We start from the raw sequence: 144179 nt of genomic DNA, 5'->3' as shown, positions 1-144179 counted from the left end.
AAAGCTGAAGATAAAAAAATATATAGCTCCCAATTTTAGAAATCATCAGCAAAAAAAAAAAAAAAGTGAGCAATTCAGTGACATTTAGTACATTCACAGTGTGTGAAACCCACTTCTGTCTAGTTCCAAAACATTTCTGTCACTCCAAAGTAAAACCCCACACCCGTCAGTGGTCACTGCTTTCTTTCTGGGTGGATTTGCCTGTTCTGGACATTTCATACAAACAAACCCGCACACTATTTGTCCTTTTGTGCCTGGCTTCTTTCACTCAGCATCATGTGTCCAGGGTTCCCCCGCATCGCACAGCATGTCAGTGCCTCCTCCCTGCAGAGAGGAGTAATGTTCCATTGCACGGATGGGCCACATTCTGTCTGTCTCTTCACCCGTTGATGGACATTAGGTTGTTTTCACCTTTTGACTACAATGAACAGCCAGGCATCTTTGTGGCTGGAACTGTAGAGGCTGGGAAAGAGGCCGTGATTCAGGACCGGAAAGGGGAATTTGAGAACCAGAACTGGGTCGCGGCTACCGTTTCCAAGTTCTGACGATTTTACCTCCAACTCATGTCTTGAGTTTGTCACTTCTCTCTTTCCGCCGCTACTTCCCCATCCCAGGCCTCCGTCATATCTCACCAGGTCCGCTGCGGTAACCTTCTCTCAGACCGCCCTTCTGCCTCTCCAGTCCCTGAGCCCCCTGAGCCCATTCTCCACGGAGGGATCCTAGTGAAACTTAAATCAGCTTACGGCACTTTCTTGACCAAAACCGTTCCATGGCTCCCCACTGTGTCCGGAGCGAGTCCAGACTCCTTCCTGGGAGCGACAAGGCAGCACTCGTCCTGGCCTCTGCTCCCCTCCGGCCACTTCACACACGGTTTCCTATCCCCTGACTCCCTCAGCTTCGGCCTCCTGGCTTCCCTCCGTTCCCAGAATGCACAGTGCTCTGAACCTTTGCACCTGCTAGTCCCTTCCAGGACTCATCCTTCAAAACCGCACTTAGCCATCACCTCTTCCAGGAAGGCACATGCCCCCCAGCCCCACCCCGCTGAGTCGAGCGCCTTTGCTTCCTCCAAGCAGTCATTCTGGGAGCCAATTTTTAGTGAGCCAATATTTACTGTGTCCCAGACACCAGGACACAAGTGAAAAAGACAGACAACTGCATGCAGGTTCGGAGCAGCTCTGCTTACAATAGCCAAAAGGTGGAAACAACCCATATCTCCGTCAATGGATGAATGGGTAAATAAAACATGGTACATCCATGGTTCCTTTCCCTCAGCCACGAAAAGGAACGGAGCACTGACACATGCTGCAAGGTAGATGAACCTCGAAAACATGATGCTGAGTGAAGGAAGCCAGACGCAAAGGCCACATGCTGTGCTTCCATTTGTATGAAAGTCCAGAATACGTAAATCCATGGAGACCGAAAGCAGACCCGTGGTTGCCAGGCCGTAGGGGAGGGGGGACTAGGAAGTGGGTGCTTATGGGTGGGTGGGCGGGTTACTTTCAGGTGATGAAGATGTTTTGGTACTAGATAGAGGTGGGGGTTGCACAGCATCGTGAATTCACTTCAAAATGGTCAATTTTTATGTCATGTGAATTTCTCCTCAATCAATTATTATTTTTTAAATGACAGACAAATGATCCTGCCCTCCCTTGCCAGAGGGGAAAAGATGAGAAAGCAACATTCATACAGAACATTCGATGACGTTAGGCGCCAGGGGGGAAAATAAAGCAGGGGAGGAGCATATGAACTGTGAATGAGGACGGTGGCGCAGCCATGTTCAGTAGGAGGGGCCCAGAGAAGGTAGCCTTGGGGGAAAGACCTGAAGGGAACAAGGGCACCAGCCATGCAGATATCCAGAGGGAAAAGCATTCCTGGCGGAGGGAACAGCACATGTAAAGGCTCAGAAGCAAGAAACATGTCACGCAGTCAGTGTGGCTGGAGCAGAGTGAGCAAAAGGAGAAGAGAGGGGAGATCAGGGAGTTCTGTGGGCTCTTCTCAGAAGGTTGGGGGCATGAGGAGGAAGCCATGAAGGAATGAGAAGGCACAGACAGTGAAGTGGGAGAAAAACCGGCCAATTGTAGGTAGTGTGGCTGGGTTTGAAGACTGTGCCTCACCTGTGACACGTCCCCACCACCCCCAGTTACAAGGGCAGGGAGTTCTGTCTGCTTTGCTCACTGTTGTATCTCCAGTGCTGGCACAGTGCCTGCCAGATAGTAGGTCCTGGATGACAGGGACATGACTCAAGGCTGAGCCAGTTCCTCCCGGGAAGGTTCCCACAGGACCTGCCATCTCACACCCAGACCTCAGCCTCCCGACCGTCTCTACTGATCCCCACTCCGTTCAGCCCCCAGCAGGGAAACACAGTGGTCCAAGCTTGTGTCTGAGGGAGAGTTTCCTTCCACTGTGGCTGCCCCACCCCAGAAGTGGTTAGAACCAGCCAGCCCCAAGAAGGAACTGAAATTGTCCTCCACCACAAACACCTGGCCCAGGCCGCAGGCTGGGAGGGACATGGGGGAGGTGAAGTGATAGGAAGGGCCGGAGTCCCCGGACTTCAAGGGCCTCCCCTCCTCTGGTACATGTGGGGGGAAACGGGGACCTGTGCACTACCAGCCTGAGACCCAGGTCCTGTGTATGAGCAAGTTTTGCTGAAAGCATGGAGACCTGGAAGGTCTTGCCAGCTCTTTCCATAGCGTCAAATGGAGGATTTGAGAGGCCTGCCTTAAAGGATGGCACTGCCAGCTCTCCTCCTCATCCCTTCCCTCATTTATGGGTCCTCTCATCCCCCTCCCCAAACCCCTTCTTCTATCTTCTGCTACAGACCCCAAATTCCTAAATACTCTCTCCCAAGGAGCAATTTAACTTCCCCAGAGTTTCACCTGCTTCTTAGTAATAACCAATATGGCCCAGCCGGCGTGGCTCAGTGGTTGAGCATCAACCTATGATCCAGGAGGTCACGGTTAGATTCCCAGTCAGGGCATATGCCTGGGTTGCAGGCTTCAGCCCTGATGTAGGGTTTGTGGGAGGCAGCTGATTAATGATTCTTTGTCATTATTGATGTTTCTATCTCTCCCTCTCCCTTTCTCTCTGAAATCAATAAAAATACATTTTTTTAAAAATGTTCTCTGTATCTATGAGTCTGTTTCTGTTCTGCTTGTTTGTGTTTTTTTTTTTTTTTTTTTAAATATATTTTATTGATTTTTTACAGAGAGGAAGGGAGAGAGATAGAGAGCCAGAAACATCGATGAGAGAGAAACATCGATCAGCTGCCTCCTGCACATCTCCCACTGGAGATATGCCCGCAACCCAGGTACATGCCCTTGACCGGAATCGAACCTGGGACCTTTCAGTCCACAGGCCGGCGCTCTATCCACTGAGCCAAACCGGTTTCGGCAATGTTTTTTAAATCTAATTGTTGATAAATGTATATTTTATTTATTGCCATTTTATTGTTCATATTTCTTATCTTTTTCTTCTTCTTAAAGAAGACCCTTTACCATTTTATATAATACTGGTTTGGTGGTGATGACACCTTTAGCTCCAACTCAGAGCAACTAGTAACCATGCTTTGAGCTGGAAATTAATGGATTTAATGTGCATATTTGGGTTCCAATCCCCACTCTGCCATTTTCAAGCTGTGTGACCTCCTGCAAGTCACTTCACCTCTCTGTGCCTTGGTTTCCTCATCTATAAAACTGAAGAAATAACCGTCTCCATCACATAAGATTTTGTGAAGGATTTCAAAAATAACAGGTAACATTTACTGAACACTTACTGTGTGTTTTGCTTCTCATGACAATACTGAGAAATAGGACCAATTACCACCCCCATTTTTCAGGTAAAGAAACCAAGACGAAATGGCTTGCCTGAACTTATGCAACGAACAAGTGGATTTGAACCCAGGCAGTCTGGAGTGTGAGAATACACCTTGCTACTCCTTCAGGTAATAACGTCAAGTCCTCAGAACAGCACCAGCACACAGTAAGTACTCAACAACCGTTAGGTGTTATTACCTTCTCCTGCTTACAAGTTTGTTGTTTTGTTCTGTTTCTGCTTACAAGTTTTGGTTGGCAATTCAAACATCTTCGAGTAATAGAAAAGTTTAAAAACAACTAAGTCAGTATCTGCAGGTTCAGAACATCAAAATATAGGGCCCTTGGGAGAAATTTATAATTTAACCATTTTTAGTTTAAAATATGAATTAAAAACTAAAAAGTTTTGAGGGGTATAACACAGATAAAGTAATGAGTAACTTCACCATAAGGGACAAGCCCTCACCGAGCCCTTAGAGGCTTGACATAGAGGAGGCAACAGGGTAGACTTCGGGCAGAGGTCACATTTCAGGTGGTTTTAAAGGATGTAGAGCAGTGGTTCTCAACCTGTGGGTCGAGACCCCTTTGGGGGTCGAACGACCTTTCACACGGGTCGCCTAAATACATCCTACATATCAGATATTTACATTATGATTCATAACAGTAGCAACATTACAGTTATGAAGTAGCAACAAAAATAATCTTATGGTTGGGGGTCACCACAACATGAGGAACTGTATTAAAGGGTCGAGGCATTAGGAAGGTTGAGAACCACTGATGTAGAGGAATTTTCCAAGCAGAAGAAAGGGAAAGAGAATATCAGGCAATGAGAATAGTATGAGCAAAGGTCTGGAAACACAAAATGGGACAAAAAGAAGTCTGCTGTAGGGTATTTGGTGGATATTGTCATGAGATGAGGTCTTTGGGATTGAGTCTGTGAAGGGGCTTGGAATGTCAGGCTGAGGTGTCTGAAATTTATTTATAAGGTAATGGGGACCATGGAGAGCTGGGAAGAGACATGGCACATTAATTTCCAAGAGATTTGTGCCTGATACATTAATAATAATAATAATAATAGCATTTATTGAGCACTTACATGAATTATTTTACTTAAATTTCACTACAATTCTATTAGGTAAGTTCATCCCTTATTCCCATTTTTTTAAGTATATTTTATTGACTTTTTACAGAGAGGAAGGGAAAGGGATAGAGAGTTAGAAACATCGATCAGCTGCCTCCTGCACACTCCCTACTGGGTATGTGCCCGCAACCAAGGTACATGCCCTTGACCGGAATCGAACCTGGGACCCTTGAGTCTGCAGGCCAACGCTCTATCCACTGAGCCGAACCGGTAGGCCCTTATTCCCATTTTATGGATGTGGAAGTTGAGGCTCAAAGAGCCCAAGTCACTTGCCCTGGGTGACAGAGCCAGAGCTAAAGAAAGAAAGGCAGGCATTAAACCGTGCTCTTGGCCTCGATAGCTATTTGATGGTGAATTATAGGCATCAGACCTGGACCTGAGCGGCTTCCAGGAAGCGTGGGGGGGAATCCAGGAGCCAGAGGTTCCTGGCAGAGGATAGCTGCGAGGCTGGAAGCTAAGGCCGTCCAGGAAGCCACTCCCCAGGCCGCCACCATCCCGCGGCCACTAGGGGGCGCCCGAGCCCCGCGCAGGCCGGCTGCCGCCCGCAGGGCCCGCAGCCTGGGATCCTGGCCAAGCTTGAGCCCGAGGAGTTCGTGCGCCCCGTGCTGAACCCGAGCAGAGGCGGGGACCGCTGGGCTAACTAGGTTGTCCGTCCTCTGTGGAGCCATTAAGGCCTTTAATTACCGGGATTGGAAGTGAATAATTATCTGTGGGGCCTCAAGCCACTGAGTCACTTCCCCGCAGAAACCAGATTCCCCGGGCGGAAGAGGGGGTGGCTGGCAGCTGGGGGGGCGGGGGGGGGAGCGGGGGGGGGATGAGGGGGGGGCCTGTGGGGTGGGTGTGGTGAGCGCGGCCCCTGAGCCAAGGGCATAATTCTGGAGCCTGGGTGTCAATCTCTGCCGGGCCGCTTACCAGCCTTGTGACTTGGCAGGTCATGTCACCTCTCTGTGCCTCAGTTTCCTCTCCTGTCAAATGGAGAGAAATAACATCCTATCCTTCATACGGTTGTTGGGAAGATTAAATCATTGATCCGTGTAAAGCCCTCAAAATAGTGCCTGGCACAGAATGCTCTAATAATGATTATTCTGTTATTACCATCATTATTATTGTTATTTGGGCATAATAGGTAGTTAAGAGCTGGAGTTCTGCAATCAGATAGGCCTTGGGTCCAGACCAGCTGCTTCAGTTACTTAACCAGTTGCATGACTCTGGACACATCACTTCACTGTTCTTGTGTCTCAGATTCCTCATCTGAAAAATGGGGAAATCCATAGCAAAGCCCTCCCAGTGGGGGGGGGGGGGGGGGGAGATGGGGGGCAGCGGGAAGGGAAGGGAAGGTATAATATTGCCTGAGATGGTCTCAGCTTGGTGCACACTTCAGAAAACAGAGTCCAGATTATAAAAACTCTTCATCCTTTTCCGTGGCAAGAACTTGAAGCAGTAATATTTTGTTTTAAAATATATTTTTATTGATTTCAGAGAGGAAAGGAAAGGGAGGGGGAGAGGGAGAGATAGGAACATCAGTGATGAGAGAGAATCATTGGTCGGCTGCCTCCTGCACACCCCACACTGGGGGACGGAGCCTACAACCTGGGCATGTGCTCTGACCGGAAATCCAACCGTGATCTCCTGGTTCATAAGTTGATGCTGAACCACTGAGCCACGCCGGCCGCACCAGGCAATTTTAGAGTCAGAGGCACTGGAAGGACAGAAAAGGGAACCAAAGCTTCGGGAAGGAAGCAGGGGGCATAGATGGCCTCAGGCACTGAGCTCAGCAGATTCCGTAGCCCAGGAATCTGCCTGGAGAGCTCTGACTGCCAGGCGGGCGGAAGGAGGAAGGACCTGTTACAGAATTCCTTTCTGATGCCCTTTCCTGAACCTCCCAGCTCAGCTGGACTCTGATGGATGGGAAAGGGTTGGTTGGGCACCCCCAGAGTCGTCTGGAACTTTGTATTAGTTATGTGCAATGCAACAAATTACTCCCTAACTTAGTAGCTAAAAAAATCCAAAGTCTCGCCCTGGCCAGGTAGCTCAGTTGGTTAGAGCGTCGTCCCAATACGCCAAGGTTGCGGGAACCCCTGTCAGGGCACATACAAGAGGCAACCAATGAGTGCATAAATAGGTGGGACAACAAATCGATGTTTCTCTCACTTTCCTTTCCTCTCTATCTAAAAATCAATTTAAAGTTTTTAAATACAAAATCGCATCTAAATCAGTTATGAGACTCAAGGTACAACCGTTCATTCTGAGGTCAATTCCTCTGCTCCCGTGAAATCAAACTTGTTGTGTGCTTCCAGATACCATGGTGGGCCGTTATAGGATAGACATTCCAAAAGGGAGACATAGGAAGGAAGAAGGGAGGGGCAGGTCCTGCGAAGTCCAGATGCTTCAGGCTCTTTGGCTAGATCAGTGGTTCTCAACCTTCTGGCCCTTTAAATACAGTTCCTCGTGTTGTGACCCAACCATAAAATTATTTTCGTTGCTACTTCATCACTGTCATGTTGCTACTGTTATGAATCGTCATGTAAATATCTGATATGCAGGATGGTCTTAGGCGACCCCTGTGAAAGGGTCGTTCGACCTCCAAAGGGGTCGCGACCCACAGGTTGAGAACCGCTGGGCTAGATGCTCTGCCCTGCAGGCCTGCTGGGACTGCGGTCCCACCTTCTGGACCCACCGGGCTGGGGGAATCCTGCCTCTGGCCACCCCAGGATGGCATTTCTGCCCCCCCCCCCGAAGGCCCTGTGCCCACGCATGGCTTTATTAGGGGAAGCCCTGGCAGCAGGGCTCCAGGGCTGGACTTGTAAGCAGGTGGCTCGGCCAGCCTGGAGGCGCAGGGGCAGCCCCGCCCCCAGGACTCTGCTGGAGAGTGCTCTGATGAGGGCGCTCAGAGACGGCCCCACCCTTGAGGTGGCCCTCTGCCTGGGCTGTGTTGCTGGCATCTCTTCAGAAATCTAGGTGGAGACAGCCACACCCCCCACAGCTTTTCTGGGCAGAGCCCAGACCTGAGCAGAAGGGCAGGGGCAGCTTCTCCTTTAAAATCCTCCTGCCACAAAGGCCCTTAAATTTAAACTCTAGGCTTGTGATGGGAGGGAGCCCTGATGACCTGCAGCATGCCTCTGGGTCATTCTCCCATCTTCTTGGACGTCTTTTTCTGCAGCCCTCCTCTTTTCTTCCTGGGCCCTCACCAGAATTGCCAGTGGTCAGTTCATGGCAATGTAGGCTCTTCCCAGCATGTGCCCCTAAACCAGGGGTGGGCAAACTTTTTGACTCGAGGGCCACAATGGGTTCTTAAACTGGACCGGAGGGCTGGAACAAAAGCATGGATGGAGTGTTTGTGTGAACTAATATAAATTCAAAGTAAACATCATTACATAAAAGGGTACGGTCTTTTTTTTTTTTTTAGTTTTATTCATTTCAAACGGGCCGGATCCGGCCCGCGGGCCGTAGTTTGCCCACGGCTGCCCTAAACCCTTCCAGACCCTCCCCAGTTCCCGGTTCCAAAGCTGCCTCCACCGTTTTGGGTATTTGTTACAGCGGCACCCCCACTTCTCGATACCAATTTCTCTGACTTAGTCTGTTCGTACTGCGATAATGAAATACCAGAAACCGGGTGGCTTAGAAACAACAGACATTTATTTCTCACAGTTCCGGAGCCTGGAAGTCCGAAAGCGAGAGGTCAGCAGATTCGGGTCTGAGGAGAGCCAGCTCTCTGGTCACAGATGGGGCCTTTCAGCGGCAGCCTCACATGGCCATTTAAGTTTTAGTTCATCAACATCAAACCAAGTTATGAGAGTCAATCCCTCAGTGACAGTAGCCATGTTTGCAGTGGTTACAGCCTCTGACCGTATCAGGCAGCCCAGATAAAACATTTCCACCATCACAGAAAGTTCCATCTGTCAGCACCAGTATAGAGGAATGCCTGGCATTGAGCGAGCCTCCAAAACTGTTACTCGTAGGATTAACCATATATCTGTTAACTAGTATAATTATAGCGTTATATCTGTGACTGTTAATCCTGTGCTAGTTTATTGTTATTCTCATATTTATTATTAATCCTATAACTATTAATTGCTGTATTGTTAGTCCTAGAACTGTTAGCTATGATAATATTATTACATTGCTTATTAATCTTATTACTAACCTATTGTTATGTTTATTATTATTAATCCTGTAACCATTAGTTCCTATTATTACTATTAACCCCTGACCTATTAACTGTTATCCTATTTGTTATTGCTACTAATATCCTACTGTTATTTTATATTTGCTATTAAACCTGTCATAGTTAATAGTTACTATTATTATTAATTAGACCTGCTATTGTTACATTATATTTATTATGAACCCATTCATTATTAATCCTGTACATCTTAACCTCCATTTTGTTAATGTTAGTTATTAATATTACTATTAATGGTATTAATAAGTACTTATTAATATTGCCATCGACCATTGTTTTGTTATTGTTATTAATCCTGAGAGTCTCTGGCCCCTGGGAGTTGGCAGGCAGCAGGTGCTCTCACCCATTGGAAGGCAGGGCTGTGGGACCTGCTCCCTTCAGACCGCCTTGCTTGTTTGGGGAATTCAAATAAACCTCTTTCTCTTTTGGGCCCTAGCAACCTGTGGGATGGGAGGAGCCACCGTCAGCCAGCCTCAGGAGGAGAAGAAATCGCTGCTCTGAGCTAGATGCTTTCAAATCTAGGGCAAGGTAAGGCGATGGAAGGGCTATTCGTTGTAAACCACTTGCCTTTCTAAGGAAAATCACAAAATGAGAAGTCTCTATTGCTGAGAGCATTGAAACAAGAAGCTGGTTCTGAAGGGGACGCTGGTGAAAAGTTAAGCGAGAAAGAAAACCACGTAGGGCCTCAGAGAAATCTGGCGCGAGAGAAGGCTTGCACGGTGATTAAAAAGGGGAAGAACCACAAGTCTCCATTTAAGTCAGCAGAACTGCCGTCTGGGCAATGAGAGGGAAAGTGCTTGTGGCTGGCAGATTTCAGCAACCATTTGACAACTGCTGTGTACCTGGCAGCTCTGTGGGCATCACCTGGCAGCTGTTGGACTGCAGGCAAGTAACTGCTCTCTCTGGCCCTTGGTCTCCCCACGTGTGATAAAGCGATAATAATAACAGGGTGAATAATTTTGGCTTCCCTCATACCTGTCCCCCCACCCCCTTGGTGTGAAAATCACTGGGTTCCCTCCTAATGGGTTGCCAACTGTGGACTATGAAGCTCAAGTCCTAAGTTAAACAGATCCTTTGGCTCAAATCACGCCATGGCTCCCTATTGCCCTCAAGAGAAATCCCAAACTTGCCACCAGTGTCTTCCAGTCTCTAGGTAATGGACCTGCCTTTCCAGGTTCATCTTTCCCCATCTATCAGTCTAGGTATCACCACTGCCCTCTTGACTTTCCTCCAACACACCAAGCTTATTTCCACCCCAGGACCTTTGCACTTGCTGTTCCTTTGGTCTGGAATGTCCTTCCCTGGGACAGGATCCTACGTGCTTTGGGGTGGGGCAGAGATGTGCTCTCAGCTCCAATGTTAGCTCCTCAGAGAGGTCCTTCCTGAACCTCCAGTCTAAGACAGCGTCTTTCCCCTCTCCATCCTGTAATTGTATTGTCATCTTCATAATACATTACCCCATTTATTTATCTATGCGCTTCATCCCCCCACCAGCATGTTAGCTCCATGAGCCCAGGGGTATCTGTTTTGTTTACTGCTGTGTCCCCAGCACCTAGAATAGTGCCTGCCCGTCGGTAGATATTTAACACACACGTGTGGAAAGCACATGGTTGTGACCAGTTCCTTCAAAGTTATAAGAGTTTTTCAGCCCACCCGCCCCCTCCCCCCATCTGGGTGGCGTCTGGAAATCCCCTCTTTCCGGGGAACCCCTTGCTGTGGCAGCGGGAGTAGACCTGACTGTTTAGAAACACTGACGTAGTAGTGTTTTCCCTGGGGCAAAACTCCGCGCTAACTGCTGCACTGCATTAAACTCATTTAATCCTCCCAGGACCCCAATGGAGTGGGTACTCCCGTATAGTTTCCATTTCAGAGACGAGGAAATGGAGGTTTGGAGAAGTGTAGTCATCTGCCCAGGACTGCGAAGAGGGGGAGGCAGTGGAACGGAGCCCTGCGCTGTCTGGGAAGGGGCGGTGTGGCCCCGGCTGGCTGGAGGCCTGAGCGACTTGTTTCCGGTCGGGAGGGAGGGAAGACTAGGCATTCTTCTCCCTCCTCCCAAGGGTTGGAGGAAGGCTGGCTGAGCCTAGGCTCCACCTCAGACTAGGGGGGACCCCACCGTCAATCTCGCCCCACGTAAGGCCCGTACAGAAAATGAAAGTAGTCCGGGGGCGAGCAGAGAGGGAGGCCCGGAGGGCAGGGGAGCCAGCGGTCGGGGAGAGCTTCCTGGAAAAAGATGCACTCCTGGAGTCGGGCGAGGGGGGTCGGATGGAGGCACGGGCTGAGGCAAGAGCAGAGCTGGGGGCGCGGGGGCCGGGTGGGGTTGGGATCCTTCCCCAGGCGATGATGAAAGCTGCGGTAGCTATTGCACCGGCTGGACCCGCGCGTGCTGATAAGGCCCGGTCTGGGGGAGTCGGCTGGGGCGTGCCCCCTCCAGGCTGAGCGGCTCGGCCCCGCCCTAGGCCCCGCCTCTCCCCCACTCTGCCCCGCCCCCTCCGGCGGAGGCACTTGGTGGTAGGCAGGCGCTAGGTGGGCGGGGCCGGACTTGTCCGGCCCCTCGGGTCGTTCATTCCCTTCTTTAGGCTGCGCGAAGCGAACTCGGGTGGGCGAGAGAGGGGCGTGGCTTAGAAAGGCCCCGCCTCTCGTCCGGCCCGCGTTCGAGACTCTCGGACCTGGTCAGCCTCGGGAAGCAGGAATGGTGGGCGGGGCCATGATCAGCCCCGCCCCCTCTGGCGGAGTCTGGCTCGCGGTGGAACAGGGGCGGGCTCCGCGGTGGCCCCGCCCCGGACCGGCCCCGCCCCTGTCGTGGCCGCCCTCCCCCGCCGGGCTCCGCTAGCACAGCCGGTTCCTCTTTACATAACGGCGCGGGGCGGAATGGGCTCGGGCCACCGCCTCCGCCCGGCCGCCCGCCTGGACTATCGCGGCCCGCGGTGGCAGCGGTGGCGGCAGCAGCAAAGTTTCCCCGGCGGCGGCCCGGGGGCGCATCCTCCCGCAACTGTCAAGCACTGGCGGCGGAAATGATGAGACGCTGGCCATTTTCCGAGCCCGGGTTTCCTGCCTGAGCCCCGCTCGAGCGAGCCGCGAGCCAGGAGCCGGCGCGCGGGAGAGAACGTGCCCGGGGCGGGGGCCCGCCCGCCCCCTCGGGATTTCGAGGGGTCGGGGGCGCGCGACGCCATGGGCCGGCCGGTCCCGGACCCCCTCTCTCTCAGGTAAGCCCGCCCCTCCAGCTCTCGCCTTGGGGAAGGGAGGGCTTTCGTGGGGGAAGAGGAGGCCCATGTCCAGTCCGTCCAGTGTCTGCGCACTCACAGCAGCCTGAAATACTGTCCTGCCGCTAACTCGCTTCGAGGTGCTCGGGGTGACCCTTCTCCAGCTCCTGTGCCACCCTCCGGGCAACACCCCCACCCACCCACACACGTGTTGGGGATGTAATGGGGACAGCCGAGGCGGTGAGGGAGGTGCCGAGAGAGGGTATGGCTAACACCCCCAATCCACCTCTGAAGGCAGCCCAGCCCGTCGAGGGCAGCCTTCCCGCTCCACGTGTGCCTGGTGGGGAAGGGTCGGGGGTCACCGTTTGCGACCTTGAAAGTGAAAGTAGTCCAACTGAGGCCGTGAGAATGGAAGAGCCCTCCAGCCGCAGCTAGCCTCTCCTCTCTCCCAGGCCAGGCCATGTGGCTACCAGGGTAGCACCCCGATTTTGGAAGCCCCTCTTCCCCACTCCTTGCATTGTGGGGGTGAGCGGGGTCAGGTACCCCCATGCCACTGAATTTAGAGGTTCACAGGGTTAGAAAGTCCCAGACCCAGGTCTGTTTGGTCTAGGACCCTCACACCTGGGACCTGGGGCTCCTGAGGCTCCTGGGGAATCCTCCCACCAAAGAAATAGAAGGGGGTGTGGGGCTGCATTGGGCTGATTGATCAGCAGAGCTGGGAGGGTATCTCAGAGGCCTTTAATGCCCCGTGAAGAAATCCCCTTCCTCCCTTTGGCTACCGGGGCTTTTGGGATGATGGGGACTGCATTTGAGGAACTGTATTTGCCTGTCCGGCTTCTTTATTTCTTTAGTTTCCTCATTCTCCTGTTTCTCTTCCCCATTCCCGGGGCCACTGTGATGTAGGTGAGGAGGTCACTGCCTGCAGCTGGGGGCCTCCAGGGAGGGGCATGGCCAGGCCGGCCCTGGTGGGAGGAAGTGAAATTGGGGTGCGGGCAGGGGCTTCAGAGTAGAGGGCCTGGTAATGCAGTGTCTGCAGGGCCAAGGTCCAGCTTTGGGGGCAGGAGGGGCTGAGATTTGATCCGCACCCCCCTTGCTTGGGAAGTGAGCATCCCCTGACACCTACCAGCTGCCAGGCTCAGCTGGACCACCAGCCCATGCTGCATTCCCATTTAGAGTCCAGCCACAGGGCCCTGCCGGGGCAGTGGGCGCAGGAGTCTCCAGGGTTGTGGGTGCGAGTTGTGTCTGGATTTACCATCACTGACCTGGCTGCCAGAGCGGAAACAGCTCTGTAGGCTCCTGGGACCCGGCCCTAATGAGGGGAGAGCAGGCAGAGGCCGCCTGGGCAGCCTGGGGGTCAGCGGATGAGAGGCCAGAGCCTGTTGGGGAAATTGGAAGGTTTTTTTTTTTTTTTTTTATATATTTTATTGAGTTTTTACAGAGAGGAAAGGAGAGAGATAGAGAGTTAGAAACATCGATGAGAGAGAAACATCGACCAGCTGCCTCCTGCACACTCCCCACCGGGGATGTGCCCTCAACCAAGGTACATGCCCCTGACCGGAATCGAACCTGGGACCCTGCAGTCCGCAGGCCGACGCTCTATTCACAGAGCCAAACCAGTTTCGGCTGGAAGGGTTTTTAATACACGTTTTCTGAGCCTTTTCCCACAACCCCCCTCTGGGAGGGAAAATCCTTCTGAGCCAAAGGGTGAACATTCCTAGAACTTGTCGGAGTCCCTGCGGGCTCCAGAGGCCGAGGCGAGGCTGGGAAGGGGGTGGACTGAGGTATCAACTGCTGGGGTCCGAGGACCTCCAGGGGCTCAGCAGTGGCCAAGGAGCACCCTGGAGGCTTAGATTCAGTTCTCTCTCTGCCTCTTTCCAACTGAGGGTGGGGGCAGGTGACACTCGTGAGCCTCAGCTTCCCATTATGTTAAATGGGGTAATAACAGGTTTGTGGTAGAGACTTAATGAGCTAGTGTATGCGAAGCACCTGCTGCCTGGCAGAGACAGGGTTCAATTATAGGTGGAGGTGGTGATTTTATCACGGCCATCACTAGTGTTACTGGCTATGGAAGCTCCGAGGTTCCCTGACTCTCGGGGAGAAGAATTCTGAAGACCCGGGCAGGAGGGGCCAGATGGTGCTTCCTGACTAGGAGACCTCGCTTAACCACCCCAGCTTCAGTTTTCTCACCTGTCAAATGGGGACATACCTATTTCTTAGGGTCTTTGGAGCCATAAATGAGTGAATTCACCAGGTGTTTACGATGGTGTGATCAGGAGGAGGAGGAGTAACAGTGTGAGATTGTCCTTATACTGTTTGCCATGGGTGTTAGCTCTGCGTGTTTTCCTACCAGGTCCTCCCGATCCCCTCTCTTCTGAACCCTGGGCATGAGCCTTCCCTGATAGGACTTTCTAATACAAATCAGATTCTGGAGAGCCACTGCAGATATGGCAGTCGCCTGGGCCCAGCAGGTGCTGGGCAGGTAGCCCTGCAGTAGTTCAGTCTGTGGGGCCCTTTGGATGTCTGGGTCCCGCTGTGCCACCCCGGAACACCCTCCACCTCCTGCATGGAACTTCTCCTTGAGCAGAGGGGGGTGGGGCTGGAGGCACTTGGAGGCACTCCTGCTGCCAGTCCTAAACCCCCGCCCACTTTGAGTGGCAGACACAGGGCATATAAAGCACTTAGTGCTGGGCTTGGCACTCACTAGATATTATTGTTATTATTATTAACTGAGAGGCCTTTCCTGTTAAGTTCCCACCTCTCCCTGGTAGCAGCATGGGCTTTGGAGCTGAATATGGGCTCTGCTAGCTTGTAGCTGTGAGGCCTTGGGCAAGTTACCTAACTTCTCTGGGCTTCACTTGCCCATTGGGAGCCAAGAATCCCTGCCTCTCCAAGGTATATGAGCCTGTATGTGAGGTCATGTTCCAAGTGCATGAGCCTGGCATAGAGTGTTGGGTATAATTTCTATGGCTGTGTGACCTTGGGCATGTCCCTTAACCTCTCTGAGCCACAGGTTTCCTCATCTAGGACATGGGAGTACAAATGACTACACAATAAGAGACATGCATGTGCCTGGCATACAGTCAGTGCTCAATAAGTGGGAGCTACTGCTACTAATGCCCAAGAGGGGGTTGGCACTTAATTGCCAGGTTTCCAGGGAAAAGAATCCCTAGGGGGCCCTGGTTGTTCAGCATTTGGGACTGGGTGGGGCAGGAAGCTGCTTCCATCTGGCAGACAGGAGAAGCCCGCCTCGCAGAGTCCAAAGGTGTCATGCAAGTTGCTCGTTCCCAGCCAGACCCTGTTCCCAGCTGCCCGTCCTCCCTGAGGAAACTGAGGCGGGCAGGCTGCCCAGGGGAAGTGACTCAGCTGGGGTTACTAGCTGAGTCAGGCCTAATTGGACCCAGGAGCCCTGTGCCCCAGCTCCCTGGCTTCTGGGAGCCTGGGGTCCATTGGGGACTAGGCAGGTCCAAAGGCCACAGCCGGATACTGCTTGTTTAGGCCCTGAAGCCTGGGTGACCAGCTCTCCTTGGTCAGGGCTCCAGGGTCCCACTGGCCATTACTGGGCTGCTCAGCCCAGTGTCCTTCCTCCCGGCAGGGCAAGGGGCACTTCCCCGGGAGAGAGAGCAGGTCCTCCTGGCGTCCCTCGGCCCGCCCAGGCCGGAAACCCGGCAGCTGAGCAGATGGCTGGAAGATTTTTCCTCCCACGCCACCCTGTCAGGGGTCGGCCATGGGGGCTGGGCTGCAGGCTTCCTTGTGAGCCGGCCGGGAGCCTCTGGGGGCCTGCCCGGATGTGGGCCCCCACCCTGGCTGGCCAGGGGGAGCCTGCCACTGCCCCATTTGTCCCCAGGGAGGCCTGGGAGGGAGGAAGTTTGTGCCCTGCTCACCGGGAGCTGACTCACAGGGCGCCTGACGGTGGGGGGCGGGAGGGAGGGGGGAAAGAGACTGGCCTTGGGGGACCAGGGGACTGGAAATGCGATTGGGGGAGGTAGACATAGAGGACTGGTAAGGAATCTGGTTTGAGTGCCAGCTCACAGGAAGGCTCCAGAGAGGGTGATGAATGTGGGGAGAGGCACAGGAGTGGGTGGGTTTTGAGGGCACCACTGATTGGGGTGGGGAGCTTGTTGAGGTGCTTCCCCTTGTTAGGGTCCCACCTTTCTCCCCTTTAGCTGGGGCAGTTAACAGGCAGGAGTCACAATGCTGGGACTGGGAGGGGGTGGGGTTTGGAAAGGACTGCCCATTCTTGGGGGGATGGTCCCTGTCTTTCCCCACCTCCCCAAGCCTGGCTGGGGTCCGGAGTGTCAGACTGGGGGCGGAGGCAGAGGAAGCAGAGGACATTTCCTGTCTGGCAGACTGTACTGGGCTGATAAATGTCCCTGAGCACTAGGTGACCCAAGAGAGTGCATCAGGGCCCTGCTGACAGCCAAGGGCCTAGGGCAGACCCACCTCTCAGCCTCCCTGGGGCCCCAGAACCTTTGTTCCCTACTTCCAAGATACTTCGCCACAGCCTTGCCACCTTGAATGCTGTGAAAGGGCAGCGGGCCGCCTGCCAGGAAGTGTGTGGGAATCCCCCAACTCTATAGGACTCCTTGGGCAGAGGGTCTGGGCTCCTGGAGGAAGTGCTGTGGGTGGGAAGGACAGAAATGCTCCGTGTGGTCTGGAATCAACCTGGAGGCCCCTCTGGAGGAGGGGTCTCAGACGGTTTGAGACTTCCTGCCCAACCATCTGTGAGCTGGGGCCAGGAGTGCTGTGTACCTAGGGGACAGTAGAGGCTAAGACTGGCTCATTTTAACTTCATTTACCACAAGTTAAAATATCCTCCTCAAGCCTTGGCAGATGGAATTCCCACAGTGGGGAAGGGCCTTCTCTGCACCTGGGCCTGATAATTAAAAGGGAAGTGTTAGCTTGCCGAGATTACATTACCCAGGCTGATTGGATGGAGGGGAGTCTGAGAGCCCCGATCTCGGGGCTCATGGGCCCCACAACTCAGAGCCAGGATTCCCAGCTGTTTAAGAGCCTGATAACTCCCTGACTTGGTAGAGGCTTTAGGGTTCCTTAGCATGGATGTGCCTGAACAGGGGACACAGACAACAGGCTAAGACTTCAGCCAGTGGACACGGTTGTTCTGAACTCTAGGTCCTGGAGGCAGACTCATCCCTATCCTGACCCCAGGATGGCCATGGACAAAGCTGTCATCATCTCTGTGTGTTGGCTGTGGGGATTTGGGGGAATCCTGGAGCCCTCCCCCACAACTGGGAACTCCCTGTCTCGAAGAGTAGGCCAAGCAGGTGTGTGGGGGGCCCCTGTGTGGAAACTGTTCATCCCTCTGGCTGCCCAGGCTCCCAGGTGCTCATGGGAACCCCCAGGTGATTAATAATTGCTTTTTGCCAAGACCTTTTTAGCCCCTGATCCCAAGGTTGGCATGATCTGATCAGTTGTTGTCCTCCATGCCTGGCACATAGTAAGTGCGCAATAAACGGCTACCACCTGGGCTGAGGCCTGGCTACCCACAGGGCCAGGAAACCTCCCCAGCACCGCCCCCTCCCTGGTTCGGGCCACAGCTGAGTGCTCCAGCTGGCCATTTCCTGACTGGAGCAGCCGCCTCTCCCCTGAAGAGCAGCCGCTTCTCCCCTGAGAAGGCCTTTTGTTCAGTTCCCGTGATGCCCCCTCCCAGCCCAGCCCAGCCCAGCCGGCCAGACTCTCCCTGTGGCTTCTCGTGGCAGGCAGGCCTGACCTTCTCTGGAACTGGCACCTTTATTTTCTAACAATAATACTAATAAAATGGTAACAGCCACTTGTTTCTTGAGCCCTGTGCCAAGCACCCCACAGACTTCAGTCCCTAGAATACTCCTAGCGAATGCCAAGAGAACAGCAGCCCATTTTACAGATGGGGACACCAAAGCTCAGAGAGGGAAGCCCCTCTTCTGCATCACCCGGCGAGGAGGTGACCTCAGATTTGAATGGTAGCTCCACAACGGAGAGGTCAGCTGGGGGGTGGGGGGGGGCAATCTCCATGGGTTTCCCACTGCCTTTTCTATCAGTCCTTCTGGGTCAGGAGCATGACTCTAAAGTGTGCGGTTTGGCACCCATCTCAACCGCAGGGGTTCATTAATTCATACAGCTGGTATTTCTAGAGTACCTCCTCTAGCCAGGCCCTGGGAGTGGGCAGGAATGGGAGGGCCTCTCAGTCCGCTGGCCACACAGCCCTGGGTTCTAATCCCAGCTCTGCCCCTCACTCCCTGTGACCCCGGCAAGCCACTCCTCTAACACCTCGTTTTCTCAGCTATAAAATGGGCATAATGTTGGGACTCCCCCTCCAAAGGGGAATAAACAAGTGATAAAAGCAAAGTGTTTGGAACAGAACAGGGCACATGGACAGCATGAACTAGTACCCTTTTAAAAATAAAAAATAGCCCTGACCGGTTTGGCTCAGTGGATAGAGCGTCGGCCTGCGGACTTGAAGGTTCCCGGGTTTGATTCCGGTCAAGGGCATGTACCTTGGTTGTGGGCACATCCCCAGTAGGGAGTGTGCGGGAAGCAGCTGAATTGATGTTTCTCTCTCATCGATGTTTCTAACTCTCTATCCCTCTTTTTCTCCCTTCCTCTCTGTAAAAAATTAATAAAATATATTTTTAAAAAAATAAAAAATAAAAAAATATATAGAGAGATAGATTTCAGAGAGGAAGGGAGAGGGAGAGAGAAACATTATTGATGAGAGAGTATCATTGATTGGCTGTCTCCTGCACGCCCCCTACTTGGGATTGAGCCCGCAACCTGGGCATGTGCCCTGACTGGGAATGGAACCTGTGACCTCCTGGTTCATAGGTCGATGCCCAACCACTGAGCCATGCTGGCCAGGCTAGTACCCTTTCTTATTTTATTTTTTTTAATTTTCACCTTATGGCTATTTTTCTGACCACCTGGTGGGTTGGAGACCTGGACAGGGGAACTGAATGAGACCTTTACTCATTCCTTCAGTAACATTCACTAGGAAGCGAGTCTTCTTCATGGTGTGCATTTGGGCACCCACAGGGCATTTCGGTGCAAGGGTTTCATCCTTAGCTGTGGGACCCCTCTGTGTGTTAAGTTTCTCCATCTATAAAATTGGAGCAGTTATTGGCCCTACCTCCAAGTACTGGCCCTACCTTCATTGTCATGAAGCTTGGGAGAGTTAATGTCTTGCAAGGGTAGTTAGAAAAATGTGTGAGGTATTGCAAGGGCTCAGTACACGTCACTCTTATGGAGAAATTGGAATGGGGGCCATGGCCTGCCATCGCCTGGGCAGGGACGGAGCTTGGAGTGGACACAACTGCAGGGTTTGGCCCTGCAGTTGGACTTTGAAACTGACATGCAGGGGTGGACAGGGACAGGTGTTCCAGGCAAAGGGACAGGCAGACAGGCCCAGTGTTCACGGGAGGGTTGGGCCATTGGTGGGTGCTGGCCGCCATGCGTCTACCAGAAGAGCCAGAGGTTGCCAATTCAGCTGAACTTTTGCATTCATTCATTCATCAACAGGTATTTATTGAGCTCCTGCCTATGCTAGGAACTGGGCATAGAACGGGGAGCTCCTGGCCTCGTTGAGCTCAGTTTGGTGAGCAATTAAATAATCATTACTGTTAAGTATGTGCCAGACAAGGTCAGGATGTGACTGGGGGGTGGGCTTAGGGAAGTCTTCTGTGAGATTGAAGGCAGACTGAGCAGGCAGGGCAGAGGCGGCATGAATGCATCACCCAGAGGCAGCTGGGGCAAGTGGGGAAGATTCCACAGGGTCCCGTAGGTGGGGCAGGAACTTGGGTCTGGCACCTGAGAGCTCTGGTTCCCCCAAACTATGAAGACAGTACCTGCCTCACATGTGTCAAGGCATGGATGTGGGGTACACCAGGGTCCACGTCACCCACATGTGCTGGTAAAACCCTCCCCCTTCAGCCACAGGGCTTGTATTCTTGGCAGTGTGGTGGCCAAGGGCACATGTGGCTCCTTTCCCCTCCCTCTGCCTGGCTGCTTCTACTGATTACCTACTATGTGCAAAGAGCTTAATGTGTGTAGGTGCCCAGGACACTGTGATGTGCAAAAACTTCAGCTTGTGCCCAGCACCCTCCCAGCCGGGGTGTCCTGCTTGATCAGCTCCAGGGTCACCACCGGGGCCTGGAGATGGTGGGGTGAAAGAAACCTGTTTTTGGGTTCCAATCTCCATGTGACATTTGAGTCCCGTTTTCAAGGACTCTTTAAAACCACCTTATGTGGTTGATACCACACTGCTCCCAGTGTGACAGACTCCAAAGAATCAGGTGTCAGAGGCCACACAACCAACACATACGTGTGTATGTATGTGCCTGTGTATGTGTGTGAGCACGGGTGTATAAAGTAGCCCCAGGAAAACAGGCATTTGTCTGGTTTACTGTTGTATCCCAAGGCCTACCACAGTGCCTGGCACATAGTAGGCCCTCAATAATACTTTTTTGGGAGGGGAATGAGCAGCCATGATTATGTGTCCCCAGTGGGCACCTGAGCCCAGCCTAGTTTAGTTGGAAGGAAGGCCAGTCCTAATGGTAACTAGAGAACTCCAGGGTTCAGCACCTTGGACAGCAGAGGGTTGGGGGGCTTCTGCCCTTTGATGGCGAGGTGCCTGGGGAAGGACCTAAGAGGTGAAATGGAAGGGAGCCCCAGCTGGGATGGGTGGGCAAGGGTTGGCTGTCTTGACATTCCTCCATCAGAGCAGGAAATATTTTTGCACCTCTTGTGAGTCTAGTCCAGCAGTTCTCAACCTGTGGGTCGCGACCCCTTTGGCAGTCGAATGACCCTTTCATAGGGGTCATCTAAGACCATCCTGCATATCAGATACTTACATTACGATTCATAACAGTAGCAACATTACAGTTATGAAGTAGCAATGCAAATAATTTTATGGTTGGGTCACACATGAGGAACTGTATTTAAAGCGCCAGAAGGTTGAGAACCACTGGACTCTAGTCCATTTATTCCTTTTTTTAATATTTGTTTTTATTGGCAATAATACACTCCGACTGTAACATTTAAATAACAATAAAAGCATCCAACCCTTAAGCTTTTCTTAGTTTCTGAGGCCTTTACATTAATTAACTCAATCCTCATAACACTCCTATGAGATAGGTATAATCATGGTCCCCATTTCACAGGTGAGGAAACTAAGGCAGAGAGAAATCAAAGAACTCACCCAAGGTCACACAAGTGTGGTGCTGGGATTTGAACCCAGGCTCTGTGTTCTCTCTCTTTTTTTTTTAAACAGGAGAAAATCAAAGGTTGAATTCATGCTCGTGGGGAATTCACATAAGCATGAAATTCCAAAGACAGTGAGGCAACATTGGATATATTGACTTTTAAAAAAATATATATTTTATTTTATTTTTTTTATATAAGTTAATATAGTATCTTTTTTAAAAATATATTTTATTGATTTTTTACAGAGAGGAAGGGAGAGGGATAGAGAGTTAGAAACATCGATGAGAGAGAAACATCGATCAGCTGCCTCCTGCACACCTCCTACTGGGGATGTGCCCGCAACCAAGGTACATGCCCTTGACCGGAATTGAACCTGGGACCCTTCAGTCCCCAGGCTGACGCTCTATCCACTGAGCCAAACTGGCCAGGGCTTAAGACATTTTTTGACAAAGGAAAAGGGAGGTGGGTATTGTATCTCATAAATGAGAAGGGGTGATTTACAGGTAGTTAGGAAAAGCCAGAAGTAACTGGCAGGAAAAGTCTTGCTAGGCAACTCAGAAACAACGGCATACAGGGTACCTAGTGAACAGTCTGTGTTCTGAACCATATTCCTAGCGACAAGTAGTAAGTCTTCCTCCGGTACTTTCCCCTGCTCCCCGGTTCTTGTTGCTCCCAGAGGTCACCACTGTTCCTGGGTGGGTTTGCTCCAGCCACACCTTTCTTGCCCAGCACCCACATTTATGTACCCACAGAAATGGGCAGTTGGGTTTTGTGTGTATGTAAACAGGATCGAAGTTTGTATTTTTCTGTGGTTTGCTTTGCTTGCTTCCTGGTGTACCTTGGAGACGTCTCCTAGGTGGTGGTGCGGATCTTCCACATCCTTTCCCACTGCTGCACAATATTCCAGCCTGCTGGGGTCACCCATTCTCTGACTGATGGGTGTATAGGTTGTGACAATTAAAAAAATCTGAGATGTTCTAAGTTAAAATTACAACAATCGGAGAGTGAAAGAGACAGAGCAGTTACAGCTGTGGGCCATTCATTCCTGTGTAACTGCTGAAATTTAGGATTAATTTCCAAGTGGCTCTTTCCGTGATTATTGAACCCCAGGCGCCTCTGCTTCTAATTTACACATGAAGTTTCTAATCTGCTCCCGCAGGAGCAAACCCTTCTCCCCGGTGGGGTGTGGGTGGGGGTGTTTGCATCAGTTTCCCCACGCCCTCTGGCTATAGCTAATGTAAATCCTTTCCGATGGACTTAACCCCCCCCACCCCCCGCCCCCACACTTGATGTATAAAAATTTGCAAAACTCGCCGAAACCGGTTTGGCCCAGTGGATAGAGCGTCGGCCTGCGGACTGAAAGGTCCCAGGTTCGATTCCGGTCAAGGGCATGTACCTGGGTTGCAGGCACATCCCCAGTGGGGGATGTGCAGGAGGCGGCTGGTCGATGTTTCTCTCTCATCGATGTTTCTGACTCTCTATCTCTCTCCCTTCCTCTCTGTAAAAAATCAATAAAATATATTTTAAAAAAAAATTTTGCAAAACTCGGGGCTCGGGACATTTGTCTTTCCTACCATCCGGCCTAATTAGCCCTTTCTTTTAAAAAGACTTTCAGCCGCCCTGGCTGGTTTGGCTCAGTGGATAGAGTGTCGGCCCGCGGACTCAAGGGTCCCAGGTTCGATTCCGGTCAAGGGCATGTACCTGGGTTGCGGGCACATCCCAAGTGGGGTGTGCAGGAAGTGGCTGATCTATGTTTCTAACTCTCTATCCCTCTCCCTTCCTCTCTGTAAAAAATCAATAAAACATATTTAAAAAAAAAAAAAAGACTTTCAGCCGCTGGAGCTAACATTTTGTGTGACTCTGGGCCGCGTGGCTCAGTGGTTGAGGGTGAACCTGTGAACCAGGAAGTCACAGGTTGATCCCGCGTGGGGCGCGATTTTTGACGTCGGTCCTGGTGAATGACGAGCCGCTGGTGGGGGCTTCCGTGGTGCGTTCTCACCTGTCTGCTCACTCCTTGTTGCCTCTCCCACTGTCTTTCAGCCTGGCCACTCCACCTCCGTCACCGCCATGAACGGGCCCACCCTGCAGCCCTCCTCCGCGCCCTCCGCCTCCTCGTCCGCACCCGCGGCCCCGGCCCCGCGGGGCTGGAGCGAGTTCTGCGAGCTGCACGCCGTGGCCACGGCCCGGGAGCTGGCCCGGCAGTACTGGCTCTTCGTCCGCGAGCACCCGCAGCACGCGCCGCTGCGCGCCGAGCTCGTGTCGCTGCAGTTCACCGACCTCTTCCAGCTCTACTTCTGCCGCGAGGTGCGCCAGGGCCGGGCGCCGGGGCCACCGGCTCGTGACTACCGGGAGGCGGGCCGCGGACCCCCGGCCAAGGCCGAGGCGCCTCCAGCCGAGCCCGACCCAGGCCCCGCCGCCCCTGCCCTGCCCAAGGCCCGCAGCTCGGAGGAACTGGCCCCGCCGCGGCCGCCGGCGCCCTGCGCCTTCCAGCACCTGCGCCATAGTCTTCGCCACATCATCCGCCGCCGCTCGGCTGGGGAGCTGCCGGCGGCCGGAGCCGCAGGGGAGACCCGGGCTAAGCCCAGCCTGGCCCGGAAGCTCCTGCCCTGGAGCCTGGCCCGGGAGCCGCCGCCTGAGGTCCTCAAGGAGGCCGTGCTGCGCTACAGCCTGGCCGACGAGGCCTCCATGGACAGCGGGGCACGCTGGCAGCGCGGACGGCTGGCTCTGCGCGCCCGAGGCCCCGGCGGCGCGGACCTAGTGCTGGAGCTCTTCGACCCGCCCAAGGTAGGCACCGCGCACGCGCGGCGGCTCCTGCGTCGTCGGGGCGCCAGGGGAGGGCGGGGCCTGTTTCCCGCCGGCGGCGCGGACCGCGTGCTGGAGCTCTTCGACCCGCCCAAGGTAGGCACTGCGCACGGGGTGGCGTCAGGGGGATGGCCGGGCCTGTTTCCCCGCCGGTGGCGCCATGCGAGGGAAGTTCCCTCAACCTTTTCAACACGGAGCCTTTTCTGAGAAGCACTCGGTGTGCCTTCGCCACAGCGAATTGTGAGAAATAAGGCGAGCCCCCAACGCAGGGGTCCTGGTAGGACACAAGGCGCACCGGAGCCAGGCAGCAAGGCAGCACCCTGACGTGTGCAGGAGGGTGCGGCCCGCAGAGCCTGGCGCCGCGGGGGGCTGGCCCTCGTTCTCCGGAAGAGAGGCTCGCAGACCTGCGCCACCGGCTAATTGGCGGGAGGGGTTGACATTTGCTGTTTCAAAATGGCGGCCCCCGGCTGAGCTGCGCAAATGGCCCGCGCCTAAACTCCCTTCTTTGGCAGAAAAGATGGTTTATTCTCCCATAAGGAACCCACAGTGGTCATTACTGTTAAGGAAGCTTTGAAGTGTCTTTGGATTTTGCTATTTTTCCCCTGATGTGCCATTTCCGCTCCCGCATCCTGTGCGAGTGTATTAGATCCGCCCGAGTGTATTAGATCCGCCCGTTAGGCCTCCTTGGGCCCTCCTGGCTGTGACGGTTTCTCTTGTTTTTGGATGACTTCGCGGGTTTTGAGGAGCACCAGGGAGGGGCTTTGTGGAATGTCCAGGGACACCATATGGGCACCTGGGCTGTGGCAGGTTAGTGCCGGGTCCTTGAAGACCCTGCCCCAGGGGGGCTCCTGGTTGAGCCTCGACCTTTGAACCAGGAGGTCACAGTTCAATTCCCGGTCAGGGCACAGGCCCGGGTTGCAGGCTCGATCCCCAGTGTGGGGCGTGCAGGAGGCAGCCAACCAGTGATTCTCTCATCACTGATGTTTCTCTCTCTTTCCCTCTTCCTTCCTCTCTGAAAGCAATAAAAATATTTTTAAAAAGACCCTGACACAAACTGACTATGACAAATAGGTTTTCTAGGGGTTCAAAACCATCATGGAATTCCTTTGCATCCCCATGCTTTGTGGATGTCTTGTTTTCTTTCAGGTTTTAACAGTTGTGCCTTTTCCCTTTGTAACCAACTGAATTCCACCTGTGCAGTACGGCTACGGTCCGGTCTCTGACTTAGGTGTATCAAGTTGATGGGATCCCACGGCTTTCACTAATTCCGTTCTCTCTGTGGTCCTATTTGGTGCTAGGAACTTGCTGAGGAAGCAGAGTAGACCTGATTCTCACCTCCAGCGTCACAGGTTAGGTCAGGAGACTGACTGTTACTCATTTGTTCAACAGACATTTATTTATTGAGCACCTCTATGTATCAGGCACATGTTAGGTACAGGGGGAACTGGAGGGTGGTGGGGGCTATTAAAGGGATAAACTGCAAGAGAACATGAATTATAAATACACTAGTGGCCCAGTGCATAAATGTGTGCACATTGAAAGGAAATTAATTAGAAGAAATATTTTAATATCGCTATTCACTCTTTCTGTATAATAGAAGTGTCAACCAAATTCACGATCGACAAGGACAGATGGAAACATACACGTGCAATTGGCCCCAGCGAGAGTTTTATATGTATCACTCATGTGCAAGTCAACTTAGCCTTTCTATATGATATATAGAATAAACTTGCTTAATTAGACCTGCTTTCTGATGTAGCTAAACTTTTTCCAGCCTAGTGAGGCACACCAACTCCCCTTTCAGGTAATTGTCAGCAACACAGCAATAAATATCAACACAAAGCAGATTATTATCGTAGGTCACGCAGGGAAAACAAAGGGTAAAACATTTAACTGCAGCAGTGTTTGACTCTATTCTGCGCAGTGAGAAAACCTGAAGTCATTTTCAAGGTCCACCATTTCTTCTTTTCAGTCAGGTCAAGTCTCTAAGCTTTCTAAATCTCCGTTTTCCGGCTAATGAAAAGAAAATAGGATTCCACCTAGTCTCCTATCTACCTACTCTAGGACTTCTGTGAGGATCAAATGAGATGAGGCATGGGAATACGCTTCACAGACATTTGGTTAAAATGTGAAATGTTTGCACCTGGCTATAAAGCAAGTCGTGTTCCTGGGCTGAAGAAACTGTAAGGAGGCTAGTCGCTAGGGAGAGGAAGCCGGGCATTGCTACGTGATGTCATTACCTGGCGCCCACAGCAACCATTTCCGGGCTGGGCTGTGGGCTGCATTTTGTGCCATGGGGTCTTGGCAGTGTTGGCTGTGATTTGTTGGGGTGTCTCACCGGGGTGGTAGCAGGGCCTGTGTCCCCCTTGGGGGAAGCTGAGTGTTGCTTTGTGGGCGCCAAGTCCACGGTGCTGTTTCTCTGTGTGCGTCATGGCAGCTCCTGCGTTGAGCGTCTGCCTCCTGGTGGTCATTGCGCATCATAGTGACCGGTCGGATGGTTAGATACTTAGCATGTTAGCTTTTTATATATATAGATACTGTGTCCTAGAGGCAGAGCAGTGGGGCCACTGTGAGGATAACAGAGGGGCCCTAATTTGGCGGTTGGGATGGGGTGTGGTCAAAGAATCCTGAAGTGTGGGATGTGCACCTGAAACTCTTAGTGTGTGAGTGTGTCTCCCTCAGTCAGTAACCCACCCACACAGACTCCTGCCCCATGGACTACATTTCTCTGTTCTTGAACTTCGTGTGAGTGGAATCACACGGCATGCTGCCTTTTATGTCTGACTTCGTTGCCCAGCATAATGTTTTAGAGATTGTCCATGTTCCCCACGGGTTATTTCTTTGCACCGCCGAGTGGCATTTCGTTGTGGGTGCACCCCATTAGTTACCCATTCACCCATTCATGGATATTTGGGACTTTTACGAAGAATGCTGTTGTAAAAGTTCAGGTAGCTCTTTGTGTGGACAAATGCTTCCATTTCTCTGATAGAGCCCTAGAAGGGGGCTTGCCAGGTCACACGGTAAGTGTGGGTTTAACTTGGTAAGAAAATTTTAAACTTTTCCAAAGTGGCTGCACGATTGTGAGTTTCATATCAGCCCTTCTAATGTACTGGCATCTCACTGCGGCTTTCATTTCCCTTTTCCTGATGACTCGGAGGTTAAGCACCTTTTCATGTTCAGTGGACATTGGATTGGACTCGTGAAGCACTTTTTTTTTGTTTGTTTTTTAAAAAACATATTTCTATTGATTTCAGAGAGAAATGGAGAGGGAGAGAGAGAGTTAGAAACATCAATGATGAGAGAATCATTGATCGGCTGCCTCCTGCACGCCCCCCACTGGGGTTTGAGCCCGCAACCCAGGCATGTGCCCTTGACCAGAATGGAACCTGGGACCCTTCAGTCCACAGGCGGATGCTCTATCCACTGAGCCAAACCGGCTAGGGCTCGTGAAGCACGTTTTTTTAAAAAAATATATTTTATTGATTTTTTTACAGAGAGGAAGGGAGAGGGAGAGAGAGTTAGAAACATCGATGAGAGAAACATCGATCAGCTGCCTCCTGCACACCCCCTACTGGGGATGTGCCCGTAACCAGGGTACATGCCCTTGACCGGAATCGAACCTGAGACCCTTCAGTCCGCAGGCTGATGCTCTATCCACTGAGCCAAACCGGTTAGGGCTTGTGAAGCACCTTTTGATTGAGTTGTCTGTCTTATTGATTTGTAAGAGTTTCTGTATATTCTGGATACACTTCCTTTGTATTGTAAATATCATCTCCATTCTGTGGGTTGGTTGCCTTTTTTTTCTTTATTGATTAAGGTATTACATATGTGTCCTTATCTCCCCATTTCCCGCTCCCCCCCCACCCCCCCGCCTGTCCCCGCTCATGCCCTCATCCCCCTGGTGTCTTTGTCCATTGGTTAGGCCTATATGCATGCATACAAGTCCTTTGGTTGATCTCTCCCCCTTACCCCCTCCCTCCCTTGCCTTCCCTCTGAGGTTTGATGGTCTGATCGATGCTTCTCTGTCTCTGGATCTGTTTTTGTTCATCAGTTTATGTTGTTCATTACATTCCACAAATGAGTGAGATCATGTAATATTTACCTTTCCCTGACTGACTTATTTTGCTTAGCATAATGCTCTCCAGGTCCATCCATGCTGTTGCAAATGGTAGGAGTTAGTTCTTTTTTACAGCAGTGTAGGATTCCATTGTGCAGACATACCACAGTTTTCTAATCCACTCATCTGCTGATGGGCACTTAGGCTGTTTCCAGATCTTAGCTATGGTGAATTGTGCTGCTATGAACATAGGGGTGCATATCCTTTCTGATTGGTGTTTCTGTTTTCTTGGGATACATTCCTAGAAGTGGGATCACCGAGTCAAATGGGAGTTCCATTTTTAGTTTTTTGAGGAAACTCCATACTGTTCTCCACAGTGGCTGCACCAGTCTGCATTCCCACCAGCAGTGCACGAGGGTTCCTTTTTCTCCACATCCTCTCCAGCACTTGTTGTTTGTTGATGATAGTCATTCTGACAGGTATGAGGTGATACCTCATTGTCGTTCTGATTTGCATCTCTCATGTCTCTTGGCTTTCTGAGTGTCCTCTTTCAAAAAGTATCTATTTAGGTCCTTTCCCCATTTTTTGATTGGGTTTTTATCTTCCCTTTGTTAAGTTGTATGAATGATTGTCTTTTTACTTCTTTAGTGAAACTGCCTCATGAATAGAAGTTTTTAATTTTAATGTAGTCCAGTTTATCAGTTGCTTTCTTTTATGGTTAATGACTTTTGTGTCCTGTTTATATTTTATTAAAAAATATTTTTATTGACTTCAGAGCGGAAGGGAGAGAGAGCGAGAGAGACATCAATAACGAGAGGGAATTATTGATTGGCTGCCTCCTGCACACCCCTAATGGGGATGAGCCCGCAACCTGGGCGTGTGGCCTTGACCAGAATCGAACCTGGGACCCTTCAGTCCATAGGCTGATGCTCTATCCACGGAGCCAAACCAGCCAGGACTTTGTGCCCTCTTTAAGAAACCTTTGCTACTCAGGTCATGACGCTCTTTCTTGTTTTGTCTTCTAGAAGCTTATGGTGTGGGCCTCCCTCCCCATTTTGTACCACGATCCATCGCACATTAGTTCGGTGTTAGGTGTGAGGTGGAGAGTCACAATTCTTCCCATTCCAGCGCTATTTGCTGAAGTGCTGCTTTCATCCTAAGCCCACTGTCCCTCTGTGGACTCTTCTGTCCATCAGCCAGCGTGTCTGCCCTCATGCCAACACCACAGTCTAATTACCAAAGTTTCACGGTGCATCTTGAGAAGGTGACTTTGGACTGAGATGTTAATCCCGAGTTAAGAATCTCTGGGTGTTCCCGCAGAGAGAACAGCATGGGCAAAGCCCTGACATGGGAAAGTGTTTCACATGTTTTGAAGAAAGAATATAGACAAGGCCAGTGTGGGGGAGCAAAGAGGGAAGATGGGGCATGGGAGAGTGTGTGAGGGCAGAGGCAACCATGAGGAGTAAGCATTTTATTCCAAACATAGCCTGAAGCTGTTGGAAAAACACAAGTGCAGATAAAAAAAAACTTTGTTTTCTCATCACTTTTAAAGTCTCGAGGCTGTGACACCACGAAGGGCAAATAACGGCCAAACACATCTTATCTGCACGATGGCGTGGGCTTCCCTGTACAACTTCACTTTAAAAAACGGCTGCTTAAAACAAACCCCGTGGAAAGCCAGGTGTCAGGAGTCCAAAGGACCCGGGTTGGAAAAATGAATTAGCTCTTTCCCAGCTCGGAGGCCTCAGGCAAGTGACGTCACCTTCCTGAGCCTCAGTTTCCTCCTCTGTACAAGGGGCCTATTCATAGTTCCCGCATCGTGGGGCTCATGTGTTCGACTGGGAAGCGCATCTGCTGAGCGCCTGGCACAGGGAAACACTCAGTGTTACCCGCCCTTCGTGTTGTTGTTATGGTTGTCATGGTATTGACTCTCGGGCTGAGAACACAGATTTATCTCCAGTGCTGGTTTGGGTCCCTGTCAAGGCTCCTGTTCTTGGGAGCCCTGAGGTGGGGCCCCAGTCTGAGTCCTCAGGGCTCAACAGTGGTGGTGGAGAAGCTGGACCTGGGGGAGAGTAGCGAGGTCCCAGGCTGCCCTGGGCACAAAGGGAGCAGTCCTGATGGGGCCTCCCTGTCTTCCCTTCCCCCCACCCCCACCCCTGCAGAGAAGGCCCAGGAGGCTTCTGGCAGCTCATGGGAGTTGGGTCCCAGCTCCACCTCTGACCGGCTGTGTGACCCTGGGCCTTGTCACTTCCCCACTCAGAGCCTCAGTTTACTCCTCTGTAAAGTAGGGCCATTCTGAGTGCTGGGTGGGAGGGAGCTCCTTGTCACTGGGGTGTGTGAGGGGAGGCCATGGCCTGCAGGAGGTTGGAGGAGACATCTGTGGCTATTTCCCTAGGTCCAAAGAGGGCTCGAGAAGTCACTGTGTTCTCTGGCTTCAGTGGCAGCCTTGCAGATGGATGGGAGGTGGGGCAACCCTCTTTCCACTGTGCACTGGCCCTCGGGGAGCCCAGGGATTGCTTCCACTAGAAGGTGGTCATTGAAGGCCCCTCAGAGGAGGTGACCTCTGAGATGAAAGCAAGTGACAGTCTTGACAGGTCTGGGTAAGAGTCCAGGCTGAGGAAAGGGCGAGTGCAAAGGCCCTGGAGTGGGCAGGGCCCAGGAGTCTTTGAGGAACAACCAGGCAGCTAGGGCTGGAGTGGAGGGAGCAGGAGGGGTGAGGTTGGAAAAGTGATGGGGCTGGATTTTGTGGGGCATGGTGAGCATTTTAGGTTTTATACTAGCAGCAGTGGGAGCCTTGGAGGATTTTGGCCCAGAGGGGCTGAGACACTTGCTGGGGCTGCCTGGCAGGAGTGGGCCACGGAACCCTATGGGGCTGTCGGGGTCTTCTGGCGTCAGGCTGGCCGTGGGAGAATATGACATGATTCTGCCCCTAGAAGATCCTCCGGTCACCATGTCCACTCTTCCTGTGGCACCTTCCTCTCCTCTGATCCCCCTGATCCCAGGGGGTCCCCACTCCCAAGCCCCCTCCACACTATTGAACCAGCTCCCTCAAGTCAGAGGGTGCAGAGTGCCAGCTCCTGGCCAGGCCTGAGATGCACTACCCCACTCAGCAGTTGAAAGAAAAGTAAGAAAGTTGGATTGGTTGCCAATATTTAGAAACACAAAAGAGAGAGATCACATCAGAACCCAGATTCTTGGTTTCTCTTACAGAATCGGTGGGTCTGACCGTGCGAGGCCAGCATCACTGCGAGTGGATCCGAGCCTGGCCTCTGCCCAAGCTGAGCAGAGGGAGGCGGTGGGGGTGCCAGGGGAGAGAAGACAGAAGCAGCCACTGGCCAAGGGTGGCTGGCCTTGGGCAGAGACTCCCCGGGACCTAGGGTCCATTTTCAGATGGAACATAACCAGCTGGCCACAGCCTTTGAGGCAGCTCTTTGGGGCCTCAGTTTCCCCGTATGCCCAGGCCTCTAGGTTGGCTCAGTTGATCTCAGCATCTTGCCAGCCCTGCTGGGTCTGGGGCTGAGCCTCAGTTTCTCTCACCGGTACAGGCCCTGACGCTGGAGTTCTAGCTCCTGTTGAAAAACACCTTCAGCCAACATTGACTTGGCACTTACCAGGCGCCTACTGACCCTGCTCCATTTAGCCCTCACTGCAGCCCCGATATTTAGAACGCCGCTGTGATATTTAGGGAGCCTCTGTGATGCTCTGCTCCACAGAGGGGGCACCTGGTGCCCAGAGAGGGTAGGTGACTTGCCCAAGGTCACTCAGCTCTCCAGATGGGATTGGAACCCAGGCAGTTGGGCTGTACCTGGCGCCCAGCGTGTCTTCGGAGGAGTCACTGTTGGTGGTGGTCGCTACCCAGTGGCCCCATCTAGGAAAGGGCATCTGTTTTGTGTTCTGACCAGGAAAGGCTCCCCATGCCATCCTGTCCAGAGCCACTGTTTTATGGGGACACTGAGGCCCGGAGGGGGGCCAGTCCCCTCCTCACCCAGTGCATCCTGCCCTTGGCCTTCGCTGCCCAGCCCAGAGGAGCAGAAGAGGAAGGAGTTGGGGGCACCTCAAGGGACTCAGCTCACAGCCCTGAGTCCTCCACAAGGAAGCGGGCACGAGCGGGCCAGGCAGTGAGGTCAGAGCCCTTCCAGCTCTGCTCTTTCTGAGCTGGGTGCCTTTGGACAAGTGACTTGGCCTTGCTGGCTTCAGTTTGCCTCCTCTGTAAAACGGGAATGGCCACAGTGCCTGCCTTCGGGGTTGTGGTCGTGTGGGGGAGGCTGCAGACACACTAAGTGCTGCCTGGGTGAGTGAGGAACACAGCCTGGGGCCCTGTACTGGCGCTGAACACTCCTGGGGCACCTGGCCCTACCTTCACAGAGCACATGGTTCAGCCAGGAGATAGCCTGGGGGACTGGGTTTGTGGCAAGAGGTGACCCTGGACCCCTCAGCTCCCTGCCTGTGCTTGTGGTCGGCCCAGGAGCGGGGGTGGGGGTGGGGCGGCCATGCGGGCAGTAGGTGCTTATGAAAGAAAGCCTGGGTGGTGCATGGGCTGCCATCTCCCAAGCACCCAGCACTCCGCAGGGTGAGGGCCGTACTGAGTCAGCCGCCTCGTGCCCTTGTGCCTTTCAGGCTGGCACTGCCATCGCACCTACTTCACCGGCAAGGAATTGAGGCAGAGGCCCCGAGGTGTGGACCCTGGGCCGAGCCTGAGCCCAGTCCCCGAGTGTGGGAAAGAGGAAGCAGAAAGAAAGGGACGTCAGTCCGGGGCCTGGCGGTTTCCTCGAGGCAGGAGTGCGAAGAGGAAGGGGGGCGGGCAGGAAGCCACCACCGCGGGAGGGGCAGCTGCCTGGGCCCCCGCAGGCCTGGCTCCTGCTCTGCCCGGGTGGGAAAGCTGCGCCCTCGCTCTCCGTGCCCCACATCGCACTGAGGGTCGCCGGGCCGCGTCCTCACCTGGTGCCGTGCCCAGCACACGCCGCGCAGCCACGCTCAGCTGCGCTCCTTGTCGTTATTTTTGACGCGACAGGCACCACATTGACAGCCATGGAATCACCACAAACCCTGTGAGATGGGGAATCTGACGGATCAGGAAGCTGAGGCCCAGAGAAGTAGAGACTTGTCCACGGCCACAGAGCAGGGGAGCGGCAGAGCCCAGCAAGGCCAGGGGGGTGTGTTTAGGCCCCGAAGCAGGCAGAGAGCCACCCACGTGCCAGCTGCAGTCCCCTGGCTCTTCGTGTTTCAGAGACCAGAGGGGAGACGCCCAGTGGGGAGACAGGAGCTCTAGAGCCAGTGGTCCCCAGCCCCACCTCTCCTGGGAGGCCCCGGGGCAGAAGGCTCCCAGGGTGACAATGAGGGCCTTGCTCTGCCCTGGGACCCACGTGGGCCACTGCCCCTCTCGAAATTGTGAAATGGACGACTACGGGGCTTAACCTGGGCCTCCTTGGGGGAGGGAAGAAGGGGTGCTGGTGGGCAGGACTCCCGTGGGCTCCCCAACCGCATACACAGCCGCCCCACCTGCCCCTTATTGGGGTTCCGTGTAAGAAAACTGCTTTGCTGCTTAGAAGAAACCCTGACCACGCTGAAACCGCGGACAGATGGTATCGCATGCTTCCTTTCAGCTCAAATTCTATGAATCCAGAGACTAGAAAGGGCCCTGCTTCCACAGGGGAGGGCAGGGGACAGTCTTCATTTGTCATCATCCCGGGCTCCTCTGGGGCTGTGCCCCGTCCCTCTTGCTCATGGGCCTGCTGCTGCCGCCACGTTCTTGGAGGTTGATCTGTTTTTGTTTGTTTGGAGACTGGGTGTTGGGACGAGACCATCACTGTGGCGTCTGGGCGGCCAGGGAGAGGTTTAGCTGACACCTTGGCCTCTCTGAGTCTCAGTTTCCCAATCTGGAAAGTGGGATGTCAGTGCTTGTGTTGCTGGGTGATGGAGTCCAGAACAGGCTCAGGGAGGCCTGGCACGGTGTGTGTCCCCCTATTTAGGAAGAGTCCAGACCAGAGCTGGGTCCCGGCCACCCTCCCCGGGCTGGGCAGCCACCTGGCTGGCCTCACAGTAGCCTGGCCTGGGCACCCGCTGGAAATCCCCCACCCACTTCTTTGTGAATGGAAAGGAAACCAGAATGCAAAGAGAGATCTCTGCCTTCCGAGCGGCCAGCCCTCACCGGTGGGGGGAGCTTCCTCCCCCAGGGCAGGAGGGGCCGCCTCAGCTTCCTTTTTGGGGCCCCACACCCCTTTTTCCTGTGTCCCTCAGAGCCTGAGGAGGCCACTGTGCTCCTCGGGCGTGGACCTCAGCCTCCGGAACCAGTGGTGACGGTGCACACGGGGCGACTCTGGGTCCCCCTCACTGTGGCTGGTGCCTGGATCCTCCCATCACAGGCTGAACCTGAATCCGCCTGTGACGAGGAGGGGTGTCCTAGCAGCGGCAAAGGGAGGAACCTTCTGGAACTAGGGGCCCTACTTTGTCTCATCTCAGATCTCCATGTAATCTTGGAATCTAACATGCCCAGGCTTCCAAGTTTGAGTTCCTAATATTTTTGGTTTTGTTTTTTCAATTAATAAAGCTCATGGAAGAAATTATAGAAAAGTAACTGAAACACCACCCACAACCCTGCTACCCAGAGAGAAGCGCGTTTCCCTTTGGGTAGATGTCTTCATAATCTTTTTTTCCTTCTGTTTCGTTAACTTGCCCCCCACACTGCAGTTCCTTCGGCCTCTGTGTGCCAGGCCCTGTGTGGGCGCTGGAAGTGCTGGCGGGAACTTCTGGACAGAAACCCCAGTCCTGGGGGGGCTGACATTTATCTGCCTGCTTTTTCTCACTCACGTTTTGATAATTTTTCTGTTTTCTCAAATATTTTTCAAGACTGTCTTTTTAAAAATGCTGGTTGCAGAGTATTTCATTTATACAGTTAGGCCATGATACACTTATCTGTTATTATCTGGACTCCTATTTCAATCATTTCTAACTTTTTTGATCAAATAGATAACCCGTGATGAACATCTTGTACTTAAATCGTGGGGTCCATCTCTGATTGTTTCCTTAGGCTGAGTTCCTAGAAGGGGAAGTGCTGGCTGGGAGGCCTCAGGAGGCCTCTGTTGCTGGCATACTCGCTCGCTCGCTCTCTAAGTTTCACTGAGATACTATTTACATACCATAGACTTAACTGGTTCAGAGTGTGCAGCGGTTTTTAGTATATCTGCAGAGTTGTGCAACTATCACTGTGTTCTAATTTTAGAACATTTTCATCATCTCAAAAAGAACCGTGTACCCTACCCGTTAGCCGTCACCCCCAGCCCCAGGCACCCACTAACCTTTCTGTCTCTCGGTTTGCCTAGTCTGTTCTTTCCACGTAAAGGGGATCGGACAATAAGTGATCTTCTGTGAATGCCTTCTTTGTAATGTTTCCAAAGCTCACATTTCATTTATCCATTTGTCCCTGGATAGATGTTAGGTGGACACATGACTGTTATGAGGAGCGCTGCCATGGATGTGTGCACAGGCAGAGCTTGGGGTTCTGCAGGTTCCCTTCTGGACCAAGCGAGCCGGGCTACAGGCTTTTTTTTTTAACCTTGAAAATTTAGTTTTTGGATTTTTTTCTCTCTTTATTGATTGAGGTATTACATATGTGTCCTTCTCCCTCCATTGCCACCCCCACCACCCCCTTGCCCTCACCCCCCTGGTGTCTGTGTCCATTGGTTAGGCCTATATGCATGCATACAAGTCCTTTGGTTGATTTCTCCCCCTTACTCCCACCCTCCCTTGCCTTCCCTCTGAGGTTTGAGCATTGATCGATGCTTCTGTCTCTGGATCTGTTTTTGTTCATCAGTTTATGTTGTTCATTACATTCCACAAATAAGTGAGATCATGTGATATTTACCTTTCTCTGACTTATTTTGCTTAGCATAAGGCTCTCTAGGTCCATCCATGCTGTTGCAAATGGTAAGAATTCCTTCTTTTTCACAGAGCATAGTATTCCATTGTGCAGATGTACCACGGTTTTTTGATCTACTCATCTGCTGCCACCGGCTTTTTGCTGGAGGAGGGTCTCCTTGCTTTGGGGTGTAAGAACACGCAACATCTGTGCAGTTCAATGAAATGAGGCCTGTGTAAGTTTCTGTGTGGCCATGGGCTTTGTTTCTCTGGGGTACGTATCTCCAGAATGGAGTTGCTGGTTATATGCGAACTCTGGAGAACTAACCAAACTGGTTTTCAAAGCGCTGAGCCGTGTAGTCCTCCTGCCAGCATGGAGTGAGGGCTCCCATTTCTCCATCTTCTCACCAACACTTATTGTCCATCTTTTCCTTCCCCCATCCCAGCAGTTGTCGCTTTCTGGTGGCTGATGATGTGGAGCATCTCTTCATGTGCCTGCTGGCCATCTCGAATGCTCGCCACATCTCTTCAAACAGCTTTCCAGAAAGCTTATACCCACATACCTTCTCATCACCAGCGGGGCCAGCACTGGGCGTCCATCCTGTTGAAAACCTTTGCCAACTTCCAGGTGAAAAGTGGTTATCTTGTCCTTTCTGATTACGAGTGGAATGAGAGATGAGATGTAACTCACATAACGTAAAACCTACTATGGCAAAGTGCAGCTCATGGGCTTTTAGTACGTGGACAACGTTTCCATCCCCCAGAGAAACCTGTACCTGTTAGCAGTCATTCCTGCTTCCCGCCCCCACCCCCAGCCCCTGGCAACCACTACTCCACTTGCTGTCCCTGCAGATATTTTTGTCCCTACAGATTTTGACTGTTTTTCTTCTGTTTCTTGGTTGTATGCATTTTTGTGTGGTTTGCAGGCCATTTACTCTGCTGCCTTTCTCTGGTTGGCTGGCAAGAACTCTTACGTGACATTAGTCTGTCGTGTAGCACATCTCCCCAGTTTGCCATCTGACATTTCAGTTTTGATCCTGAGTTTCTTGGCTTATGGAGGCTCTGAAGTCTGACAGTTATATACAATGATCTTTTCCTTGATGGTTTCCTTCTTTGCTTTTTCTGCTTAGAAAGGCCTGGGATCTGATAATTACTTAGGTTTTATTTTTCACTTTTAATTATTTAAACCAACTGGTTTTCCTTCTTTGGGCTGGTGTGATTTCCTGTTTGTTTTTTTATGTCAATGAGAGGCTGTGTGTCAAGGCATGTCACATAGTAAGTGCTCACTAAATGCAGGCTTTGGATGGCAACAGGCCATGCCAGGCTGACCTTGGCAAGGTGCCGTGTCGGTGTGGTGGCCGCAACACTGACCTGGTCAGCTTCTGGGCTCCTGGCTCTCGCCCTCCTCGCTTGTCAGCTCAGCCCCAGGCTCTGCCAGCTCAGCCTTCCTGGCATCCGTCACACAGCCCCTCAGGCCCGAGGCCCTCACTGTCACCTCTTCTTCTGAATCATCATTCTTCGAAGGCAGGCGGTGGCCACCATCCAGGGCTGTAGGGGATCTTGGTGGTGACGAGCCCCACTCCCCTCCAGCACCGCCCCCACCACCACCACTGAGGCCAGTGACGGGTTATTTGTTGTTTTTTAACCACAACATTTTCCATCCTCGCAGACGAGCAGACTGGGGCCCAGCCAGGCTGCAGTCTGGCCTGGCTATGTAGCAGGGCTGGGAGGTGGGTACCCGTTCAGGTCCAACCTCACAGCTCTGGGACTCCTGGCCCTATGACACCCACCGTGATCCCCACAGACTCCTGAGGGCCCATCTGCTTTCCTGGGTGTGGGATCCACAGAGCCTGGGGAGAGCAGGTTTGATGCTGGGTGCTTCCCTCCCTGCTCAGGGGCCTGGGCCCATGGCGTGGCCTCTCAGAGTCAGGCTTCCCCTTCTGTCTGGAGGGCTGACCTCAGCCCAGCCCTCATGGCTGCAGTGTCCCTGCAACTGAGGTGGCCACGGTGGCAGCAGGAGAGGAAGGCATAGCCTGGGTAAAGGTGTGGATGGGGACAGTGCACTGGCCTTGGGGCTCTGGCCACATGGGAATGGGGCTGGGGGAGGACTCCTGGCACGGATGATGGGAGCAGGATGTGGTCACTCAAGGTGTGGGCTGGTGGCAGCTGGTTTGCAGCGGACAGTGGGATGGGTCTGGCTGTGCCCCTGACCCGCCTCTGGACTCCCAGTCGTCCGGGGCCTGTTGGGTGCTGGCTGGATATTTCCAGAGAGGCCACTGTGGCCGGCCCAGGCCTGGGGGGCAGCACGGATCATCGAGGCTGCTGGCTGAGCACCCATGACACCCACTCTTCACGGCCGCTCAGCTCCAGGTCCCGACAGTTGTTTATCCTAATGACACCTAAGAGCCAAAGGTCTGGCAAGAATGGTGGCCTGTGTGGAGGGCACAGCATGAGCACAGGTGTGGGGGGAGGAAGGCAGAGATGTGGGCATGCGGCCTGGCTCAGAAGGGCGGGAACCGGCTCCGTCCAGCCTGGCCCTGCAGGGCCTGTCCTAGGACGCCCACCTGGTGTTGCCAGGATTCGGCCTGGACTTCTGCCACCGAGGGGGACGAGATGAGCTGGTGACAGTTGGTGGGGGATTAGTTCCTTGGTTCCCCGATTCAGTCACAGTCCCTCTTAAGCTACAGTCACCCCCACCTTGGGTGTGGCCCCCATGGGCAGGCTCAGACCGGAAGACCGGCTGGTCCCCACAGCTGGGTCATCCATTCGGGCGCCACCGCATCTCAGGAGGGGGCGAGGCTGTGGCTCCCAGCCTGGCTCTGTGTGGTGTTGTGGGGGCTGTCTCTCTCTCTCTGTTTGTCTGGGGGGGGGGGGGTGCTCTGGCATCTGAGAGGGCTTTGTGTCCCCGTCACTGATTCTGTGTGGGGTGGTCTCCGTGTCTCTGAGAAGGGGCTTTGTGACTGTGTCACTGTGAGTCTGTCTGGTATGGGGGGACCCTCTGGGCCTGAGGGGAGACTCCCTGCAGGTGGGGCTTCAGAGGAGGCTCTGCCTGACTGTCCCAGCGTCCCTGGCAAATGACCACCATGCAGCCTCTTTGGGGCCCAGAGGGTCCAACACTCGGTCCCTCAGGGTGTGAACTGGGGTACCACCTGCCCAGGGGAGGGAGGTGAGATGATGGCGCCCTGTCTCTGCACAGGTGGTTATGTTTGGGGATCTGTACCCCCCTTTTCCTTGGCTCTGGGGAGTTCTGTTTCTGGCACTTGCTGAGGAAGGGGGGAAGCCGACTTGCTTTTCTGGAAGCTTCTCTCATCCCTCTCCTGTTCCTCAGTGGAGACAGGGGCACAAGGCAACAGGGGGCAGACCAAGGGGCAGATGTAGCCCGAAGGGACTGGGGGAGTCTGGGCGCCCTGCGAGTGCCAGAGACAGGCCAGCAGCAGGCAGCGTCGCTTACCTGGAGGTTGCATTCTGTTCTCACCTCCATTTTACCGACCAGGAAACAGCACAGAGAAGGGAAGTGATTTGCTCAGGGGTCACACAGGAAACGCGGCCGAGGCAGGCACTGGAAGGAGGGGGGCTGGTGGCCCTGGTTGGGGCAGGGTTGAAGTGACCAGTGGCCTGTGGTTCCGACATTCGTTCAGTCCCTGGAACTGGCTCCCTCCCTTCAGTTTGCCCCCAAAGGCGCCTGAGAACAAGGGGTGAGATATTACCACACCCCACGTCTGCCTCCGCTCCCCAGATATCTGAGGGCTGAGGTCCCAGCAGCCACCTAGCTACTCCCCATCCACCTGACAAACTCTCTCTGAGGACCTGCTCTGGACACCAGCCTCTGGTACGCTCTTGCCTGGACCTCATCCAGTGCCGGGAGCAGGCTGCTGTCCTGTCCCCACCCCCAGAGGAACTCCCAGTCAGACGGCGGGGGTGGGGGTGGGGGAGCAGCTGCCTCATCAGGAAATTATGGCCAGGCCTGATAAGCCGGAGGCGAGGGAGAGGCACAGGAATCGCACTCACCACGATGCGATGCGCCTGAGAAGGCTCCCTGGAGGAGGGAGGTTTTCTCCGCCAAGACCTGGCCTGGGAGAGCACAGGCCCTGGGCCTGGGCAGACGAGGGTCTGCGCCCCGGCTCTACTCAGCCCCACCTTCTGGTCCTCTGTGGCCAGGACAAATGATTTTTGTCTCTCAGGGCCTCCATTTCTCCATCTGTAACATGGTAACCATGCTGGTGTGGGCTGTTCTTCTCCCCTGGCCAGCCGGAGCCCTGGGGGGCCCAGCCATGCCCCCTCCTTGAGGTGTCCCTATCACTCCTCCTTAGCCCTCATTGGATGGGGTGTCTGCAGTGGGCTGTACTGTGCCCCACTGATCCCCAGCACCCGTGACACTTGGCACCAAAAGGCCTGTGATGAGCACGGACAGCCTAGCAGGTACTATGCTCGGGGCTGGGGATGCCACATGAACAAGACGAAGTCCCCACCGAGCCCGTTTTACAGGTAGATAAATGCAGTGAAGGAACTGAAGGGTGATGGCATGGTGACTGCTCTTCAGACACTGTGGTCAGTGACGGCCTTCCTGAGAAGAGCCAGAGTTGTGCAGCTGTGGCGGCACTGTCTTGCCTGTCAGCGGAGCAGCGGGTGCAAAGGCCCTGAGGTGGCGTGTGCTTGGTACATTGAACAGTGGAGGCCGGTGTGGCTGGAGCAGAATGAGAGGGAGGCAGCGGTCAAGGTGCTAATCAGGCCTAGGCTGTGCAGGGTCTGTGGGCCACGGCAAGGACTTGGGCTTCCTCACTTAGCTCAGTGGGGCCCACAAGTGAGTTTTGAGCAGAGCGGGGGTGGGAAGCAACTTGATCTGGATATTTCTGGGTGTAGCTGTCCAGGGGTGGCAGCTGTTTTGATGCTGCCCACCTTGGGGTTCAGGATACCGTTTTCCGACTCCTCACCCTAGTGTGTGTGTCTATGTGGGGGCGGTCCCTGTGAGCACCACCGTTCTTCTTGTGCCCTCCCTCCTTCAGCTCTCCCAGGGCTCCCTGGTGCCTGGGAAGGGCAGCGGCTGTGGCCTCCCTGCCCAGCTCTCCCCTTGGTGCCTGTGGGTTTCAGTGGTAATGGGCTCGCTTGCAGAGGCTCCAGGCCAGCTGGTTGTGATGGCTGTCTGTGCCGTCTTCACAGGTTTCCTCAGCCTTGTCTCGAACTTGTGAAGTGGGATGAAACACCAGCCTCAGGGGCTGCGGGGAGGTCATGGGAGCCCCACCTATCTTCAGGCAGACAGATGGCCCAGAGCAGTGGTGAAGGTTCTCACCTAGTGTCCCAGACTTAACACCAAGGACTGTCTTCCTCTGGAACAAGGACCTTCCCACTTCTTTGGTCCCAGCACCTCCATCCCTTGATAGGTTCTTTTCTGTGAAAACTTTTTAATAGCGATGGCCTGTGGATTCAACAGTCCAGAAGCCACTGGTAGACAGCCCAGGCACACAGTAGGTGCTCACTAAAGGGTAGGGAGAGGCTGTCAGCGTCATGTCTAGCCACAGCAGATCTCTAGCCATCTTGTGGATTCAGCTGTACTTTTGACCTCTGGGCATTACTTCTTGGTGTTCCCTTAATCTCCAATGCCTTCCCCTCTACCTTCTCACTCTGGAGTGTTCAGCAAACGCTTAGGCCCTTACTCTGTGCCGTGCTGAAGACACAAAGGGAACAGGGAGGCCTCTGGAGCACATGGTCGAGTGGAGACAACCTGAGAGATGCCTGCGGGGCAGGGACAGTGGACAGCGTGAGGGTGGGGGGTGCTTGGCTCCGGAGCTGACCGCAGCCTCTCTGGGTTCCGAAGGCTCATCCCCACCTGGTGCTGCTCTCGGGACCTTCCCATACCCACCGTGAGCGCCTTTGTACAGGCTATGTTGCTGCTCTCTCATGGGAGGGGCGGAGGCACTGTTACTCCTCTTTACGAAAGTGGGGACTTGGGCTGGGAGAGGCGAGCTGCTTGTCCATGGAGGATGAGGCAGAGTTGTGACTTAAGGCCAGAGCTACTTCCCAAACCCCAGGATGGGGAGGTTGCTGGGCAGCAGTTGTGCAGGCTCCAAGGTTTCTGAGCAGGACACTGGGTGGCCCAAGTCAGGAACACATGGGTTCAACAGGTTTCTCTGCTCCAGTTCTTCTGAGCCTTTAATGGATTGCTGTGCACAAGGGCTGCCCTCTCTTGGAAATTCCTTTCCATTGGCTGCCAGGAAACAGACAAACTTGTGGCGAGTGGGATTCCCTGAGTGTCCCTGTAACCTGACTAAAATCCTTGTGGAACAAGGCAGGGTATTTCTCTCGCGTGGTATTTTTTATTGATTTTTTTTTTTTTTTTACAGAGTGGAAGGGAGAGAGATATAGAGAGTTAGAAACATCGATGAGAGAGAAACATCGATCAGCTGCCTCCTGCACATCTACTGGGGATGTGCCCGCAACCCAGGTACATGCCCTTGACCGGAATCGAACCTGGGACCTTTCGGTCCGCAGGCCGACGCTCTATCCACTGAGCCAAACCGGTTTTGGCTTGCGTGGTATTTTTAAAGGCTGCTTTGATACCCATCAGTAAGACTTGAATAAGCGTTTTCCGTAACGATGTTGCATGTTGCTCATCCATCCAGGCAGCATCCATTCTGGTGCTGGGCTGGCGGGGCCAAGCTTCCTATGACTGGGATCTGGAATTTGCCGTGTCTGTGTTTTCAGTCCCCCATCCAAGACCTACCTTCCTCCCCTACTCCTGGGAGGCGAGCAGGCTCTGCCTATGGTCGCCATGTGAACTGAAGCTGCAGTTAGTAAATGGTGGAGCTAGGGCTCATTACCCACCTTCAGAGCCAGGCTCCAGGCCACAAGATGCGCTCAAGGGAACCTATATTTCCAGCTTCCTGTCCTGCCACTGCTATTTGTAGGAGAGGAGGGAGGGCCCCAAAGCCCTTGGAGAGACAAGACTGCCAGGGACTGGTCTCTCCTCAAAGATTTCACTCAAGGTTAAAGGCCCCTTTAGTGGCCAGGCAGGTCACAGTGGATGGGACAAGGCCATTGTGAGGGTTCGGCATGAGCTCCACTTCCCTGTTCCACCTTAGAATAAACCCAAACCATGGGGACTTCTGGGCCTACTGTGACCACCTCACTGGGGGACACAGTCTTGTTCCTGTGGGGCACCGGTGCCTGGAGCTCAGTGAGGACTTGGCCAGTCTCTCTGCCAGGGTCTCAAGGTGGTTGTGAGGACAAGGTAGACTAGGGTACATCCCAGTCCCTGGAAAGCTGAAGGGGCTGTCGCTTCAGCACTCGGGGAGCAGTGACGGGTGCAGGTGAGGGACAGCAAGGCCTGCAGGAGGAAGGTCTGCTTCACCCTCGCTTTCCTCCCTTCCAGGAAGAGTCACAGGGCCCGGGGGTGGAGGCACAGCAGTTCCCACCACCCTCCAAAAGTACCCGACGACAAACCTAGAGCCAGACTTGTGCTGTCTTACGTAGATGTACATGGAAGTTTCTGCCCAGTTTTAATGGCCACTGAACCAACCAATTGTCCTTCCAAAGCTCACCCTGCCCTCTGGCTCCTCCATGTTCTTGACCTTTTCAAACAAACTCAAGCACAGTCACAGGGAAATACATTTTACTTTAATGTAGATTGTCTCAGGCATGTAGGTAAGAGGAGGTGTGAATTTCACTGCAGGGTGGAAAGGAGCATGGTACCACACTCTGGCAGGTGGAGAGGGAGCTGCATGCTGAGGGTGGTCTGTAACCTAGTCCTCTGCCGCTGTAGTGGACCCACCTGGCTGGCCTCAGGCCCCAGCCGGCCACCACACTAACCCTGTGAAGAAAGGGGCTATTAAAGACGAAGACACACAGGCAGGAGGGCTGAGCCCTTCTCTAGGGCTATACAAGCAGAGGGTCAGGACTGACCTTAGAGCCTGGAGGGATTATAAAGCAAGGGTGGCTGTAGAGGGCAGGCCCTACTGTGAGAGTGGTGGCAGAACTGGTTTGCATCTTCGCTTCCTAGCAGCCAGAGCACAGAAAAAATGGGTTATTCCCACGGGCATCCCAATGGCCATAACAAAGAAGCCAGCGTTTTGGATACTGGGAACTGAGACTTGCTCCCAGGAGTGGACGCTGCAGGAGGTGGTGGGTGAGGCGACTGCTTATAGCACAAATACCTGGAGTGGCTTTGCCGTTTTGACCACCTAAGCATAGCTGTGACTCAGGTGGGTCCAGAGAGCAGCTGCTTGCTGGCCCAGCTTGATCAGTAAGACAGGTGGGCTAGAGGGCATGAGAGCAGGGGACCTGATGCCCCCAGATGTCCCTGTGGTGCTGTTTGGGTTCGCTTCTCACCATCACAGTTCTGTGCCCTCACAGCGCTCAACCAGAAAGGCACCTGGTGCTCCCGAGTCCTGTCTAGCCCAGTCCAGGTGGGGCTGTCCTGTCCTCATGCTCTCCCGCCTCCAATCTGGGCAGAGCCTCTGGCATTGCCCACGCTCAGGCAGCATGTAGTTAGTGCCCCTGCTTCAGAGCCCAGTTCTTACCGGGGAGACGGGAGGAAGCCATCATGCTCAGCCTCAGGAAGGTAAGTGGCCAGGACGAGTTCCACATCACTTGTGGGCCAGGGCCCTCAGGTGCCGAGGGGGAATCCTCTTCCCACCGCAGCCGCCAGGTCAGCAGTTCCTCAGCTGCGGGGGTGGAGCTGGCACGGAGGCCCCACACTCAGAGTGAAACCAGTGGCTTTGCTGCTTAATCTCTACACTCCCTGGGCTGGGACTGGGGCCAGGCCTGGATGGAACTGAAAGGGAGACTCGGCCTGTTCCCCTCTTGGCCTGGCCTACTTCCTCTCAGGGATCCTGAGGCTGGAGCCAGCGGAGGGGGTGGGGGGTAGGCAGGACCAACTGCAGAAGCAGAAGGAACGAACGAGCCCTCCGTCCCTTACTCTTCTGTAGACAGGAAACAGGCTCCGAGACTGGCTGGCTGTGAACGCTGCCAGGGGTGCACAGGCCTCTAACCTGACTCCCAGGCTGAGAAACTGGGTTACAAGGGAGGGATGGGGGAGAGAGACTGGAAAGGTGAAAACGCTGGGGCTGGGATTTACTAGCTGTGCCACCCCTCCGGGCTCTGTTCCCTCAACTTGTGATGTTAGACAAAGTGGGTCCTAGAGCTGCTGTTACTGTCCCCAGATGCTGTGTCGAGCAGCCAGGGCAGGACTGGGACCTGCTGGGAGGGGCCTGGACTGGGAAGAGCCTCTGTTTGGCCAACCCTCACTTGCCAGTCTGCCCGCTCGCCTCCGTGTGGGAGGGGATTGCAGGCAGGCAGCGGCCCTGGGTCAGAGGTGCCCCGCTCCTGCGTGCCTACGGCATGGGGGGAAGCGCAGGGCTTTGGGGGGTCAGCTCTGGAAAGAAGGCAGCCTCTGGGCAGAGGTAGAGGTCGGATCCCCCAAAGCCCACCCTGTGCAATGTGTTAGGGGCTGTGCTGTTCCCCAGGTGCACCTGGCTTTCCTCCTGGCCCAGGGAAAAGAGCTGCTGGAGGCAGGGGGGCTTCCCCAACCCATCTCGGGCTCTTTCCGCCATCTTATCTACTTTGGTCTCTGCTGGAAGCAGCCAGCGACATCTCATGACCCTGAAGAAACAAGCTTATCGGGCTTGTCACCAGAGGAAATGGAGGCGATGGGGGGCAGTGTAGGGTTCAAGGGTGCCCCGGAGCCTCCTGCTCCAGCCAGGCTCACTCAGGACCTGGAAAGAAAGGGCTCTTGCTGGCATAGGGCTCTGAGACCGTTTCCACCTACTCTGAACCATGTGTGCTATGGGTGTCATGGAGACCCCCTGGCCCCACTGTTTTGTGAGGGTTTTGGCTGGCTGTAACAGAGCAGCTGTGCCAGGCTTTGCCCCTTCAGGCTCATTGGCAGAAGCCCCAAAAGCCTGAGGCTAAGCTACTCTGCCAACCTCCACCCTCCAGCCAAACCCACCCACCTTGTCCTAAGACTTGAGGGCAGGATAGATTAGTGAGGTTTGGGAAATTAGAGGTTCTGGTGTTCAAAGCCTGATCTTTTCCTTCCTCGGGCTTCACCTCCAAGATTTGCGCTTCTTCTGGACTATGTGGTAATATAGCATCCTCTTCCCAGGGTGGCTGCTAGCCCAGGAGACGCATGCTTGTGGGGAGCTGATGGAAGGGGCGGGCTGAAGGCATCACAATGACCTGGGGCCCTAGCAGCCAGGCAGCACCAGGAGAAAGGTGGATGGGGGTGGACACTGATGCCCCCTCTCTGGGCTTGTTCAGGGGTTTGGGCTGCATAAGCTCTTTGCTCCCCAGTGGGGAGAAGCAGATGGCAGCAGGCAGGCATGTGTTGTGCTGGAATGGCACACGTCCAGGTGAGGGGGGTTGGCTCTCAGCCCACACAGGTTTCTGGGGATCTCAGGATGTGGGGACAGTGCTTCAGAGGCTACAAGAGGACCCTCTGCGGGCTCCTGCAAGCCAGAACGCAAACTTCCTCCAGACTTGGGGTGCCTGCTCAGCAGAAAAACAAGAGGCCTGGGTGGGCAAGGGGCCATCAGGGACAAGCCTGAGTAACCTCTGGGTTTCCTAGAGTTCAAAGCCCAAGCTACAAGCAGCCTGCTCCAGCCTCCAGGAGGTCCGGCGATGCACACGCCTCGAGATGCCCGACAACCTCTACACCTTTGTGCTGAAGGTGAGTGACGGAGCTTCCACACCTGGGGGAACACATGCACACACGGCTCACGGACCCACACAGCTGCTCCCTTCCTCCCACCAGGTAAAGGACCGGACAGACATAATCTTTGAGGTGGGAGACGAGCAGCAGCTGAATTCGTGGATGGCTGAGCTCCGGAAGTGCACAGGCCAAGGGTGAGGCACCACACTCCCTTCCCATCTCAGCTTTAACACCAAACCTGCTCTTCCCAGACCCGTAACCCCGCCTTCTCTGCAGGCTGGAGAGCACAGATGCGGAGCTGCACGTTCCCTCCGCTCCGGAGCCTGGCACGACCAGCTCTCCCAGGGGAAGCACAGATTCCCTGAACCAAGGTGAGGTGTCTGGGCCTTGGTGCTCTGGGTGCGTCAGAACCTAGCCTCAGCCCAGGTCGTGAGGTGCCCCAGAGGGGGTCACCATTACACATCTCTCAACCAGGTGCTTCTCCTGGGGGGTTGCTAGACCCAGCCTGCCAGAAGACAGATCACTTCCTGTCCTGCTACCCCTGGTTCCACGGCCCTATCTCCCGAGTGAAGGCAGCTCAGCTGGTTCAGCTGCAGGGCCCTGACGCTCATGGAGTGTTCCTGGTACGGCAGAGCGAGACCCGGCGTGGGGAGTATGTGCTCACATTCAACTTCCAAGGCATAGCCAAGGTATAGCCAAGGCAGGTGGGGCTGCTCCCCCAAGTTCAAGGCCCTTAGGGGCCACTGCCTGAGCCTCCCCTTCCTCCCCATGCAGCACCTGCGTCTGTCGCTGACCGAGCGGGGCCAGTGCCGCGTGCAGCACCTTCACTTCCCCTCGGTCATGGACATGCTCCACCACTTCCAGCGTTCGCCCATCCCCCTCGAGTGTGGATCGGCCTGCGATGTCCGGCTGTCCAGCTACGTCGTGGTCGTCTCCCAGCCACCAGGTGTGAACCCAGTGCCCCTTGATAAAGGGGTGGAGGGCCCAGGGAACCACGTAGAGGGGAAAGCTTGCTGCCGCAAACCTTCCGACATGGCCTCTTTGTCACTTGTCCCCCAGGTTCCTCCAACACTGTCCTGTTCCCCTTCTCCCTCTCTCGCTGGGATTCAGAGCTGGGCCTTCCCCACCTTAGCTCCTCCGGCTGTCCACGGGGGCTGGGCCCGGAGGGTCTCCCAGGCCGCTCCTCCCCCCAAGAGCAGATCTTCCACCTGGTGCCTTCGCCTGAGGAACTGGCCAACAGCCTGCGGCACCTGGAGTCGGAGCCTGCCAACCGTGCCCGGGACTCAGACTACGAAATGGACTCCTCCTCCCGGAGCCACCTGCGGGCCATAGACAATCAGTACACGCCTCTCTGACGGGCAGTGGACTCCCAGGCCACAGGGCCCTGAAGGAGCAAGCAAGCGACAGGAACTGGTAGAATGTACTTTCTTTCCTTCCTTTCAGAGAGAGTGAAGGGACATTAACTGCTCCTTCCAATTTGGATGTGACCCTTCTATTAGGCCTGTTAAAGGGCCTCCTGTAATTTCCCACCTGGCTTTCTCCTTATTGTTTACAGATGTAGTTCTTGTCCGCAGATGCCCTAGCTCCTGTCAGGCCCCCAGGACCAGCCCTGGCACTTGGGGTGGGGGGGTAAAGACCAGGCTGGCAGTGGAAACTTTTTCTTACTGACACTGTCACTACTGATGACAGACTTTCTATGTGGGGGAGGGGGTCCATCAGGAAGCCCAAAACACTAACAAGCCCTGGATCCCTATGGCTTTCCCGCACAGCTTCCTCCACACGCAGCTCTGCGGCCCCCGCGCCAATCCGCTTTGACCCAGCCTTACAACAGAGCTCTGACAGGACAGGCTAAAGGTCAAAAATGATTTTAAACATTTTACCTCAGATAAATTTTTCAAATGATTCAGGTTTTAAAACTAAACCATTGCTTATTTCACTGCACTGTTTGAACTAATTAATACCCATTCGATTTTTGTAGTCAGACAGCTATGCAACCCTCCTGGACTAGGGCTAAGCCAGCACCTGCTGCCGAGGAGCCACTGTCCTTCCTAAATGTAAAGTGAAGCATGTGGCCATTTCAGAGAAATCCTGGCAGTTACTGAACTAGGAGGGTGGCAAATTCCAGTTCTACCTGGTGCCTTAGGAATAAACAACTGGATTCTGCTTCTGGCACTGCTATAGCAAGTTCTCCTTCCCAGCGGGCTCAGCCCCCAGCATCCAGTGGCTCATTCAATTTTCCCACAAGGTTTTAGGCTCAGCCTGGTGCCATGGCTGACAAGGAGCTGCTCTAACAGCTCAGCCAGTGCACTGTGCCAGCAGGTCCCGCTGCCTCTGAGGTGTGGGCATGCACACATACACCTCTTCACAAGTGACACCACTCACCTGGGGGCTGGCTCCTCCCAGAGAAGGCTCAGTGACGAGGGGCAGTGACAGTGTGAGGTCAGCTGCTCCTGGGACCAGCTCAGCTTTAACATGTATGATACACGTCAATTAGAGGCTAAACCAAACCTTGGCCTGAACTTAACTCCTGCCTGCCTTATCTGGCCAGGGTCAGGGTTTTGTCTGCTCCCTCCAGCCACTCTCAGTATTCTAAGAGGTCAGAGGTGAGACTTTTGCTTATAGTGCTTATAGAATTTTCTGGTGGTTTCTTTTTTTTGGGGGGGGGGGGGGGCGCGCGGGAAATCAACTAACCACCTCTTCACTTTTAAAACCAACACTCCTGGGTGTTTCCACAGGTTGTAAAGCAGATCCGACCCCGATCCAAATTTTCGGTCCATTTCTAAGGACACTTTTTTTCTATATACCAAGCAGGTTTCGCTAAGCAAAGCATGAACCAGAGGAGCACGCACTATTTTGAATGTCTCTTAAAAGATAAAGCTCATCACAAAGTCCATGCTGACAAGTCACTGGTGCAGAAAAAGGGCAAAATATACAATGAAACACACCTACCCCCTCCCTCCACATCTGGGCTATGACATCTTCAAGTCAGGGACACCCACTTCTAAGCAGTCTCAGCATAGACGTCTCAGGTAGTACCAAGAGGCAGCAAACTAGTGGCTCAGCTCTGGCCCACTGGCTGCCAAGTACCAGCTCAGATTCTAACAGAGAGCTGGAAGTCACCGCTCCAGTATAAATGTTCAAGGAAAGTATTTCCTTTCCAAATGTGTCTGAGTTACCAGGACACCTCAAATACATCCCGACAGAAAGCCCCGCCACGGCTGGGAAGGGGTGACCCTAAGCCAGGCCTCCTTCCTGCCAGAGCAGGCAGAGCTGGAGAAGAGGGAGCAGTGGGTCCTGGGCTGATCCCTCACAGTGACCCTGCTGGCCGCAGCCAGCCCACATGCCACCCTCCTTCCAGTCCCGATGTGACCAACGCTGGCCTCAAGGGGCCAAGCCAGCACCTCCACGGAAAGCCGGGCTGTGAGTGCCAAAGGGACAGTAAGTACTGCGACCGCTGCAGTTCTCTCCAACCAGACAACAGCCAGGGGACTGCTCTCAGCACCGTCACCTCCTGAATCTGACTTTAACGAACTTTTACAAACTAACAGTCACCAGCACCAAAGAATTAAGTCAACTAACCTGCCTTGAATTTTAGACCAGCAATCCATATGGCTTTATCTGGTATAAATCTTCTGCCTCTGATCATTTCTGGACCGTGTAGGAAAAAGGAATAGCAATCATTAAAATCTTAGACCACAAAACACTATTTTTATATATAAAATCAAGGCCTTGAACTCTTCCCTTCCCTAAGGGTTGCCTAAGATTCCTTCATGCTTTTATTCAGGGCTAACTCTCCTATTGCAAATGTCATGTGAGCTCTAACATCTCCCACAGGTTAGAGGAACTTGTATATTTCCACTGCCTCTAACAAGGACACATCTGTCACCCAGTGTTGGGCTGGAATAAGCCACATTGTAACAACACAGAAAATGGGTTCAATCTTGTATCATTACAGGCAGAAGAAGGTATTTGGCAAATTGTTATATATTGTTTATGTACTGTACAAGTAACTTATTCTTGAATAACAAATTTTGCTATAATGTATAAATTGCTATATGTGAATTAAAAAATGTTTTCAGAATATTGATTTGTTGCCAACAATATCTAAAAGCTCTGTGTATTATGACTATGGTCTCTGAAATTGCTGCCCTGCACAAACACTTGCTTTTCCCTTTGTTCTCCTCCCATAAATTGAGGACATTAACAAGTGCTTATGAGTCTATAGCTGTAAACTGCTTTGCACATCACTGCACCTCTTCTGCCCTCCGGATTATCAGTTTTAATTTTCTTTTTTTAAAAAATGAATTCTTATTTTTCAATTACAGTTGACATATATCAGTTTCAGGTGTATCTTATTCACAGCTTTTTAAAAAGTATCTCCTGCCCCCTACTGGTAAAACAGACAGATGTCTGAGTCAGGACCCCTGGCTAAGGACATTCATTTGGGTTCAGGAGGATTGAAAAGGAAGCTTACAGAATCAGCGTCAGGCTGAGGGTGTGGAGTTTCAATGCTGCCCAACTCTGGCCAGCCTTCCTCCTTCTGAAGCGGACCTCTATCCACCAAAGAGAATATCTCAGTCTTGTCTTTTCCTAGAGATACCTTGAACCAGAACTAAAGGTGAAGAAGAAAAATCATTTGACAACTAACCTTCCAGGATATTAAGAAAATACAGCCTTCCTGCCTTGGTATTAACTAGTAGCTTATACAAACACACACTAACTGGATATCAGTTTTTAAAACTTTTTTTATTTTTTAATTTTTTTTTAAGTTTTTATTTTATATTATCTACAAAGTAAAAGTTTTTCCCTTAACTTAAAAGTTGAACCACTGTAGACAGTGATCACTTCATCAAACTTGATTTATAAATAATAATCCGTCAGTTTGACGGTAAGAATTTACTGAAACTTTGTCAAGTTTAGTAAAAGGGTGTTCCAAGTCTTGATTTTTTTTTTTTTTTTAGCAGTAATAGCAGCAAGAATCACTCTTGTTACTTTTGCTAGCTGATGTATACATGACTTTCAAGGGTTATTAAAAAATAAATAACTTCCAGTTTGAGCAAGCAGAGCTGGGGTACTTGCGGGACTCGGAAACAGCATATGGAATTGGAACAGCCCACAAGTTCCTAAATGCCTCTACTCGGTCCAAATATCTTCCACTGCAAGTGAACTGTTAGCATTCCTATTGGATGTTACAAGAAATCAACATGTATTTTTAAAAAACAAAGTAAATGAAATCCTAGTTTTCTGTGCTTCCAGTTGGTAGAAGCAGTAGCAGGGAGGAGGGAATGTGGCCTTTCGGTTCCTCCAGGGCAGCCTTACAACTGCTGTTGGTGGTGGGCTTGTACTGTAAAAAAGAAAAGTGAATATTTAAACAGAAAACTGGCAACACCGCACATCAGCCTAGTGTCTCTGCAGCACGTGACTGTAAACTATCCTTGTGCTAGCTGAACAGGACTCAAAATTTAGTTCACTTCCCCCTCCCATCTGCACCAAAGGGGGAGGAGGGGAAAGAGGGGTAGAACAAACCAGTAAGACGTAAAACCACTTCAGATAAAACTCCCAGAAGACTTGTTGCTCATGGGGTAGAGAAACAGGCTGGAACATACCCCCTCCCCAGATATTAGCCAAGCACCAGTCCTGCTTTCAGAGGAACGCCATGGCAGTCTCAAGTGTTAGCACAATCACGGCCTCTCCCTGTCAGGGTGCAGGCTGGAGCGAATGCTACACAGAGCCGATCCACACACAGCACTGCTCATCAGCAGTATTCTCCAGAGCTACGATCAAACTATCATGGTGGTAACCCCCACGCAGACTGGGACTCAGGAAGGAAACCGCTGCCCTGCCCAGCCTGTCGTAACAAGGAAGGCCAACTGAGTCCTAGGCAGCATCAGCTCCACAGCTGCCGCTGCTCCTCAAGCCAAACCTGGACCATCAGAACACACACAGACTCGGCCCGGAGCCTCAGGCCCTGACACTGACTGATCGTCACAGTCCCTACTGTGCACACTGACGGGTCTTGCTAGTTCTCAAATGCAGGGTTTGAAGCGCTGGCTCTGCCTGCCATTCGACCTGTGCGAGCAGAATGCTTGGGGTGCCCGGCGGCCCCTGCACACACACGCCTCACCTGAAGGGTGCGTCATATAGGGGAAATGCGCTGTTGTCGAGACTGGAATGGGCTGTAGTGCACTGTGAGCGAGGGCGGCCTGGGGACCGCCGGGTGGCTGTGTCGTCATTAGCATCATTGGCGCATGGGCAGTTGGATGAGAAGGAACCATTCCTGACTGTACATGAGCCTGAAACAGAGAGCTCTTTTACGCATACAGGCAACATCTCCAGCTGAAACAACATGTTAACTGTGTTCCTTTCAGGGGCTGGGGCTCTCAGGAAAGGGCAACAGTGGGCCCTCAGGGCCCCTTCTTTTCTCTGGGGACACTCCCTAGTGGGACATCAATTGCCCTACAGACATGCTTCGCCCTTTAGCAGAGCGATCCTGCAAGGCTGAGGGGACAGACACCCACTGAGCACGGGGAGAATCAGGACTGTGGTGTCCTAGCCTTCATTTCTGATCACGTGATTCTCTACAAAGCTCAGACCCCAGGGCCACCTGTCCAACGTAACAGGCGAGAAGCAATCACGCTTGAGAATCTGGCTTCCATGAGGGGCCTGAAGTAGTTTTACAAAGGCTGTTCCTTTCAAACAGGAAAGCAGATTATCACTTTGTAAGTGGAGGCTTGTCAAATTCTGTTCCACGGATTACTCTTCTTGTTTGCCCCCCACCCAGCCCTTCTACTTCCTGCCTGCTCACCAGCACTCTCAGTGGGGAAGGAGCCAGGGCAGTGAGGAGAGAATCTGCTCTGCCGAAAGAGACGCTGATGGAGGAGGAGGAAGGGGAGGTTGCGGGGAATGGCGCCAGTGAGATGGGGAGAGGAAGAAACAGTCCGTCCAGCCCCGTGTCCCTGTACCGAGTGACAGTGAGTTCGACCTGGTCTCACTGTCAAGTTGGGAAGGTTTTGGCAGGGCCAGGAAGAGCCCTTTCGACACCGTGCACAATTCCAGACCCTGATAAGCCTGAAGGAAATGCTGTTTTCATTATCTTACATTTTCAAAAGGGCCCATGGCGTATCTGGCTTCCCTGTGTTAATCCATTTTGCTCTTTCAGCACAAAAACACAAAAGTGAGGTTTTAGGAACCCCGACCTATATTCACACACCTACTTAGCCACCAGCCTCTGCTCGACATCTACAGGACCCCGCTCTCATGAAGCTCCTGATCCAGCCAACCAACCACGCTGGCCCACACTGACCACAGCAATCCCGCCCACATCCAGAGCGAACCATCCGCTGCAGTGCCACACTGCGCCAACTCCCGGAGCTGGGGGTCTGTGACACGGCCACCCGAGAGCGCCAGAGTGTCCTCTCCAGCCCCACACCAGACTCAGGGGTGCACTTGGACATGAACTGGAGCTCAGTGAGGAGTCTAGTCAGACCCACCTAAGTGCTGTTATGAAAGCAGCAAAAAGAGACATCGAATACAGCCAATTCGCCTGCCACAGCTCCAGGGCGGGCCTCAAGGACAGTGTTAGAGCCCAACTTCAGTGCAGGTCCTCTGCCTCCTTACGACAACCCAACTTGGCCCTGGATAGCATCGGACTTCTGTCAGCAGCTGATGCAAACAGCAACCACTGAGACAGCAACCGCACCTTCCAACCTTTAAAGTGTACACTGGAGATGAGCTCCAAAGTGCTTCCAGAGCTGCTCTTTAAGAAAAATGCGAACACCTGGGTGCTCTCAGCCTCTCGTTACACGGCACCGATGTACAAGGGCAAGCCGCTTAAGCAGTTCAACACATGGTCAAGACGAATGTATGGACAGCCAGAGAAAACAGGAGAGATTTCTCTGGATCCATGTGACCAACATTCAAGCTGACAGGCCCAGGGTAGCCAGAGAGTTAAGAATTTGTGAAGGTCCATCTTCCCTGCCACACACCTCATATTGTGTGTGTGTGTGTGTGTGTGTGTGAGAGAGAGAGAGAGAGAGAGACACAGTGTATGTGTGTGAGAGAGAGAGAGTGTATGTATGGAGACATACATATATATCTCAATGAAGCTATTTAAACATAGAAAGCAGACACAGGAAGGGAAGGAGGACCGGGTTGCATTCCAGAGTCAAAGATATTTATATGGTCTCGGTCTCAGCTGGAAAACGTTAAAGGACTGACCAATCAGCAACTTCACTGACCCCATTACAAAACCACACAAACATCCATTTAGGGCCAGATCACGTGTATTTGAGCAGGAGAAGGGAGACAGGCAAATCACACAGGGTTTCCTAGCCTGGAGAGCATCCGGCTCTTGGCTGCTTATCTGATAACCTTCCTATTCTACTTGTCTTCACAGAAAGTTGGCTAAAGCTGATTTACCTGAGGTACGTGGGCCATGTGGGGCGGGTTGGTGTATGCCGGCTGGACGTGAGAAGGGTGGATTGTGAAGACGGTCTGCTGTGCTGCTGGGAAACTGTTCTGTGGCGACTGTGTGTTGGAAGCAGGTGTCATGGACGGCGGGGTTGGTGCGAGCCCCGCGTGGTAAATGGCTGACTGCTGCTGCGGACCCGCCAGGTGGAGAGCCTGGGCGGCTTGGTGCTGATGGTGCTGCAAAGTGACAGAAAGAATTAATTAAGCAAACCACCTTTTTTATGAAAAACAGCTAAGGGCCGCACAAAAGCTGAGCCTTGTGCATGAAAATGGGCTCCACCTGGCGCATCTAGGGGGCGGGAATAGCAAGCACAGGAGAATAGCAGGGAGCTAAGAGAGGGTGGGACCCATTCAGAGACCTCCTTTCTGGGATAAGCCCCAGTCTCAGCGAGGTGAAGCAAGACCTGCCCACGGAGCCGACAGATGTCAGAAATACTCAACCATCTTCGTTAACAAACGTGACTCAAGAAACAAAAAAACTCATCATATAAACAGTGGGAATTAAAAAAAAAGTCCCAAGCAAATTCCTTATCTACGTTAAATTAGATTTTTAAATGCTGTTTATTCTTATTATCTCTCTTAATGTGACTTAAAACCAGCCCCAGGGGCATCGTCTGCAGAATGCACGCTGGCAGCACTGGGCTGCTGGGTGTTCTGATCACGTAGTCCCAGGCCCCAATCCTGGCACGGAAGAAACACAGCACAGAAGAGGAAGCAATGCCATGGAGACCTCTGGGTCTCTCCTCACCTGGACGGGACTGGGTGCAGGGTGACTTCCACCATGTTGGCTTTGCTGCTGTCCAGTGGGGGTGGCTGAAGGCTGAGGATGTGGAGTATGTGGGTGCAGGGTAGCATTAGGGTGCGCATACTGCTGAGCAAGGGAGCCAGTGGAAACTGAGGTGAAAAAAAAAAGGAGTGTGTACAACTGACACAGGTGCAGATCCCAACTGCTCCTTATGCCGCGCCAAATGAGCTTTCTTGATGCTCAAGGCCTAACTTATGTTGTTACCAATCTCTACATTTGAAACAATATTCCCCACCCCGCCCTCACACACACGCACGCACGCACGCACGCACTTTAGCTCAAGGCCATCATCTGGCTAACCTCACCATGCTACTGCCCTGGAGCTGGGCAGTGTCCCATGGGCACAGACTGGGAATGAGGGGCTGGATAAGGAATGTAGCAAAGACAAGGCTCTATCTTTAGGGACAATGACCACAATTCTCAGTTGTTCACAGAAGCCACCTGGCCCCTCCCTGTTCAGCAATCTCTCACCTTGCTTTATAAGAATCCAGTATAGAACTACCTAAACTATGTAGAAAATGGAGTCTCTTCAAAGCACCTCCGCCTTTAGATAGAATGTTACTAGTTAGAGTAACTTCAGAGAAAACATGATGAGCCAACTTAAGTAAAAACATGTTCATTAAAGATAAGAACTCAAAGCCAGTTCTTTGTGAATCTTAGCATGAACCATATCTTGGTATAAAACAGGGAGATTAGGTATAGATGCATCTATTCACCTCTTTCTAAAAGAGCAATTTGAGAATCAAAAGCACAGTAAGATGGGTTAATTGCTTTGTGACTATCAACAGCAAACTGATACAAACACAAATCATGACGTGTCAATGAGCAGAGGACAGCGTTCTAGCAACCTGTGGCTTCCAGCCTTCTCTCAAATTCCTCCTCAGATCCCTGAGAAGCCAAGCCCAAACATACACAGACAGATGGGGGCTGAAGCAAGCACTGCTTTGGGATCAGGCACCCGGACTCCAGCATTCTAACAGGCAAGGCTGTGAGGTCACCAGGATAAATACCTCTGGGTGAGTCCCACGTCAATGTTATGCAGAGGATTAGACACACACAGCAATTCTGGAATGCTTGACCTTGTAGGCCCAGGGCCACCAACATTCCAGCCCAACTGGTCCTCTCTCCAACTGCATATGTATCTTTTAAAAGAGGCAAGGGCAAGGCAAAGAGCCAGTGCTAGGACCACCTGTGCATCCAACTGCCAACACCACGGGGGGCAGGGGGGTGTGCCAGAGAAGATTAAACAAAGAAAACACAGAAAACACTTTCGTTTATAGATTGGGAAAGTTCCCTAACTTGTAAGAGTTACCATACATTGAAACATATTAACAAGGAAAACAGTGGTAACATTCTCTGGGTGTATTTTGTTCCTCTTTTTAACAGACTTATTTTTTTTTTTTTAATTTAAGTATAGCTGACATACAATATCATATTTCTCTGGGTGTTTTCTTTAAGAAGACTCAGTGACTGTTTTCTGGGATCCAGGAAAAATAATGTGCTAACTGCTTTCCTACTTGGAAAGTCTATGAAAGTAGTCTTTCTCCTCATTTACGGGCTTATTACAGGCCATTCTTCACCAGCACACTCAGTAAGCTGACTTTCAGATCCCCTCAAATTATCTAGGCACGGACTTGGACTAAAAGATTTGACATAAATTTCTAATCTTTGTTCTTGTAAAAATATTACTTATTTTTCAAATGTATTCATTTTATTTTTAATTTCTATTTTATTGTTGAAAGTATTACAGATGTCCCTTTTCCTCCACACCCTCCAACCCGCCTGTCAAATTTATTTTTAAATGACTAAAACAGCCACATGCAGCAAGCGGCTGGTGAGACAGCACTAGGCCATCACCACAGGACGTCCTATTGGACAGCGATGTCTAGTCACTCACACTTCCTGCCTCCAAGCTTCTCAAATGTTTCATTTGCAGCAATACCAAGGCTGTCTAGGGAAAAGCAATCCCTAATCCCAAATTCTATTCATGAGATCTCATAGAGTACAGAATCTCAGAGTTCCTATTTTTATAAACTTTATTTGTTCAAGAAATTTTTGTACTAAAAAGTTTTAAATTTTACTTTTAATTATCTTATAACCAATGTATTAAGAAAATTAAAAGTAACAATAAAAACACAAACTCTAGCATGACCATTACAAAGAGACTGTGCCCATAAAGTCTGATAATTATAATTATTTTTAAAAAAATATATTTTATTGATTTTTTACAGAGAGGAAGAGAGAGAGATAGAGAGCCAGAAACATTGATGAGAGAGAAACATCAATCAGCTGCCTCCTGCACATCTCCCACTGGGGATGTGCCCGCAACCCAGGTACATGCCCTTGACCGGGATCGAACGTGGGACCCTTCAGTCCGCAGGCTGACGCTCCATCCACCGAGCCAAACCGGTTTCGGCAAGATAATTGTAATTATTATTCATCAATTAGAAAAATGTTAAAAACCTTGAAATTATTTGAAGAAAATTAAAGATAAAATACATTTTATTATACATTTTTAAAGGGCATCTCTGTGATAGTTTACCAATTATTTAAAGCCTATAAAGTAATCAAATCTATATCTCATCTGCCTTCATAGTACTATACTTCAACTAATCTGCGTACACCCACATAGGTTTTTGTTTTTAAAAAAAAAACAAACCCATCCTGTCTGGCCGGTGTGGCTCGGTGGTTGAGCATCAACCTGTGAACCAGAAAGTCACGGATCGAATTCACACGGTCAGGGCACATGCCTGGGGCAGGGGCTCAATCCTATGTGGGGCGTGAAGGAGGCAGCCAATCACTGATTCTCTCTCATTCTTGGTGTTTTTATCTCTCCCTCTCTGTTCCTCGCTGAAATCAATAAAAACATTTTAAAAAATAAAAAACCCCATCCTTTTCCTACCCTAAACACCGGTAAACTGCAATGTATACAAGAAAAATCAAGCAGATGTAATCTATAGTTCATAAGCTGCAAATAAAATTTAAAGTTTAATTAGAAATATTTTCATTTGGTTAGTTTCTTCTTGCTTAAAAGATATAAAGCAAGTACCTTATCCATGAACTCCTTTTCTTCCTCAAATACAAAAACTGAGTGGCCAGCTAATTAATTCAATACAAATAACAACAAAAATATATAGGGTGTCCCTCCCAAAAATGGATACACACTTTGAATAATTATAAATCAGTCCTTATTAAAATACATTTCGTTTTCAAAACTGAGCTATCAGCTGTTAAAGTGTGTGTACATTTTGGGGGGACAACCTGTAGTTTGGTTCCTTGAAAGGCCAGAAGAATGAGACCCAAAAAAGATGGACAGAAGGAAAATTAAAAGCCTGAGAGGGTGGCTCAGTTGGTTGGAGCATGGTTCCTTCCACCAAAATGTTGTGGGCTAGATCCCAGATCAGGCCACATGCCCTTGTTTTGGTTTTGATCCCTGGTCAAGGCATGTACTGGCGGCAACTAATTAATGTTTCTCTCTCACATCAATGTTTCTCCCTCCCTCTCTCTCTCAAATCAATTAAAAAATACATGAACATATCCTCAGATGAGGATTAAAAAAAAAAAGGCTGAGGGGGGAAATAATTGGAAAGAAAAGAGACAAGAGAGCCCTAACCAGTTTGGCTCAGTGGATAGAGCATCGACCTGCGGACTGAAGGGTCCCAGGTTCGATTCCGGTCAAGGGCATGTACCTTGGTTGCCGGCATATCTCCAGCAGGGGGTGTACAGGAGGCAGCTGATAGATGTTTCTCTCTCATTGATGTTTCTAACTCTCTATCCCTCTCCCTTCCTCTCTGTAAAAAAAATCAATAAAATATATATATTTTAAAAAGTATTAAAAAAAAAAGAGAGAGACAAGAGAAAGGGAACCAATGTAGAGTAAATGAGAAAAAAAATGTAACAGAATCTGAGAAAAAGAAGTGGAGAGCAAAGGGCAGTAAGTTCTGAGGGTTATTAAGTGTATCATTTAACTGCTTTTATTATACATGCTCATTAATTTAGCTAAAGATTTCAGACAGGTTAACAATAAAGTGAATTTTCTTCAACAGCTTGATTTAACTATTCATCAGTTAAACACTTCTATTTATAAAACTTAAGTTGCCTTCATGAAACCTGAATTAGGTCAAGCAAACCAAAGAAGTATCCCTTTTTTTGGCCAGACCTGGTCCAGAAGTTTCCTACTTGCTGTGTTCCTTGATACAAATGTTCAAAACTATAAAGACATGGTTTTTCAAATCCTCCTAGCACTAACCACATTCCCAAAATAGTTTCCTAAGCCATGATCTTACTGAAGCCAATTCAGTCCTGTGTGTGTAATTTGCAAGTAGGTGTTTTCATTTTGACCTTGGATGCACAAGTCATGAGAGATCACCAGCACTGCAAAACTTTAAAAACTAAACAAAGCAAAACAAAATCTTCCAACTTTTAAATTTGATGTTAAATTTAGAAAAAAAGGAAGTGAAGTTGAAAACTCTTTAAAAGGGGAGTAAAAGTCAACTAGACCAAAACCATGACAAAATGGCAGCAAATTAAATTACAAATAGCAGCCTCACCGTTAGTTTCTTTTAAAAAGACTGACACTCCTTTTTAAGAGAAGCTGTGCTGAGGCAGTTAATGCTTAGGTGTGATGATTAAGGACCTTTTAGCCACTTACCAGGAAATGGACTCCAAAACTAACAGAGACAGTAAGATGGTGAGGATAACTACATTTGAGACCTCAAACTGAGTACATAATAAAATTACTGACACTGTCTTTTACATAACTATATTACATACAGTTTCCCTTTAATAGTATATATACAGCAAGACTCCTTTTTAAAGAGCATCTATTAAAGGATTAAATTTGTTAACATTTCCTAGCACCACATAAATAATATTTATACACTTATTTTTGGATACCAAGTCATGGCACAATTAATAAAAATGTTAAGTCAAATGTTTTCTAAATGCTTTTTAAAATCTGGCATTTAGTAGATTCAGACATTGAGTCATTCTAAAATAATTCAAAATTTAGTCCCTAAAGTAAAATTTTAATGTTTCCTAGAATATATATTTCACATAAAGTGACACATTACTGGCATAAAATTTTAAAGGATTTCTGCAAGTTAGTGCCATTTTATTCAAAACCAAAAGTCCATGACTAGCTTTATTGAAAAATTGCCCTACAAATAGAGAAAACACACCTTCCAAGTTCATTTCCAAAAGAAAGCTCTGTCCAGACTTTCTCCCTTTAGGAGCAATCATTTACCTTTTCACTGGAGGTGAGAGGGGCTAGTGTTGCCAAAGATAATCTCTGCTAGGTCATGCTTTCCTGCTTAAGCTTAAGACATCCCGAGGTGTCTGCTACAAATACTTTAAACCTTCAGTCATGCAAAGATTAAAAAGACAGAAATGTTTCCCCCTAGTTTTTCCATCCTATTCAATTCAAAATCTTGTAAGAATAAGTTTCTTACCAGAATATTAGAAAAACTAACGTTTTAAAGTTGTGGTTGTTCTTGTTATTAATACTAAGTTTGTGGCTTGGTTAAAAAAAAAAAAAGTGATTCAGGAAAAGTTTTTCACACAAGGAAAATATTAGGCATTTCCAAAACAGTCACATGTTTGCTTGGTATGCAAAAATTAATTTCTGAAACAACTGAATTTTTTAACCCAGCTTTCTTGAGCTGGGTTGTATTTCTTTTTTAAAGCTCTGAATTATTTACAGGTACACATATCTTTAATATTTTGTCTGGCACAAGGAAAATATTGTTCAACAAGTCTACTCCCTTAACGTGTATTCTTTAAAAAGTGTTTTACTGTTTAATTAAAATTAGTATAAAAAACCCAACTCACTGGCAAAGTAGAAAGAAGGGCTTGTCTCCTTGTTGTATGGTAATTTGGGACATGCTGAATTTGGGAAATAGAAAGGTAAATTAGGCTTTTGAGGTCTACATTTTCCTAATTTTCTGGAAAGGTTGACATATTTAGTAATTTCTTATTTTATTCATGCATAATTCATTCTTATTTTACAAGAGATGACAAGCACTTTAAACATTGCTACAAAATTAAATAAGAGAAGGCTGAACAAAAAGACACTTTTCTTCTGTACTGGAATGTCAAATTCTGCAGGCTGACTTGCTTAAAGAAAAGGAATAACATTATTATCTAATAAACAGACCAACATGGCATTCCACTGAATAACCTTGATATCAAAAATGTACCAAAATAAAAATTACACAAGTTTAATTCAAAAGATAAACAATTCTGTAAGTCATTATTAACAGAAGATGTTTTTAGGCATCTGAAACTGGACCCAAATTTTAAAAACATAATAGCAATATTAAACATTGAGTATATCATTTCTTATTACAATGACTACATAAAGGGGTGTGTGTGTGTGTGTGTGTGTGTGCACGCGTTTAAATATGGCTGAAAGGATATGCACCAAAATGTTAACAGGTGTTGTCAGGTGGAAGGACAATAGATGCATTTTAAATCTTTTTGCCTACTATATTTTCCAATATATCTGCATTGAATTACCAAAAACAAACCAAAAAAAGGATTCTGGATCTAACTCTTCCTGTAGAGAAAGTCTCAGAACTATTTCTGAAAGGTAAATAAAACACTGCCATAAAACAAAAAAGATGAATTAGAAAACTAGATGTTAAGGAAACAAAAAGTAACTTCTTAGGAGGGAGGGGGCAGAGTCAAGGATAAAAGTTAGTTTAAGATCAAAGAGTTGAAGTTTGTGATCTAAGTCCTTTTTAAGATAGCTACAAAGAGAACAAGGTCAACAATTACTTAGAATATATACGTATACATATACATATATCCTAATAATTAACTATTCAGTAATTTGTTAGCATATTTATATTAAATACACCAAAAATTTAAAAACAATAATCAGTCTCTCATTCTATTCTCTAAGCCTTTGCCTATGACCAATTAATGATCAAAAGGTGACATAGCTGCCACTAACATCTGGGTACATATTCTTGTTTACATAAAAAGTTTTAAAAATCTAGGTAGGATGTTGCTTAAACACAAACCTCATACTCAAAATACTTGGTTCCTTTGGGAATACAATATATAAATATTGTACTCAAAGGAGATGAGTACACAATTATATTTCTATGTAAGAGTTTTGTCTTAGTTTAAAATAACACTTAAAATTTGTACTTGGCATAATTAGGATTTAGAATATCTAAATGACTGAAGAATTAATAAGAAACTTGTTTTAGCAGATTAAAATTATGGTTTATAACAGCAAAGAACAAAATAATTCCCTAGTGTTCTTTTTTAAGGTATGAAGTATCTAAGAAAACCTCAATTAACCAGTAACAATCATACCAAGTTCACAGCCTTGCCCCTAGCCAGCCCTCATCAACAGACATCAATGTAATACAACCTGGGTAAAATGCAGGAGAGCAGTTCAGATCTGGTTGAGCACTAAAGAACTGGCTCTGATGACTAGTACACTAGGTCTAGTGATTTGTTTTGTTTGCAATACTTCCTATTTACCCAAACTTGAATGGACTTCAGGGTCCAAGGTCAAGTGCTTTTCAAATGAAAATGTTCTGCGGAAGCATAAAAACCACGAGAGGCTGTTTTAAACCAATGAAGTTTTTTCCAACCAATGAATATCCATCCAAAAGTCAAAGCCAGATGTTGGGATTGAAGAGAAAGATCCTGCACAACATCACAGTATTGCTAAAGTCTCAAAATCATGGGTGCACAAACAGCTATTACCTAAAAGCAATGGAAATTTTAGCTCAAAAGTTTCAGATCTTATTCCACGAGGAGGATGCGAGAAAATGGAAGGAAAGAAATGTTTTTTCCACTTGTTAAATCCTGATGTATTCAGCAGAAACATAAAATAATCATAACAAACTTTTCACCTAAGCCTTTAACAAAGTGGAGAAGAGTTGAAATATATACAAATTGCATAAAAGCCAGTGTAGGAATCAATGGGGCCTTTCTGTACATACTTAGTCTGGTTAAGACAACTGAAGACAAGGCAACGACAGGAGATGATAACCAAAATCATAAGTGAAATCAGTCTGTCAGTTTATTTCTCAATTAAATTATGGGTGGGCTTCTTGAAGGAAATGTAGCAATTACATCGCTTTTACTTAAAGCTCTAAGTGATAATGTAGAAAAGTAAAATCGACTTCTCACTGGTAACAATAGTGCCTTTAACCACGTGGAGTCTCAACTGTGCGACAGGAGCCCCTCCAGGACAGAGGCACGGTGCCGAGTTCCGGGTGACAAGAAGGATGCCTATTAACCTCTAAATGTTATAAACTGTTACCTAAAGCTAGAAACATGAAAATCTTTACATTCCTAGTCATTCAAAGAGTTGAAAGAGGTTTAAAAAATGAAATGTCCATGTAGTTACATGTAATTGTAATTTCATTCTCAGTGGAATTCTTTTCAATTGTATGCAGAAACTTACATCTCTCTCCTCACACTCCAAAAAACAGAAATGCCAAAACCTCAGAAAAGTGCAAAAAACAAAACCTACTTCTTAATAAGGCTGGTACTTAAGATGCATTTTAAAAACATAAATATAGGAACACCCATTAATTTTATATTACACAAGATATAAGTGGAAATCTGTTTTAAATCTCAACACTGAAAACCATATTTTTTTAGAGCTTTAGATAGCTGCTAAATTAACCTGTACAAAGTTCTCTGGCAATAAAACTAAGACAGTAATTTTTGCTTATTATTAATTATTCTTTTTTTTAAAATATATTTTATTGACTTTTTACAGAGAGGAAGGGAGAGAGAGATAGAGAGTTAGAAACATCGATGGGAGAGAAACATCGATCAGCTGCCTCCTGCACATCTCCTACTGGGGATGTGCCCGCAACCCAGGTACATGCCCTTGACCGGAATCGAACCTGGGACCTTTCAGTCCGCAGGCCGACGCTCTATCCACTGAGCCAAACCGGTTTCGGCATTATTAATTATTCTTATATATATTTAATTTTTATAGAATATTTTCATTTTACCATTTTTAAAATTGATTACACTTGAAGTGTAAATGTCTAAAGCAGACCTAATACTACACAATTTCGACCACTTAACACATTGTATGTGGGAAACGTATTTATACGTTTTACGTTGACTGGAGGTAGTAGAGCACGGGACACTTATTAATACGTTTTTTATAGACTAGTGGTAGAATGCCGGTAACGTATAAATACGTAAACTACAGTTATCGTAATTTTACTGAACGTTGCCATTTGCGCAAAAAATTAGCAAAAATGGCCCGCGCCACCTGTTAGCGTGCAATAAAAACTACCCGCAAACAATGTGTTAAAATACAGCATGATGCAGAAACACAATTCTATATAATAAAAGGCTAGCATGCAAATCGACTGAACGGCTGAAAGACTGGTCGCTATGACATGCACTGACCACCAAGGGGCAGACACTCAATACAGGAGCTGTCCCCGGTGGTCAGTGCACTCCCCCAAGGGAAGTGCCACTCAGCCAGAAGCCGGGTTCACGCCTGGTGAGCGCAGCGGTGGTGGCGGGAGCCTATCCTGCCTCCGTGACAGCGCTAAGAATGTCCGACTATTGTTCCCCGTGGGGAGTGGGCCTGAGCCATCAGTCAGACATCCCCACAAGGGCTCCCGGACTGCGAGAGCGCACAGGTCAGGTGGGGCTGAAGGACCCCCCCCCCCATACACAAATTTTGTGTACCGGGCCTCTAGTAGCATTATAACAAAAAGCAATAGAAATATGTAAGCCAGTGACCCCGAGGAAGAGGTGAAGTGCTGGCCACGGCTTCCATTTTGGTAGAACTTCCTCGCATGCCTTGCGCAGGGCACGTCAAATGATAATACTGATGAGGAAGAGAAGAAAGATACCTCTCTCCACAAAAGATGCTTCTGTTACACACATCATTGCATTTAGTTAAAGGAGAGACACTTAAACAGAGGGATTTCAGGAACAGAAGTAGAAATAATTGGCCAAGGCTTAAAGCTGGTAAGAGATAAAAATGGGTCCATCTTTTCTTTAGATTCTTTATCCTCAATGTCATTAAAAGGCCAAGGTATTCTTAAACAGAGTAACTTTTCAAAGCTTTAAAACACATTAAGAATAGTCACACGTTGAAAAAGACAAAGTGCTTCCTACCATACATCGCATGCGTCTGCTCGTGAGCCCCGTACTGAGCGGCTGAGGAAGACACGAGGCCTGGCTGGGCGTGGGCCGCTGGGGCCATCATCCTGGCACTGCCCTGTATCACAGGGCTGTAGACATGAGGGTGCTGCGTTCACAGACAAATAAAGAGCACACGTTCAAACACCAAACAGACTCACTCAAGCAGATTTTAGTTACATGTCTCAACCCCACGGTGTCCAGGTTTCTGAAAACAACTCTGAAAAATCTAAAGCTTTTCTTGGCTATTTCTTTTGAAATATTTAAAATGACCAACAACCTTCTAATATATATTAAAAAGCACCCCCATCCTTAACTACCAACCACAGCATAACAAAAAGCACCAGATATAAAGGGAAACCCAAACCCCTCTACCACATTAAAAGTGAAATTGGAAGTTATATAAATGAACAAAAATTATGAGTCCCATCGGCCTTACCTGAGACTGATAATGGGGCACGTGCTGAACAAGAGGCTGATTTGGAAACTGCTGAGGACTATAGGCAACGTATTGTGTGGAATACGCTGGTGGGGTGGCCACAATCGGCGGGCCTGCTGCTGAGGCGGGGTGCATCATGGTGCTCTGATGATGCTGGTCTTGCCGCTGCTGGGGCATATTTGGTACTGCAGAAGAAACCAGTGTAAGAGAACAGCATCGCGTGGCACAAACACACGCACATGGTCCACAAGGCTCTGCAGGAACTAGCATCCGGCTTGCCTCCCCAATGCCGGTTGTATCACCCCACGCCCACGAAAGCTACTCTGGGTTGTCTGGCCATCATACGTGCTATTCCTCAACCTCAAACACCAACCACCCAGTTCCCAGCTTTGGTCATTTTGACTTGTCTCAGGTGTCAGCTTGAAAGCAACTTCCTTAGAGAGACCTTCTATGATGAGTCTCCAAACTTGACCGCACTATGAAGTGTTTCCTTCATACTACTTCTCAAATAACCCGTTTTATAACACCAAATTATGCCACTTGCTAGAGAAGGGCAATGGATTTATTCAAACAAAAACAGGCATACACCAAAAAGCCAAAATACACCCAACACTAATCTTAACTCCATCTTTCTTCATTTCCCACCACTGAATTCTCCCACAATTCCCTAATCTTTCCCAAACACAGAATCACACACTATCTTGTAGCAAGTTTCCAAATAATAGCTCTTTTTAAAAATTAATTTATGTCTTTTATTATTCCACACAGATATCTGCCTAGGGCCCTTCAGTTAAGAATTCTGCTCAAGCTCTAACCGGTTGGCTCAGTGGATAGAGCGTTAGCCTGCGGACTCAAGGGTCCCAGGTTTGATTCTGGTCAAGGGCATGTACCTTGGCTGCGGGCACATCCCCAGCAGGGAGTGTGCAGGAGGCAGCTGATTGATGTTTCTAACTCTCTATCCCTCTCCCTTCCTCTCTGTAAAAAACCAATGAAATATATTTTTAAAAAAGAATTCTGCTCAAATGCCATTTTCTCTATAATGTCCTTCCCAGCGCCCGCTAAAGGAATCAGCTGCAAGCTCTGTACCTCTCCCTCTCGTTCTGCTGCAGCACTGTTTTCTGTGATGGGTTTATGCTATGATGCTAAACAAGCCATTCGAGGGAAGGAATCATGAACCACTGCTTACAACAGGTATGAGGTACAAAAAGTATAACTTAGTATGTTCATAAGTCATCAGAACTATTAATGTAAGTAGCTGCTAGTTTAGAGATAAAATTTGGTTTTTATTTTAAATATTTGAATTTTTTGCTAAAAATACGATTGTTGCTGAAATTTAGGAGAACCAGTTATATACATTTTATCTACTTAGAAGAGCAAACTTGAAAACCAATATAGTAATATTTTCCTGAATTTAATTCTGAGATTTCCCATATCAAAAAAGCATCTTTCTAAAAAAAATCCTCACCAGGATATGTTTAGTTATTTGAGAGAGAGAGAGAGAGAGAGAGAGAGAGAGAGAGAGAGAGAGAGAGAAAGGGAGAAACATCAACAGGCTGCCTCCTGTGTTTGCCCCAATCGGAGACTGAACCCACAACCTAGGTATGTGCCCTGACTGGGAATCAAACCCACAACCTTTTGGTGTATGGGACGACATTCCAACCAACTGAGCCACCCACCAGTGCTCAAAAAAGCATCTTTTAGAATAGAAAAGCCACCCAAAAATCGAGTATCATTTTTATCAAGTCAAAGTTTGTCTAATTAAGCTTACTTATCACTCTTACTTTTGATACATATTATGACCCTTATATTTTAAAACAAATTTAAAAAGCTAGTCAAGTTTACCATCCTTTTTAAAATTAAAAATTAAACATTCAGACATCTTGTCTGAAGCTTCCCAAGACACTGAGAGGCAGAACCACCTGGCTATGCCACTCCTGGATTACTGACCCTCAGAAACTGTATGAAATAATATGTTTGTTGTTTTAGACAGCTAAGCTTTGCAGTAATTTGTTGAAAGATAATGGAGTTATTATTTTTACCAGTTTTTGGTGTAAGAGAATAAGATGCAAGCAAAGAGAGTAAAAACCTTGCAAAATTAACTTGAATTAGATATATCAATATGGGTTTCTGAATTTTTTAAAAGAAAAAAAAATGGTATTTCCCAGGTTTGTCCACTGAAAAGGCTCAGAAGCAATAATTCAATAGCAATAAGCATATCCAATGACCAGAAAATGGTTTCTACATACTATTTCCCAGCAAAATGAATCAGGGTTCCTTGGAGGAATACTGATTTGGGTTTAAGATTTGAAAATTAGCCTCAGATACTTTATTTGTAAAGAAGATAAGCACTATTTGTAAAGAAGATGAGCACTTGCCCTAACCGGTTTGGCTCAGTGGATAGAGCGTCGGCCTGTGGACTGAAAGGTCCCAGGTTCAATTCCGGTCAAGGGCATGTACCTTGGTTGCGAGCACATACCCAGCGGGGGGTGTGCAGGAGGCAGCTGATCGAAGTTTCTCTCTCATTGATGTTTCTGACTCTATCTCTCTCCCTTCCTTCTTGTAAAAAAATCAATAAAATATATTTAAAAAGAAGAAGAAGAAGAAGATGAGCACTAGCCCTAGCTGGTTTGGCTCAGTGGATAGAGCATCGGCCTGTGGACTGAAGGATCCTGGGTTCAATTCCAGTCAGGGGCACATGCCTGGGTTGCTGGCTTGATCCCCCGTGGGGGGTATGCAGGAGACAGCTGATCAATGAGTCTCTTTCATCACTGATGTTTCTATCTCCCTCTTCCTTTCTCTGAAATTAATAAAAAACATATTTAAAAAAAACAAAAAGAAAAAGAAAAAGATGAGCACTAAAAGGACCTGGGAGCCAATGTGAAGGGATTGCCATTTGTCAAAGGACAATCAATGGGAGCAGTAAGAAGGATACTCAACTGACTCAAACACGATGAATACACAAAGGTATATGAAAACCTATGCAGCATTCATAATTTTTTAAAAATAAGAATAAAACAGGGTTGGGGGATGAGAGCTCCATCCATCCTTAAGCAAACAAACAAACCCACCCCAAAAACATTTTCACTGGACACTATTGAAAGCAACAAGGGCACCAACTCACCACTGAAAACTGGCACTTAGGCCCATTTTCAGCACTTAATTGTAAGCATTTACCCTAACTTTTCTGTACAAACTCTTCAGGATAATCAAATAGCCTTTGTTGAAAAGAAGAGTCCCTCACAAAATGATTCTAGCTAATAAATGGAGAAGAAATGTAATAATACACCATTTTCAAACTCCTAATTACAGTGGTTTTCAGAGTATAGCAGTCCCAGATCAGCAGCCTCACCTGGAAAATGGTTTTATAAATTGCACGAGAAATGCAAATTCTCAGGCTATGACCCAAACAGACTAAACTGGAAACTCTGGGGAAAGGGCCAAGTAATTTGTGTTTTAAACTAATACTCCAGAGATTCTGATGCACAAGAAAATTTGAGATCCACACCCCTAATTTTTTTTTTAAATATATTTTATTGATTTTTTACAGAGAGGAAGGGAGAGAGATAGAGTCAGAAACATCGATGAGAGAGAAACATCGATCAGCTGCCTCCTGCACATCTCCCACTGGGGATGTGCCTGCAACCCAGGTACATGCCCTTGACCGGAATCGAACCTGGGACCTTTCAGTCCGCAGGCCGACGCTCTATCCACTGAGCCAAACCGGTTTCGGCCACACCCCTAATTTTTAAAAAATGATGTTAAGCGTCAATCATTAATGAATTGGATGAAAAATCAATAGAAAACTTTACAATTGGGGAGGAGAGAATCAGGCTATCACTACCTGACCCCTTAATCAGTTGAGCTATCTTAAAACATCTAAAAAAGATTTTCATACTTTAAGCAGACAGACACTAAGTATGAACGAAATGGCATGTCTGCGCTTTGTGTTAAATATGCAAAGATACAAAGCACAGCTCAAGTAAATATAACAAAATCTATTTTTTTAAAAAATATTTTTTGTATTGATTTCAGAGGAAGGAAGAGGGAGAGATAGATAGAAACACCCACGATGAGAGAGAATCATAGATCAGCTGCCTCCTGCAAGCCCCCCACTGGGGATCGAGCCCACAACCCGAGCATGTGCCCTTGACCGGAATCGAACCTGGGACCTTTCAGTTCGCAGGCCAACGCTCTATCCAGTGTGCCAAACCGACCAGGGCACAAAATCTTAATAGTAGAATCTGAATGATGGACAAAGCCGGTATCTAGTCATCCCCTATCTTCTTAGCACAGTACCTGTTTACCGCTGATGCTCCTTGCAGTGCCTGTTCTATCATATCAGTGCCCTCTGCAGATATCATTTCTCCTCTATTACAGGGCCTCCAGAATTAAGCGCACCTCTCCCACCAGAGAGCTGCACTGTAGTGCTGGCTTCCACTCCAATAATCCTTTATGTTTTAACATAAAAACATTCCCATTTCATTGCTTTAAGTAATCATTAAAATAGCAACACCAGGTGGCAATATATGAACATCTTAAAATTAACCTCATTCAAAATGGCACTAAAAAACACTTTTCTTCCCTAAAATTTTCAGGCCCTCAGCATAAGTTTAACCAATAACTAGGTAAAACTTCAATAGGATCCAGTATTTTGAAGCAAAGATAAAGGATATCATATGTGTAAAAACAAACAAAAACCATTAAAAATTTAAATTATCAGCATCCACAAAAGTACAATTACTTCAAATACTGAGGAAAGCTTATTAATGTAAGACATGAAATTTTTATGTCATGAGAGTTAAAACATGGTGGGAGAGGGCATTGAGATATGTCTCTTTTACACAAATCACTAAATTTTCTATTGTTTCTCAGTAAAATTATAGCTATTAATTATCCTCAATTACCTCCTCAAACAAGGAGGCCCTCTGGGCATTTTTCAACGTTAATAGATAAATGTTTTCTTCTATCAAGGCTCTTTAATCACACAAGCATATAATGCTAGATTATATAACATTTTAAATTTCATATTGAATTTATTGGGGTGACATTGGCTAATAAAATTATATAGATTTGGGGGGTACAGTTCTAAACACATCATCTGTATATTGTATTGTGTGTTCACCACCCCAAGTCAAGTCTCCATCCATCTCCATTTATCCCCCCTTTACCCTCTTCTACCTCCACCCACCACCCCCTTTGCCTCTGTCTATGAAGCAAAACACGCATTTTAAAAATGAGGAAACACCCTTCTAGCGGGATTTTGATGGTTTCTAAAATGAGCTGCCCAGTGCTTTAGAAGAAATTCTGGATTCTGGGGGGTAAATTATATGTTAGTATAAAATAAAAATGTCAGGAACCTTGGTAAATTAATTTAGCAAACACTCTTTTTAAATTTAACATTGAAAACTGCAAAAGTCAGTTATTTTTTTTGAAGAACCTGAATAATCACAACTGATAAATATTTCTCCTCCCATTTTGTTAGTAATAACGCATCTGAATACCTTATGCAATGCTGATCATCAAAAGTCAAAGCTGCCCTGACCGGTTTGGCTCAGTGGATAGAGTGTTGGCCTGCGGACTCAAGGGTCCCAGGTTCAATTCCGGTCAAGGGCATGTACCTTGGCTGCGGGCACATCCCCAGTAGGGAGTGTGCAGGAGGCAGCTGATCAATGTTTCTCTCTCATGGATGTTTCTAACTCTCTATCCCTCTGCCTTCCTCTCTGTAAAAAAGTCAATAAAATATATTAAAAAAAAAAAAAAAGTCAAAGCTGAACCACAAGTATTTCTTCATTATAAACTGAGTTACTTAATACATGCATCATGCAGACTACAAGCAAACACAGGCAGGAATATTCTCACCTTTACCTGCTCTATATGTCTTGGCTTGATTCACTGGCATGGGTGTCATAGGTATAGGGTATAATGGCTGAGGGATTAAAAAAAAAAAGGAAAATTAGGCTCTCAAGATAATAAGAACACATTTTACCATTCTCTCAGTTGTATATTGCTAGAGAGCTAGGTCTGAGGTTTCCTAATTCTGAGTCATTAAAAAAAAAAAAATTACACCCACAAACTCCAAACTACGGTAAATCTAAATCATCTTCCTCACCAGGAACATTCTCAGACTTAGCTCCTCACACTAACAACACATGACACCACTGCGCGTCTCCCCTTTTCAAATACTCCTGTTAGGCCACCGCTGCTTCAGGTCACCAGCTGTCAACTACAAATAACCAAGGAGAGTAAGTGAACATCAAGTTCTATGACTTACTTGCACGCCTGGGCTCACTGGGACTGGATACATCATATTTGGTGCAAAACAAACAGGCTGAGTATAAACTGGAGTTGGCTGCTGATGACCCACCATGGACGGGCTAGGTTGTGCTTGAGGACGAGGCGAAGTTGGGGTGGTAGAAGGCTTTGGCTGCAAAAAAACAAAAATCGACTCTCTTAAGATGAAAATCTCATTATTATTTCAACCCGAAAACTGATTTTCTCCATCTTTCTAAGTTTTACTCATTTTTAATTAGTCCCTTTTAATGAAAAAACTTATAAAAAATAAACTTCACACACTTCAAATAAAAGAAAAATACCTAGATAAGTTAAAGTAAAACTTCACCAATTATTTAATAATGCTATTAAAAAACAGTGGCAGTGACTTTTAAAAGAAACTGAAGTTTTACAACATTTAAAAAATAAATCTATTTTCTTTTAAAGTCAGTAGAATGATCACAACCGTGTAGCCAACCATCTCCAAATTCTGAGTCAAAAAGCCTGAAAGCTTTGCCCAGACAGTGTCTAACTGATGACGAAACAAGGATCTTTTTCCTCTGGCTCAAACATATACACAATGACCATAAGAAAAGGGAACATAAACCAAAGTTGTTTCAGCATTCTGTAACTGAATTTAGATGGCAGGTATGAAAAAATAAATATTACTAATAAGAAAAAATTTATTTTTTTTAAGGGATAGATGACGTTAAAGAGGAAATAAATTTACCTGAGAAAAAGAACGAGGGTTGAATTCCTTTGCGTTGGGATTCAAAGTTGATTTCCTCACTTGCCTAAACCAGAACAAATATGTAAATGCCAGTGAAATCTGCATGGAACTTGTGTCTCTGAAGTCTCTTATACCTGACAGGTTTTTTTTTAAATTGCTAAACACATATTACATATAAACAATTCTCACTAGAAGATCATCAATCCACTTCATTAAAACACACACACACACACACACACACAATTCCTGGCCGGCATGTCTCAGTGGATGAGTGTGGACCTCTGAACCAGGATGTCGATTCCCAGTCAGGGCACAGGCCCGGGTTGCAGGCTCAACCCCCCAGTGTGGGGCATGCAGGAGGCAGCCAATCAATGATTCTCTCTCATCTTTGCTGTTTCTCTCTCTCTCTTTCTCTGAAATAAAAATATATTAAACACACACACAAACACACACACAGCCCTGGCTGGGTTGCTCAGCTGGTTGGAGCATTGTTTTGTACACCAAAAGGCTGTGGGTACAGTTCCCGGTCAGGGCACATACCTAGGTTTGATCCCCAGCTGGGATGTGTACAGGAGGCAACCGATTGATGTTTCTCACATTGATGTTTCTGTCTCTCTCTAAAAATCAGTAGAAACATATACTCCGGTGAGGGTTAAAATAAAATTAAAATATAAAAAATGAAACACACACACATTTACCACTCCTTAATCTGGTAGAGACCGCCCAAAAAAGGACAAGTTTTTAAAAAAGTATAATAGCCCTAGCCGGTTTGGCTCACTGGATAGAGCGTCGGCCTGTGAACTGAAAGGTCCCAGGTTCGATTCCGGTCAAGGGCATGTACCTTGGTTGCAGGCACATCCCCAGTAGGAGATGTGCAGGAGGCAGCTGATCGATGTTTCTCTCTCATCGATGTTTCTAACTCTCTATCCCTCTCCCTTCCTCTCTGTAAAAAATCAATAAAATATATTTAAAAAATGAAAAAATAAAAAAGTATAATATATAATGTCTCTCTCAAAAGCAATCAATAAATACTTTAACTGAAAAGACAGTAGTAGCCCTTATAAAATATCCTGAAATTCAATCCTTCACATATCAATTCCCTAGCATGCACTATTTTTTTATGTGACAAAGTGTTTCCCACATGACAAACCTTGAGGAAAAGTATAAAAAATTTTCTGCCTCAAATCAAGAATAAGCCTTCCCCAATTTATCAACAGGCTGCATTCCAAAAGTTCAGCTGTAACTGGGTGATATGGAGCCCAGAACAATAAATCAATGGTGCTTAAGTTAGGCTCTGAGGCTAGCCTACAGAAGTCCATTTAATTGATAGTACACATACTGGATGTGCAAAATTAAGCCAACCTTAACAAATCTAACCATTCACTAAAACACTGTTTCTGATGGACAATGTGAACTGAGTAGGGGCACCAGACACTTCTCTCCCCCGCAGGCAAAGGCAGTTCTTACTCCAGGCAACACAGCCAGAAGGTGGCTATGAACTAGCATCAAGGGGATAAAGGTCCAAAAGCCAGTAGTTTTCAACTCCCTGTACATTTACAGAAAAGGCGTTCTGAATTTATGCTTAGGGTTTTTTGTTTTGTTTTGCCAAGAGATGCAAAAATGGGGAAGAAGAGTCCAGGATACAATGACCTAATTTACTTATGTAAGATGTCATTTGTTTGGACAAGTTGTTTGTAATCTGAGAGCTACGTATGAAATAGTCTAAAAGTCCAGATAAATTCTTGAGTTGGAAAGCTCTGAACACCTTAAGAAAAAGTTAAGTAACAGGACATGCTAATGCCAGGTTTACTTACTCAGCTGCGTCTTTTTTCTCCTCTTTATCATCTTTCTCTGGTTTACATCCGGGGCTGGACGTCTGCACTCCTTGGGAGGTGACCTCAGGACCCCTCCTGTGCTCCGTGTGACTGAGGATCGAGGGGGAAACGCTGGGGCTGCTCGGCTTGCTGCTGCCACTGGTGCAGTTGCTGCTGTTATTTTCAACGAAAGAATCCTTAGCATTTGGTTCAATTTTGTCTTTGATCAAATCTCTTGATTTTTCTCCCTCTCTATTTTTGTTTAGCAGTTGATCCACAGATTCAGAAGTAGAACTTGGCTGTAACTAAATAAAGGAAATAATTATACTTAAATATTTTAAGTAACTCTAGTAATCAATTTTCTCCATAACACAAATACACTAACATTATTTGTAAGCATGAAATAAATTGAATAAGGCTTTTTCATACTTTAAGAGTAATGTCTTTATTATAAGACAGTAACAAAATATCTATACACCACAACCACAGCCATCTACGCACTCAAATGTCCTAACCTCAAAAGTTAAATATTTACTGATTGCCTACCGTATGTCAGAAATTGTGCCTGGTGGGATAGAAAATATTAAATAGGTTTTCTTATCTGGGTGAGATCAGACACTTACAAAATGTGATAAATTCTATTGGATCCCACAGGTAAAAGCAACTTATGGAAAGAGAAGGCTTCTCAATAGAAGTGTCATCTAGTCCAGAGTGTGAAAAATGTTTGGGGAAGGAGGGAAGTTTATCGAAGAGAATGGTCTATGCAAAAGAAACAGCATGTTTGAAAAATCAGGGCATGAGAGAAGACGGCCCACTGTGAAACTGACAGCCCTGTGGCTGCAGCAAGAGTGGGTGCCTTTGCACAAGTGAGTCAAGAAATAACAATTTCACTCAAGAGGAAATGGAAGATAAAGGCACTTGAGAGCTATGCTAAGGACTCTAGCTTTTAATTTTTAGGGGGTTGAGAAGTTCCTAAATAATTTTTAGCAGGTTACAGTGTTGAACAGAATTTATGGTTCATAAAGATGAGCATAGCAGCTTTGTAGAAATGAACTGGAGGGAACAAGTGAGAATGGAGACCCCATTATGGAGGCTGCAATAAGATCAGGGCCTGGCCTTGGGAAGTAGTGGCTTGGAAAGTCAGATATAGGTGGATTGAGGGAGACCTGACTAGACATGTTGCTTAATATACTTTATTATATCTTCTAACCCGTCAGTAAAGAAGGAAACCACAAAACTCAAGTACCAACCAACAAAAAGAACAGAAGTGAAAAAGACATTAGTGAAATAAGTGATGGGGTTTTTGTTTGCCCAACAGAAGAAATCAAGGCTACTCCTTCCTGAAGACGATTGAAGATGCCATACTCTACAGAAGAAAATGGACAGCTGAAGGAAATAACAAGGAAAAAGAAGGAAACTGCAGTAAATAGCAGTCAAGGTGGAAATGAGCACAAATACAGGCAGCAGCCCCAAAGCACCTGCACGGCAGAAGGGCCGCAAGGATGGAAAGACACAAACTATATCCTCAGCCCCAGGATGGGCAAACCAGTGTCAAAGCCTCACTCCTGAGGCCCTGGGTGTCTGGTAAACGGCATTACATATCTCAGGACATCTCAAGCTTCACTGCATCACCATTGGAGTGGAGGGAAAAAGTGATAGCACATTTATTTGAACTCAGTAATAACTTAAGTCAAAATACAGACATTTAAGTTTTAAGCCAGCATTTGTTCATAAAAGCCTTTAATAGTGGTGACACAGACCAACTGTGTACTAGAGAAGACTTCTCTAGTGTTTATTACAAAGGTCTTTGAGTAAGGCAAAAGTAAGACTTCTGTTGTTTGTATGAAGGTAAACGTTATCTGTAGTTCTCACTATGGGCTGGACACTGTTCTGAACTATCTACAAACTCATTCAGTAGTTACAACAGCCTTATTTGATATAGATACTATTACTGACATCTTACAAATGGGAAAACTAAGGCGCAATTCATGCTTTTGGGCATTCTGACATATATACTATCTACAGTATAATAAACCTAAGGGAAAACAGATTCTCCCCCCTCCAAAATAGAACCACTTTTTAAAAACAGATATAATTGACATGTAGCATTGCATTTGTTTTAGATGTACAACATAATGATCTAATGCATTATGAAATAGTCACAGTATGTCTAGTTAATAGCTATCACCAGTTACCATTTTTTTCTTATGATGAAAACTTTTAAGGTCTTCTCTCCTAGCAATTTTCAAATATACAATACAACAGCACTGACTATGGTCACGATGCTGTACATTGCACCTCCATGATTTATTTATTTTATAACCAGAAGTTTGTACCTTTAGACCACTTTCACCAATTTGAAGGACCCCTGCCTTTGGCAACCACCAATCCCTATCTATGAGTTTGGGCTTTGTTATTTTAAAAATTCCACATATAAGTAAGATCAGATGGTATTTGTCTCTCTCTGTCTTACTTCACTTGTCCAATGCCCTCAAGGTCCATCCATCCTATATAATAAAAGCCTAATATGCTAAGTGTCCGGTAGTCTGTTCAACCAATCCAAGCATAATATGCTAATGATATGCTGACAGCTCAACCACTTGCAATGACGTGCACTGACCACCAGGGGGCAGATGCTGCTGGGGTCCAGCCGATTGGGACTTATTGTGGTTTTGATGGTGAGCACCTTTTCATGGATCTGTTAGCCACCTATCTGTATTTCTTCTTTGGAAAAATTTCTATTTTGGTCCTATGTCCATGTTTTAATTTTTAAAAAATTAATTTTTTTCTTTGATTTGCGGGAGTACTTTATATATTCTGGAAGTTAACTCCTTATCAGATTTACAAATATTTTCTCCATTCAGTAGGTTGCCTTTTCATTTTATTGATGGTTTCCTTTGCTGTGCAGAAAAGCTTTTTAGTTTAATGCAGTCCAACTTATTTATTTTTACTATAGGTGCCTTTGCTTTTGGCTCTCAAAGGAAAAAAAAAAAACCATCAATGAAAGACCAGATTTTTGTGAACCATCATAGTTCAGGACACGTGCATGTCATGAGGGTGGGTCTGATGATTCATTCGCTGAAAAACGCAGTACATTACTATGCATTAGCTACTGCCCAAAGCATTGATGGAATCTCAAACACACAGACAGCCAGGCCTATCTTTTACTAGCAATGAGAATCTGGGAAATTATTTAACTTGTCTTTGCCTCAGTTTCCTATGTATACATAGGGTAATAATAAGATGTACTTCAAAGGGATGACAGGACAATAAAAAGTTTATCATATAAACACTAGAGCAGTGTCTGATACATAAGAAATACTCAATAAAAAGGTAAAGCTAATAACATTTTATCTGAATAGAATTATTAATGAATTTGATTACTCAGGCCCCAAACAGTAATAGAACTAAAAATCCTAAAGAGATAGAGTTTTAATGCTATTATCTACCTGGGATTTAGGAGTCAAGTATTAAAAAAGATTTACAGAAAGTTGTGAATTGATAACAAAAGGTTTCCTATTAAATGAAGATATTACAGAGACAGTGTGGTACCGGCATAAAAGATAGACATAGCTCTATGGTGGAGAACTGAGTCCAGTAACAAACCTTCACAATTGCAGTCAATAGATTTTCAACAAGGGTACAATTCAATGAAATATCTTTTCAACAGAAGGTGCTGAGACAAGTCATATCAACATGCAAAAGAATGAATTTGGAGCCCTACTTCACACAACATAAAAAAAATTACTCAAGCCGAAACCGGTTTGGCTCAGTGGATAGAGCGTTGGCCTGTGGACTGAAGGGTCCCAGGTTCGATTCCGGTCAAGGGCATGTACCTGGGTTGCGGGCACATCCCCAGTGGGAGATGTGCAGGAGGCAGCTGATCGATGTTTCTCTCTCATCGATGTTTCTAACTCTCTCTCTCTCTCCCTTCCTCTCTGTAAAAAATCAATAAAATATATTTAAAAAAAAAAATTACTCAAGCCCTGGCTGGTTTGGCTCAGTGGTTGGATCATCGGCATGCGGACTGAAGGGTCTTGGGTGTGATTTGTACCTTGGTTATAGATCCCTGGTGGGGTGCGTGTGAGAGGCAACCAATTGGTGTGCCTCTCTCACATCAATGTTTCTCTCACTCTGTCTCTCCCCCTCCCTTCCACTCTCTCTGGAAATTAATGGAGAAAGTATCCTAGGGTGAGGATTAACAACAAGAAAATAATTTAAAAAATACAATAAAATATACTTTTAACAAAAAAATACCCAAACAAAAAAAAAATTTTACTTAAAATAATCACAGCTCTTAAGAGTAATGAGAGCAGCCCTAGCTGGTTTGGTTCAGTGGACAGAGTGTCAGCCTGGGGACTGAAGGGTCCCAGATTCAACTATGGTCAGGGCACATGCTGGGTTGCAGGCTCAATCCCCAATAGGGGGGCGTGCAGGAGGCAGCCGATCAATGATTCTCTCTTATCAATGATGTTTCTATCTTTCCTTCTCCATTCCTGTCTGAACTCAATAAAAATATATTTAAAAAAAATAAAAAGTAAGAGAGCAAATCTTTATGACTGTGACATATGCTGCTGGTGGAAATGTAAAATAGTACAGTTGCTTTGGCAAACAGCCTGAAGTTTTCCTCAAAAGGTTAAAAACAGAGTTACTGTATGACCCAGAAATTCCACTCCCAAGAGAAATAAAAATATATGTCCACCCAAAGACTGTACACTAATGTTCATAAAAGCATTACTCATAGTAAAAAAGTGGTAGCAACCCAAAGACACCTCAATTAATGAATGGATCAACAACATAGTCTATCCACACAATGGCATCTGTAAAAAGGAATGAAGTATTGATAGATACTCCAACATAAATGAACCTTGAAAACATTATGCTAGATGAAATAAGGCAGTCACAAAAGGCCACATACTGTATGATTCCATTCATATAAAATGTCCAGAATAGGGAAATCTATAGAGACAAAAAACAGATTAGTAGTTGTTTAAGACCTGTGGGGACAGCGGTATTTGATAGCAAATGAGGAGTGACTGCTAAGAGGTATGAGGCTTCTTTTTGGGATGACGAAACTTCTAAAATTGAATGTTATGATGGTTGTACAGCTCTGTGAATAAACTAAAAACCACTGAATTATACTCTTTAAAATGGCTAAACTGTATGTCAATTTTACCTCAATAAAACTATTACAAAAATATACCAACTTATATGCTTCAAAGCAAAAATAAATATTTCTTTCCTTCAAAGCCTAATAAACTCAAAGCAGTGTACTCTAGGAAGGAACTGAATGACTGACTGTAAAAAATAATGTGGAGGAAACAAAAGCAAATGGGCAAGAATATCTATTGCTAACAAAATGAAGATTATGAAAAATAGTATCTGTTGCTTAGAGATCTATTCATATGCAGTGAAAAGAAGTGTATAGGAGAACCTAACCTAGAAATCCTGTTTGGAGAACTCATACATAATGCAAAAGAAATAAAAAGTTATGGCATTAAATAAATAAAAAAGAAGAGTCCAGGAAAAATACTCTTCCCTCTGAGAGGAGAGTGCAGCTGAGGAATAGTTCACAGGAGGACTTTAGTGAGGGAAAGGCTGATGATCAGATTTTTTTCCCACTGAGAAGCTAAGTTTCAGGGTGATTTCTTGAGTTGGTCTCAAAATATACCTTGATATGCACAGTGTATTAGTAAATATTGAGCAAAAGAACGAAACAGTTATCCGGGTGAGATTACAGTATGTTCAGCAAGTCCATCAAAGATTGCTACCACAATGAATCTGTGCACAAAATGTAAATCTGTAACTACATCACCACCCCAGAGTGCAGGGTATCTGACACCACATCAGATAATGAACACCTTGGTCTTGCTCTGCTCTTCAGTGAATCAAGTAATCAAATGAACACCAAATAATAACTTATGGTAGCTTCGAATGTTAAAAATTATATTCCCTTTCATCTTATATCTATACTGTTCTTATAAAAATCTCATGATTTTAGCTACCCTAAAGCATAGGCAAAGACAACTTTAAGAATGTTTAGCTTTTTATGCACACAGTTCGATGTTTGTGGTTGTATATATAATCCATTTTTATAAACAGATAACATAAAAATTCTTAGTAATGTTTAATATTTATTTTTTAAGATTCTAATGCAACACTTACCCTAAAATCATTCTTAAATTTCTTTAAGTCATCAATCTGTTTTCTATGCTCAGAAACAACTGGTGATATACCTGTAAAATTAAGATTACAGATTTATTTCTAATCTTTAACTTAAATTCTTTTAGGATAGGATGATAGAAATTAAAATAAATTTGCCCGGTTGGTGTGGCTTAATGGTTGAGCGTGGACCTATGAACCAGGAGATCACGGTTTGATTCCTGGTCAGAGCACATGCCTGGGTTGTGGGCTGGATCCCCAGCGGGGGTGTGTAGGAGGCAGCTGGTCAGTTAATTCTCCATTGCTATTTCTATCACTCTCTCCCTCTCACTTCCTCTCTGAAATCAATAAATATATTTTTTAAATGAAAATAAGTTATTATCAAAATAATAAAAATTTTAATACATTAATTATAGGCTTTAGCATTTGTCACATTATACATTTAAATATGCACAATACTAGCCAAAACCGGTTTGGCTCAGTGGATAGAGCCTCGGCCTGCGGACTGAAAGGTCCCAGGTTCGATTCCAGTCAAGGGCATGTACCTGGGTTGCGGGCACATCCCCAGTGGGAGATGTGCAGGAGGCGGCTGATCGATGTTTCTCTCTCATCGATGTTTCTAACTCATTATCTCTCTCCCTTCCTCTCTGTAAAAAATCAATAAAATATATTTAAAAAATTTTTTTTTAAATATGCACAATACTAAGAAAAAGTGTTGAACAAAAATACTCTATATTGGGCATGAGATTAGACATACTCCTTTCTATTTCTACAGTTTCCTTAAAGACTTTTTAAAGCTCTCACCTTTATTTTCAACTTTTGAGAAGCTGGGTGATGTCTCATTGGGCTTCATGTTTTCCTTATTCCCTGCAGGAGAGTTCTGCCTCTGATCTTGAAGCCTGGAATCCTTAGCTAGAAAATAATTTTTAAAAAAATTCGAAGTTAGGTAAATGTTAGAAAAGTAAAATGGGAAAATATTCAAAAAATGTTGTCTCCTACTTTTTTGGAAAATAATATTTCCATTTAAAGAGGCTTTTCTCCTTTGCAGACATATGAAACATCAATAATTTTATGTTAATATTTACTACTCAAGAATGTTAACTCTCTTAACAAAAAACAGTCAATAACATAAAATTAGCAGTATTACTTAAACAGCTAATTTCATTCACATGAAACTTTAAATGTGCACACAAATACCTATCCTTGAATAAAGCATAGCATTTTTTGTATAATGTTCAACCTGTAAAGCTGCACTCTGCAGACAACAGGACAGATCGGAAGTCCTTTCTTACATACCCTCAATAGACGGGGTGACAGCTCTGTTAGATGCAGGACTGGCAGGCGTGGGAGATGCAGCTGGAACAGGCATAGCAACAGCTTCCGTGGGAATAATACCAGCTTGGGGAGAAGCAAGAACTGGTCCACTAGGAGTATTTCCAATACTGTTCTGTCTGGGAGACCTGGGTCTGTGAGTTTTGGGGGATAATCTTGGAACTAGAAGAAAAAGAAAACTTATCCATTACATTCTCAGCTCAAATGTCACTTCGTCAAAGAGCTTAAGATCTAGGTAAAAATAGTCCTACCTGACCCCCATTCCCAATTACCCTATCCCAGTGGTCGGCAAACTGCAGCTCGCGAGCCACATGCGGCCCTTTGGCCCCTTGAGTGTGACCACGAAGTTTCAATCGCGCTATACGTGCACGCCCGCACATGATATTTTGTGGAAGAGCCACACTCAAGGGGCCGCAGTTTGCCGACCACTGCCCTATCCCATCACCCTGTTTTTCTTTTCCAAAGTCTTAGTACAAATGGTAACGATTGAGAATATACTAATAACTAAGTACAACTGTAGTTTTTTCTTCTAACTAAATATATTAAGTCTAAAGGCAATATTTTAAATGAAGTTAGAAACTGGATTTCTAAGGTAAGATAAATGTCACTTTAAAAAAAATAAAGATAGCAATATTCTTTACTAAAAAGTGAGACAGTTTCTTTTTTTAAAAAAGTGTGTAGTCTGGCTGGTGTGGCTCAGTTGTGAGCATCGATCTACGAACCAGGAGGTCACAGTTCGATTCCCAGTCAGGGCACATGCCCTGGTTGCGGGCTCAGTCCCCATTATGGGGTGTGCAGGAGGCAGTCAATCGATGATTCTCTCTCACCCATGATGTTTTTCTCTCTCCCTCTCCCTTCCTCTCTGAAATCAATAGAAAAATTTTTTTAAAGGTGTGTGTGTGTGTGTGTGTGTGTGTATCCCTAAGAAGCAGGCTTATATATTTATCCTTCCAACAAACTCAAACACCTTTTAGCAGCTTGCAACCAATCCTATATGTTCTCTCTTGCCACATCAAGATCCATTCTGCAATAACTAAGGAAATCGGGGATTCAATTTAGCCAGGAGGGGAAGATAACCCAAGCAAGGGTTCATATGCACAGCCTCAAAATAAGTATCTAATTAGGTTTCATATTCCATTATAAACACATTTGTAGAGCTCAGATTCAAAGGTATACAGAAAATGGTTCAACTTGCTTCACATTAGAGGTTCATTAAGTCACAAGGGTCATGGAGGGAAATTATTATTCAACATTTGCAATTTTTTAAATTATTATAAAGAACAAACTTGTTATACTGTCCTATATGTATTTATAACAAATATGTTTTCACTCTTTCACTCCTATAATCATGCTTTACTCTCAAAATTCATTTCCAGATTATCTGAATATGTCACATGATTAATGGCAGAAATGGAGAAATACAGATTTTTAGAAATTCTATTTTGTTAATTGAATTGTTATTTACTTATAATTGGAAACCAAAGGAAAAAATAGAAACTGCAAAGGAATTTACAATACAATTACACATTCATGAAGCTGAGCAGTGTATATCAACTAAAGACATTTAACAGAGTTGGGTATATTTTTGTTTGTTAAGCTTAAAGGTATTTTTTCTTTTAAAGGTTCGATGCACTGATTAAAATAAGATTGTTACCAAAATACGCAATCACTGCCTGCCCTCTCTATAGTTATCATGAAAGCAAAACATAAGTAGAAAAAGCAGTCTTAGTTTAATTATATGATCGAGTCAAAGTGTGTGTACTTTTTATACATAGCTGCTGTCAGCACATTCCTTAGGCTAGTCACAGATAAATCTTGGGCCTCTCGTGTGTTTGATATTCCGTGTAAGGAAAGTATAGTCAGTAGTTAGTGCCATATACAGATGCCACAGAAACACATAGCACTGTGAGCCCAAAATAAATGTATGTGGAATGAATCAAGCTACTAAGAGGATAGGAAATATGGTCCCTCCAAACGGCATTACATTCTGCACTTAACTTATATTTCAGTACTTTATATATAAAAAGTATATTCATACTTATAAGCAGCATATGAATCTCATCAAAAGTCCATAAATAGAATAGGCAAAAATTTTACTCACTAAGACACTGAAATTCAGAATGATCACAGATTTGCTCTAACATATGATGAGAGTGAGTTGTAGAGCCCAGAATATATACATTTTCCAATTCCTGGTTACTTCATTTTTAATATATATACATATACTTCCTCAAACAGCTTGAGCTCAGCCCTTTTTACATTTAGAATTACAAAATGAACACTGTCATCATGCTCTAATCCACATGCTACCTACCCCCGCTGACCACAGATGACCACGTGCCCCCCGCTGGACTGGTCCTTGCTGTGGGAGGAGCTACTGCTTCACTTGGTGGAGTATGGGATACAAATTCTAGTCCACTGGAAATGGAACCCCTTCCAGCAGAAACTCTGTGATTTCGAGGGTGTCGCTGGGCCTTTGGGGACATCCTTGGAGGCCCTAAGAAAGGAAGAGCGAACATTACATAAATGCCACAATGTCCATCAGTACAACTTTTCTGCTAAATACATACAACACCCCATTCACACACATCTGATTCTCTCTTTTCCTTGGTTTAGGGGGGGGGGGGGATATATATATATTTTTGGCCATATTCTTTCAGGATTATTTTGTAGAATGCTATGAAGTTTTATAAATAAATTTTATTTTATTTCTATTTTTAAAGAAAGGGAGGGAGGGATGAGGTTGATGGTAAGAAATCACACAATAAGATGTCATAACTCTTCAAAAATTTTAGCAATTTAACCTATATCCTTTATTTATAAGCATTTAAATATACATATAAAATGCTAACAGAAGTTATGGCTACATGATGCTATAATTTTTATTTTACAATATATACTTTTAGCTTTTCCCTCAAATTTGCTATATTATTTCTAAAATTATAAAAATATTTTTTTAAAAACTAGTAATCCCTATATATCTTTGTATTATTAATATATATGTACATATCTCCTTAAATTTCTCTACCTCTTCTGCCATGGTAATCAATTTTACAACCCATGCCTTAATCAGTTCTCACCAGTAAGCAGTTCCTCACTCAACAGGCTATGAGCTGAAAATCCTACTGTTAAGGCATGACTTTTAGAACCAGAATAATTGACATTTGGGGAAGAAATTTGCACGATATGAATTATCAAAATTCTACATAATTAATTCTGTCACCCCCTTAACTTTATTTCTAAACAAGTCTACTGTACTTTCAAACAAAACAGGTAAAAACTGGACAGAACAGCTCTCATCAGAGAAGCCAGACAGTGCCAACACTTGGCAAAACTCCTTCATGTCAAAGTTCAGGCTCCTCACCTCACCTGCTGACAAACTTTGCATAATGTCAAATTAGTTTGTGTCCTCGGCAGGAATTTAATCCTGGATACAATCTTAAAAAGGATGTTAATCTTACATATTATAGTTTTCAACGGGAGACATAATTGACTTCTATCAAAGAATGATTTAAGAATTGGGTATTTGCATATTTTTACGTATTTTTTTAAATATCTCTTAGAAAGACTGCTAAAGTAGGTTGGCATACCTCAATGAAATCAAACTGCAACTTAAAAAAAAACTCATTCCCACCGTGACCAGTTTGGCTCAGTGGATAGAGCGTCGGCCTGCGGACTGAAGGGTCACAGGTTCGATTCCTGTCAAGGGCATGTACCTTGGTTGCGGGCACATCCCCAGTAGGGGAGTGTGCAGGAGGCAGCTGATTGATGTTTCTCTCTCATCGATGTTTCTGACTCTCTATCCCTCTCCCTTCCTCTCTATAAAAAATCAATAAAATATATTTAAAAAAACAAAAAAACTCATTCTTTTTGGTAATATATCAAATACTTACAGAAACAAAATATACTCCCCTCTATTAAGCACAGAAAACCACTATATTTAATAGCTTTAATTTTGAAGTTTACACTTAAAAATGCTTCACTGTCACCTACCTACATGATTAGAAAACATTTTTTAATTCCAATTAGTTAACAAGAAACCTCACATGCAGCATCCCCGAATATGCAGAAGGTGATTTCTGACCCAACAGTCGGTCCACAAGCAGCCCATGCACCTCACTAGACGTTCACACTCACTAAGGAGTCCTGTTTACCCAACATGAGTCATGACAACAACATCACTTAATTAAACAACGGCCTTTGACAATACTTTGACAGAATTTAACTTTTTGTTTAGTGGCCACCATTACAGGCACTTCAGAGTAAGGAAGTCACCTTGAAGATCAGCGCAACCTGCTGTTGAAGGTTAGCCACTGTAGTCAAGGTCACACGACCTCTCTGACTGGAGGGCAACAATTTATTAAAAAGCAGGCAGCATAGTGTTCTCCGGGGATGCACTTTACACCAGAAAACCATATCAGTCTCAACAGAAGCTAATAAAAGGCAATTTTAATGAACGAATCAGATAAAAAACATTTGATCAAAAGGACATTATCAGTCAAAAAACAGGTTTTTAATTTATGCACTGCATTTAAGTTAAAATGTGACCTTTCTACAACACATCCATATATTTGATGTGTAGCAATGGCCAATTAGCATCACATATTGACTGAAAATTATATTCTTTTTTCCTACAAGGGCAAAAATAAATAAAAAACAAAACCCTGAAGATTAAAATTCAGATATGGTTTTTATTAACAATTTTACTTTAGATCCAGAACTTCTTCCAGATTCAAGTACTTTCATTATTAAATATTGCAAAGCTCATTTTTTTTAATTCCCCAAACATAAAACCAAACACTATTGTAATCTAAGGGTTGACACAAAAAGGCAGCTATATGGAATGTCCCTCTCAAAAATTATCCCTAAATCACCACTCCTGCCTACGGCCAACAGGTAGGTTCACTAATACCTTGGCCAAGGAGCTATAAAATGATAGGTTCTACAGTAAGTCCAAGACTGGGTGAAGAGTTCATTGTTCGCCATTCATCATCGTATCGGGGAGGCCCTGGGCAGACCTGCTGGGGCTGTAAAGGAGCATCATTACCAGGCAGAGATAATCCCCCTTCTTACAATTCAGGATAGTTCATAGCTTCACACAGCATTTTATCAAATTTCTCTCTAATGAACAAAAGGTTAATAGAAATAGTTTTAATAAACTAAAGTTAAAACACGGAAATTATAGGTTATCAAATAATGAAGAGGAAACTTTTCTAATTATAAACTCACACAGGAGTTAAACAAAGACAAACAAAAACATGAACAAATTGTGGTATTGTACCTTCTGAAGACATGCGTTTAGGCATAGTAGAGACAGGAGCTGGAGAACCATGAGCAGAGGGGTGAGACGGGGGTCTGGATGGCCGCGAGGGGGGCCTGGAGGGCGGCCGTGTAGGGGTGGCTGCCCGAGGTGGAAGAGAGTTGGGACCTGACTGGTAGCGAGAAGGTGGGCGAGAGGAAGGAGATGGGCAAGGCGATGGCCAGGGAACACCTGACAGAACAAATGATATGAAGGAAAGTATAAAAACTAAAGAAAAAAATGAGGGAAAAAAGTAAACAGAAAAAAAAGTAAAATGACAAAAATGATTTCTTGTACATTTTAACCCTTTGAGGACAGTCATTTGATTTGTGATAAGTTTTAGCATAACTTAAACTGACATAATTCACATTTTACTTTAACCTCCTTAAAGTTAATCTGTTTAAATGAATACACGTTCCCAAAGGGTTAATTAGGATCTACACATACTACTGAAGAAGACAGTTAAGACTTTGCCTATTAATCCTACTTCTACAACTGTTTCTCAGTAAATAGATAAAAGAAGTGTAACATATAGATAATTTCACACAATAAATCACAAAACTCAGGAATAACATTTACATTAGTTTTAGCTTTTGAAACATAATGAAAATAAGCATCAACTATAAAATCCCATTAAAAATGCTGGTTTCTCATAACCATTTCTGATTTTCATCTAGTTTATACTTGAACATAAGCTTCAGTCTGAAATCTCATTAAGCAAGTTCATTCAAGTAGAAATAAAACATTACTTCCACTATTTTCTACAGTCATGGGAGTGACAAAGGTTAACATTTATTGCCTTCTCAAAAAACATTTTAATCTTATCAAATAAGGAAAAGGGGGACCTTCTGTATAATTATGCAGCTTTACGTATCTAAAGATAATTAACTCATCTAAGAAACTGCTTAATGAACAATACAACTACAGAGCAGTCATCACCAAATAACTGACACTGATGGATATGCACAGGTCAAAATACAGCTAACATGTAAACATAGCATATCACTTACCTTCATCTTAGCAAACAGTCCAGGTCTCCTCTCCACAGGCTGCCACACACTTGAGTATCATACATTTCCCAGCCCCTTCAGGTTTTTTACTTTGGAAATTCTGTTCATGAGCAACTGAAATTCTTTACTCGGTGAGCAAAGAAATTTCACCCCCAATACTAAGTATACAAAATACTCAAGAGTGTTCATTTGGAGAGGAATTCTGGAGAAAGGCTCAATAAAATGAAATTGGAAACTTAGTGTTCTCTATTTTTCCTCTTAACTTTCCAAACTTAGATACCTAAAATGGATCGCCCACTTTCCCCCTTAAGTATTATTAATTACTATATTTCCATACTGTCTACGGTACTGCTGTCTAGTATACCAGACTTATATTAAAGATCCATGACCTGTGAGCTATATTCAATCTAGACTTAGAGGTAGAGTAGAAGTATCTCTTCCTACTAAAGATGCAAGTTTCTTTTACTTAAGCTAAACTACAATAGCCACCTTTACACTAAGAGTTGTTTTGGTTGTTTTAAAGCACATTTCATTCGTCACCTTCTTCGCATGACTGTTGGTCATGTCTTGTCAAGTCACCTCAAATCTTTTCTTGAAATAAGCAGAATATAAATATATAAGCAAACAGTAAGTGAAAATAAATCTGTATTAACCACTGAATGTTTCACACAGAATAGGATTTTCCATTTAAATTTTGTGTAAATAACTTTATCATCCAGTGTTTTTAAAATTGAGAACCTACCCAAAGTTTCCAATTTCTTTATATGTGGAGTGTTTTTTATTTGTTTTTTGTTTTTGCCAAGTGAATGTCTTTGGTTAAATTTAGCACTTTATCTTAATACATGAGTATTTCTCATTACGCTAAATGTATTCCAATTACTTATACTAACTTTACTAATTTGATATCCACAAAGGTAAATTTAAATAATTTTTTAAAGTGAAAACAACTCCACAAAAATTAAGGTGTGCACATTCTTATCATTATGTAAACTTGTAATTATTTAGAAAGTGATATATTTGATCAATAACATTGACAAATTTGGTCAAAATACTTGCCTCCATTAACTACTCTTTGGTCTGAACCAGAATTCGGGTTGAAATCTGATGTGTGAGAAGTGGATCTTGATGCCATGGAGCCTGGCCCAGGCTGGCCCATACGCGGTGAATTCTGTCGTCCACTTCCCCAGGACATGACTTCTCTATTTCTTTGTCCAGGAGGAATATATTTATTTTCCCTGAAAATGAGAGATCCTCTAAATGACTTTATCCTAATAGGAACCAGGCCAATGAAACAAACCTAAAAGTAATTTAGGCAGAAGGGAATTCTTCTTATAAAAAGGTTAAACACTAAACCAAACTGCCCCACTCCCAGAAATCCTTTGCTTCCAATTTATTCTGAGTTCTAGCTCACGCCTTTCATTTCCCTCAGATTCTCCCTCCTCAGCAAAGTTTCTGTCAGACGTGTGTTCATTCTAATCTACTCTGCCTCTTCATGGCTGACTCTATTAAGCATAGTCTACCTTCCTGAAACTTTGTTCTTCCTTGGCTTTCTCTTTGTTTTCTGAGATCTCTTCTCTCTGTGCCTACTCACGATTTTTCATGACTTTAGTATCAACAATGCTGACGAATCCCAAGTTCCCCTGCCAGTCCCAGCCTCAACATCTCCCACTGTACACTTTCATTCAAATCACCAGACTCTCAGCTAGGAGTGTGGTGAAACGGGATGCATAGCTTACGCTGCCAAATATATAGCAGGTGCTTTTCAACACGTGTGAATAGATGAATGGAAGATCTGTGAAGCCCTCAAATGCAATAAACTGCAGATAGACTCATTATATCTCCCCTCAAACCTGCTCCATGTTTTCCGTCTCCATTACCAGTACAACCACCAGTCCACTTAGTTATCAAATAAACCTCAGTCACCCCTGGTTTTTCTAACCTTTCTATTGCTAGCCCTGGTCTAGTTGGTTACCAAGTTCTCACACTTGAACTACTGCAACACTAACTGGTCTCCATGGTTCAGTCAGTTCTCAACGTCCCAGAGTTTCCTTCACCTCATCCCCTGCCTGCAAGGTGTTCTTTTAATGTGACATGTGAAGCCCTTCACTACCTCAGTTCCTATCACCAGCGGCCACCCCTGCATCCTCAACACTCACCCTGTATCCTACACACATGAAACAGCTGGCCCTTCCTCAGATATGTGGTGGGGTTCTTCCACATATCTTTTCACCATGTGAGGAATTCTTCTATTTCTCTGAGTGGCCAACAGATCGACTATGCTATCACGAAATGTCACCCCCTCTGACCCTACAGGCTATGCTAGTTCCCCCTCACTCTGAACGTCCCTAGTACTTTGAACACACCGCTCATCTAAATGAGCTCTTCCACACCTTGGCTTACTCATCGCTGTATATCCAACACTTGACAACAGAAAGCTGATGCTCTAAAAATACTTTCTAAGATTTCTATAATCTTTTCTCTACTAGAACCTTAAAGCAATTCCATTTGCATTTCCTACCTAAGCTACATTAAAGGAAGATGAAATATAATAATAATAATACACCTTCTCACACAGACCTTGAATGGTGTATCCAAAATACTGCATCATGATTTCCTTTAAATACCTAGTGTTTATGCTGTGACTCTCACGTTCACTGGAATTTCTCTGAACTGCTGTGTATTTTTCTTCTTCGCTCCTATCATCATTTTCCAGGGCTACCCGGGCTTTGTACTGGGCACTTGATTCAATTTCTTCTGCTAATTGGTTTGCTCTTGCTTCTCGTTTTAAAAATTCTTCTGAATTATCCCTTTCTAAGGGCACCCTGAAACATGAGGAAAACAAAAAGCAAAGTGAGTAAAGTCATAATTTATATAACTGTCACAATCAACTATTAAGGGAGTTTAGAGTTTGAAATTCTGGTAAAACTGTTAAGAGAGTTACGGTGATATATTTATTGTAAATCAAAACTTGAATTATGTTATCTTTTCCCTAAAGGAATATAACATTTCCAAAACCATTAAATTGATTATTCCCCCATAACTACTAGACTTGCTAATTTAGTTTATAAAATGTTTATAGAGCATACATTTAGAGTATATGTAAACTATGTGTATTCCCTGTTTTAATGGGAATTTATCAGCTTAGGGAGTAATAGATAATGCTTTCACAGAATTGTTTAATTTAAAAGCAACAGAATTTATTCAACATCATAATTTAAATTGATGACCAAAGACAAATGCACTAAAGTAAAAGCAAACTTTTTAAACTTACGTATATGAAGATAAACTGCTATCATATGTAGACACTACACCATAATTTTCTTCATTATATCGAAACATATCATTGGGATCCCATCCATTAGACTAGAAGAAAATGAAGCTCATTTTTCAAAATGACAAAGTATTTGTCTTCTTTAGTTCAGTTACAATCAATATCTGCATTAACAATATATCCTACTATACTATACTAGCACAATCTAGAAAATTAATAGGCAAAATTTTCCTTTAGAAATGTTTTAAGGAAAAACTTTTCTTGTACATCAGCCCCTACAAGTTGGTAAGTAACTATATAAAACAATTATTTAACAGGTTATTAATAAAAATTTAGAACATTGCAGTTACTTCATAAAACATGAGCCCCCTTAGGTCAGGATTCTCTCCTTTCCCTACTTTCTAACAGCCATCTTTCTAAAGCAGCAGTCGCCAACCTTTCGGACCTCACGATCACCAGTGGGCCGCGGACCACTGATTGGCGACTGCTGTTCTAGAGGGTATTTACTGGAAATCTTGACTGATCATCAGGTCTGTGATATGAGTTGACTAATCATCAGGTCTGTGCGGGACAAGGGGTGTTTTTTGACAACCAAAAAGATTTTCAGTGTTTTGGAGGAAGAAAGGGAGAAGCCAAAGCTTTCCCTGCTGCATCACTACTTTTGGTGGCGCAGGGTACCAGTTCCCTGCCATCCTCCCCTCCCTTTGGGAGGGCAAAGGCTCAAAGGGAAAGAGCATGAGAGAATAAACAGGCAACCACTGGACAAAGTCACAAGAGCTAGGTTTTAGAACCAGCTTTGCCATTAGTAGCTATGGTCCTCAGCAATGAAATTCTAGGCCTTGGTGCCCTAACCTGTAACCTCAGTATAGACAACTCTACAATCCTATGAGAAAACTTCCATTCTCTAAAGCTAAACTACATACTTAAATTTTTTTTTTCTATTTATTGACTTTTAGAGACAGAGGAAGGGGGGAAAAGGAGGCAGGAAAGGGGGGGGAGGGAGAGAGAGAGGGAGAGAGAGAGGGAGAGGGAGAGGGAGAGGGAGAGGGAGAGGGAGAGAGAGAGAGAGAGAGAGAGAGAGAGAGAGAGAGAGAGAGAGGTGTCAATTTGTTGTTCCAATTACTTACACATTTATTTGGTTGATTCTTGTATGTGCCTTGACTGGGATAGAACTTGGCATATCGGGACAATGCTCTAACCAACTGAGCTACCTGGTCAGGGCTAAACTACATTTTTTAATCCATAAGAATTAATCCATCAGGGGCAGTGGCGGCAAGAATCTTCACTGGTAAATATTAATGTCTAGGTAATCAATCACTTCTCTATTGTTTCAACTCCTTTTAAAGGCCTGACTGGTGGAAAGACCAAAATACAGTCCAGAATCATTATCCATCTCAGAAGAGAGAACACAGAATCATCCAAGCAATGTCCATGGCAACCTCAACACTAAAGCTTGCCTCTAAGGTCACCCATCGACCTGGGTTCTCTGTGTTACTTCAGATGAAACTATAATGTAGCCCTGGCCGGTTTAGCTCAGTGGATAGAGTGTCGGCCTGAGGACTGAAGGGTCCCAGGTTTGATTCCAGCCAAGGGCACATGCCCAGGTTGCAGGCTTGATCCCCAGTAGGGGGCATGCAATAGGGAGACGATCCATGATTCTCTCTCATCATTGATATTTCTCTCTCTCTATCCTTCTCCCTTACTCTCTGAAATCAATAAAAATATATTTAAAAACAAAACTATAATGTAATTCCACCACTAAAGCAACTCCTTAGGCATAACATGGACAGAAAATCAGTTACTTGTGAAGGCTTTAAAGTTACTTAAGTAGTTTATGCTCCATGTAAAAAATCTAAACTGCAGAAAGACAGCCAATAAAAAGTAAATGTGTCCCTAACCACTACTAACAATGTCTTGGACATAATCCAGACAGTCCCTATGCACATATAATTGGCTCTCTCTTTATTTTAAAACCCAAATATGATCTTCTTGTTCTCCAACGTGCTTTTTCATTCATTAGTCTTGCATATCTTTCCATACCTAACTGCTATTCTTTTTTTATGGACATATAGTATTTCAAATGAATGAAGGTACACTACATCTACTTAACCCACACCCTGCTAATGGACAATGAGGCTGTATCCAATTTTTCACTAACAGAAACAGCTGCAAAAAAAATCCTAATACATAATTATTTTCACGTTTTACGGATCTATTATGGCAAAAATAAATTCCCAGGGGTAGAACTGCTAGACCAAAGTGTATGTTTATTTTAAATTCAGATAAGATATTGCCAGGCCCTAACTGGTTTGGCTCAGTGGATAGAGCGTCGGCCTGAGGACCGAAGGGTCCCAGGTTTGATTCCTGTCAAAGGTATGTACCTTGGTTGCGGGCACATCCCCAGTGGGGGGTGTGCAGGAGGCGGCTGATCGATGTTTCTCTTTCATCAATATTTCTAACTCTCTATCCCTCTCTGTAAAAAACCAATGAGATATATATTTTTTTAAAAAAGATCTTGCCAGAATGCTCTCTGGAAAGCATTGATCCACTTATCTGCCTCACTACCAATAAAAAAAGAGTGCCTGCTTCACTACACCCTCTAACGCAGGTGCTGTGCTGCAGAGACCTCAAAACCTTTGCATCAGGTTATATGTGATTCCTTAATGTTTGAAAATTAATAGTGATGTGTTACCTACGTATTTATAACTGAACAATGACTTAAAGATAAAGCACAGATTGGTTAAAAGACTTCTCTGTAATATTCAATGGAAGATTCTTCATAAGATTCTAATTTTGCTCCCTAAACACTCATTTTTGGCAAGAGACTTTGCTATCTCTGCAGTTTAGAAAATTTATTTACAGAATCCTAAAGACAGCCTTTATTAAGCATGTGATTTATAGATGACGTGTTATAGGAAAAGTAAAAATGTTTGCCAAGAGACTTTTATAAATAGGTTTTTGTGGCAAATGATCCTAATTTAGATTAAGAAATTTGTTGCTTTAATTATACAGTTACCTAACTATATACCTTAATAATTAGTACTTCTTTTTCAGACAAGCCTAAAAGATGTACTTTGACCTTACCTAAAGTCAACAGACAATTTAGACACCATACCACTTGCCTTGGGCTGCCTTATGGGGCAGAGCACTAAAAGCAAAATATTCTGGCATTTCCAGTTTCCCATGGTTTAGATTTGAAAGTTGCTTATTATAACTTACTTTAAAAACATAGGAATAATCCATAAGCATCCCAAAGAAACATTTTTTCTCTATTTACCACCCTGGGGTGGGGGGTGGGGGAAGGAGGAGAAATACAGACAACAATCTACATTTACACAATGAAACTGCTGCTTTAAATATAATTACAACAACAACAATATACTCAAATTGAATCCAAGTGACAGGATGTCATACCACATCACATGGCCAAAGTCGGTTAGTAATCCAAAGACTTTACTTACAACGTCGTTTTCCAAAGCTTCGAGCTCCTCACTGGCAGTGAGCTCCCCAGCATCCCAGGGCTCCAGGTCCTTCTCTTTGTGCTCACCGTTCACTTTAGCACTGATAGCTGAGTCAGTAAAAGCATCTGCAAAGGATGTTTTTGGTTGAAAGATCATACAACCACCCACACAATGGCCTAAACTATACACATAAATTACCAACAAAGATGTATACTAAAAAATAATTATGAAAAGGGAATTTCTAATACAGAAAGAATAACATTCATTAATAACATTCATTAACAGTATGCTTTCAGATATCTGATGCTTCTAACTTTAGAAAACTTAATTGGCATCATAATTATTAATGAAGATATGTTTTCAATATAATTTTAAACCATATAAAATGTTTTCATATATTCACGTCATTAAATTATATGAAAAATAATTACTTTGTGTTTTTTGAAGTAATCCAAAAAATTTCTATCCATCCACCTAAAACGATCTCTTTTGTTAAAAGAACCCAGTAACTAGACATACCCTCAGTGGTCCTGCAGCCAAACATGGGAAGATTTTTCCACTTTCTGAACCCATATCTATATGCAAGCATCAGTATCCTTACATACTTTTGCCATTAGTAACTGAAGCTATTCTAAGTGACCCATTCTCCACAGAACCCATTTTTCCCTACAGCTGCCCTGTTACAAAATTCAGGCCCTACAGTGTTTCCTGTTTCCAGAAAGTTCACATGGCAGGGCCATCTGAACTTTCGATCCATTCTTTCTCACTTGTGTCTGCTTCTCCTCTGCTAATATTACTGAGGAGCACTAGCTAGTGAAAGCAACATGGCATCAGTATGTTTGGCTGACGGGAACTATCTATCTATAGCAGCTATCCCAGCAAAGAAAAATTTTCTCTAGTTGGGAGTTAGGACTCAGTTAAATAAAGGTCCACTGGGGCAACGTTAGAAAATGCTTTGGAGATAAAGGCTTGCACTTAAGTGGCTGGACTCATATGGCATCATCTAGCACAGGGCTAGACAGTGATACTTCAGCTGATCTGGCTCCCAGTCATTAGGAGCTCACCCCTACTGCAAGCTACCACCATGGAAAAGAAGGGAAGAATCAACAGCTGTGTCTCCTCAAAAGAGCCAATTCCAGAGGGATTTTTTTTATTTGATACTGCTTTTGTGACTATTAACAGCTCTCCAGTGGGCAAGGTGATGACAAAGTAAGAAATTTGTGCCAGCAAATTTATGGATGGCACCACAAGCCTAACTAGCTTTTACCTCCCCTCATCCCAAACCAGGGGCGGATGAAGGAGTGGGATGGGATGGGGACAGCACACTCACTAGGAAATAAAGACATAACTGCACTAATGGGCTGAGCTGCCAGCTCTACCAGCAGCACAATTCTCATCGCTAGCAGTAATAAACGCCAAGAGTGTACGCCCAGAGATGCACACTACAGTTGAGAGTGGGAAGGAGTACTCACTAGAAGCGACTCTATTTTGGGAAAACTTTCTAAGAGAGTCTAACAGACTGATGCTGACCTCATGTCATCTCCAGCTGGAAGATGGTCCTAAAAACTTGGCTTTACATGACATTCACCTAAGTCAAGCCCCACTCTGTATTATGTTAAAGTTACACAAATTCTTGGTAAAAATTAATTTTGGCATGTGTGTTTTCAAGAATGTGAAATGCTCTAAAAAAAATCAAATAATAACTTACAGTAGGATGCTGAAATTCACTAGTTTAATTTTCACAAAACTAGAACAGAAAACTAGACTACAGAAAAATTCCAAACCAGTCATGTTATCTTCTGCAAGAAGCAACAGGATTATTAATTTATAGTTAAGATCCTGTTAATGTTTTAATCACACTAATTTTAGAAAAGCATATATTTAAGTAAATAAAGCACATACTTAGGTGGAAACCCATTATTAAAAGTAGCATTATTTTTATTCACAAAATTAAAGCTCAAAGCAGCGATTTTTTTTTACACAGCAACATAAATGGACTTTTTCTCGCTGCAGGAATGTGTGTGAATGTATGGCAAAGTATTTGGAAAGAATAGAGACCAAGCCAAGCTGTCCTGAAATTGAAAAATACAAAAAAAATAACTTAAATGTACTTTTACAATAATATTTTATTATTCTAAAAGAAAACAGCAGCCCTAACCGGTGTGGCTCGGTGGATCGAGCATCGGCCTGCGGACTGAAGGGTCCCGGGTTCGATTCCGATCAAGGGCATGTACCTGGGTTGCAGTCTCATCCCCAGTAGGGGGTGTGCAGGAGGCAGCTGATCGATGTTTCTCTCTCATCGATGTTTCTAACTCTCTATCCCTCTCCCTTCCTCTCTGTAAAAAAATCAATAAAATATATTTTAAAAAAGAAAACAGCAAGGCTCCCACTGAGGGTAACAAAAAGCAAACTTCACTGAACCAAGTTTTACTCTGCTGATCAGAGTTTAGGCTGTACAAAGAGGCCATTTATTAAATAACCTATTTTTCCAATTCTACATTATCTTAAATCTTCTGTTTACAACACCAACCTTATAAAAGGAATTAACTATTACCTGTTTTTACTTAGAGCATTATGGTTTTATTTCAAGGCAGAAATGGGGGAAGGGAAAATGTGGAAGTGTTTCTCTTAATAAGGAATGATGTTACTTTTAAAATTTCCCCCAAAGATCCCTAGCCAGTTTGGCTCAATGGATAGAGCATCTACTGCAGACTGAAGGGTCTCAGGTTCGATTCCCGTCAAGGGCACATGCCTGGGTTGTGGGCTTGATCCCCAGCAGGGGGTGTGCAGGAAGCAGCCAATCAATGATTCTCTCTCATCATTGATGTTTCTTCTCTCTCTTCCTCTCCCTTCCTCTGAAAACTAAAAATTAAATTAAAAAATAAAATCAGAATTTCCCCAAAGACAATCCCGTTTTAAAGATGAGTAAAAAGTTTAGGGAAAGATGCGCAGAAGTGGGGAGTCAGCACAAAATGAGGCTATAGTGTCAGGATGCTGGAGAATACCCTGGTCATAAATACTCTACTTCAGATCAGCACTGTATCATTAGCTAAAAGAAATCAAGACCTGGATATTCCATTCTACACTGTTACCAATAACCATTACTGTAAATTCTAAAAATGCTTTATTAACAGCCATGTTTGGATTTTTTAAAAACACTGTTGGTATTACATAGTACAATGTTGTATCCAGAATGCCAGCAAAGTTCAAAAAATCAACTGGCTATAATCAATTGCAATTGTGGGAATTTGCATGTAGATTTTTCTAATGTCATAAGTCAGAGTATATTAATTTTCCATTACCTACTATGGTAAGAAACAAAAGCATTTATAAAGGCAAGATGCAAGAATACAGAGTGACTGTTAGAAAAATATTACCTGTTTCTGAAGCAACTACAGGTACAGAAAGAAAAAAAACAAAACACAATAAAAATTATCAGATGAAATAATGGATATAAATTCATCATGTGCTTAATTCCCTGGTTTATAAACATCCAATTTACAAAAATCTCTAGACTATAAGGAAAAAGGAGTATAAAACTATCTGTCCCTCCCCCCCCCCCCCCCCCCGCCACCCCCTCCCAAACTCCCCTCTTCTACCCTTACAGCAGGTGGGCTCTCAAAGCCTTCCTTCTGATTCTGGACAGAAACCCAGTCATTCTGAGCCAGTGGTGCCACCTTGTGGTGATTGGAAAGAAATGCCTCAACCAATATGCTTCCCCCCCACCCCCCCATAGGCATTCCCTCAGCCCCATACCCAGGAAATAGGATAGTGCTCTCCTCAAGTTTTCCTCTTTTACTTCTCAGTCAATTATTACTGAAGAAGCAAAGTTGTAGGGGAATATTTTAAAGAGCCAGAATAGTGATGAAATGAGTTAAAGGCTAGTAGCATACCATAAAATATAAATTGAATTTATTAAAACTACAAAATGAGCCCTGGCTGGTTTGGCTCAGTGGCTAGCTAGAGCATCAGCCTGCAGACTGAAGGGTCCTGGGTTCGATTCTGATCAAAGGCACATACCCGGATTGTGGGCTCTTGTGGGCTCTATCCCCAGTGGGGGGCGTGCAGGAGGCAACCAATCAATGATTCTCTTTCATCATTGATGTTTCTAACTATCTCTCCTCCCTTCCTCTCTGAAATCAATTATATATATACACACAAATATATATATTTAAAAACTACAAAATGACATAAAACTGGAAGTTTAAAAATCATTATTAGACTTAACATCAGAAACCCTAAAATACTTCCAGAAAAGTCTTCACCAAAATCCTCAACTATCGCCGTAACCGGTTTGGCTCAGTGGATAGAGCGTTGGCCTGCAGACTGAAAGGTCCCAGGTTCGATTCCGGTCAAGGGCATGTACCTTGGTTGCGGGCACATCTCCAGTGGGAGGTGTGCAGGAGGCAGCTGATCAATGTTTCTCTCTCATCGATGTTTCTAGCTCTCTATCTCTCTCCCTTCCTCTCTGTAAAAAATCAATAAAATATGTATTAAAAAAAATCCTCAACTATCTAGTTCATCTTTCAATTAAATCTGTTTTGTCAAACATTGAAATTTTAAAAAATAGATATTTTTTTATTTCAGAGAGGAAGGGAGAGGGAGGGAGAGAAACATCGATGATTGGCTGCCTCCTGCACAGCCCCTAATGGAGATCCAGCCGGCAACCCAGCTTTTGTACCCTTGACTGGAATCAAACCTGGGACCCTTCAGTCCACAGGCCAACACTTTATCCACTGCGCAAACCAGCCAGGGCTCAAACACTGAAATCCTAGGTAAATGAAAAATTTCATTTCAATGATATCATTCTATTTTGACCATTATTAATAATATGACCTTTTCAACGACTTTAAAAAGTATTTTATCATGTACCATCAATTATACCCGGACCAATCTATACAGAATAGAGTCTACAGTTATAGTGGGTGCCAACCTCACAAATGAGACCATCTTTAATATTTACTGAGTATTAATGAGTTTGGATGAGCTGGGGATTCATATCTAAGATAGAACCCCTGACTTTTCCTGCAGGAGCTCCTAGGTATGGAAGAGTAGTTACAGATTGAAGCAAATCTTTAGTTCTGAGAACTAGAGGCTGTGGCCTTAAAAGCAACAGTTGATCAAGGCCTTCAAAAACACAAGCAAGAATTAAGTAGGAATGCTCAACAAGTGTGAGCATCAACCTATGAACCAAGAGGTCAGGGCACATGCCCAGGTTGCGGGCTCTATCCCTAGTAGGAGGCATGCAGAAGCAGCCGATCTCTCATCCTATCCGATATAATAAAAGGCTAATATGCAAATTATCCCTACAGGCAGGAGTTCGACCAACCCGGAGTCAGATGTGTGCTGACCAACAGGGGGCAGCGCAGAACATGGCAGGTGTTGGCAATGCAGCACTGGCAGCAGGAGGCAATGGAGGCGCTGCTGGCCCAATGGGCCCCGAGGAGAGCAGGACCGCAGCGGGACGGTGGAGCAGGTTAGCAGGCGGCACCAGGCCAAGGCGGGTGCGAAGGGAGGCCTCAGCCAGCAGCAGCTAGGGACCCTACCTGTGCACGAATGCACTGGGCCTCTAGTCATTAATGTCTCTCTCTCTCTCTCCCCCTTTCCCTTCCTTCCTGGGGAAGAAAAAATAATCATACATATATATAGGTATATATAAGAATTAAGTAGGGGGAAGAAAAGAGGTTATAATATAGACTAGAATAGCATTAAAAATAAAATTTCTGCCCAACCAGTGTGGCTCAGTGGCTGAGCATCAACCTATGAACCAGGAGGTCATGGTTAGATTCCCAGTAGGGGCATATGCCCAGGTTGCAAGCTCCATCCCCAGTGTAGGGTGTGGAGGGAGCTGATCAATGATTTTCTCTCATCATTGATGATTCTCTCTCGCTTGCTCGCGCTTCAATAAAAATAATGTATTTAATAAAAAATAAAATTTCTCCACTGTACACAAATCCATAGGTGAGATTACCTTTGTATTTTACTCATGTTTTTATGAATTTTCACACCATAAGTATATACTAAACCAGGCATTTTATTACATAGGAAATATTAAAGGGCATAAAGACTAGTGTGAAGAAACAAGATGGGGATAAAGAGCACAGTGAGGGCCCAGGTTGTGTGGGGAGGAACAACAGAACCAAGTAGACTAGTGAAGGCAAGGTCCTCAGGCAGGAGAGGAAAAATGGATAAGAGAGGGTTTCAGGGAGATGGGGCACAGGGAGCCTCTAGATTCGGGATTCTTAACCTTTTTTCTTTGATCCATGTACCCCTCTGGCATTTTAGGGAGCTTATGGGTTTAATTGCATGAAAGACATAGGAAATCAAATATAATGAAATGCCGTTATCAAAACCCAAAAAACCACATTTGTGCCATAGTGATATATGCTTCTTTATTAATTCAGTCAACAGTAAAATCTAACAGCAAGTTACTATTGCAATTTTAAAGAGACAACGAGCATTAAGTAATTTTTGAGATATCCACATCCATACAAGTGATATAAAATTAACTGAATGCTATCGGTGGTAGAGTCACAGATACTGCAAATACTAGTGATTTCTTGCCTACATTAATAACGAAGGGAAAAAAGCTAAATTTCAATTAAAAGGTAATGAAAATAAAAATGTAAATTTCTTCCCCCATCCAAGTTCAAAAATGCCCTGAGTCCACTCCACAAACCACTTGGAAATCCATGGATCCAGGTTAAAAATTATGCTTTAAAAAGTAGCAAGGAAGAACTTTCTGCTGTGGATAAAAATGACTGGAAAGAAGTGGTCGTTAAGGTTGTAGAAACAGGTTTAAAAGGTCTGCTGAGCCCTTCTAAAGCTCTAGCAAGAGCTGGAAACTAACCAGCACCGCAATGGGATGTCCCCAGCCACACCCTGCAGGCTGGCTATAGGAGTCTGCAGAGAGGAGTTTAAAAATGGAAGGCCACAGGAGGATCAAACAAATGAACCCAATTCTTTATTTAAACCAATGGACGGTCGGGGAAGGGTCAGAGAGCCCTCTGAGGGGCACAGAAGAAAGGGAGTAGAAGAGTCAAGGTTAAGTTGGCTGTGGTCAGAGTAGACCCTGGTCAGAGTAGATCTGGAAGGGCATTCTGGAACAGAAAACAGGTATAAGCCATGACAAAAGTCATGAAAGCAGGCTGCTAAAATGAAATGGAGATAAAAGACACATATGTAACAGAGCTCAGAAGGCTAAGTTTCTACAGGAATAGTGTTCAGTTCCAAATAACCAACTTGAAAATAAATTTTTGTAAAATCTACCATTTGCACCCTAACCTTGGAAGGTATCAGGGTCTTAGCCACAAAACTATAGGAAACCGGAAAGCCTCCCATCTAAATACTAAGAAATTATAGTTACATTACAAAATATACCAAACAAGCACTTGCCTATTAAAAAATGCAGGAGTGGCCCTAACCGGTTTGGCTCAGTGGATAGAGCATTGGCCTGAGGACTAAAGGGTCCCAGGTTCGATTCCAGTCAAGGGCATGTACCTTGGTTGCGGGCATATCCCCAGTAGGGGGTGTGCAGGAGGTAGCTGATCGATGTTTCTCTCTCATCGATGTTTCTAACTCTCTATCCCTCTCCCTTCCTCTGTAAAAAACCAGTAAAAAATATATTTTAAAAAATGCAGGAGTGGATACTGTTCATTTTGAATGACCACAACTATTTTCTAACTGTAATTCTGGGCTATCAAGCAGAACTATTTCATATTAGAAATAGTACCATGGAGATGACAGTTATACAATATTAATAAATTCAAGTCTTTTGAGGTTAGATCCATAAAAGTCAGTCCCAAAAATTTTCCTTCAAACGAAAATTTTTTTTAGGGAAGAATGAATCAGGAAGAGCTAGAATAAAGTAATAGATTATCCTGAATTCACACTTGGAAGGGTTGGAACAGGAAACCAGATCTGTCCTGCAGCGCACATACCCCAAAACAGGCAACAGAGCCTTTCCTGATTATACTCGCTTCTGGTCCCAGCAGCTGAGAGATTCCACAAAATGTTAGACTTTTTATTCCTGCATTACCTCCAAAAGATATCAGAAGACATTCTAACAGTGAGGCATCAGGAGGTGGGCATTCTGTTTCAGCTTCTCCAATGGGCTCTGGGTGCAAAGCCCCATTTTGAGGGGAAGGAGGAGCTTTTAGTCTGTGCTACTTGGAAGGGCAAAATGGCTCCAATCAGTGTTGGAGCATTTTTTAATAAAAGGAACAGTTTTCATCTCAAAAGTTAAAGAATGAGAAAGGAAATAATTTTGTACAAATTTAGGCCCCCCAAAAAATACATTCAGAAATATTCAGGAATCAAACTTAGTAACTGAACCACCAGTACTAGTAGCCAGCACAGTAGTCTTTTTTAAAAAACTTGAGAATTATAGCAAAAGTATCCAGAAATAGAGAAAGTAAATGAAATTCATTCCAATTCTTACAGTTATATGCATGCCTTTCGGTTTCCTTGGCAAATATAAAGAACAGTTTAAAGATTCAGACTGTTCTTTTCTAATATAAATTAGAGGAACAACTGTTCAAATGCACATGCTCACTTAAAATTCTGAGCCAGGACTGATCTGGGTAAAAAAAGCAATCATTTTTCTATTTAGTCAGATGGAATAGAAATTAAAATGGGGACAATTTACCCACATTCTCTCACTGCCCTACTTTTTTTTATTAGTTTTAATATATAAGTGATTGATAAAGACACCATTAAGACTCTGCAGACCAAGAGAAAATAAACTAAAACCAGATAGTAACTGGGTATAGCATCACATAATACAACCAAGTAAACTGTCTTCCTGAAAGTGTCCTGGACTCATTTTCAATGATCTACTGGAGAGTTCAAGAGTCCTACTTGTTTTTACTTAAACTGTCCCACTAGGAGAGTATAAGTCATTTCTTGAGTCCCTCACCATCACAAGGTTAATATTCATCTTTCTCACTTTTACCATTCAGCAAGCCTGAGAGATGAAAAATCACATTCCATGTCTTTGAAACTACACACCTTTGATTACTAGTGAGGTAGACTATCTTTCCACATGTTCACTAACCATTTGTAAAACTTATTTTATTCCATTTCCCCAGTGTGGAGCATGTCTTCTAAATTTTATGGCACTTCTGCATACATGTAAGTCTTTAATATTTTATAATCAAATATTTAAATCTTTTACTTTATGAATTTTTGCTTTGATGTTCATACTTATAAAGTCATCCTCTGTCTCAAAATGATATAAATTCATAGACTTTTTCTAGAATTCCTATATAGTTTTAATTAAAAGATGTTTTTTCTTTAACCATTTAAGGTTTTATTTTGGTGATAGGTATAAAGTAGGAATCTAATTCCTCCCAAATGTCCCAACAGCATTTACTGAATAACCCACCTTAACTCCATATTTAAGTATTATTATCTTTATTACATATTAATAAAATGCTCATATAAATTGTCTGTTTTGGATTCTCTATTCTTTTTTTTTTTTTTAATATATTTCATTAATTTTTTACAGAGAGGAAGGGAGAAGGATAGAGAGCCAGAAACATCGATGAGAGAAACATCGATCAGCTGCCTCCTGCACAGCCCCCACTGGGGATGTGCCCGCAACCAAGGTACATGCCCTTGACTGGAATCGAACCTGGGACCCTTTAGTCCTCAGGCCGACGCTCTATCCACTGAGCCAAACCAGTAATGGCAAGATTCTCTATTCTTTACCACAATGATCACTATGCTTTAATTCTAATGCATTTTACTGTATGGTAGGACAAGTCATCTTTTGTGACTCTGGTGGAAAAGAATTTCCAAAGTTCTTCTGTTAATACATAATATTTTATAAACTTTACAATCATTTTGTCAATTTCTACAATAGAGATAATATTATCTTTAGATATTACTTTCAGGAGAGTAGACAACTGTAAAGTATTAAATATTTCCAGTCAAAGTATGGAACATTTCTCCATTTAGTCAAATCTTATTATAACCTTCCGTAGGTCTTCATAGTCTTCAGCTTAACCAAATATGTTTATTTTTACACTTTAAACTCTGTTCCTATTGTAAATGTTTTTATTTTATACTGTCTAGCTGATTAATGCTATTAAATAGAGGAAATCAATAGTTCTCATACATATTGTGAATCAGATCACCTTCCTCTTATTAGTACTAAACAATATTTTCATTTTGTTTGTCTAAATAAAATTCTACTTTATGCTGTAGGTTTTTTTCCCTTTTTTTCTTTTGTTTTTAATAAATAAAGTTATTACTCTGACCTTAGCATACAAATGAATATAGCAGAGAATTTCTATTTGCTCTAAAAATGTATAAACAAAACTTAGTGGAAGGAGACCCTATTTTTTTAAAAAAATATTTTTATTGATCTCAGAGAGGAAGGGAGAGGGAGAGAGATAGAAACATCATGATGAGAATCATTGATCGGCTGCCTCCTGCACACCCCCTACCGGGGACCGAGCCTGCAACCCAGGCATGTGCCCCTGACCGCAATCAAACCCGGGACCCTTCAGTCCGCAGGCTGATGCTCTAGCCACTGAGCCAAACCGGTCAGGGCAAAGGAGACCTTATTTTAATAAGTATGCAGTACTTCCCTATGAATACCTCAAATTACTCCATTTAGTTTTCCCTCACCTGGGTCCATTATACCTGCTTCTTTTTTAAATCTCAATTTCTGTGCCACCTAAACACTGGCCTCAATAAATGCTAGTCTCCATTCACTACTTGCCCCCAGCACAGACACACATCCTTCTTTTACTAACCCACAGCAAAGCTAAGGTAGTAAACTTCCTAAGTGGTTCCGTTTAAGGAAAGAATATCAGATCATGGTGTTTCTTAGAGCTGGCTCACTAGAAAAGCTACAAGCCCAAGTCAACCTCCTTATAGGGCTTTCCTGCCCAGCTACCTGGGCAGCCCCCAGCCACAAGATATCCATCACCTCATCTGCCTGCCTACCACAGGGCCTCTCCTCCCTCTTGCCCAAAGGACAGGCTATTGATCCTGATCACTCGACTAGCTTTAAAGCTGACTGCCCGTCCAACTTTAGCATTTCCTGCCCTTCTACAGAGCCTACTTCACTCTTAGCTACAAGAATGTGTCTACTCAGCTCCAAGGCTGTGGCCTGCCTGCCCTACCAGAGCACCAACCATAAATGAATCTGAAACATGTTTGACCCCCTCAGAATCCAAGACTTCCTAGGCCATATCCTCCTCTATGATCTGTCTCTTCCTTCAATGACTGCCATGGCAGCCCAATGCATGCCCTTTAGAAGATAGCCCTCTCTCTGCTGCTCAGAGGGCCTTGTCCTATCAGATGTGCAGGGCAACCACAATGTTACAATATTAGAAAAAAATAATCCGTATGACATTCTCTCTCACTGCTCTCTAATCACACATTCACACCCCAACTTCCTCCAACTACTATAACTAATACAATTCTTCCTATCTCTGGACTCCATTTGGAAAACAATGCCACCTATTTCAACATTCCATTCTTCTTGATTTCTTTCACATGCCTTGGGCAGAGCTTCTTAACATGGAATATAGGAACTCCTTAGGGAAATGTGAATTAAATGTAGAAGCTTGTTTGTGTGTTTTTCTAGGATGAGGGTATGCAGCTTCACTAAGTTTTCAAAAGGGTCCCAAAGTAGATTAAGTCTTGAGTTTCTCTGTACTTCCCATAGTGACAAGCACAGCCATGGACACATTCCACAGTTCATTAAGTATTTGTTGGCAGGCTGTATACATAAGACACTTATAGCTTTCTCACTCTTTACATGAAGGCTCTAATTTCACTTGTTCAAAAGACATTTATATTACACCAGTACTATGTGCCAAAACACTATCCCAGGCTCTGAGGACAAAAAAAAAATACAGTACCCAAATACTAGTACAAGGAGCTCAAAGTATAATAATGAGGGAGACAGAAACATCTATTTATCCTATACAATAAAAGTGTAGTATGCAAATTGTCCCCTCGACCGGGAGTTCGACCAGGGGGCAGGGCTGGCTGGAGGAAGGAAGGGAGGCCCCAGCTGGCAGCGGCGGCAGGGGGAAGGGAGGCCCTGGTGGCGGCAGGCAGCCGGGGAAAGGGAGGGAGTACCCAGCAGGCAGCCGCTAGGGACCCTACCAGTGCACGAATTTTGTGCACTGGGCCTCTAGTATACATATAAAAGCCTAAGCAACCGGCCAGTAGCTATGATGCGCACTGACCGCCAGAGGGCAGACACTCAACATAGGAGCAGAAACCACAGGCATGAAAACATGGAGACTGATGAATCTCAGGGGAAAAACGGGGTGGGGGGGAGATGAGAAAAAATTAACCAAAGATCTTATATGCATACTAGAGGCCTGGTGAACGGATTTATGCATTGGTCGAGGCCTGGCCTGTGGGGATCGGGCCAAAACCAGCTCTCCGACATCCCCCAAAGGGTCCCGGATTGCGAGAAGGCGCAGGCCAGGCTGAGGGACCCCACCAGTGCACAAATCCGTGCACCAGGCCTTTAGTCTAATTATAATACAATATGTTATAAGGGCAATGATACGGCCATTACTGGCAGGGGCTTATACGTGCTAGCTGAAATTATGAGAGCATATAAGTGACTGGTATGTGGTAAGCAGAGGGCAAAGAAACAAACATTGGGAACAAAAGCACATAAGGGCAGTGCAGTGTGATAGAAACAAAGATAGAATAAAGCAGAAAAGGAATGATTAATAAGACACATGAAAAATAAAGAGCAGCTCTGAAGGAGGGTGAAATCAGCAGTGTAAAATGCAGCAGTAAAGACTTCAAAAGAGTCCAAAAACCTACCAATTAGAGGTTACTGGAAGCCTCAGAAGTTTCCAACATGTGAGCACAAAAGGCAGATTAGAATGGAGTGAGAAGTCGTGGAAAATAGTAGTTAAAATGTTTGGATAAGAAAGGAAGAAAGACAAGATAGTCACTAGAAGAACTCAGGATTAAAAGGGATACTTTTTAGGATAAGAGGGACTTGAATAGGTTTTCAGGCTAAAGGTCAAGAGTAAGCAGAGAGGAAGAGGTTGAGAGTTTGGAAACAGAGAGGTGACATAAAAGAGCAAGAACCAGGAATGGCAGAATGGACAGAGTCAAGGGCATGACTGGAGAAGTCGAGATTAAGCAGGAGGTGAGACATCCTCTTCACTAAAAAAGACAAAGCAGAGCCCTAACCGGTTTGGCTCAGTGGACAGAGCATCGGTCTGCGGACTCAAGGGTCCCAGGTTCAATTCTGGTCAAGAGCATGTACCTTGGTTGCGGGCAGATCCCCAGTGGGGAGGAGTGTGCAGGAGGCAGCTGATCGATGTTTCTCTCTCATCAATGTTTCTAACTCTCTATCCCTCTCCCTTCCTCTCTGTAAAAAATCAATAAAAAATAAAAATAAAATAAAAAACCCAAAGGAAAGAGAACGGTGATGGCAAAGGGCGAAGATGCCCTGGCCATGTAGCTCAGTGGGTCAGAGCATCGTCCCTATACACCAAGGTTGGGGGTTCAATCCCTGGTCAGGACACATACAGGAATCAACCAATGAATAAGTGGAACAACAAATCTCTTTCTCAAATCAATAAATAAAATTTTTAAAAAATGAAATTATACAGTATTAGATTACAGTCAAAGCATGAGTTTAGAGACAAAAAGTATGTTGTGTTATTTCACCAAACCCAGCATGGTATGTATTTTTGATCAGCCCTAACAGCCCATATGCAGAGGAAAAATGATATAGGACTAAAGTAGGCAAACTTTTTCTATAAAGTTTTCTATAAAGTAGGCAAATATTTTTTGGTTTTGCAAGCCATATAAGTCTCCATTACAACTACTCAACTCTATCACTGTAGCATGAAACACGGTCACTAACGATGCATAAAGGAATGGGCATAACTATGTTACAATAAAACTTTATTTACTGATGAGTGGATTTGGCCCACTTGACCCCTGTTCTCTAGACTGAGAATACTACAATGGAAATAAAGCAGTAGAAAGAAATATGAGGGAGAATGAAATAAGGAAATAGACAAGAGGGCACAGAACTGAAATATAGTTGAATTGGGATATTAAAGAGAGAAAATATAAATAAGGAGCAATAAGAAGAGCAGAAAGAGGGCAAGAGAAAAAAGCAGGTGAGAAAGGAACATTGGAAAGAGACAGTAAACGAAGTTAAAATAAAATGCCAATTTCAAGGTATGTATATGCCGGTCAAGGGCACGTACTTGGGTTGCAGGTTCGATTCCCCGTCCGGGTCATGTGGGAGGCAACCAATTGATGTGTTTTTCTCACACTGATGTTTCTCTCTCTCTCCCCCCATTCCTCCCTCCCTCCTTTTCACTCTCTCTAAAAGTCAATGGAAAAAATATCACTGAATGAGGATTAACAAAAAAAACAAATACAAGATAGACATTTGAGAAGATACAAGAACAGGACACAGTGCTTTTATCAACACTGTAATGCAGTTACAGAGCACCTAGCATGGCTAGCTTCTGAAAAAGCAAGCAAACTATAGGTGAGAACCTTGTTAAGAGGTCCAAGAAAAAAGCTTTAACTTTCTGGTGGCTTATAACTTCTAAATAACAGTGTAGAAAAATTAGCACAACAGAAACAGCTGTTGGCATAGACTGAATCATAAAAATTAAAACTTGCTGAGTTATAATTTTCAATAAAATTGACTATGAAATTTGACCAAGAGAAAAAATCAATTTAAGAATCAAGTTCAAAATTGCCCAGAAGAGTCGTACAATGTTATTGAACATTCAGCACTATAAAATATACTCTCTAAATGAATAACAGCAACTCTGACATTTTTCTCCTCAATGAACAGCTGAAACATACTAAATTTTAATATAAATACATCACCACTTTTATATTCTCAAAACGTAGTCCCATACCCTGAACTTTTTTTCAAATATGTATGGTTCTCCTTTACCATTTGTCTTCATTAATCATTTTCTATCCACAGCCTTTCTCCCTTAGCTCTGTGCCTTTGATTTCTTTCCAGAGCATTTATAAAATGGAAACTAAAGCATTTATAGAACTATAAGCTTAATAAAACTATAAGTGTTATTTATAAGCATTATAAAATGAAAAATTTATAAACTAAAGCATTGCAGAACAAATGGGAGAAGAAATTTTCTGATGAGTGTAACAGTAGCATGTTTAACCATGACACTGTAGAAAATCCTTTACAAACTATTTTTTAATAAGAACACAAACTCTCATTATTTATCCTACTAGAAGTACCAATGAATCTTCCACTAGTTTTTAACATTTTCCAACAAAAATGCATTATAATCCCCATTTATCTTAATCAGGTCATTTTTTAAAGCCCATATTTCTTTAAAAAAAATGTCTGTAGAGTCTGCTTGAACAAATTTTATAAACCATGAAGCATACTTAAGAAATCAAAACTCACCTCTTCTTGCATAACTGGAGTCCATATCTTTAAACTGTACCACAACGAAGTCTGAACACTTAAACAAAATACTCTCCATTATTTCTTCACGTTTTGGCCCTGAACTGGATTCTGTACTTTTCTCATGTGCAGCATCAAGGACCAAATCACACTAAAATGAAAAACGTGAGTAAATAACATTTATAAAATAAACTTGACATGACTTCTTCAGCACATCAAAGTACTATGCTAACTAACATGCCTTTGGCAAAAAATAATCTATCTCAAGAGAACTATAATTATACGTTTTCCTCAGAAATATGAACTGTTTCCCATTCCATCTTTTAAAAATCCTCTCACCTAAAAGTTGGTCCTTGCTACCATGGTATGCCTCGAGAACATTAATAGTAATAAAAAAGAAAACAAACAAACAACCCAATTTCTCCCTCTTCTGGTCCACAATACTTGAAAAGGCCAAAATATTTTTGTTGTTGTTAATGCTCACCAGAGGATAATTGATTTTTAGAAAGAGTGCAGGGGAGAGACAGAGAGAAACACTGATGTGAGAGAGACACATCGGTTGGTTGTCTCCCACATACGCCCCACCGGGGATAAGGATTGAGCCTACAATCGAGGTAGGTGCCCTTGACCAGAATCAAACCCGGGAGCCTTCAGTCCATACTCCATCCACTGAGCCAAACCAGCTAGGGCAAGGCCAAAATATTTTAATAAGCACACAGGACAAGAAATCCTTTTGATTATACATACCATCTATAAAATAATCAGTATTTGAAACTGAAGAGCAAAATCATTCAAAGTGGTTTTAAAAAGTGCTTTTAAGGTAAAGCACTGGGCATGAAAATGTGACAAACACACCCACCTCATAACTATAAACTGCTAAATCAAAAACCAACAGGCACTGTCAGGAAGCCACACAAGCACAGGGCAGTTAATGATTCATGGGGTTTCACATTTAACAAAAAGGAAAAGAGTAAAAATTACCTTAGGACTGTATGTTTTAAAAACTCCTTCATATATACCTCCATTTTTCACTTGTACTTCACATTTGGATCCCTAAAAACATATAATTAATTTATCAAAGAAACAGTGTGATACCCAGTCATGGTGGTAATTGTTTTCAATTTACGTTTTATAGTTCATCAGGCTTCATTCAACATATCAGGTGCTCACTGACAGAACAATAAAAGTTTTTAAAATATCAACAATACACAATTCTCACAGGATTCTGCTCAGAATTTACAGCATGAACTTAAATACTGAAGTTAAGTATTTCTGACGCCTGTCCTAATAAGGTGACAAAATAATGCATCATAAAAACTACTAATATTATGTACACAACAGAGTTAACAAGAATGCTTTTTATAATGAATTACAGTAACTTGGGTAGAATTCTAACCTCTGAAATTCTAGTCAGAATTCCTGATTAAACATGACCTAAGAAATGTTACACAGAGAATCATTCAGCCACATTTTAACTTCATGAAATTATCTTATTCCACCCCAAGGCAGTTTCTCCCCAATAATCTGATAACTTACAACAACTGATGTAAGTATATGAACCATCCTCATATTTGCATAGATTCCATCAAAAGAAATCTGGAATATTAAGAAAAAAATATTATCAGCAATCAATATTTATCCTTGCACATATATTAAACATTTATTTTGTTATAAAATATTTAGTTAGGTTTGTAATACCTTACATGCACTAAAGGAAGATTTGGTTTACTATAGTCTTTTGCTTCTTTAGAGAATAGAAACTTAGGTTTTCACACCAAATAACAATGTTTTGACTATGCCTGATATAAAAAGCAAAACTGAACTTACATGTATGAGGAAAAGACAAAGCCATAGGAATAGAAGAGACAGATCAATGATTGGGAGATTTCACTATAAAGTGACATGAGGGATTTTTAGAGGCAATGTAACTGTTCTACTATCTTGATTATGGTGGTGGTTACACAAGTGTATGCATCAAAATTCACAGATCTGTATACTAAACAGGGTTAAGAATACCTTAATACTAAATGGGATAGTTGTAGAAGACCTTGGATTATCTGCTCTCAGCACTTAATCAATGACAGCGCTCTAAGGATTAATCAGTCACACCACTCCTTATTACATAAGTGTATGTCCTCCTGATTCTAAAGAAGAAAAACTGCCCAATAAAGACAAAGTCTCAAAAATTAGTGAGTGGAAATTATACCTTCTTCTGTTTGTGCCCAATTTAAACCCAAAAGGCCCTTTCAAAGGAAGAAAAATGAAAAGAAATAAAAGATAGCACATTAACTCAAAATCTAAACCGAAAGAGCTCTGCAAACTCCAGTTCTAGTATTCCACTTACCTTTTAGGAGTTAGATTTGCCTTCAGTGATTTATAAAAGAAGAAATGACATTACTATGCATGATAAATATTTCTAGATAATATTACATTTTATACAGTCATCATCAAAATGACATAGAGCTAATAATTTTATACTAAACAGTACTGATCTGTAAAAAATATCGGAGATATAAAATTGAAGAGGTAATTTTTTGGCCTTGACTTTTGGTCTATGGTTTCAAAATCACATTTCAGTTACCAGTTTTTCCAAATAAATAATATTCAAATTACTCACCGTAGACTGAGGCAGTCCCTTGTTATTGTTTCGGCCTCTGAAAAGATTAAATATTATGTTTATTACATTCAATAGGCTAAACAAGCTAAAAATATTTTCAAATTTAAAATATCTTATGATTCCATTCATAAAGCACAAGTGAATAATCTGTGGACCGGAGTCATCTAATATTAAGGATAAAAGCTATCTAAGAACAGTACCCCCCTCTCTCTCTGCTTTGCTGGCTCTGAGGCCCAGAAACGGTATGGGTCATGGAAGGAAGGCAGTAGGAAAGAAACTGAACAATATCAAACTCAAAATTTAGTACTGGAATAACCAATACTAAATATAACAATCTTTACTCCAAAAGTAATCAATCGTTCTGTCATAAAAAGCTACTCAGGAGCAAAATATAGATTCTGTTCCTGATGTGACTGACATCAAGTCACTTCCTATATTTTTCCCTCACCTCTAAGAATAGGTACTGTGTTTACAACTGCAGAAAAACGTCTCAAAATAAGTAAAATTGGCCCTAGGAGATTTGGCTCAGTACATAGAGCGTCAACCTACGAACTGAAGAGTCCCGGGTTCAATTCTAGTCAAGGGAACGCACCTCCATTGCAGGCTCCTCCCTGGCCTGGGCCCTGGTCAGGGCGTGCAGGAGGCAACCCATCAGGAGGCAACCAATCAATGTGTTTCTCTCACACTGATATTCCTCTCTGCCTTTCCCTCTCTCTTCTACTCTCTCTGAAAATCAATGGAAAAATATCTTTGGATGAGGATTTTAAAAAGTTACATCCTTTTAAATAGTAAGCGCCTTCTTCAGAATCTAGGTAACAAGTGCCTTCTGAAACAATGTTCAATTTTATTATAGAACATAATACACCCTGAGGCTTGTTCCATTAGAAAAGATTAGAACCCTTAGGAAATTATAAAAACACTAATAAAGTGAAATGTTATATTCCTAAAAGCATGAGTTACTCTAGAATAACGGAACTGGGGTCTCGTTTTGATAAAACCACAACTCTCAAATTAAGACATAAACTTAAGGGAGAGATCAACCAAAGAACTTGTATGCGTGCATAGAAGCCTAACCAATGGACACAGACACCAGGGGGGTGAGGGCATGAGGCGGGGGGGGGGGGCCATCGGGGGATATGGACACATATGTAATACCTTAATCAATAAAGAAAAACAAAAAGATAGAAACTTAAACCATTCAAAGAGAAGTACAATTCAGGTCTAAAAAGTCTAGCAGAGCCCTAGCCGGTTTGGCTCAGTGGATAGAGCATCAGCCTGCGGACTGAAAGGTCCCAGGTTCGATTCCGTCAAGGGCATGTTCCTTGGTTGTGGGCACATCCCCAGTAGGGGGTGTGCAGGAGGCAGCTGATCGATGTTTCTCATCGATGTTTCTCACTCTCTATCCCTCTCCCTTCCTCTCTGTAAAAAATAAATAAAATATATTTTTTTTAAAAAACAAAAAACCTTGGGTGTGCCATAAAAACACCCTATTCTAAAAAAAAAGGTCTAGCAGTTTTGAATGGTGTAAATTCCCAGCAAAGTAGCACTGCCCTTAGCACTGAGGCCAGGGCCAATTTGGTCTCCAACTCTGTCACCTTCCCTCATCTAGAAGATAATGTCTTGAACCAAATCACCTCTGGGATTCCTTCCATTTCCAATATTCTAATTCTGTGACTGCCTCGCACACAGCACAGAGAACTTCCTAAAGTCTAAATATGACCAATAATTTACCATTTATAGAATTGACTAAAAAGCAGACACTATGGTAAGCACAATGTCAAATCTCTCATCCCTCCTTTAGAGGCTATGAAACCAAACCTTGGCAGTTAGTTACACATCTTGACCAAAATCATTCAGCTCATGAGCAGGAGGTGGTATGTGAACCAGGTGATCCGAAGTCCAGACTTTTCATTTCTAGGTTATGCTGTCTCTCTGAAATTGCATCACAAGAAATAAACTAGCCTCACAATTACGCCTAATCAAATTTGTACATTTTTTCATACATTATTTGAATAATTTAGATTTTTCTATTTATTTGTAGTCTGTAGCCAAAAGCTAAAAAATGGCTAAATCTTGTTTAGAAGGGTTATCTCATCTTAGTGGTTGCTGAGATGCGATCGTTAAAAGACTTAAGCCAATGCCTCTAATTAAGTGCTCTTAAACTCACAAAGCTACTTAAGAGTTTAAAACATAAAACTCTTTTATAGTAGTCACACTATTTTTATTGATTATTACATTTCTACCTTTGACTAATAAAGAGCAATTGTTTTGACAATCCAATTTACTCAGATCAAATAGTTCAACAGGGAAAATAATAAAAGACTCAAAGTTGTATAAAGTGGTACAAAGTGTAGAAACCACTGACTTCTCCTGATATACCAGGTGGTTGGGCACCCAAGGTGGAATGTTAGCATATCACAGCATTCTCTGAAACTGATAAAATGCCAAATGCATCCTTCTTTTTCTCTTTTTGGATCTACTCAGATTATGCTTTACTTTTATTTCTCTTTAGTATTCTGAAATAGGTATCCTAATATTTCATTTAGTTACAAAAAATTGAATCTCAAAGAAAAGCCAAGATCACATTCTAGTCCTAAATATATTTATGATTAGATTGATCAGATTTAACAAAACTATACCCTGGTTTCTAAGCTTTTAATAGTTATTAATTAGGTTAAAGTGTGATTCAATATGCCAAATTCACACAAAGAAAGTTATAAAAACAATAGTGTATACTGCTTCAAAATAATACAGGAGGTGCCCAGATGGTGTGGTTCAGTGGTTGAGTATCGACCCATGAACCAGGAAGTCTCAGTTCAATTCCCGGTAAGGGAACACGCCCAAGTTGTGGGCTTGATCCCCAGTGGGGGATGTCCAGGAGGCAGCCGATAGATGTTTCTCTCTTCTATCCCTTTCCTTCTTCAAAAAAACCAATAAAAACATATTTAAAAAAGAGGTACTTCAGATTCAAAGATACAAATATATTAAAAGCATAAGGATGGAAAAGGCTATTGTGCAAACAGCACATACAAGAAAGCTGGAATGACTGTACTATGAGACAAAACAGACTTTAAACCAAAAATGTTAATGAAGATAAAAAGGGGTATTTTACAATGATAAAAGGGTCAATCCATCTAGAAGAAAGGCTTTCTACTTGGACCTTCTGTACCTTTCACATAGCTCCCAGGCTATGGAAGGTGTACTCTGCTCATAATCGTGTGTGCCACCCCAGCCAGAGCCCTGCCCCTACACCTAGGGCAGCAGTCACCAACTGGTGATCTGTGAGATCCAAAGGGTTGGCAACCGCTGATCTAGAGAGATCATCTTAAGCTCCACCTCCTAATCATACTACCGGCCTGACAACTGAATTCCAACTAATAAATGTATTAGGAATGATGGAATTAGAGGGTTACCATTTGGTAACCACCATAATAAATTTTTCAGGCAAAAACCTCACCAATGGATGCTAAATCTGGTAAAGTAGTCACAAAATAACTCCTCACAAGACTCTGATTAATGACAAAGTGAAAAATCACTTCACAGTAAAGGAACCTAGCAGACACCACCCTCATCAAGTGATCCCAGTTAACAGCACCAGCAATGGGACAAACGGACCCCATGCACCTGATATCATACAATAAGAATACTCGGCCCTAGCCAGCTTGGCTCAGTGGATAGAGCATCAGCCTGTAGACTGAGGGGTCACAGGTTTGATTCAGGTCAAGGGCATATGCCTGGGTTGCGGGCTCAATCCCCACTGGGTGGTGTGCAGGAGGCAGCTGATCAATGATTTTCTCTCATCATTGATGTTTCTCTCTCTCTCTCCCTCTCCCTTCCTCTCTGAAATAAATTAAAAAATATATATTTTTGGAGTCCGATACCGATACTATTAGGTCCCCGAGACGTAGAGCAAGGGAAGGGTGTCTCCCCCTCCTTCCCTCAGCCCGAGCCAGGGCCGAGACGGCCGGGCTGAGTGAGACGGGCACTGTGACAACGGTTACCGTGACAACCGAGCCCAAGAACTGGAGCCTGACCATCAAACTGCGGAAACGGAAGCCAGAGAAAAAGGTGGAATGGACGAGTGACACTATGGACAACGAACACATGGGGCACCGCTCATCAAAATGCTGCTGTATTTATGAGAAACCTCGGGCCTTTGGTGAGAGCGCTGTGGTCACACACACTGTTTACGGGGCCACCGCAAAGGACGGTGCCGTGGAACCCCCGGACCAAGCCCCACCACCCTGTCCTAGACCCCTCCAGGGCCAATGCAGCACTAAATTACTCTCTCCCTCACCAAAAAAAAATATATATATATATATATATATATTTCAAAGAATACTCATCACTTCTGTACTATTCCTGTCAAAATGTATAATCTGAATCTAATCATGAGGGAACGTCAGACAAGCCCTAGTTTAGGGACATTCTACAAGATAACTAACATCTTCAAAAGTGTCAAGTCATGCCCTAACCGGTTTGGTTCAGTGGATGGAGTGTCAACCTGCAGACTGAAGGGTCCCAGGTTCGATTCTGGTCAAGGGCATGTACCTTGGTTATGGGCACATCCCCAGTAGGGAGTGCGCAGGAGGCAGCTGATAGATGTTTCTCATTGATGTTTCTAACTCTATATCCCTCTCCCTTCCACTGTAAAAAATATATATATATTTTTTAAATATATATATATATATATATATATATATATATATATATATATATATTTTAAAGTGTCAAGTCATGAAAGGTAAAGAAAAACTAAGGAACTACTTCAGATTAAAGGAAGCCACAAAGACATGACACCTGAATGAAACATGCAATCCTGGAATGGTTCTTGCAATCCTGGTATGGTTCTTGGACCACAGATTAAACAATTGGTAAAGTCTGAATAAGGCCCGTAGATAACAGTTTGACATAATATTAATTACCTGTGGTCTTGTAACAGAACGTCCTTGTTATTAGGAAATACTAGAGGCCTAGTGTACAAAATCTGTGCACTCAGTGGGTCCCTTCACCTGTCCTGTGCCCTCTTGCAGTCAGGGAGCCCTTGGGGGGATGTCTGACTGACTGCTTAGGCCCACTCCCTACAGGGAGTGCATGGGTAGGGTCCCTAGGCCTGGCCACAATCAGGGTTGATCGGGACCTTCCAGCTGCCAGCTGGGGCCTTCCTTCCCCAGCTGCTGGACGGGGCCTCCCTTCATTCCACACCGCTCCCTGGTGGTCAGTGCACGTGATAGGGAGCGATAGAACTCCAAGTCTCCCAGTAGAACTCCCGAGGGGACACTTTGCGTATTAGCCTTTTATATATATGTAGATACACTTACTAAGTATTTAATAAGTCAATGAGCCCAAAGAGAAAGAAAAAAATGGAAATGCAAACTTTCAAAGTAATCATTCTCTAAAACAAGAGTCAGCAAACTACAGCCAACAACCTGTTTTTGTCTGGCCTTTGCGGTTAAGCATGTTTTTTAAGTTCTTAAAAGGTTTTTTTAAAAAAAGAAAAGCCAGGAAGAATATGCAACAGAGAAGTTATATGGCCCAAAAAGCCTAAAATACTTACTGAGTCATTACAAGAAAAGCCTGTACTAAGAAAAATGGGGCTGCGATGTCAATAACTGCCATTTAACCCTTTGAGTGCCAACCAATATCCTAGGAACTATGCTAAAATTGCCAAGGCATTTTTGCTGATTTTACAGTGTAAGAAGAAAACTATGAATCGCAAGTTACATATTCAAAAACTTAAGGAAACATTTACTACATTTGTTTTCATCTTTGACATATATTGTTTGCTGATTGTATTATAAAATACTAGAAAAAAAATTTGAACAAAACATGTTAAAATAGAGGGACACCCTTCTCCAATATCTTCCACAAAATCGTCATCTTCACAGCAAGAATTGACATATTTAAAATATATATTTTATTGATTTTTTTACAGAGAGGAAGGGAGAGAGATAGAGAGTTAGAAACATCGATGAGAGAGAAACATCGATCAGCTGCCTCCTGCACACCCCCTACTGGGGATGTGCCCACAACCAAGGTACATGCCCTTAACTGGAATCGAACCTGGGACCCTTCAGTCCAAAGGCTGACGCTCTATCCACTGAGCCAAACTGGTTAGGGCAGAATTGACATATTTAGCAATATCATCATCACTAATAAAAGCAGACTTAGAACTGGACACCATTTCGAAGCTTTAGGGCTAAAAAATCTGAGTAAACTTCATAAAATCGTAGAACCTGTAAAAAATTAGGCAGATAAATGCAGTGGTCAATTTTAGAACTACAAACATTCGGCATCATAAGTAATCTGCAATTAGGTGCCATCTGTCAAAGAGTGAACTACTAGCATCTAATAGTGACACTGCAAGAGGAGCGTGATAACGCTCCCAGCACTTTTGGCAAAAGACAGGAGGAGCACGATCGCGCTCCCCGGCACTAAAAGGGTTAAAAACAAAGTTTATTGCTGTCTTATATGAACCAGTACTTCTACAAGAATCTTCAACAGTATTACTTTTCATGAAAGTTTAACCTGTAGCCGAATCCGGTTTGGCTCAGTGGATAGAGCGTCGGCCTGCGGACTGAAAGGTCCCAGGTTCGATTCCGGTCAAGGGCATGTACCTGGGTTGCGGGCATATCCCCAGTGGGAGATGTGCAGGAGGCAGCTGATCGATGTTTCTCTCTCATCGATGTTTCTAACTCTCTATCTCTCTCCCTTCCTCCCTGTAAAAAATCAATAAAATATATTTAAAAAAAAAAAAGTTTAACCTGTACATAAGAAATGTCATAAAAGTGCTCTTAGTCTCATTTAATCATTTTTAAGCTTTTCAACAATATTTAATGAGGTTGATCCATCTATTGAAAAACATCAAGGTATGTATTTTAATAATATGCATTTGATGACAACACTATGAGCAAGTTCCATAAATGCAGGGACTTTGTACTGATCACTGAATTAAAAGCAACTAATATAAAATGAAGGGTTAACTGTAGATTAAAATAGACGTGAGACATATCAACAACTTGTGAACCTCATGTGAATCCTGATTAGAACACATTGTAAAAGAAAAATAAACTGATGAGATAAACACTCAAAATGGTGCTTCCAGCTTGTGCAATAAAGCCAAAAAAAACAAATAAAGGCTTCCCCCTAGCCCAGTGGTCCGCAAACTGCGGCTCACGAGCCACATGTGGCTCTTTGGCCCCTTGAGTGTGGCTCTTCCACAAAATACCAGGTGCGGGCGCGCACGTACAGTGCGACTGAAACTTCGTGGCCCATGCGATGTCAGTATTTTGTGGAAGAGCCACACTCAAGAGGCCAGAGAGCTGCATGTGGCTCGTGAGCCGCAGTTTGCCGAGCCGCAGTTTGCCAACCCCTGCCCTAACCGGTTTCGCTTACTGAATAGAGTGCTGGCCTGCAGACCAAAGGGTCCTGGGTTCAACTCCAGTGAAGGGCACATACCTTGGTTGCAGGCTCTTCCCCAGCCCGGGCCCTGGTCAGGGCTCGTGCAGAAGGCAGCCAACCAATGTCTTTCACATCAATATTTCTCTATCTTTCCCTTTCTTCTCCACTCTCCCTAAAAATAAATGGAAAAATATCCGCAGAAGAGGATTAACCAAAAAAAAAAAAAAAAAAAAAAAAAGAAAAGAAAAGAAATGAAATAAAGGCACAATGATTGGATAGGAAGAAAGAAGCTATCTTTAAGAGACCAAAAAACCAAAGTGGCAATGGGAGTGGGTCATGACAACCCAAACATAGAGGTTTTTCTGTGTTTTGTTTTGTCTTTGTTTTAGCAAGACTGTAGAGTTAGCCAGACCTTTTTTGGCAAACAGAAGTGGGGTGGCAATTCTAAATTTACACAGAACTACCAGATTAATCCCATCACATAATCATCTAGAATTCATGTTTCAAAACTATCCCAACAAGAAATAATTTCAGTTGTCTGCAAACTGCATTGATTCAAATTCTGGCCCTATCACTTCCAAGCTCTGTGACATTAACCTCACAACTTCAGCCCTTTGTGTCTCAATTTCAACATCTATAAAATGGTGATTAAAGAACAATGTCTGGTACATTACTGGGTACCTAATAATGGTTAGGTAACCCAATTATTTTCCTCATATTCCAGCACACACTACACTTGGGAGGGGGAGGACCCTTCACATGAAGTTTTACTTAGAAGGGATAGAGGCCACAAAGCCATGCATTATTAGTTACGCACTAGGCCAGTAGTTCTCAACCTTCTGGCCCTTTAAATACAGTTCCTCATGTTGTGACCCAACCATAAAATTATTTTCGTTGCTACTTCATAATGGTAATGTTGCTACTGTTATGAATCGTCATGTAAATATCTGATGTGCAGGATGGTCTTAGGCGACCCCTGTGAAAGGGTCGTTTGACCGCCAAAGGGGTCGCGACCCACAGGTTGAGAACCACTGCACTAGGCACATCGAACACTCCACAGGACCCCGATAAAAAAGGATCTTGGGGCTCAAGTACAATGCTCCCCAATAGAACTTTTGTAATGATTTTTTTTTTAAAAGTTCTATATCCATGCTGCTCAATATGGTAGCCATTAGGCACATGAGTTGACCAAAATATGGCTAGCATGACTAAGAAACTAATCTTTTTTAACTTTAACTTAATTATAAATGTAAATAGCCATGTGTGGACAAGTAACCATCATATTGGACAGTGCAGTCCAGTCTGCTCAGCAAGCTTCTCCAGCAACAGGCACTGTCTACCTTCCAATCCATTCATCCCCTCTGGCTAAGGCACCAAGACTGCTTCCTTTAAGTGAACTCAAGTCTCTCACGCAATGGTTGTACCCATTGGTCATTAATCTTTCCTGGGCCTCAAAACAACTTTAACCCCCTTCAAAAGACTGACTAATTTCAGAGGGAAGGTGGGAGTGGGTGGGGAGTGGTTAACAGGGAAACTTATATGCATATATGCATAGCCCACCCATGGACATAGACAACAGTGTGGTGAAGGCCTGGAAGGGGCGAGTACAGGTTAGAGGGCGTCAATGGGAAAAACAACAAAGAGAACATCTGTAATGGAGAAGAGGAAAGTGTAGGTGAAACAGGATGAGCCATTTACTGATAATTACTGAAACTGATAAGATACACAAGGCTCATTAAACTGTTCTATTTTTTTATATGCTGACATTTTCTACTAAAAACTTAGTATTGCCGAAACCGGTTTGGCTCAGTGGATAGAGCGTCGGCCTGCGAACTGAGAGGTCCCGGGTTCGATTCCGGTCAAGGGCATGTACCTGGGTTGCGGGCACATCCCCAGTGGGAGATGTGCAGGAGGCAGCTAATCGATATTTCTCTCTCATCGATGTTTCTGGCTCTCTATCTCTCTCCTCTCCTCTCTGTAAAAAATCAATAAAATATATTAAAAAAAATAAAAAATAAAAAATAAAAACTTAGTATTAATTTCAAGCTCACTTCATTTATTCTCTAACTACAAGAGCCTTCAATTCTTCTACCACACTGTGAACCAAGTTTTTACTTTTATTTTAATGTTTGGGTGGGTTTCTTTTTGCTTTTAATGGGGTCATATCATGTGTATGGTGCTGTCTACATGATTATGTTTGTCAAAACTCAAGAAACCATACACAAAAGGGTGAACTTTATGTAAAGTACTAGTGGCCCAGTGCACAAAATTCATGCGGGGGGGGGGGGGGGTGTCCTTCAGCCCAGCCTGCACCCTCTCCCATCTGAGACCCCTCAGGGGATGTCCGACTGCCGGTTTAGGCCTGATCCCACAGTCGAACATCCCTCTCACAATCTGGGACTGCTGGTTCCTAACTGCTCACCTGCCTGCTGGCCTGATCACACCTAACCACTCTGCCTGCCGGCGTGCTTGCCCCCAACTCCCCCCCCACCCGCCAGCCTGCTCACCCCCCAACTGCCCTCCCACCGCTGGCCTGATCGCCCCTAATTGCCTCTACCTCGGCCCCACCACCATGGCTTTGTCCGAAAGGACGTCCGGAAGGTCTCCCAGTCTAATTAGCATATTACCCTTTTATTAATATAGAATAGAGGCCCAGTGCACAAAAATTTGTGCACTCGGGGGGGAAGGGGTGGTCCCTCAGCCTGGCCTGTGCCCTCTCGCAGTCTGGGACCCCTTGGGATATAACGACCTGCTGGCTTAGGCCTGCTCCAGGGTGGCAGAGGGCAGGCCCAATCCCTAGGTGCAGCCCCTGGTCCGGCTCAGAGCAGGGCCGATTGGGGAGTTGCGGCGCCACCCCGTCACGCACAGAGCAAGGCCAATCGGGGGGTTGGGGCGCTGCCCCGTCACGCACAGAGCAGGGCCCATCAGGGGGGTTGGGGCTCCTTACCCTGTCACACACAGAGCAAGGTCGATCAGGGGGTTGGGGAGCTCCCCCCTGCCACGCACAGGGCAGGGCCCATCAGGGGGGTTGGGGAGCTCACCCCTGTCACACACAGAGCAGGGCCCATCACGGGGTTGAGGAGCTCCCCCGTCACTCACAGAGTAGGGTCGATAGGGGAGTTGGGGCACCGCCCCCTATCACACACAGAGCAGGGCGGATCAGGGGGTTGGGGCACCGCCCCCTATCACCCACAGAGCAGGGCCGATCAGGGGGTTGGGGCACCGCCACTCACACTCAGGGCAGGCCGATGGGGAGGTTATGGCTCTACCCTGTCACACACAGAGCAGGGCCCGTGGGGGGCGGGGGGGTTGTTGGGGCACCGCACCCTGTCACACACAGAGCAGAGCCGATCAGGGGGTTGGGGCGCCACACCCTGTCACACACAGAGCCACAGGGCGACCAGGGGGCTGGGGAGCTCCCTCGTATCAGGCACAGAGCAGGGCTGATCAGGGGGTTGGGGCACCTTCCCCTGTCATGAACAGAGCAGGGCAGATAGAGAGGTTGTGGCCCCGCCCCCTGTCACACACAGGGCCGCAGGGCGATCAGGGGGTTTGGGCGCTGCCCCCAGTCACGCTGATCCCGGTGCTGGGAGGCATATTACCCTTTTACTATACAGGATGGAGGCCTGGTGCATAGGTGGTTCTGGCTGGTTTGCCCTGAAGGGTGTCCTGGATCAGGGTAGGGTTCCCCACTGGGGTGCCTGGCCAGCCTGGATGAGGGGATGATGGCTATTTGCAGCTGGTCACACACCCTTCAGGGTGGGTGTCCCCACTGGGGTTCCTGGCCAGTCTGGGTGAGGGTCTGAGGGCTGTTTTCAGGCTGGCGGGTGACTGAAGCTCCCAACTGCTCCTTTCTTTTTTTTTTATTCTGGGCCAGCTTTAGCTCTGGCTCCAGCTCTTAGGCCTCAGCTGCTGAAAGCAGGTATCTGGTTTGTTTGGGTTCTATAATCGAAACAATGTATAACTCCAGCTCTGAGATCCCGGCTGGCTGAAAGCAGGTTTCTGGGGTTTTGTTTAGCTTCTATATTTGTTACATAGTTGCTTAGAGTTGCAGCTCAGAGGCCTGCAACGGCAAGCGGGGAACGTTGGAGTCCTCCGTCACTGAAGCAAGCAAGCCTCATGTTAGTTTCAAGCTGCCTGGCTGCCGGTTGCCATCTTGGCTGGCAGTTAATTTGCATATTGCCCTGATTAGCCAATGGGAAGGGTAGCGGTCGTATGCCAATTACCATGTTTCTCTTTTATTAGATAGGATACCTCAGTACATCTAATTAAACAGCAATCTACCACAGTAAGAAATAACTGTCTAGTAATTTGAGCTAAATCACGTGCACTGAGCAATGAAAAATGTTAAGTCTCTTCTGTATATCGAATGTGTTCCTAAGCCCAGAATGAACAGAGGGAGGTTTTGAAGCTTGCAGACCCAACATACGGACATTCTATTGGGTATCTCTTCCCAAAAATAACCTTCTCTTAAAAATTCCCTCAGGTGTCACTGGAGAAGCCTTAGGCCAGGGGTCCTCAAACTACGGCCCGCAGGCCACATGCAAATACAAATATTGTATTTGCCCCGTTTTGTTTTTTAACTTCAAAATAAGATATGTGCAGTGTGCATAGTAATTTGTTCATAGTTTTTTTTTAAAACTATAGTCCGACCCTCCAACGGTCTGAGGGAAAGTGAACTGGCCCCCTGTTTAAAAAGTTTGAGGACCCCTGCCTTAGACCAATGGTTCTCAACCTTCCTAATGCCATGACCCTTTAACACAGTTCCTCATGTTGTGGTGACCTCCAATTTCATTGTTACAAATTGAACATAATTAAAGCATAGTGATTAATCACAAAAACAATACGTAATTATATATGTGTTTTCCAATGGTCTTAGGCAACCTCTGTGAAAGGGTCGTTCGATCCCCAAAGGGGTCACAACCCACGAGTTGAGAACTGCTGCTTTAGGCCCTTTAATCAATGGCCTGGGAAACTAGCATTGTTTGTAGGTCTGACAAAGTTTCAGCAGTTGCACTTTAACTACTGTAGCTTTCTCCCAAACTTCTCTCATCTTTAGCTGCAAACTTCCAAGTTTTCCCATTTCATTCATTAACCCTTTTCCGTCCAATGTGGAGGCTGACTTGACAGACCAGGCGCTAGGAGCAGATCCAACATCAGGCTGAGGTCGACACCACAAACCGGTTCAACATTCAATCCCATCAATTAATTTGAACCAGACTGTCTGAATTCCAAAAAATAAAATTGGACCGCAAAGGGTTAATTCTCTTTTATCTTTTGCTGATTATTACTGACTAAAGATGGCATTTTTTGATTAGTCCTTCAGAATAATTTATCCGTCCCAAGCCGCCATTTCCTAACTACTTATAATTTTTTTTAAATCTCTCATTTCTATCACAATTAAATGCTGACATTATCAATACTCAGTACTGCACTTTTTGAAAGTGATAGATTTGACAACAAACTAGGTTCAAACACAGTAAACACACAGAATTTAAAAATGACAGGAATGGTTGACTATGAAATGACCATAAACAAACGAACAAAAATATCACCTGCTGGTAAGGTTAATCCACTTTTGTTCTGGGGCACAGTGTAACTTTGCTCCTATCTCGGAGTTCATCCTAAGGAGAAAGTTTGTAAGTGGAGGAGCAGCAGAACTTAAACATAAGGTACTGTGCAATGAAAGCCAAAGCTATAAGAGGAGGAAGGAATCACATTTTCCTGGGGTAAATATAGTGAGACACTGTGCAAGAGAGAACCTGGGCTAAGCCTTTCAAGACTTATGCTTAAGAGGACAAGATGACTAGATTGGAAGAATCTGATTTATGCTGGAGAATAAATATATTGTGCACTCTGTGGATGGACTTGACTATCAGGCTGAATAGTCTGGATTTGATTCATCTAGTAATGAGAGCCACTCACAGTTTCTCAATAGAAAGACGACACGAGAAGTTTTCCCACTGCAGACACAGCTGACTCTCACAGCCAGTTGGCCTGGAGGTCAAATCCCCCCAGTATTAACTACAACAATCAAGGCTTAACTACAACAAGACTGCACACAAAGACCACTAGGGGGTGCACCAAGAAAGCATAAAAAATGCGGAGACAAAGAAACAGGACAAAATTGTCAATGGAAGATATAGAGTTCAGAACCACACTTTTAAGGTCTCTCAAGAACTGTCTAGAACAGGGGTGGGCAAACTTTTTGACTCGAGGACCACAATGGGTTCTTAAACTGGACCGGAGGGCTGGGACAAAAGCATGGATGGAGTGTTTGTGTGAACTCATATAAATTCAAAGTAAACATCATTACATAAAAGGGTACGGTCTTTTTTTTTTTAGTTTTATTCATTTCGAACGTGCCGGATCCGGCCCGCGGGCCGTAGTTTGCCCACGGCTGGTCTAGAAGCTGCCGATAAACTTAATGAGATCTACAAGAAATCTAATGAGACCCTCGATGTTATGATAAAGAACCAACTAGAAATTAAGCATACACTGACTGAAATAAAGAATACTATACAGACTCCCAACAGCAGACCAGAGGAGCCAAAGAATCAAGTCAAAGATTTGAAATACGAAGAAGCAAAAAACACCCAACCGGAAAAGCAAAATGAAAACAGAATCCGAAAATACGAAGATAGTGTAAGGAGCCTCTGGGACAGCTCCAAGCGTACCAACATCAGAATTATAGGAGTGCCAGAAGATAAGAGAGAGCAAGATATTGAAAACCTATTTGAAGAAATAATGACAGAAAATTTCCCCTACCTGGTGAAAGAAATAGACTTACAAGTCCAGGAAGCGCAGAGAACCCCAAACAAAAGGAATCCAAAGAGGACCACACCAAGACACATCATAATTAAAATGCCAAGAGCAAAAGACAAAGAGAGAATCTTAAAAGCAGCAAGAGAAAGAAACTCAGTTACCTAGAAGGGAATACCCATACGACTGTCAGCGGATTTCTCAACAGAAAATTTGCAGGCCAGAAGGGAGTGGCAAGAAATATTCAAAGTGATGAATACCAAGAACCTACAACCAAGATTACTTTATCCAGCAAAGCTATCGTTCAGAATTGAAGGTCAGATAAAGAGCTTCACAGATAAGGAAAAGCTAAAGGAGTTCATCACCACCAAACCAGGATTATATGAAATGCTGAAAGGTATCCTTTAAGAAGAGGAAGAAGAAGAAAAAGGTAAAGATACAAATTATGAACAACAAATATGCATCTATCAACAAGTGAATCTAAGAATCAAGTGAATAAATAATCTGATGAACAGAATGAACTGGTGATTATAATAGAATCAGGGACATAGAAAGGGAATGGACTGACTATTCTTGGTGGGGAAAGGGGTGTGGGAGATGCGGGAAGAGACTGGACAAAAATCGTGCACCTATGGATGAGGACAGTGGGTGGGGAGTGAGGGCGGAGGGTGGGGTGGGAACTGGGAGGAGGGGAGTTATGGGGGGAAAAAAAGAGGAACAAATGTAATAATCTGAACAATAAAGATTTAATAATAATAATAAAATTTAAAAAAAGAAAGACAACACGATGAAAGATGTTTGGGGAGATTATTATGGCTCTGAAGTGTGTACAAGTATCTGGATAAGAAGTGACCAATCAGGAGGCTTGCTAAGTACAGTCAGCAAATACCTTCTGGTACCCATGACAGGAGGAAAAATAAAAAATCACCCACCGTCTCTATTCACAACACTTCTCTAAAAGTTTATTTTGAATTCAAGTTCCTAAGTTAAAAAAGACAAACACGCCGAAACCGGTTTGGCTCAGTGGATAGAGCGTCAGCCTGCAGACTGAAGGGTCCCAGGTTCGATTCCGGTCAAGGACATGTACCTGGGTTGCGGGCACATCCCCAGTGGGAGATGTGCAGGAGGCAGCTGATCGATGTTTCTCTCTCATCGATGTTTCTGGCTCTCTATCTCTCTCCCTTCCTCTCTGTAAAAAAATCAATAAAATATTATTTAAAAAAAAAAGACAAACACATTCTTCCACTTGAAGAGTGACGGAAACATATGTGACAAAAAATAAAACAGCAAAGTAGAGCCTTTGCTAATTGGAACTTTTAGAAAATGACTTTTTCTGGATAGATCTTTTCTTAGATTACTAAATAAACATCAAATTTTGAAAACAAGTGAAATGTTACAGGTCCTAGCTGGGTTAGAGCATCGTCCCCATATGCCAAGGTTGTAAGCTGGAATCCCAGTCGGGGTACACATAAGAAGCAACCAACAGCCCTGGCCCGTGTGGCTCAGTTGGATGAGTGCCATTCCATGCACCGAGAGGTCTCAGGTTTGAGTACCAGTCTGATTCCTGGGCAGGGCACATACGGTTTTGGGCTCCATCCCCAATAGGGACCATGTAGGAGGCAGCTAATCAATATTTCTCTACCTCCCTCTCTTTCTAAAGCCAACAAAAACATTAAAAATAAGAAGCAACCAATGAATGCATAAATAAGTAGAATAAATTGATGTTTCTCTCTCTCTCAAATCAATACATTTTTAAAATAAAATGTTAGGAAAAAGGGAACAAGATTCTAAAGCAGCTGTGCAGCCAATGATAGAAATTTGACAAATAATCTCTGTGGCCTTAGTTTCCTCACCTGTCAAGAGAATGAAAACTAAAAATCACCAGAGCCACTTCTAACTCCAAATCTTTATGATTCTCAAATACTGAGGGTCTACGATGTGCCAAGAGTGGAAAGTAATAAAAATGTGGTATCTCATTTTTAAGGAAGGTATTCTTTCCTCCTTTCAGTGGATACAGACACTGAGTCTCTGAGCGAGTGATTTATCCATTCATTCATTCATTCATTCATTCAAACACGTGGATCTCTTAGTGCCAAGCCTGTTTGCGGAAACTGGGATACAGTAATGAACAAAATAAAGTTCTCACCCTCACAGAGTTGAATTTTATTTACCAAAGGGTGAACTCCAATTCTAGCCTAGACTGGGGTTGCCAGATAAAATAAAGGATGCCCAATTAAATTTAAATTTCAGATAAATAATAATTTTGTTCCATATAATTTGGGACATATTTATACCAAAAAAATTAGTCATTGTTTACCAAAAGTTTAAGTTTAACTGGGCATTCTTTATTTTTATTTGCTAAATCTGGCAACTCTAGCAGAGACATAACTGCAAATCCCTTCCTCAATCCTGTTAGTACATCTAAGTATATCTACATAGTGACTAATTATACCAATGAAAAATTAGTCTACATTGCAACACAGTATGTGTATATATATACACATATATACACATATATATGTATATATATATATATATATGAAGTGAAACAGAAGTTCTTTAAAACAATTCTTAAGCTAACAATGCAACACATTTTAACAACTTCCATTCTTTTTCATTTTTCTAAAAATGCTGGTCATGACCCACTGCAGTGGTTTTACAATCTAAGGAGTCATGACCTACAGTTTAAAAAAATGTCTTTGAGCCGAAACCGGTTTGGCTCAGTGGATAGAGCATTGGCCTGCGGACTGAAAGGCCCCAGGTTCAATTCCGGTCAAGGGCATGTACCTGGGTTGCGGGCACCTCCCCAGTAGAAGATGTGCAGGAGGCAGATGATCGACGTTTCTCTCTCATCGATGTTTCTAACTATCTCTCTCCCTTCCTCTCTGTAAAAAATCAATAAAATATATTTTTTTTAAAAAAAAAATTGTCTTTGATATGAAAAACAAGTTAACTTTGTCTTGAATCTCCCTCAAGAGCACAACAAGTAACTACACTGTGCTATAAAACAGTAATGCCTCTGGGAGGTCTACTATGGCAGAACTAAAAACTTACAGTTAATCAAGATTGTATACAGTCATGCACCATACATTTCAGTCTACAATGGACCACATATATATGACAGTAGACCCATGAGATTATAATGGAGCTGAAAAATTCCTATCACTTAACAATGCTTTTATTCATGTGTTTGTGGTGATGCTGTTATCAACAGACCTGCGGTGTAGCCAGGCATCTAAAAGTATAGCATGTACAATCACAGTAGTAGGCTATACCGTTTAGATTTGGTAGGTACACTCGAACTTCGCCTAAGGACACATTTCTCAGGGCGCATCCCCATCAATAAGCAGCTCACGACTACTATTTGAGCTCCTGGGCCCCTTTTTTATAATTCTCCCAACTCTTAACTTTCCATCATACCACTATTATTTCTAATTGCTGTCAATATGTTTGCCCCTAAACGTTTTACCTTTCTACTTGCTGGCAATCTGAAATAAAAAAAGCAAACTCTACAGAATCATGTGTTAAGTAAGTTTATTAATTTCAATAAACTCTGAAAGATTCCCTGAAGAGCTCTCCTTTCTGTAATCTGCAAAGACCTTAACGCTTTTCTCTACCGGATTTTCATGTGTCTCAGGAATGAAAATAAGGAACTACACAAGGTCCATAAATGTTTCTGATCCCCAAAAGAAAAATGCATGATTTGGTTCAAAACCAGTCTTTTCTTTCTTTAAGCTAAAACTATAATCAAGATTAATCTTGGCTATTTACAAAAATTGCTAAGAATATTTTTATTTTATTTTTTGCTAAGAATATTTTTAACCTATGATTTATAAAAAGCAATATGAACATAAACTGGTAATCACAAATACTGACAACACAGTTGAAAGAAATCCTCTCAAGGTAATATTTACAAGAGGACAACATTCTAAAGTTGATACACTTGATAAAAAATAAGCCACACTCATTTATAATTACATTACAGACAAGCCTCATACCACAAACTGATTGGATTAACAAAGACTCCATTATAGAATGCTGTTTTATCCAGTTTCCAAAATGCAGTTAGCTATTCATCATGGCATGAAATTGATATTTTATAGCCACTTGACTCAACTTCAGGGCTTAAAGTATAAATTATCTACCTGAGAATGTTTTTTAATTTAAAGGGAATTCCATATTTCATATGCATACAACTGCAAATAATTTTCAGCAAATAAAATCTACAATTAGTAATAGTTGTGGCAAATTTTCATAAACCCAAATCCATAACAATACTACACCATTAAAAGTAACAAAACCGAGGAGTTAACATTAGAGTTCATACCACATATGTACAAAATCATGTGTATGTGTATTTTAAAGATAAGAAACTAGACTTCCTATTTTAGGAAGCCAAACTCAAGGTTACAAAAAGATATCCTGAAGGGCAAGGACTATCTGTGGTTATATATTCTTTAAAATGCACATCGTGATCTTGTCTTTGTCTGCATTTATTTAAAGGGAGGGATGTCACACAAATATATTGCATTGAATTAAGTCCCCTAACCTCTCAAAGCTTAGGGTTTCCCCCTTCTATTGTAAATAAGACTTTCTGTTATCCTTCATGCTCAAATTCTAGTTTTAGGGGGGAAACAAATATTTAAAAAGATAATAAATACTGCTGAATCCAAAACAGTAAGCACCATATGATGCCATTCTATTTAACATATGTATGTATTGTTCACAAATATCTCAGTTGTAAGCTATGTTAACTTTACAGGAATCTGAGCTTTGTTTTTTGGTTCTCTGAATTCTTACTTTTCTACAGAGCATTTAAAACTTTTTCAGCCCTACTGGTGTGGCTCAGTGGTTGAGCATCAATCTATGAACCAGGAAGTCATGGTTCAATTCCCTGGTCGGGCCACATGCCCAGGTTGCAGGCTTGATCTCTAGTGGGGGTCATGTGGGAGGCAGTCAATCCATTATTCTCTCTCATCACTGATGTTTCTCTCTCTCTCTCTCCCTCTCTGAAATCTATAAAAAGATTTATTTTTACAAAACTGTTTTTCAAATTATAGGAGACAAGACTTTCAATATAACTGACATAATACTTATACAAAGACTATCAGTTTATTAATTTCAAGAATATATCTGTTCTGGACACTAGTTCACGTACATCTCTTTTCTCTATTATATTATAAGCAGCGTAAGATTAGGGACCACATTCTACACATATCCGAAAGCTCTAAATTTTATATATATGCTATATAAAATCTCTCGAAATGATGTTTTAAATGGAAGTAGCTTACAACACATCTGCCTACAAAATTGCAGCTCTAATTTGTTTGGCAAGCACCTTTATGGAGAATTATACTGTTCTACGTAGAATGTTCATCTTCAAAAGCAGAAGAAATTCTTTTTTAATAGAAAAATATACTTTAAATAATATCAAGAACATTAAAATATAGCTCAATCTATTTCCAATCATAAGCAATGCTAGTAAAGGTTAAGGATTCAAGCGACTACATTACAAATTCTAGATTTAGATGCTACAATCTCTCAAAAGCTTTATGCCAGCTTCATATTCATTGATGAGTAAATTTTCTAATAAAAATATCCCTTTTTTTAAATATATTTTTTTGATTTTTTTACAGAGAGGAAGGGAGAGGGATAGAAAGTTAGAAACATTGATAAGAGAGAAATATCAATCAGCTGCCTCCTGCACACCCCCTACTGGGGATGTGCCCACAACCAAGGTACATGCCCTTGATTGGAATCGAACCTGGGACCCTTCAGCCCGCAGGCTGACGCTTTATCCACTGAACTAAACCAGTTAGGGCAAAAAAAATCCCTTTTTTTTGAAGTCTAACACCCGAGGCAAAAAAAACAAAACAAAAAAAACACCTCAAGAGGAAAAAGCACTCTATTTTTATTTTAGTAACACTCTTGCTAAAAAGACCACTGTATCAACCTCTTAAAATCGTGATATGGTAACAGTGATAGATGACCCATATAACCTTTGAAAAAAGAAAAAAGTAGCTTTACTTAAAAAGATACAGTAGCAGCCCTGGCCGGTTTGGCTCAGTGGATAGAGCGCGTCCGCCTGCTGACTCAAGGGTCCCAGGTTTCAATTCCGGTCAAGGGCATGTACCTTGGTTGCAGGCACATCCCCAGTGGGGAGTGTGCAGGAGGCAGCTGATCGATGTTTCTCTCTCATTGATGTTTCTAACTCTCTATCCCTCTCCCTTCCCCTCTGTAAAAAAATTCAATAAAATATATTTTTTTTAAAAAGATACAGTAGCAGATAGGCCCGTTAATAATCTCTATTTACATCTCCACTGAAGTTGTCACAATCATTTGAAATAGCTACAAAAAGAGGGTTTTGTTCAAGCTCAACATTTTATATAGTATCAAAAAACTATTACTATTCTAGCCAAAACAAAAAATTAAAAGTTCTAGGGGGAAAATTTTCTAAAAACTTAAAATCCATTTCAAGGTGTAAAAACATCATGCTATGGTGAATGTAAGTTCTAACACAGCTGTAGCTACTTAGAGCAAAAAAAATCAAATCCTCCCCCACTAAGTCGAAACATATGGCTATTAAATAGCTATGATATGAGTTAACATCCCCTTCGTAAAATTGTAACTGTTTCTCTAATTAAACACAGAAAATACAAGTTTACATTAATCAAAAAAGGAACTCCATGACTGATACCATTTTGACTTTTAAGAATGCAAAATCTTTAAAAGCAACTATAGAAATTTTTCTTTGATAAGCAATATGATATAGGTTTTTGCCCAATTGTAAAAAGTATATTTTCTCTAGATACTTGGAATGAAAATTAAACTGATTAGGTAATATAAATAAGCCAGATAGAGAAACAAAATGTACCTCTTTTAACAGCCATTCACAGCTTGCCTCTAATGACTTAACTGCCAATTAACTTTTTTGGTACAACTTCAAATTTGGTTATTATCAATAACCACATAAAAGAATGAAATTAACAAAGGATGATGCAGTTTAAACCTTATAAATTACAAATGGGGCTGTGCCTAATTAATCTAGATAAAAAGCAAATGACTGCCTCCTTCAAAATTTTGCTCAAATGTTACCCACTCTCTGCCCCCATACTCCCATATTGATCCCTTAATATGAGATTAGATGGGAGCATAAATACAGCTTGCTAATTTAATGTCATGTTTATGGTCTGGTTCATCACATTTGAATGTAAATACCAAAATAGCTGTTACCTTTTATTCACTGACGTATTCCAAGTACCTATACCTGTCTTATACATATCTTTTCAATAAATGTATGTATTGAATAAATGTAGATGTTTTTAGACTTTTCTAACGGTATTTAAAGAGATGAACATATCACTGATATTTAAATGGGAGCATATGAACAATTACACTAAACTGCAGCATAAGTTCTACGTTGCAAGGCCTTCAGAAAAAGAAGCAGTAAAAACACTAAATAAACTGGTCATAGAGTAATAGCTAACAAATACTTTGATGAGGGAAGTTAACAAAACAACAAACCACCAAAAAGCTTTAGAACAAGTCCTCAGAACTTTTATTCCTCTACTTAGTAGAAACAGCAATACAACAGATAAACCATGTGTTCTCCTTAATACTAACAGTCACAGTTTTCAAAGAAGCTTCACATATATTGTTTCATTAAATCCTCAGAGACACCAAATTCAAACTCAAACTCAAAGTGCTAACAAAAGCACTTAATGTATGCACTTCGCCGGTAAGTACACCTTTTCTCTTGAAAATCCCTCACTGTGTCTGACAAACTACAAAGAAACCATTCTATAGAAGAGCCACCCTCTTGGCATTGCAAACTTACCCAAGTCCTCTGAAGAGTAATATGGCACAGCTAGCAAGAGCCATAAAAATCTTCAAGCCCTTTGACCTAGTAAAACCACTCCTGGGAACTTTCTCTAAGGAAATAATTAGACTGAACCAAAAAGCTATTAGTATAAAGATGTTTACTGCACCATTATCTATAATTTTGAAACCTAATTCCCAACTAGAGAATGGTTAAGAAACCTAAAAAAAAAAAAAAAGTTGAAGAAAAAAAGCTAAACACAAAACAACACATCCAGTCACTAAAACTACGTAAAAATGAAAAGGTAAAAAGCCAAAATAAGAATTGGAATTAAGGTAAAATCATGATTCCACATTAACAGTGTGGTTACATTGTTCTAAGGGGGGGAGGGGGGGGAACCACCTTCTGAAACACATATGACAAAGAATAAATTTTGAAAGCCAAATGCATTCTTTACCCCCCCCCCAAAAAAAGTCAAATACGAAGAAATATTATATTATTTAAAGGAGAGGAGAATTTCTAGACTTTCAAAAATATTTTCCTATCTCTAAACAAGGCAAACCCAATGTGCATTTTCTTTCTTCACCCTCAGTCCCAGAACTTATTTTAACGGCCGATACACTCCAACACAAGTGAGGACACTTGAGAAATAATTGGTTTATGAAGAACCCAGTTAACAGTGATTCAAATGAAAAGAATTCTACGAGTACATTAACTAAAGACCTGCACAAGAATAAAACTTCACATTATATGAACCCAGTACATCAAACAAAACTTCACAGATTTATCAAAAAGAGGGCTACAACTTACAAATTGTAAAAGTAAAAGAACTTAAAGCCTAAAGAGAGCCTATGCAGGTTAAAAGCTTAGTTTTAATTCTTATTTGAACGAGTTGCACCTATCTGCCAGGTTTCTATCTGATACCTAAGAAGGAAAAAATCAATGCATCCTTTTATTAAAAAATTATATTGAAATTTTTTCCATTTGTCACTATGGATGCCACTGAGAAACGGAAGCTTAAGTGACAGAATCCTAAGTGGACAAAGTGGGGAAACGGGCACTTCATCTGAACTACTGTTAGCTGGATGCCAGAGAGCTCCTGTAGGTAAACTGTCCGGGGAGAGGGGGGTAGGGCAGGAGTCGGAAAACCAACGAAGGCAGCAGCACTACGGGAGAATCAGTGCCGTTTCATCTAAAACGGATCGCTGAAAACCTGTTTCCAACCAGAAAACTCCGTGCCTGGGGGGCGGGGGAATCCCGACCCCACCTTCGCCAGCGCAGGACGCCTGTTTCTCCAGCCCCGCCAGCCCCGCCTCCGCCTCCGGGAGGCCCCGCAGCGGCAGCGCCCGGCCGGGCACCGGGCAGCAGACCGGCGTGCCCTTGGCGAGCCCTGCGGCCCTCCCCACCGTAAGGGCACCGGCCACAAAGGAACGGAGCCTATTGACAGGCGCTGCCCCGTCCGAACACGAAGCATTTTCTCGGTTCTGGAAATACGAACTGACAGCCACCACCCCCCCACGCACGCGCCGCCGGCCTTCCCGCACACACACACCCTCCCGAGTCAGACCCGCTCCCGAGAACACGCGGGGCCCCCAGGTTCTCCCGCAAACCTGGGCCCCGGGGCGCCGGGAGGGGAGACCACGCGGGCCAACACCCGCATGTCTGACCTCCGAACCCCCCGGGCCCGCGGCTGCAGTCCCTCTCCCCTCCAAACCTCCAGCCCTGGGGCCGCTGCCGTCGCGATCCCCAGGCGCCTGCTCTCCCGCGGCCTCGGAGAGGCAATGCGGCTCGGCCACCGCCCGCGCGGAGAGGCCTGGCGGGGGAAGGACGGAGGCCGCGAGGGGGCCGGGCCCTCCCACCCCGTGCCCAGGTGGGGGAGGGCGGGACGCTGCGGGGGACCACGGAGCCGGGCGGCGGCGCCGGGTCCCGGCCCCAGATTTACACGCAGGGCTGCAGGGGCCACTGCCCTCGCCCCTCCGCCCCGGCGCCCCGCGGTCCGGCCCGGCAGCAGCGGGGAAGGACACCGGCCGGCCTAGTGGTTCCAGATGTGCCCCGCGGCTGCCCTTCGGGGGAGGGGGCGCGGCCCCCGGCTCCCCTCCCTCGCCCAGCCCTGCCGGGGGAGCGGGCAAGTTTCGGGAGACGGACCCCCGCGCCACGACCCTCCCACGTTCGCACTGACAGGGAGGGTGGGGGCGCGGCCCCGGCATCCCCCCTCCACTAGGGGCGGCGGAGGCCTCGAGGAGGGGGCACCGAGGCTGACAATCGCCGGGACCCGCGAACCGCTCCCGAACACTCACACGGAGCGGGGAGGCGGCCCGGTCCTTCCATCTTGACCGTTTGGGGAGGGGGTGGGGTGCTGCAGGGGCTGGACCCGGCCTGACGTTCCCGGAGGGAACCCGGGGCGCCTCCCACCCAGCCCCCCGGGCTCGGGACCGGAGCGGGGAGCCCCACCCCCACTGCGGGCCCCCAGCCCACTCCCCCCCCCCCCAGGCTCGGCCGGTCACGGGGCGGGGACGGCGGTGGGGCCGCGGGGGAGGGGATGCGAGGCCCAGGCCTGCCCGGCGCGGAGGGGGCTGGGGCGCGACACCCACCTGCCCAGGCCGGGCCGCCCGCTGCCTGCGCTCGCCGCCGCCGCCGCCGAGGAGGAGGAGGAAGCCGGGGCCGAGGACGAGACCGAGGGCGAGGACGGCGGGGCGGCGGGCGACGTGAGAAGGCCGCCGCCACCGGGCTTGCGGGCATTGGCGGCCGCGGACGGCTGCTGCTGCTGCTGGGGCTTCAGCGACATGGTGCGGGGCCCATACACCGGCCCGCACGCCGGGCGGGAACAGCCGGGAGCCGGGCGCGCCGAGGAGACGCCGGAGCGCGGCGGGGACGCGCGGGCGCCGAACGGGGAGGCGCGGGTTGGCGCGGCCGGGGGGGCGCCCGGGCCCGCGACGGGGAGAAGGAGCACGACGAAGGGGCGGGGGGGCCCGCCGAAACCGAGGAGCTGCCGGGAGCCGGGCCGGAACGCGCCGCCGCCGTTGCCGTTGCTACCAAAACAGTCTGAGGCGGAGGGTGGCGAGCGCAGCCCAGAGGGAGGGGGGCCGGGGCCGGGGCCGGGCGGAGGAGGAGCGGCGGAGGGATACGGGGCCGCAGCGGCGTTGCCGCCGCCCCGCCGCCCGGGCCGCGGGAGCGAGTGCCTCCCGGGCCCCCTGGCCGCGGCGAAGCGGCGAGGCTCGATGGCCGCGGCCGGGCCCCGAGGACCCGCGGCGGCCGAGCGCATCGGGGGCCGGGGACGGAGCGGCGTGCGGCCGCGCTGCCGGGTGGGCGCGGAGGCGCCGGGATGGGGACTCTTTACCGGAAGTCGGAAGGGTCGGGCGGAAGCAGATCGTGAAGCGGACCCAGGGCCGGGAGGGACACGTGAGGAGCGGGCGCCGCGCTGGACCGCGTTCGCGGGGGTCGGGTGAGGGCCCGGCGGCCCCTCCAGCCCGGATCCGCCCTCCTCGAGGCGGGCCTGCCCTTTGGAGAGGGCGTGTCTGTCTTCGCCTGCAGGGCCGGCCCAGTGCGGGGGACGGGAGGGGAGCGTTTCTTCCCCGCCCCCCAATATTCCTTCAACGTCCGCCGGCTGCGAGGCGACCCGAGATGGCCCCCACCTGATGCAGCCTAAAAAAAGGACAGCGGGTGCCTTCGAGGCGGACGTTGTCGGGATGCGTGTGCGGCGCCTGGAACACAGGCATCCCACCGTTGTCTTTGTGTCCGCGGCACCTGGCACGCAGTGGGCCCCCGGGGTCACCGCGTGTCTCAAAGACGTGCCGTCCTCTCCTTCCTGCCCGGCCGCCTCCCGGGGCCGCTCACATCTGGTCACCTTTCCCCCACTTCGTCCGTCCCTGCCACACTGACCAGAAAACGCCTGGGCACCTGACCTTCATTTGAACCCTCCTTCCCTCCCTTGAACTTCTTTTTCCTCATTCATGAGGCTCGAAAGGAAGTGGACGTGATTGGCAGAGCGGTGGCTAGTGGGGTCTCCCGCGGCGGAGGGAGGCCGAACAGACGTCGTAAGAATGTGCGAACTTTAGACCTTGGCCCCTTTGGAAGTTTTACTTTAACTTGCTTAGGTTGCTGGCCAGCACAGTAGTCCGTTTTCAAAATGTGTTGCAATGAAACTGGAAGCAAGTAGGTAACTTGATTTTTTTTTTCCAGTGAAGAATCTAGTGGGTTTTTTTTTAAAAAAAAAAAAAAAGTGAAATTACTTTAGGAATGAGAGGAGGAAAACACCAAAATTCCCCTCGATGGCCCAGAACTATCAGATAAGAAGGTAAAGATGTAGAAAAACTTGGAAAATGATTGCCACGAATCTCCAGCAGCCAAAGTGAAATTAATCTCCTACACAGTCCAGGCAGCAATGATCATTTTATTCTTCGAACAGCTGAAAAGTAGGAAAATCAGCTATCTTCTGAGATGAAAAGGAGATTGGGTGGGGGTAGTACTCTTTTAAACCAGTGGTTGCAAAATCCTTTAAAAATTAACCCAAAGGAAACTGAGACTAAAAAACCAGATGAGGTGGTAAAAAAAAAAAAAAAAAAAAAAATAGAAGGGCCATAACAGAAATACAACCAACTTTCTGTGGCTTAATGATTTGACAATTAGCCATATCAGGGACCAAGGTCCCAGAATTCAATCTTAGGACCAAATTTCAGACTGATGGGAGGAAAAGGGAAGTGGCATAAGGCCTGAAGCTGACACAGCTGAACTTAATTTATGCTGAGCAAGCTCGTTTTCACCCATTATCATTGAAAATATTTTTTATCAATTGTATTAAAGTATAAATTGCATGTTATGAGATTCACCCATTTTTATACAATGCAATGATTCTCAGTAAACTTAGATTTGTACAACCATAACCACTAATTTCACATTTCCCTCACCCCATAGGATCCTTCATACCCATCCTCAGCCCCAACAGCTAATTTACTTTCTGTCTCAGTGGATTTGCCTGTTCTAGACAGTTCATATAAATGGAATCTTACAATAGATGGTCTTGGCCTTATTGCTTTTTAAAAATACATTTTCATTGGTTTCAGAGAAAGGGAGAGGGAGAGAGAAACAGCAATGATGAGAGAGAATCATGGATCTGCCTCCTGCACGCCCCCTACTGGGCATGGAGCCCGCAACTTGGGCGTGTGCCCTTGATCAGAATCGAACCCAGGACCCTTCAGTCACAAGCTGGCGCTCTATTCACTGAACAAACCGGCTAGGGCAGGGGTGGTCAACCTTTTTGTGAGTGCGTGCCAAAACCAGCAAAATCTCTGACTCAAAATTCTGCGTGCCAACCCTAGTTTTTTGAGAACATGTTAAGCCTACTTGATATCTCTTAAAGTGTACGTATGTGAAGAACCTTGAAGAAATAATAAAATTCATTCCAGCGACAAAAACACAGTATATGATGATGAAAAACACATTTATTTTTTAATGTATACATGTACACTGATAGTCCGACAGAAAACTTTATGACTCCATTTGATATTATCAGTGGGACTTTTGCTGCCGAGAGAAACATAGAAATTTATTCCCCTTCATTAGTACCGGTGGGCAAAGCGAGAGAGGTGGTTTCATTTTTATAGAGTGAAATTTTGAATAAGTAGGTAAGGCGGTTGTCTTGTCAACGAAAACCCGTTGCATCTGAGGCTGAAACCAAAACACTGGTCGGATCTAGGAAGGCAGGGAGAGTTAAGGCAGAGGCATAGAAATTGCTCTTCCCCTCTCTTGTCAATCCATGTCTGTGGTCTTTAAGATAACTTGTTATGTAAAATTATTTATCTAAGATGCACCTACACTGAATTTATCTGAAAAATAAAAAAGTCGATATTAAGAAAAAAATTGTAAATGGAAGATTATAAGAGAGGGTTTCGCGTGCCAGCAAAAGTTACTGACGTGCCATGTTTGGCACGCGTGCCAGGGTTTGCCCACCCTTGGGCTAGGGCTTGTCTGCCTTCTTTCTCATATATTTTTTGTGAGGTTTATCCATGTCAGCGTTTCACGCCTTATTATCACTGGGTACTTTTTGGCCGTATTTGTGTATCTACTCACCAATTGGTTTAAATTCTTTCAAGTTTTGGGCTGTTATGAATAATGCTGTGAACATTTGTATACCTCGTATCATCATATAAACATGTTTTCATTTCTCCTGAATAGATGCCTAGGAATGAAATGTTTGGTGATATGGCAAGTTTATATTTCTTATTTTTTATTGATTTTTTTAGAAAGAGAGAGGAATCAAGGGGAGGGGGGAGAGGGGGAGAGATTTATTGTTCCACCCATTTATGCACCCATTGGTTGATTCCTGCATGTGACCTGACCAGGGATCAAACCCAACCCAAAACTTCAGCACATTGGGAGGATGCTCCAACCAATTGAATCACCCAGCCAGGGCTATATTTAAGTTTTTTAAAGATACTATCAAACTTTTTCCCAACATGACTGTGCCATTTTACATTCACACTTGGAATGTTTGCAGGTTTATCAAAATTTGATTTCTGGCCTTAACTGGTTTGGCTCAGTGGATAGAGTGTCAGCCTGTGGACTGAAGGGTCCCAGGTTCAATTCTGGTCAAGGGCACATGTCCAGGTTGCAGGCTCCATCTCCAGTGGGGCGCATGCAGGTGGCAGCCAATCAATGATTCTCTCTCATCACTAATGTTTCTATCTCTCTCTCCCTCTCCCTTCCTTTCTAAAATCAACAAAAATATATATTTTTTAAAAACTGATTTCTGCTTTCATATTAAAATGAAAACCGAGAAAAATTCTATTGTCATGCTGTTTTATACACCCTCCCCCATTTTTCTTTATGGAAGGATTACCACCCAAACCAAGGAATATCTATTATTGCAAATTCCTCACCTGAATTCTAGACAGCCACTGTGGTGTCAGAGGGCTTTATATCTTATGACAGGATAATACACCTTAAGACAAATGGTGTGGCGGGCAGCCTTTACAATGACCCCATATGAACCTGTTCTGGTGTTCAGACCCTGTGAAATACTCTCTATTTGAATATGAACTGGACCTAGTGGCTTCCTTCTAACAGAAAGAAAAAACTAAGGGTTTTCACTTCCAAGATTAGGTAACAAAAAGACTGTAGCTTCTATTTTACACTGCCCTCTCTTGCCCACTTGCTTTAAAGAAAGACAGCTGCCATGTTATGAGCTGCCCTATGGAGAGGCCCACATGGCAAAGAACTGGCGTCTCCAACCACAGCAGTGAGGACCGGATGGCTGCCTACAGCCACGTGAGAGAGACTGGAAGCAGACATCGCCTAATCAAGCCTTGATTATGACCTCAGCCCTGGTCAATGCACCTTCATTAGGCTTTGTTAGAGACCCTGAACCAGATTCCTAACTCTTGGTGTTTAAGTTAATAAATTTTGGGGTAATTTGTATGCAACCAGAGATAATTAATATAGACGACCCCCAAAAAAGTGATTTCCTGTGATTTCCATGTGCATTCAGAATTCTTTAAAGACAAATGCTGAAGTCGGAAACTAATATCATATCCAATAAGAGTTAAATTTTCGAGTGCCCTCTCCATCCCAAATGATTTAAACAAAACCAGTATCACTGGAGATTGGTCATCAAAGACTGTGAGGAACACTGTCCTGAAAGAGTTCTGATATTAAGAAGTATTGCTAAAAAATTAACTTCTAAAAAAGCAGTGACCACCCTAACTGGTTTGGCTCAGTAAAAAATCAATAATTATATATATATATTTATATATATATATATTTATTTATAAAGCAGTGACCATTTCAACCACTATTTCAGAAATGAAAAATAATATCAAGTGAGAAGTCATATAAAGACTTTCAAACCTGGGAATCGAGTCCTGTGGATTATGTACTTGGTTTCTGAAACTCAATGACCCTTCAGCAAACCACATGGCCCTCTCATTTTCATCACTTCAATGATTAATCAAGTCTGAGGATTTGGGATAAAAAACTGATACAGCCATGCAAAGAATGATTTGCTATCACTCTGTACAGCAGCATGCATCTGATGATCCAGTATTTCCAGCAATTCATTTCTCTGCAATCATTTCTC

The 144179-nt window shown here is 45.1% G+C and overlaps 2 protein-coding genes across 4 annotated transcripts; one reads left to right on the top strand and one right to left on the bottom strand.

Moving 5' to 3' along the window:
• Positions 1-23592: 23592 nt before the first annotated feature.
• SH2B3 (SH2B adaptor protein 3) lies at positions 23593-48409 on the top strand (the record flags this gene model as incomplete). 2 transcript variants are annotated; one of them, XM_081113381.1, is made up of 7 exons in its annotated part: positions 23593-24309; positions 46797-46898; positions 46983-47074; positions 47157-47251; positions 47385-47569; positions 47655-47826; positions 47940-48409. In XM_081113381.1, the coding sequence occupies 7 exons, from the start codon at positions 23593-23595 to the stop codon at positions 48233-48235; spliced, it is 1659 nt and encodes a 552-aa protein (XP_080969507.1). In that variant the 3' UTR covers positions 48236-48409. The 2 variants fall into 2 exon arrangements, with proteins under 2 accessions (XP_080969507.1, XP_080969506.1); XM_081113380.1 differs by having other exon boundaries at positions 47355-47569.
• On the bottom strand, positions 43829-139151 carry ATXN2 (ataxin 2). 2 transcript variants are annotated; one of them, XM_081113379.1, is made up of 29 exons: positions 138700-139151; positions 114127-114163; positions 113046-113105; positions 112491-112562; positions 111510-111660; positions 96092-96216; positions 92631-92722; positions 91984-92181; positions 90416-90594; positions 88332-88541; positions 85365-85547; positions 83015-83212; positions 82523-82630; positions 81722-81792; positions 75557-75861; positions 73743-73806; positions 73014-73166; positions 72602-72668; positions 66743-66927; positions 66280-66412; positions 61984-62037; positions 56098-56243; positions 55299-55526; positions 53005-53173; positions 51355-52224; positions 50460-50528; positions 44752-44909; positions 44135-44227; positions 43829-44042 (listed from the first exon to the last, which is right to left on the bottom strand). In XM_081113379.1, exons 1-25 carry the CDS (start codon positions 138891-138893, stop codon positions 52196-52198), a joined length of 3411 nt encoding a protein of 1136 aa, XP_080969505.1. In that variant the 5' UTR covers positions 138894-139151; the 3' UTR covers positions 43829-44042; positions 44135-44227; positions 44752-44909; positions 50460-50528; positions 51355-52195. The 2 variants fall into 2 exon arrangements, with proteins under 2 accessions (XP_080969505.1, XP_080969504.1); XM_081113378.1 differs by lacking the exons at positions 43829-44042; positions 44135-44227; positions 44752-44909; positions 50460-50528; positions 51355-52224 and having other exon boundaries at positions 52794-53173.
• Between the last annotated feature and the right edge of the window lie 5028 nt (positions 139152-144179).

This window comes from Myotis nattereri, assembly GCF_964212035.1.
Source record: "Myotis nattereri genome assembly, chromosome: 19".
Lineage (NCBI taxonomy): Eukaryota > Metazoa > Chordata > Mammalia > Chiroptera > Vespertilionidae > Myotis > Myotis nattereri.
Note: the sequence above shows the minus strand (reverse complement) of the source record. Positions and strands in the feature narration are given on the sequence as shown.

Bases quoted from the DNA above. Each gene is read 5' to 3' on its own strand.
- ATXN2 (XM_081113378.1), bottom strand. From the start codon at position 138,893: ATGTCGCTGAAGCCCCAGCAGCAGCAGCAGCCGTCCGCGGCCGCCAAT. The intron at 113,106-114,126 runs GTGAGTAATTTG...TTAATATTCCAG, and splicing joins AGGGACTGCCTCAGTCTACG to ATTTCTTTTGATGGAATCTA. The intron at 66,928-72,601 runs GTGAGAATATTC...TTTCTTCTGCAG, and splicing joins GACATATAGAGCAGGTAAAG to TACCAAATATGCCCCAGCAG.